The 144,179-nt window shown below is 36.8% G+C and overlaps 3 protein-coding genes across 3 annotated transcripts; all 3 read left to right on the top strand.

Moving 5' to 3' along the window:
- The first annotated feature begins 1,823 nt into the window (after positions 1-1,823).
- LOC127946344 (annexin A13) lies at positions 1,824-11,305 on the top strand. The gene is made up of 11 exons (XM_052542857.1): positions 1,824-1,966; positions 3,443-3,518; positions 3,676-3,770; positions 3,863-4,033; positions 4,142-4,175; positions 6,470-6,549; positions 6,809-6,877; positions 7,514-7,615; positions 9,121-9,196; positions 9,658-9,770; positions 10,080-11,305. Exons 1-11 carry the CDS (start codon positions 1,952-1,954, stop codon positions 10,197-10,199), a joined length of 951 nt encoding a protein of 316 aa, XP_052398817.1. The 5' UTR covers positions 1,824-1,951; the 3' UTR covers positions 10,200-11,305.
- Positions 11,306-89,458: 78,153 nt separating this feature from the next.
- LOC127946343 (myosin-IIIa-like) lies at positions 89,459-127,538 on the top strand. Its single transcript, XM_052542856.1, has 31 exons — positions 89,459-89,576; positions 90,569-90,714; positions 93,068-93,133; positions 93,327-93,482; positions 96,002-96,101; positions 96,974-97,090; positions 99,356-99,460; positions 99,625-99,708; positions 99,927-100,129; positions 100,780-100,878; positions 100,979-101,093; positions 103,344-103,470; positions 104,501-104,711; positions 104,949-105,096; positions 105,996-106,149; positions 106,699-106,787; positions 107,342-107,471; positions 108,643-108,728; positions 111,346-111,387; positions 114,613-114,684; positions 114,862-114,942; positions 115,036-115,241; positions 115,678-115,789; positions 115,883-116,045; positions 116,254-116,377; positions 117,086-118,142; positions 118,270-118,414; positions 120,427-120,518; positions 120,610-120,650; positions 125,429-125,596; positions 125,820-127,538. Exons 2-31 carry the CDS (start codon positions 90,689-90,691, stop codon positions 125,941-125,943), a joined length of 4,443 nt encoding a protein of 1,480 aa, XP_052398816.1. The 5' UTR covers positions 89,459-89,576; positions 90,569-90,688; the 3' UTR covers positions 125,944-127,538.
- Positions 127,539-128,443: 905 nt separating this feature from the next.
- LOC127945902 (glutamate decarboxylase 2-like) lies at positions 128,444-141,539 on the top strand. The gene is made up of 16 exons (XM_052542016.1): positions 128,444-129,107; positions 129,374-129,436; positions 129,740-129,883; positions 130,286-130,519; positions 131,317-131,407; positions 132,100-132,212; positions 132,596-132,711; positions 133,256-133,335; positions 133,439-133,493; positions 133,616-133,732; positions 135,041-135,105; positions 135,696-135,774; positions 137,269-137,418; positions 137,853-137,960; positions 139,373-139,462; positions 141,080-141,539. The coding sequence occupies exons 1-16, from the start codon at positions 129,035-129,037 to the stop codon at positions 141,251-141,253; spliced, it is 1,752 nt and encodes a 583-aa protein (XP_052397976.1). The 5' UTR covers positions 128,444-129,034; the 3' UTR covers positions 141,254-141,539.
- The last annotated feature ends 2,640 nt before the right edge of the window (positions 141,540-144,179 follow it).

Genomic DNA, 144,179 nt, shown 5'->3' with positions numbered 1-144,179 from the left:
ACTGAAGAACCCCCAGATGAGAATCTGTTAGGTTTTGTTACAGTCTACAGATTCATACACATTATTTATTGCTAAGTCCTGCTAAATGTATTTTTTTGTTGTTCTCATGTCAGATATGTATGTATGCATGTATGTATGTACCAGGAACACCTTAAAAAAAAACACAACAAATTTCATGTGTGTTTGCGCACACCTGGCGAATGAAGCTAATTCTGATTCTGATTTGTCTCTCCATCTCAACCAACCTGCCATGGAGCAGCCAGTCTCATGAGCTGTATGTTTGGTGGCACAAAGTGTAAAATCAAATGCTCTTCTAAACTCCCTGACTTCCTCATGAAGTCCTAGGCTGTGGACACTAAAGAGGGCCTGGAATGTGGGTCTGTGGCATGAACCTGGACCCAGGGCCCGCCTATTATATAGTAGGGACGTATGCATATTTTGAAAGCAGGTCGCTAATGGGATCTCAGAGGCTATAACATAAACCTTGTGGGGCGTTATGTATTTCATGAGTGATGATCAAGATAGGCACCTTATGGATGATGACGGTGACAAGAACATCAGGGCAGTATTACAGTGCCCTAATACCCCAAGTGAGCATGCCAAAGGCAACATTTGCAAATAATAACTCCCTAAAAATGTACGATTAAATGTATAGGAAGAAACCTTGGGAGGAACCAAAGCTCAACAGGGAAGACCCGTCCTCCTCTGGCTGGCACATATTGACCATACTGCCTTAATTTAGGGGCTGTCTAATCATATTGTACTGTAGAGAGTTGGGCATAATTGGATGCAAGGAGGGGCCTTGAGATGTCAGTAAGGAAAGGCTTGAACAGAGATTTCAGGGGGTGTTGGCCTTAACAGGTGTTCATGTATTTTATCATGATGGAATCTCTTACTATGCACCACAGACTGGATGTCTTGACATGCACACAAATACAATTGCACCAAATAAGTCAATTGTCCTAGGAGGCAACCTGAATGGTAACATTGGAAAGGCAAGGATATGCACAGTGCCATTGAGGTCACAGACTCAACATACAAAAGGACGGCAGATGCCATAGACCTAGTTGTGACTAATATGGTATGAAGTTCAAGAAAAGACCAACACACCATAAACAGACAATGGTTGTCAAAATTGACTTTGCTGACTCTATCCCCTTTAAACAGGTGTAGCTTAGCCATGTCTTGTCCGATTCTAACAAATCATACATCATTCTAAATGGATTATATTATTGGAGAATGTGAAGGTCCCTTTGTTTTTGTTTTTTGTTTTTTTTTTTAAATTGTGACTCATTGTGCTAGCACAGGTCACATAAATAAAATACATAAATTAAATAGCCTACACATGTAATTTTTCTGAACGTGTCTAATGTTAAAAGTCATCATAAGACTGAAATGTTGCTGACCAGATTCAGAGGCAAACACTTAAACTTGTATTGGAATATACTGTTTATTACTTATCCAGATGATGACTGTTCAGCAGGGGGCGCCCTTTCTCTTTGGAAAAGGAAGGTTATCTTTAGGTTCTCGTGTTTCTTATTGAGTTGTGATTTAAAAAACAAAACGAACAAACAAACAAACAAACAAAAAAGAACACGGATTTTGTAACTTAATGACTGTTGGGTTTTAGGTCTTGTGGTCGTGTGTTGCTGGAAGGGTTTTTTTTTTCAACTATTTTCTTACTGCTTGAAAAAGAAACACGTTAGGATTACAGAATTCATAATTATAATATATGCAAAAGTAATTTATTCTGTGTATACATATGATGAATAGGTTATTATAATAGTTTTAAAATGCAGACGCTGATTTCTCATGAGTGCGTCCATCCCGTTACCCTGCGTGCTGACGTCACTTTCAGACGCTCTTGCGCTTGTGCACTGCAGTTCAGACAGAGTTCGGACAGCGGCCAGATCTGATCTCATCTGATCATCAAATACCTCAAGCTCTCGCCATGGGAAACTGCCAAGTGAGTATTTCAGTTCATTCTTATTTATTTCCTTATGCACACCTTATACGTCAAGAGAGGTAGAGAGAGCTGAACGTCAACGTCCTGCGCATAGATTGTATGGTACACGTCGCATTATCGATCAATTCTTATTGGCTTAAAAAATAAAATAAAAAAGAATATAGAGAGAAAAAGAATAGAGACAGTTAGGATATCTCACTGGGCTGTTTCCCGCTGCCAGGATGCTTTTGGTAAACGCAGCCCTTGTATCGCGTGAACTCTGAACGAAATGCGTCTCTGTTTCTTTTCTGAGGTTTCCTTGGTTGCTTTTGTTGATAAATATGAAAAACATTTTATTGTTTGAACTTTTGGAATATGTTTTATAATTATTTCGATTATATATGAAACTGTAAAGGGAAGGAATGTATCAAATCCCGTTATTCTGAAATGATTCAGCGGAAGCGCTGTGGGAGGAGCTGACTGGACAAACTCAGTTTCATATTGGTCTGAGAAGGGGCCTCCATCTGGGATAAAGAGACTAAACACGACAGGCCACTTCCTCTCAACATTCCTTAGCTTTTGTTTATATGAGGGAGACTGTGGTACAATAATTCTCAGTTAAACAAAGTGTCATGCTTAGTAGATATCATAGTTTTTTTTTTTTTAGCTTTTTAAAAGTATTTATAAAGTATTATTATTATTTTATTATTATTTATGTTTGCATGTTGCATTTATTTATTTATCTATTTGATCTCTAGGTTGAAAGTTCTATCTTTAAAATATATAAGATGTGGAAGTATCTAGATTAAAATTATCTACTTATCTACCAATCAGTACATTTTAATAAACAGGATTTAAAATATTTCAACCAATTATATTTATATTTATGTATATATATATATATATATATATATATATATATATATATATATATATATATATATATATATATATATATATATATATGTATATATATGTATGTATGTATGTATGTATGTATGTATGCATATGTGTGTGTTTGTGTGTGTGTGTGTTATTTTTGATAGCTGCAACAATTGCTTCCCTGTTTTATTTTTCATTAATAATAAACTGTAACATTTGATTTATTTTTTCATGTTAAAATGTAGTTGTAACATGAAGACTTACATTAAGTTTGATATTTAATTTAATTCATTTCTGCATCTAGCAGACTCTAGTGACTTATAGTGCATTCAGGCTAACAGTTTTTTACCTAACATGTGTTCCCTGGGAATTGAACCCACAACCTTGCGCTGCTAACACACTGCTCTACCACTTGAGCTATAGGAACACTAAATGATGTGTTATATATCCTATATCTGGCACATATTGTCATATCAAGGTAAAAAAAATTCTCAAATGTTAAAGGCTGAAACATGAATTTATTGATCTGGGCATATATTACTTAATTACGGCATGTATTGTGAACAGGAGAAAACATGAACATTGGATATAATTCTCTTTCCTTTTATTTGACAGCCAACCGTTTTTCCTTATGAAGACTTTGATGTAGTTGCCGACATAAAGGCCATCCGCAAAGCCTGCAAAGGTTTAGGTGAGGTGCTTAAGTCAGTCTTTTTTAATTAGTATGTTTATCAAATGAATCCTGCATACAGCTACAGTTCTACATGCAGTTAGAGTTAGTTTGCTATATACTGGAAATATTTCATCATTAGAGGATAATTTTGTGGTCTTTCTATTAAATTTTCTAGGAACTGATGAGCAAGCCATCATAGACATCCTAGCCAATCGAAGTGCAGCTCAGCGACTGGAGATCAAACACGCATACTTTGAGAAATATGATGACGTGAGTACTCTGAAAACGTCATTCATTCTCATTATTTGGACACCTTTTAAGAATAAAGAGCATGCACTCAAAGCTTTTTGTTTTCTCGGAAGGAATTGGTGGAGGTTTTGAAGAGTGAGCTGTCTGGTAACTTTGAGAAGGCCATTATTGCCATGTTGGATCCTCCTCATGTGTTTGCTGTTAAAGAGCTTAGGAAGGCCATGAAGGGCGCTGGCACAGACGAAGATGTCCTGGTGGAGATTCTGTGCACTGCTACCAATGCTGTATGTTATTTTCTTTTGAATTGAATTGAAAGGATCTGCAAGTTCCCAAAGCTGGGACAAATGTTAGTCCATGGAATGAGTCATTTACTACTTCTTGTTTTTAAACAGGAAATTGCCACTTACAGAGAAACCTACACCCATGGTAAGAATGACTTAACCCATATACTTTGAACACCACCAAACTGAAAAAAATAAAAATAAATCAACACTCTGCATTTAGATTTTAAAATTCTGTTTACTATTGTCTTAAAAATGTAACACTGTAACACTTTACATTGATACTAATTACAATATAATGTATCATAATGTCATACAAAATCAACACTACTATGTAAAGATAACTATGCTATCTTTGTGTCTGGAGGTACATTCACCTTTAAGTTTCTGTTTAATGCAAATATACTTACTGGAGTTCTACACAATCTCAAATCCTCCCATTATAACAAGCAAAGTGTAGACTTGATATAAATAAGCTATTAGAAATTAGATTCAATTGATAATTGAACACAGTAAGTCATGATTCATTTTCTGGTTGCACTTTATTTTACAGTACGTGTACTTCCATGTACTTATAGTGTACTTACAGTGTATTTATCTAAGAAAGTTCTGGTAATACAAGGTAACTACATGGGGTAGGGTTAGGTTTAGGGGTAGGTTCAGGGTTAGTACCTAGTTATTACATAGTTATTTTAATTACTATAATAAGTACGTAGTATGTACATGAGGAACAGGACTGTAAAATAAAGTGCTACCCATTTTCTTTATATAATCCATTCTCAATTTGAAGAAAAGTTTATTTTGTCATGCTGCTAAGAGGACCTATGTCCACGTGTACTGCTGACTTTCAGTAAAATGCATGTAATCACTGGAATACGTTGGGTAAGTTGTTCTGTGAGTCACCTCCTGAAATTGCTATAATTAACAGTAATAACAGTGACAACGAACAAGACAAAACATCTGACAAGGCTATGTCAGAATAGATCTGTTCATCAAGTGCTATAGTTTAAGTGCAGCAGGAAAAAATTGCAAAAGAAAGCACTTTGTCAAGTGTTTTTTTTTTTTTTTTTTTTTTTTTTTTTTTTAAACAGTGTTTAAAAGTATTAGATTTTTATTTTAAAGATTAAAATATTTAGAGATATCCAATGCGTTATTTAATTATAATTAGCTTTAATAATTCACATATTTAAGTTGTTTTGTGTTTTCAAGTAGTTAACGAGCTTCTAGGCTGTCGGGGTCAGGGCTTTCTATTATTTCCTTCCTTCCTTCCTTCCTTCCTTCCTAAATGTTCTGAATGTTATGAGATTTTGTGACTTTTCCTACCCTTGCAAAGCTTCCTTATTTTTTCAGTACAATAAAATCACTTAAATCTGTTAAAATTTTACATTTGTAATGAATCCAAAAGCAAAACGTACTTGTCACCCCTGACGAGTTTGAGACAAGATCTCCGTAATCAATTAAGGTCATTTCTTTTTTTTCTTTTTTTCTTTTTTTTTTTCTTTTTTTAAATACTGTTATTGATCCTCTGAATGTAACTTAAGAGTTTACAATACTTTAGATTGATTATGGTTCATATAATTTGGTAAAGAGTCATAAGATATTATAATGGAATAAAAAATATTGTAGGCTCATCTGGGGACCAAAATATAGACACTTTTTTTCACATTTCTGAGTTTCTCAGAAGTGAAAATCGTCATAGTTGTGTAAATGTTTATAGTGGTGAAAGGAAACTAAAATACATATTTTTATGTTCTCATTGGCTCCAATAGAAAAAAAAAAATCACTATGGCATTTCTATGACTTTACAGCAGGCTTACAAAAGATTGATCGCATTGGTCAGAAAAAGAACAATGTCAAATTTGTTCAAAACTAGGGCTGCACGATATTGGGAAAAAAATATTTTATTTTATTTTTCTGCGATATATATTGCGATATGAAATCTAATCAATTTTTTTCTTACAAACAAAAATGGGATCAGCACACTTACATTCTCATTTTAAATGATTCAAACATCCACACCATCGTGTCAAGTGATTAATATGCATGAGGGAGAGAGAGCAAGACAGCGCTCCTGTTGTTTGAAGACGGTGAGAGTGCGGCCGGGGCTTGCTCGCTCGCTCTCGCGCTCTCTCCGCGAATCACATTTGTCAAGGGCCGGGGAGCAGCTGGCACGTACAGTTAATGAATAACAGAATCAACTACGACAGCCTACATCACACATCATGCGATGTGACTATCGTGGATTCGTACATCGCGATATCGATGCTTAAACGACACATCGTCCAGCCCTACGTGCAAGATCAGTACCTTAATGTTCAGTCACAATTACAGTTATGTGATCACAGTATGCTTTTCCTCAGTTTGAACAGTTTAGCTATTGTTTTATCAAATTCAGCAAAGTACTTTTAGTAAGCATCAGCTCTATGTTGTTGCCTACAGTGCATGAAAGGGATTTGGAGGCAGACATTGAAGGAGACACCAGTGGGGATGTTAGGAGACTACTTACATTGCTTCTTCAGGTAAAACATCTTCATTTTAAATAGGAATGGTTGCTTAGGTCTTACAAAATGACCCCTCTTCAGTCCTGAGCAGCGTAAAGCGCTCACTGTTGGTCTGTGTTTAGTACCCTTCCCTCTTCCTACTGTCCCTATATAGAGCACTGGATCTTGGCAGTGGGTCAGATCCTCTTTCATTGGATAAGTAAGCAGGATTCAATGACGAGACTCAGATTGGATTTCACTCTCTCGGTCAAAGACGTCAATACTTTCTCTCTTATAGGGTAACAGAGACGAGAGCTACGAGGTGGACGACGCACTGGCAGAGCAAGATGCCGTCTCACTGTTTGAAGTAAGGGGACATTCAACACAGTCACATTTTAATATTCATACATGTCGCTTGGTTTTAGGAGACGTCTGGAAACATGCATGTGGATAACATCTAAAATATGATTATTTTACACACATACACCTGTAGACACACATAGAGATTACATATCCTTGGAGATTCAAAGAATATTGAATGTTAAGGTGATTTTTTTTATGGATTTATTTTATGGTTCATAAGATTCTGGTAGGTAATTTTTGAAATGCTTTTGAAAGAAGTCTCATAAGCTAACCATTGTATTAGATAATATTTATTATCATTTATTATTAATACTTTAATAAGTTAATATTAACAACACATTTGCATGTCCACAGTTATTTGGTATCAGTTGGTCACATGACATTCGGGTAAACAAATAAATATAAAACAATTTGTAAGTGTTTAGTTTAATAGCAAAAGTTGTATTGATCATTAGCTTTTTTAACAGCTCACAATCCCCCTGCAGTTTCCTTGCGAACTCCAGTTTGCTAAAACCTGGTTTATCTAGACATTAAAATATGTGTGCTAGAATGTACAAATACCTGTATGAATGAGATCACCCTGTAGTCGCACATCCAGTTCCATTTCTGTTTATTAACAGATGTTTTAATTCTCTGTAAGGCTGGAGAGGGCTGCTTTGGCACAGATGAGTCAACTTTCAGCTTCATTCTGGCCACAAGGAACTACTTACAACTGCAGGCCACATTCAAAGCTTATGAAGCCGTGAGTTTGTTCTGTTCTTTGAGCTTAAAGGGATAGTTCACCCAAAAAAGAAAATTTTAAGTGTATCTGCTTACCCCCATGGCATCCAAGATGTAGGCGACTTTGTTTCTTCAGTAGAACACAAACTGAGATTTTTAACACAAACCGTTGCAGTCTATCAGTCTTATAATGTGGATTTGAATCATGGCTAAAACATACAATACAACTAAAAAACATACACAAACAAAAGAAAATTAAACCCTGCGGCTCGTGACGATACATTGATGTGTAAAGACACAAAACGATCGGTCTGTGCAAGAAACTGAACAGTATTTAGATAATTTTTTACCTCTGATTCACGCAATGTCCGAACTGATCAAATTTTCTTTTTTTGGATGAACTATCCCTTAGAGGTGGGAATCTTAAGGCACTTAACGATTCGATCCGATTCCGATTCTGGGAGGAACGATCCGATTCCCAAAACGATTCTTAATTAATTATCCTGCTGTGCAAAAAATACTCTAAACTTTTTATTTTAACCAAAATTGGAGTTACTATGCTTTTTGTATATAGTTAGAATATCTGTTTGACAGTATTGCCAAATTAAAATGATTATTAATATTTCTTTTTCAATACTTTTAATTTATTAACAAAGTTATTTTCAGGATTAACAAACTCTGAATGAATGGTAAGCCATACAAATGCAATGAACAATCATTAAGAATAAACAGTTATCAATTTGTATGACAGGGAAAATTAGGGATTCTAAGATGTGATCTTTACACTCACTGTAGAGTGCGGGGACAGCCGTCTCACTAAAATAACGACGTGAGGGCAAAGTGTATCGTGGCTCAAGTACCTGTAACATCGTGCGAAATCCTTGGTTTCCACAACTGAGTATGGGCGCAGATCTTTGGCAATAAAACCCGCCACTGATCGGGTAATTCGTTTCGCCTTTTCAGAATTCGGTGGAAACTTTGCTACTTGATCCAGGGTCCTTTGAATGTAACCGGGAGTGTTCGTGATTGGAAGAGTGGAAGTGGAACCGCGTAATATGTTTCTGCATGTTAGTCGTGTTGCCAAAATATTTGAATTCGGCGCTACAGACTTTGCACACAGTATGGCTTTTATCAACGACACCTTCGGTGTCTTCAGAAAATCCAAAATGTTGCCACACATCCGATTTTAAATGAGATGGTGCAAGTCGTAGTTTGTCCATTTTATCTTAAACGAAGCTAATTCACCAGCATATGAACGGTCGTCCATCACCGTCTTTTTTGTTTGGTCACTTGAGTCTTGACAGCGCTCGCATTTGAATTGAACACAGAATCGATTCTGAATTTTTGAGAATCGATTCTGGATCGTTAGATAACGAATCGCGATGCATCGATGCATCGAGCTTTTCTCCCACCACTACTATCCCTTTAAGGCAGTAAATTAGTACAATATTCACAATAAGTTGTGTTCATTTTCGTGTAACAGCTCTGGATTACTTTTATATTTTATTTCACCTTGTTCTCCCACAGCTTTCTGGAACAGAGATTTTAGATGCAATCGATAAGGAAACCTCTGGAACTCTGAAGGACTGCTACATTACTCTTGGTTTGTATTGAACATAGGCTTTGTCCAAAAAACAGCTATTTCTTTTACATATCCAACTGCATTTTGTATTATGGACAGCAAAGAAATTACACAAAATCTATTCTTTCGTCTTGTTTTGTATGTATGACTAGTTCAAACTCAGACAATCCAAGATGTAGTTGAGGTTTTTTTTTTTTTCTCACTTGAAACAGATATTGAGAAATTTAGCTTTACATCACTTGCTCACCAATAGATCCTCTGCAGTGAATGGCTCATTCTGATGGCACTCGTTTCATTCACAATCCATTGGTGAGCAGGTGATGTAATGCTACATTTATTTCATCTGTTGATGAAGAATCAAACTCATCTACATCTCGAATGGTAAAATACAACAATACTAGGGTTTCCAGTTTTGATTATTTATATTGCGTTCATTCAATTCTACAGTGCTAACTGATTCCCACTTCCCATCTAACCCATAGTGAGGTGTGCTAAGAACCCCCAGCTATACTTTGCCCGGAAGCTGAATGCTGCTATGAAAGGAGCCGGGACTGATGAAGACACTCTCATCCGCATCATCGTGTGTCGCTCAGAGGTATAATACCAGTTAATCTTATCAAATCATCTTTCACAAAATAATAATAATAAAAAAATCATACTGACCAAATACTTTTGAATGGTAGTGTACTTTTAGTTCAGTTGGAAATTAAAGGTTAAATGTATTGCATTGTGGGATATTACACATGATGCAAATGTATCAGTTCCTCCATATCATAGACATTGATATTTAACATTAAATATGGTGTATAGTGCATGATGAAGTATACTGTTCTGTTGTTACACATAGATTAGATTAGACCATCTTATACAAAAACCAGTAATGGACACTCTTCTGTTTGAATAGATTGATCTGGACACCATTAAAGACATGTACCTGGAGAAATATGACGTGTCTCTAAAAGATGCCATCAGATCGGAATGCAGCGGAGATTTCAAGCGCCTCCTGTTGGCCATCCTTCACTGAGAGAAAGAAAATCTAAGTGCTCATCATGGTTACAGAGGCTTTCACTATTGTCACAATCAATGCAAACTAACGTGACTTATTTTCTGTCCTATTGTCTACAAAGATGTTTTCATAAAACTAAGTTTAAAGTGGAAAATTAGTAACACAGTCTTCAAATACAATATGTTTAATATTAATGTTTTTTTTTTAAACTGTGAAATTATGTATTACATATAGGCCTATATTATGAAGATGTATAACAGCACTCAAAAATCTCATGAGCAGCTGTCCTCACAAACAGAAACATGTATTTGTGTCCAGTTTCTGTGACATTCCTTGTTCTCGAGGCAAACTTGGCCAGTTGAATTTGTTTAAGTGGAGTCTTGTGGTTTCCAGGATTACAAGATAACATTGGTGCATTATGATGATTAGAAGTTGAGAAGTTAGAACACAAATAATATAAAGCCAGCATTTTTATGTTCTGTCCAGTATCAGACGTGATACGCCGACAGTGTTTTGCCACACTAAAACCTCACATTGTTCCTGTTTCAAAATGGGCACGGCACTGTGAATTCTAAATATGTATGTTAATGACTTTGTGAAGCATGTCGAGAAATGCTAAAATTACAATGTGACATTTACGCTCTGCAAAACAATTGCTTATCTAAGAGACTTCCGCAGCCAGTTTGTTCACTTATGGTAAAATATCTGGATTATTGAAGCAAGTTTTTACTCACCCAATTTATATGTTGTTGTAACTAACATAAAAGTATATATATATATATATATATATATATATATATATATATATATATATATATATATATATATATATATACATTATTTACATAGAATATTTTAATATAACTTACAGTATATTTTAATATATCTTTAACACAAGAATCTCCCAACAATTATATTTTATCAGATTAATATGAAGAACGTTCCCACATTCTCTATACTGTGTAGGACAATGTGTCATTCAGTGTAAATGAATTGCAGGACACTGTTTAAATGAAGCATAGTTTGACATGAAATGGAATCTGAAGTAGTATGTTCTGTATTAACACAATTGTATTTCACTCTATGAAGTAATTAACTGAATAAACTAAAGCAGCTCAAAGTTACTGGATGACTAGCATTATTATTGTGCAATTTTCTCTTTATTCACATATTTATTGTTACTTTTCTATTTTGCTTTATTGCTACTTTTTGCTTGTGATTGCTTAATTCAATTGATCTGCTTTTAGTTATGTAAATTTTCTGTAGCTGGTTTCTCATTGTAAGTCAGCTATCAAATGTATAAATTTAATGATCAAAATGATTGTTTAAGATGAGCTTTTTGAAACGTTCTGTCAGAAGTCGTTTCGATTACATATATAAGAATGTTTTAAAATAACTAAAGACAAGCATTTAAATAAGGTAAAGGAATGCTATTTAAATTGAAACATTATCTCTTTAATAAAAATAAAAAAAAATGAGAGTTTGCGTTGTCTTGAAAACATGAGGTAGGTAAAAAAAGAAAAAATCTAAATATCATATTTTTTCAAATATATTACTGGACCAAATGGGGGAAGTCGTAGCCTAATGGTTAAAGATTTCCAATACCATGACTGAGGTGCCCTTGAGCAAGGCTTGAACCCCCAACTGCTCCAAGGGCACTGGAGCATAAATGAGATCCTGAGATCATCCATGTGTGCAGTTGCTTTCAACCAAGGGAGTGGGCTCTCTCATAATTCTGCCCCAAACACTGTCATAAATGAAGAATGGTATCAAAACGTACTGCAAGAGGGACTACTTCTAACGATCCATAAGCAATTTAGTGATAGTCTGTGGATTTTCCAGGATGATGGAGCTCTATGACACAAAGCCAGGCAGGAGAGTCTCATGAGCGGCGAAAGTTGGGTGAAACAGAAACCACAGCCTGAAGTCATCCAGGAAAATATTAACTCTGAGGCCACCACTGATGCTGAAAGGGACAACAGTCTGGAGAGTGCTGTCACGAAGTATGATATTTTTTTTCTTCTGAGAATCATAAGGATGGGGTGAGATCATTAGGATCATCCTATTTCAATGATTGGACATAGATTGAGGGAAATATTTATTTTTTTCTCAGCAGTCTTACCTTTGATGTAGGGTTTAACCAGCAGTGTTATGCTTCACAGCCTACTGGAGAGCAAACAGAAGAGGATTAAAGCTCTGCAGAGACAGGTGCAGGACCTACAGGAGAATCACAAGTTCCTCATCTCCGGGGCTCGCTTGGTTTCAGTGCCTGAAGGTGAAAAAAAAAAAAACGAACATATAGTTTAAAAACCTTAAACACCTTCCAATCTGTATTATATTGAATTTTAGAATTACCTTTTGTATATATCTTTTTTTTTATTATTATATTGTGTTAGCACAAAATGTTTTCACATTTCATGATATGCTGGTATTTTAAGTATTCAAAATGTTGATATAATGTTTTCATTATGAAAACAAAACCAGATCAAATTGCAGCGTTTGTAGAGTATTTTATTTAGGGTTTAATGTATAATCTTTACATTTAAGAGAAGTGTTGCCGAAGTGTAGTAAAAATAATGTTGTTTATTGAACCAAAATACAACCAGGCCGCAATATAATATCAATTTTATTTATGTTTGGAAAACTATGGTGCCCAGGAGGTGACTTGTTCCGTTAACTCATGGGAACGTGATATATCATGGCCATGAGATATTAATTTGTGGAAATGTCATATTATCTCGTGGGAATATGATTATGTCAAGGCCACAAAATGATTTTGTTGCGGTAATGACACCCTTATGTCTTATGTCGAGAGAACAAGATATTTTTCTCGTGACCATGAGTTTAATGCGTAAACAAATCTGCTTGACCATAGCAACCCTGGATTATCAGCGATGGATAAAACATTTTTATTAACATTAAACATTTAACTTAATATTTGTAATGTATTATTATTACATTAACTTATTAGAGCTATATTTTTATATGTATTTATATGCTTATTTCCCATTTCAATCGATCACTTTACCTACTTAACTTTTGTATAATTATGCTAGTATTTTCTAGCCTACCATATATTTTGGAAATAAATGCCTGATAATTATGCAAAAAAGTTTTTACTGTATGATTGTATGTCTGCCCATGTGTGATGATAAATGAGCATGTTGTGTTTTCATTTACAAATAAAACTATGTGAATGATAAATTCCTCAAAGAAACTATAGTATTTATAATTACAGTATATTTAATAGCTGAATTAAAATTAAATATATGTTAAATTTAAACTGCATTCCAGCAAAAATTCCAGTCAGCTTTGTAGGGATGAAAGAACCTGAGATACAGTTCTTTGATCTCCTGAGAAACAGACAATACAAACATACACAGGCACCTTCGAGACAACCCACAGAGTGGAGGTGCAGGAGACCTCCTTCCCTTCTGGCCATTTGTTTCACTTTAAATCCCTTCACCCATTTTCCTTCTACTCAGTCTGCTCAAAATGATTACATGATCAGTGCAATTGAACTAACACTCTAACTGTGTTCCACAGTTATTATCAATTGTTCATTAGACATAATTTGTTCATTAGACCGATTGCCTGAGGGAAGACACTGGTCCTGTGTCTGGTCGTTCTACTGCTCACTGCTCTGTAGCGTCGACCAGATGGCAACAGTTCAAAGAGGGAGTGTGCTGGATGTGAGGGGTCTGGAGTGATTTTGCCAGCCCTTTTGCTCACTCTGGATAAGTACACTTCTTGAATAGAAGCGAGGGTTGTACCGATTATTCGCTCATAATAATAAGACACAGGCAAACAACCAATTTACCTTTCAAACTAAATTTGAGGTCATATTAAAATGGAGTCAGATTAGATACTAAAATGGAGTCAGATTTGAGTTTAACCTAAAATGAATAACTCTACGTGCTAAAAGACCGAACACGCAGGAAACCTTCATCCAGCACCGGATACCTTCCTTGGGCCGAGTGCCTGGACCCTACAGCATAAGCAAAGCTTTATTGGCATGTCAAGCATTTAACAGTAGTCTAATATTTACAAAATATTCAGAACCTTAAGTAAAGTGATCAAAATGAAGGGAAAATACACACGAATATAAAAATATAACCAATAATAATAAAAATTATTGGAAAAAGACGATCAGTTAATGGACTTACGAGACTGTAGAATGGATGAAAATGTTTTCTTGTAGGCCTATTTTATATTATGTACTTTGTGTAACATTTATTCATGATAAACTTCATTTGAATGCTGACTATCGCACATAATACAGTCTGGTAGCAAAGCCCTATGGTTAATATAGTTTCTTAATTCAAAATAAAATATTAATGAATCCATCTCTGATAATCCCAGGTTGCTATGGTCATGCAGGTTTGTTTACGCATTAAACTCGTGGCCACGAGAAAAATGTTGTTCCCTCAACATAAGGCGGTGTGGCTATGACATAACATCATGATCCCATGAGTTAATATGGCATTCCCACAAATAAATATCTTGTGGCCACGACATATTATCACGTTCCCACAAGTTATGTCATGGCCACGAAGTGAACCGACCATGTTCCCTCCTTGGACCGTATAACACACCTAAACTATGCACACTTTATTAGCAGTGAGCATTGAATGCACTGACAAAAGACAAGGTTTATTGGTATATTGACAGTATATTGATTATGTTATAATGCATATTAGGTTTTCTAAAGTGAAGCTCTGCTAATATTGGGATCACTATTTTCAATTTATGTTTATGAATTATGTAATTTTGCAGTTTGTGTTCTAATTCCTGCTACACTGGTGCTTTGCTCATTTGCTCTTGTTTACTACTTTTCTCGGTTGCTGCAGTTAGCACATCAGAGTGGTCTGAGTCCAGGTCACGGAGGAGGCGGCGTAAGAGCTCATCCAGCTCATTTGTCAATGATGATAGCATTACTGATGAATCTTCATCTGAAGAGTCCAGCAGAATCAGAAAAAAAGAGATGCCACAAGAAGAAAACAAAGAGAGGTACACGATAAATAGCATTTTTACATCAACAGTTACATTGTTTTTTGTTCATAGTGCCTTGACTGTAGAAGAATGCTTGTAAAAAGTATACTTTAGCATACTTTTAAAAAGAATATTATTTAAAATCTAAATATCTAAATAAGTTTAATTTGACATCAGACTGACTTTGATTTCAATCTCTTCCCAACATGGTGTGTTCCCCGTTGTGAACAGGTTGTCAACCTTTATCAAGAAGAAGAGCATGAGTAGGACTTTCCCCCCAAGGGTGTCACTAAGGTTTACATGGCCTGGGAGAGTTTTCTGATGAACGAGCCTCCATATGCCCAGGAGGACAGTAGGCTTTACCGTAAAGGACCTCATTTGGGCCCTGCTTCTTATTGCCTAGGAGAGTGCTTCTGGTTGAACCTTCCCTGACAACATCCCCAACATGGCCCTCATGACTGTACTGCACCAGATTGCTAACAAATCTGTTCGGGCCTGATCGGGACACATGTCTGCCATGCCCAAGTTTAATTTGCTACAATTAAATATAGGATATGACAGAAATTAGTCAGCCAACTTTACATTTTAAGGCAAAAATACACTACTCAACTTTGAAAAACTGAACAGAATTTTAAAGGAACACTCCACCGTTTTTTGAAATAGGGCTTATTCACATTATTTCCTACATTTAGATAGGTGGGCAAATGCATTTTTGTGTCAGTGCATGCATTGTTTTAGTTTGACTGGGTCGGCGTTAGCTTAGCTTAGCACAATGAATGGAATCCTTTGTTGCCAGCTAGCATGGCCTGAGTAAAAGTGATCAAAAAAAAAAAAAAAAACCCACCTAATTACTTCTTGTGGCCTGCGTATTCACAACGAGTACAAATAGCGATCCAGATTAACACTAGGCGATTTCCTAGGCAGATATTGACTTGGGACTATATTATGGGGAAGCACAGAAGAAAGCACTGCTGCTTCGGCGCAGAGATATCACGCAACACATGAAAACATCAACTCTATGTGAATACAGGTATAATATGGGTCGATCTATACATGCGTCATGATTAAAATAATCACTTACTCTGTGGACAGCTGTCCATTTGGTCCATTCGGCGTGGGGCGTTTTTTCCAGTTCACTTTGTCACACCGGAAAAAAAAATCGAGTACTGCAGAATGGATCAGCACCGTGAAATCCTCTGTAGATGTGACACAACTTCGGGCACGCTCATCTTGATCTGACGTGTTGAGCCTGGTCATCAATGGCAAAAACATGTCCCACTCTCTACAGCACAGACACTCTATTTCCGTCGGCATAGATTGGCATATTCCCCCACATTCACACCACCAGTTCATGTTGGCTCTCATCCTCACGTCCTCAGGCTGTTGAGCGATCGCAACTAATACACGCGCATATAAATTTCACTCGCGGCTGGCTTGACGGTGTTTTTCTGAAGTGCGGCTGGCTTGACCGCAGTCTCCTACTGTCGTTCTATTTCCAAAGCACACAGCTCGTCTTCTGTAAACTCTGGTTCAAACAGGTATGGTTCTGGTTCTTGACTGTCTGAGAAGTCACCCTCTTCGTCTCTCTCAAAATCAGCCATGTTCATCGCCATTCGTGTACTGTAAGGAAAATAGCCAGGCAGCTACTATTCACGCCGGTATGTTGACGGAAGTCGTGGGATTTCATGTGTTGCGTGATATCTCTGCGCCGAAGTAGCAGTGCTTCGCCTAAGCAGCAGTGCTTCGCCTGTGCTTCCCCATAATATAGTCCCAAGCCAATATCTGCCTAGGAAATCGCCTAGTGTTAATCTGGATCGCTATTTGTACTCGTTGTGAATACGCAGTCCACAAGAAGTAATTAGGTGGGTTTTTTTATTTTTTGATCACTTTTACTCAGGCCATGCTAGCTGGCAACAAAGGATTCCATTCATTGTGCTAAGCTAAGCTAACGCCGACCCAGTCAAACTAAAACAATGCATGCACTGACACAAAAATGCATTTGCCCACCTATCTAAATGTAGGAAATAATGTGAATAAGCCCTATTTCAAAAAACGGTGGAGTGTTCCTTTAAGTGCTAGTCATCAGACACTTAGGCTTCATTTACAGCAGATTTTTTTGCTTACATCTGACACAGATCGGAATTGTTGCACATGTGTAAACACAAACCCACATGAGATCCGATTTTTTCACGTTTGAGCCACTTCCAAATATGGAATTTAAGCAGATACACATCCAATATGTTACATCCGACCTATGTCTAAACACATATATCCGCTTCTCTTCACAACTCCCAATGTGTGGGTGACGAGTTTTCTCATAAATATTTTTAATGGTGTTTCAATTGAGATGGAAACTTTTTATAGGTAAGAAATTGCACATTCAGGATCTGGTTTTCAACCCCTGCCCCGTGAATTTTGAAAATACAACAGCTCTCGCAATGCTTCAGAATTACTCGCTCCCTCACACGTGGGTGCATTCGTTCTTAATAATGGCCATTCTACATAAATTGTATAAATAAATTTAATAGCACAGTCATTTAAAACCCAAAGGTCTACCATGTGCATAATAAAGTTATCGCTTTTGGGTGGGAATTAATGTAAACACAGATATCGGATACCAGTCATGTCTCAAGTGGATGTAAACAGACAGGCCAAAAAATCTGATATTGACAACAGATTGGATTTGTGCATTAGGACATTACATACATAAAAATGTTAACCAAGCAGATTTGTGTTCACCTCATGTAAATAAGAGGTGGCATTAAGTTATTTCTGCTAATCTCCATATTTTTTAAGATATCCATCATTTTGAGAGGTAAAAGAACTCGCTTCTCCACTGTGTAAGAAATTACAGTCTGCCCTGACCCAGATTCCACTCTACAAAAGATCTTTGATCTTTGATGCTCTTTCCCCAAAATGGCTTAGGATAATTATTATAGCGAAAAAGAAAGAAGAAATTATGTTTCTGCCACATTTGGGATGATCCCATCCTGAGCAATTGGTGACTAATTGTAGAATGGGAATGGGTATGGGATATAAGAACTAGGGCTGCACAATTTTGATCAAAATCCAAATGGTCAATTATTCCCCTGAAATTGTAATTGTGATTTTTAATTACGATTATCACAATTTACATTGAATTATGTTTTGAATATCTTTATACAATTGTTTGAAGCAACTTCATGCAATAATTTTATATGAAATAAACAAGTTGAAAACACTTGAAAAAACTTGTATTGCTTTTCTATATGGAGTTAATTGGTTAACAGATGTTCAGCAGCAGGGGCACTCCCCAAACAATCACCTGACTTCTAAAAACCCTAGATGCCCTGATCAACCTGACCATCATCCCATTCCCTTGACCCCTTCATCCTCTTTCTACTCTTCCCCAACGCTCTGTTCAATTAAGAATTTCATAGCTTGTTTGTGGCATGGTCCTTGCTAGTGAAGTGATGTTTTATTAACAGATTTCAGGAGGAGCGCGCCCAGACAATTAAAACTGCCAATCCATCATCAGTAATTACATCGTCTATTCATTCATATTCTATCCATCACTCCTTCAAGGATGGGCCTCCGGTCATCAAGCCACAGCTGAAGGCTTTTGGCAATCATGGGCTACTAGTCTCTGACCCACTCTTTGATCCACCGAGTGTCAGCTCGCAACTCCATCTCGCTCGCCAGCCTCCATCTCCACAAGCCACCACCTCAGTGGGAGCACACCTCAGCTAGCGGCGCATAATTCAACAGCCCTTTTCTTACCCTACTCCCTACCCATGGCCTGCTGCCCCACCATCCAACTCCAGTGTGAGCATACCTCCACTAATGGTGCAGGCCCAGATGCTCGCCATTCCTTCCCTTTTCCCCCATTTTTCTTACACTATTGGAGCCACCCCAAACACAAACATGCCTCCGCTAAATGTGCAGGCCCTGACACCCACCTTTCCCCCCTTTCTTTCGCTCCCTGTGCTGTCCCAAGCACGAGCATGCCCCTGCTAATAACGCAGACCCTGACGTCTGCCATTCCCGAACTCCGATTATCATATAGAGGCTCTCATTTTTTATACATACCACAAATTATTTGCAGGTAATTGCACCATCCAAGTGGCCCAATGGAACCAATGTCCTTACAGGGGGGCTTTGGACTCCATTGCCCACTCCACCATTGCATACCCTTTCATCAACCCATCTACAACCCCCCCCACCCCACCCCAACCCCCCCTCCCCTCGAGCCATCTTAGCCCAAATCCACTTGGCTTCCTCCTAAATCCAGTTCTTCATCAGCTTCAATACCAGCAGATGCTTAAGGCAGTGCTGCTGATTCATGCATGTTTGCAATTTTTGCAGCCCACGTCCACTTGATATACCCAGTGCACATAAATGCTAAACATTTTTTATCAACTCACGTTAATGTTTATTGTTTGTATTCAGAATTGCTTCATTGACTTGACTCCGATTTCATGTGCTGCGTTTTGCCCGAAAGTACCCGGAACAACCAGGAACTATTTTAATGTACCCAGGAACTATTTTACCCCCACCCCTGTTGCTTTCTTTGTTTCCACAGCGCTTTAAAATACAGTGAAGATTATGCAAATAGTCTGGTGATGGAGGTCTGCACCTATTTCTCTATACAAAGTACACAAATTTTGGACTTGCATCCTCGGTAGTTCGAACTTTGCGCTTTTGACTCGGGAGTGTGATGTCCACAGCGACGCAAACCTGGTAATTATGCAAACAGCAGCGTACTTGATAACATCAAATGCAATTTTCCACACTGTATATTTAAAATAAAACAAAATAGGATATCAAATACCACTGCCTCCTTTCGTTTTCATTTAAAATAATAATAGCCGCAGAAATGTAGTTCAGGGAAATGTGTATATAAACAGCCATTTCAATGAAACAAAATATATCAATTGCCTCTTTTTATTTTAATTTTAACATATAGATAAATTGAATACAGACCAAAGATTACCTGTTAGATTTGCCCAAAACAAGTTATATTTTATGTTTAACCACTTAAGAGACAGCGGAGGCAGGGGCAAATGTCAGAAGTACTAGCCGTGTTGAGACTGCTCTAGGTGAATACATGATTACTTAGCCCCCGCTGATCGCGTGGAGCTGGCCATGTCGGAAATCGGCAAAACACATTTTTAAGTAGGCGCTGTGTCAAAACAAACCGTTTATTAGAGCAGTAGAAAACTTAGAGAACAAAGGCAGACTGCCGAGCACCGGCTTTTGAGGTTGAACGCAGCTGGCAGAACAGAAATGGTCCACAAAGGGGAGAACGAGTCCATGGCGGTGAGCAGGTTGCACAGATCCACACCAGCAAACTCAGCACTGCATATGGCAGGTAACCAGGCAAGCCCTGGAATCAAGAGGACTGGACAGAGAACAGGTAAGATGAGCACGGACTATACAGCACAAACAGGACTAAGACTTGAGACAGAAACTAGCAAAACGTATGATGGGCATAGCTTGGAATTAGACGCCAAGTGACACATTAGCGTATACAATAATCTGGCAGAAAGCAGAGGGAACGACAGATGGAAATAGCAGCGAGAATTAGAGTAGAGAAGGAACAGTGTAGATGATCAATGTGAGCACTGATTGCAATAGCGAACAGCTGAACTAAAGTGTCAGTAATGACAATGAGAGAGAGAGGAAGAGAGAACCTCAAACCCGACATATGACACGCTGTCTTTATAAATAAACCGCAGATTTGAGTTTTAAATAACTACATTCTCAACTGAAATACAGATGCAAACTTCATGATCGGCTCCTTTTCCATCCATCTCAATCCAACTCGTCATGTATTGATGCTTGTTCAGGACACATTTTCGTCACGTTTTGCACTCAAGGTACCCCTTTAGCGTCATTTTTCAAACCACAGGTTCCCTCCATTGTTTTTGTCGTTTGTCTTAACTTAATGATTTTCATGCATTTGTTTTAAATCTAAATAATTGTATATAAATTTATACTTTCATTGGAGCACGTAACCCCATCCCTACCCTAAACCTACCCACTTCTGAAAAATACAAAACATGTATCAGGATAAATAAAAGTATAGTCACATTTATTGCAAAAAAAAAAAAAAAAAAAAAAAAAACAACATAAACAAGCAGTATAAAAGCATTACAAACATTTCACAAGTTCACAGTTACATATAATTAGCTGAAGTATTATAATGCATACTTGGCGTGCTGTCCGGGGAAGGGGCTCCGAGCTCGGGAATGGCCCGAACCCAATTATGTAAAAGTGTAAAATGAACTCTAGTGGTGGAGGTGGGATGCTGGCAAACCGTCAATGGAGACAGATAAGCTAATTCAGCTGTATTTATACCCTAAGGTTGATTATCTCAAGTGGTTCCACCTGTGCTAATTAGGCTAAGTATCTGACGTGCTCCTCCCAAACCTTGTTATGAAACTACATGTTGTGTTGCATTCCAAATCTTCTGAAGCCTGAAGAAGTGAGTAAAACATAAGGTTTTAATCACTTAAAATGTTCCCGCTCATTTAAAGTCTCATTTAAAAATGAGATACCGTAGCATGACGCAATCGGTAGAGAGACACACTGGAGCCAATAGCATTTCACAACAGCATGACGCAATCGGTAGCGAAGCACACAAGAGGTGAAGGCTGACATAAGGCTTCGTCTGGTGGCATTTTTTTAATCTGCGCACAGAGATGGCACACAGGCAGAGATTCATAGCAGACTGAGACTGCAATTCCCCTCACAAATCAATCTTTTTGCCTCAAAAGACTTGGAATATTATTATTATTTTTTTATTATTTTTTTTTATAAATCATGATAGTAGTTGTATCTGCCTGTTATATGTTGTGTCTTATTGACAAATGGCAGGTTTAGGGGCAGGGGTTGGGTTACCTGCTCATAAATGTGTAAATAATACATATAATAAATACAACTCTTGTGTTTGTTTACATTGAAAAATCACACCGCAACATATATACAATAATGGCAATTTTATTGTCCAATATATAGTTTAATCATGCCTTTTCATCCAGATTTTTGGCCTTTATTATGCATCAGTTGGCATAATGAATGTTACTTTTCTGCCCGCCTTACTTTCAGCTGCAGAAGCAGTCTTATACATGTTTTAAAATAAGCAAAGCATCAGTAGAGGCCATTCCCATTCACCCACCCTAATGCCTTTGTTGATTTGGATCTCGGCTTGCGACCAATTCATCGTAACTGCAAAACACCTTCCTGGGTCCAAAAACCAAATAGCTGACTCTCTGTTTCTCTCGCTTTAACTTCCAGAAATTCAGGATCTTGGTACCAGAGGCGGATCCGCTCCCAATCTATTGAACTGATATTCCCATAAACCATCCACTGAGAACTCTCCCCAAATCTTCCCTGAACTCTATTCTATCTCCCCCAGTACCCTCCAATCTTACCTAACAGCATGGAAATGCTTTAAAGCATTTCACTCTGCTTACAACTTGCTGTTCCCCTACTTTTTCTTGCTCACCATCACCTTGTTCATCTCTCACCTCAACCTCAACAAAAACCTACAAATCCATTAAAATCTTATACGGCAACCCATAACCTTAAAAATATGAACTACATGCATTACCACCCTCTGCAGATGTTACCATTCCATTCACACCACCCTCACGCATTATGCTTCCACAAGTTCATCCTGGCTTTCTTCAGTTTTCTCAGATGCTCTAAGCTCACATCTACTGTAGCTTCAACTCAAACATCCACCTCACTATCTCCAATTTACTCAGTTTATTATATTTAAATGTTAACTCATCAAAGAATTAAGCTTCAAAAGCTTTTCTTTTTTTTTTTTTTTGATACATGGTATTAAAATGAAAAAAAAAAAGCTCTTAATGTAACGTAGAAAGAAAAAAATCTATACATCTTAAGCACACAGGATAATGTGCCCTTTTTTTATTCTGCCTTTCAACGATTACATAATTGTGGCATTTATAATTGTTAAATTCACAATAAGCAATTTGACTAATTGTGAAGCCTTACTGAGAACCATCTCAGACAATGGGGTGTCAGGACTTCATTAACATAAGCCCCTTTCACACTGCCATTCCGGCAAATACAGGGGTAAAGTGTTCCTGCAATTGGTCCCAGGTCGCTAGATTTTGCACTTTCACACTGCCAGTGATGACCCGGTATATGTACGTGCTTTCACACACAACCCTTGAAGATCCCGTAACGACACGTGACATCAGCGCGTGACGTGTAATGTACGAGTCGACAACGCTAGGCACGTTATACTTTAACTGAAGCAAGCAAATGATCTCGGCGTCAGCGCGGAAAGTGAGGAACTAACTGATCTCTGCTTCATTAAAGTTTGCACATGTGTTTTCGTCGCGAACGTTGATCTTCCTTCAAAACAGCCGGTAAAAGAGTCGCGCGATAATGTGCGTCATCACTTCGACACGGAATTAGATCTGGCTTTTGTTCACACAACGCTCGTCCCGGGTCGAACCCCCCAATGTTACTAGGTCCCCGACCCGGGTTCAATTCGGTAATCAATTCCGGGACGTGGTTGCTTTCACACAGAAGGCGACCCGGCAATGTTCTGGAAATATTGCGGGTCCGACGTGCAGTGTGAAAGGGGCTATACAGACCACAGCTGTTAAGACAGGAGCAACTGTATTTACATTAAGTGTAGTATGCTGTAATTGTGTAAAAGGTTTGAGCTTAGTATGTTCAGGGTTCATTCCGACTCCATTGAACCCAAGTTACTACAGTACATTTGTCACTGCAATGCTGCAAAAAAAAAAAAAAAAAAACATTTATCGAGACCTTCAACACCCAAGTAATTCTTTATTACAACTGTTAATAATTTGCCATCCAAAGGACCATGCACACTACTTCATAGGCAGTAGCGCCTGTTTCACTACATATACTCTGTCTGCAGTGCATATGCGGTGCATATTTCTTTCTGCACAAATGCGAACAGATTTGGCAGGAGGTTGAAATTCCATCCTTGGTGGCGGTATTGAGGCCCACAGACCACTTGGCAGATCTGTTTTTAACAGAGAACCACAAACACACTTGATTCTCAGAAGACACCACCCACATTATTATATTGATTGTTTCTGAACAGATCTGTTGAGGTCAAGTATGCCATCGAAAAACAAACAGTGCAGTCTTTGACCAAACCACCTCTGCAGTTTGGAATGCTGTTTTTGTCAAGGACAAAATGTCTCCCTGTCATTTCAGCCATTGTACTGGATATCACATGCCAGCTCTCCATCCTCTAAAACACTGCTCATGCTGTGTGTTTCTGCCACAAGGTCTGTGAGTGATGTCTTACAATAACCAACACACCATTCTAAGTGGGTCAGGGCAGGAAGTACATGCCAAAGGCCCACACATGCACCAATGGGAATACTGAACTATATCCTGGTCAGTTTTCCCTTCAAGCAAATCTGAAGGATGATACAGTGTCTGTTTGATTCGGGTCAGTGTATCACTGACACTTTCATTATGACAGAATTAAACTGTGGACAGCTATAGATGCTGATCTGTTTTCATTGCCTTAGCCATAGTAACCATTTTATTCAGTGGTTCATGTAGGATGTCTACAAACCGGAAGGTTGGTGGTTCGATCCCCGGCTCCACCTGACCAAGTGTTGAGGTGTCCTTGAGCAAGACACTTAACCCCAGCTGCTCCCGACGAGCTGGATGGCGTCTTGAATGGCAGACACCGCAGTCGGTGTCTGAATGAGTGTGTGAATGGGTGAATGTGAGGCAAAATTGTAAAGCGCTTTGGATGGCCATGTGGTCTGTTGAAAGTGCTATATAAATGCAATCCATTTACCATTTATTTGATGACTGATAATCAAACATTTGTAGAGTTAATTCTGTTTCAACCAATCTCAAGTTAAATGCATTTGCATACAGCAGTTTAAATGTGTGTGTATATAGTATAATACTATATCAGGATGAATATCATAAAACATGTCCAATGCATGCCAAAATTAAAGAAAAGTAAATACAGAAAGTGAAGCCTGTTTTGAATATGTATGTCTAAATACACTATTGTTCAGAAGTCTTATGCATACAAATGCTGCATTTATTTGATCAAAAATATGGTAAAATGGTAATATTATAGCTTAAAAATAACTGTTTTCTATTGAAGTTTATTTTAATATAGAATGTATTCCTGTGATGGAACAGCTGAATATGCAGGATCATTACTCCAGTCTTCAGTATCATATGATCCTTCAGAAATCATTCATGATATACTGATTTGCTGCACAAGAAACATTTCTGATTGCCAATCAATTTCTTTATCATCAATGTTCAACACAGTTGTGCTGCATGTATTTGTGATGTAAATGTCATTACACTCAGAGAATTGTCTGTCTGTCCGTCCCTCCATCCATCCATCCTACCATCCTTCCATCTGTCCATCCGTTCGTCCATCCCAATGTATTATGGCATCCAGAATAAAAGTTTGTGATTATATATTACACAGTACAACACAAACTCTTATTTTAAGTAATTAATTCATTTGACAGCCCTGCATTCACACAAAGATTTTAATTGTAATTTAAAGGAAAGTTATTATGAAATACTATATTGCATATGCAATGTATAATAAGTAATATACACTGATATTTTTTTTTTGCATAAACACTGTAAAGACTAAAAAGATACTCATCTAGACTTTAAAGAGAATTGAATTGTGTAAATGTGCTTAATTATTATACAAATAAAATGTAATACTGTAGTAAATCATAAAAAACGTATATATATATATATATATATATATATATATATATATATATATATATATATATATATAGTGAAATATGTCCTGTCCACTGATCTATATATATAACTATATTATAGATCAGTGGTCCTGGCTATTTTTCACAGGTTCCTTTACTATTCTCAGACACAAGGGGGCAGACATGCATTCTGCTGTAAACGTGAATTGTTAAATGTCTTTCTGGTTTATGCAGACATGAAAGATCATATGGTGTATTTTTGAAGGATATGAGTGGATTGGATGCATGTTGTTCTTGAACTAAAGACAAACAGTGAAAATATGTGGCTTTGTCGTGTCCTGTAATCATATAAAAAACATCCAGAAAATTCAGTGTTGATTTGTCTTCTCTGAACACAAAATGACATATATGGCTACATTGGAAAACAAATATTACGTTCACTCATTGCATCTAGCATAAACCAATAATAGAGCTCTACAATCCAGAGGTTTCAATACCTCGTGCATATTAAACAACTAAACATTACATATTAATTATATTTCACTACCAACTAAATTAAATTAGTGAACTGCACAATTTCTTTTCAATTTCAGATTTCTGGCTGTGTTGTTTTATTAACAAGTCTGCAGGTACTGAGATTGCTCACATGTTCTCCATCTGGTTGGCACTGATAAGAACTTCCAAAGGCCTTCTGGGTAATAGTCTTCCCCGATTTAAAAAGCTGGGATGTAATGTATTCTGGCTGAGATGGCCTTGCCGGCAGCCTGCATCTCCTGCCCTGCACAGTCAGCTGTGAAGCGTGCGGTTGTCAGAGACGAGCATCTCTCTGAGACTGATGATTCATGCTGCAGCCCCATTTCAGAGAGGAAAGAGACAAAATGGCTGCATTCAGGGACAGAGGGGGAGCCACAAATTGTCAGTGCAATTTGAAAATTGTGGCAGGCAGAGATTGAATGGAAAAATACCTTTTCACGCTCCTGTTTTTCCATGCATTAATATGCAATCTGCATTTGTATTTGTGGTGGATGCATCTTCTGGGTGGGGTAACCGTGTTTGCAGACTTCCCATCATGCTCAGAGGCTTGTGGGATATGTAATAAAGGCATAACCTCTATTTTATGGGTCATGAGCTACAGCTCCTTCACCCAGCTGGTTTCAAGCGCCATGACGAAAGAAAGAACAGATGTCAGCAAGGAACGATTATGTAGAGAGATTTCTACGTAGAGAGATTTGATCCCCCTCCCCACCCCTGCATCTAGTTTAGACACACCAGGAGATTTAGTTTATTTTTCTTGTTCTTTCCTTTCATTTTTTTTTTTTTTTTTACAACTTTTTCCTTTTGTAGTGTACATGTGACGCTATGTTAAAAAAATAAATAAATACAACTCCTGGTGTTTGCCCGTGTTGTGTTCTCTCTCTGAGGAGTTAATGAAAGGGAAAATTAGAAAAGAACTGGAATTATGCAAACTGCCGGTCATTATCAGCCAATCACAGCTGTCATATCAGCCAATACAGATAGATGGGGTGCAGAGTGGTAACCAATGGAAACACATTGGTTTGTGCTATTGTACTGGTGGTGCCTTAAAACACAATGCCTTGCATTGAGGAATGATGAGATTTCAGCGGGTCAGGGCAATGATTTGCTATTTAGGCGCTCCATGATCCTGTTAATGGTCTTCGGAAGGCATTACCCCACCCTTTGCGAGGAGAAGGGATAAGCAGATGCCACTTTCTTTATTTTCTCTCTCTGTTTGACCCTTTCGATAAGCCTGATTTATGATGCTGCGATTGGCTCACTGTTCAGCCACAAACATTTTGCTTTAGTAAGCGTTTTGGTTTTTAGAGAATGTGTGAGTGTTTGCTCTGTGAACCTGAAAAGAAAACTTCCATATTATATTTTCTGGAGAAGGATGTTGCCGTGTGGTTGCTAGGTGAGAAAAGAGCCCATGCATTATCAAGTCTCCATGATATGTTAGCTACTAGAATTGGTTCAGGTCCCCCTTCTTTAGTTTCGTCCTGTTTTTCCTTTTCTTTTTGATTAGTTTGATTATCCACCAGGAGAAAGGGGTCCAGAATCGTAGAGGGCCATTCACAGAACATGCATTTGCATAAAAAATAAATAAATAAAAAACTAGTCATAAGCAGTGGAATGTGAAAAAAAATTGAAAAACATGACAGATTGTCATGTGCAATGCAACAAAAGACAAAAAAAACAAACAAAAAAAAAAAACATGATGATCAAAGACATCCTTTTAGCTTGTTAAGAAAGAAAAATAATGGAAAATAGTTGTGCAATCTAAAAATGCATTATTTGCATTATAATAAATTATGTGAAGTATTGTTCATGCCTGTACCTAAAATGGTGTAGGTCGAGTTATGCCCTGAATTTTTTAGCAAGTGCTACTGATTTTTACATTTAAGTCTGTTAACTTTTTGCTTTTCATTTAAAAATAGCTCTATAGCTGTACTAATAAATTAGTTTCTAGCATGGATATTATTCCTATCTGTTTCCGTGGTGTATTCCATTGATTGTGTCAAATGCAATTACCTCATGATGGAGTATGTAGGAGGATTTAGTAAAATGTTAACATGAATCTGACTGACTGGCAGTTGGTCATGCTCAGGCGAGGAGACGCAGACAGCTCAGAGACTCATCAGACTGGGACGAGAGCTAGATGAGACGGCTGGAAAATCCTCCCTCAGGCCTGGGGATGTGTGAATCAACCAGCCGCTCGACCCCCACACATTCATAATGTTTTGTTATGATTTAGGTAAAAGGCCCAGCAAAATAAGACACCCCAATAAAGGCATTTTGATTGGATATCATTTGAATCATTCCTAATTAATGGTGTTTGCACAGACAAGCATCATTGTCCTTTTGCTCATAGTTAGACATAGTTAGATGGTTATTTAGCTTACTAACCTAGAGTATTGAACCTTGGTGTGTATCTTTTCCTGTAATGTTGGAGTTACAGACATGTTCTGAATTGAGGAGGCAAATTCCTAATATATATATATATATATATATATATATATATATATATATATATATATATATATATATATATATATATATATATTAATTAGGAATATATATATATAATTAATTTTCCATTAACACTTATGCACATTACTTGGACTATCAAAAAAAAAAAAAAAAAAAATCTATTTAATATGTTTGCAATGTATTCTATTTGTTTTATTTATTAAGGGCAAGTACTGTATGAATTTCGTTATGTTAGTGTATTTTTTCTTTTTTCTTTTTTTTTTTTTTTTTGCATTTAAAATTTATTCCAAAGTAATAACTCAAGGCAGCAAAAATTTAAACCATATATTTTATTTGTGAACTTATGTTCACAAAAAAAAAAAAAAAAAAAAAAAACACACCACGTCTCCAGGATATGGCAGCAGCAACAATATTACAGTGAGAATAAAATGTACGTCTTCAGACTCCCGCTGTAACTTTACCTCCTCTATCAATAAGTTAAATTAAAATAAAAAATTAAAATAAATAATAAAAAAATAAAATATTACATTTATATAATAAAAAGGGTATACCTGAAAGACAATTACACATTTAACTGTTTGGTTACCAACATTCTGCAAAATATCTTCTTTTGTGTTCAATAGAAGAAAGAATCTCATAAGTTTTCAACTTGAAGATTGACTTGAACTTTCCCTTATGTAAGCAGTTTTAGTATAAGTAGCCCACAAGGAGTACTGCAGTGAAGGTACACAAAGTTTTATAAATTGACATTAAACATATTTGCATACTATACTTTGTGATGTAAATATGTAAAATATAACATATTTTATGAATAGGGACATATTGATTAGGTCAAATGGATTAACCCTGGCAAAAGTCCTTGATATTCATGAAATTAATGATATTCTTTTAAAAATATATGATTATTGGAAAGACTTTACGGTAAGGATACACAAATTACCATGAATTAAAGCATAAAGTAATGTGTGAATTATGCATTACTTCATGCATTAATATCTCATGAATTATCAGGAACTAACATGAGCTCATAATAATCTTTCATCCATGACTTCATGGATGAACAACACCTTAATTGAGACATTAATTAAGGTGAGTACATAATCGTGATTTATGATTTATTACACATGATCATGATGTCCTTAAATATTATATACGGTATCAAGTATGTTCATTTCTTCTTCATATTAGGTAAATAGATAACATTGGCCAATCACAGCACATATCACATGAATACTGTTAACATCCAAATACAGTAGCCATCAACAAATCATTCACTTTCCGTGACTTCATCATGTTCGTGGCCCCTCTAAAGTAGTGACTTGGTCCTTTGTAATACTGATAAACAGTGTGTTATTAATGATGGCATAACTGTGAAATGACATGAATATGAACATGTACTGTGGACACAAAGGGACTTTGACAAAATGTTCTGCTTTATTCTTAAACAGTATAACCCAGTTAAATCAATAGCAATGCCTGGGAAGAGCTGAGAAGGAATTCAGTATATATACCACAAGCTTTAACCCTTTAGAACCTAAAGCTAAAATAGTCAGTTTTTAAAATAGACTTTTTTTTTTTTTTTTTTTTTTGGAATATAAAATTATAACACAATGTATTATCTTCAAGTGCAGGGTGTCATTTTTCTCAGGAAATTATGAGCTCATGTTAGTTCCTGATAATTCATGAGATATTAATGCATGAAGTAATGCATAATTAACACATTAATTTATGCATTCAATCTTGGTAATTTTGTTTATTTACTTATTATTGAACATGCGTTATTTTCATTCTTAGAAGTATGTTAGTTAAATGAAAATAAATGAATAAAAATCAATAGAACGAAGAAAATATTACATCTACAGTATATAATTAAAAGGTATGTACACCTGAAAGAAAATTAAGCATTTTTTTTAGGCCCATAGTATTCAATGGCTGACTGTAGTAGGTGATTTCATTTTACATAATAACGTAAATGTAAATCATTACTTCAGCATTATAATGGAATCCTAAGCTACTAGTCATAAAATGAATTAAGGTCCTTTACCAATTAGAATGCATGCAAACTGAAAAAGGGGCCTCAATATGTTGCCCCTTACGAGACATAATGTCATAAAAGGGAGAAAACAATAATCTACATCAATTAATCCCATGTGTTATCTCTTTATCTTTCCATTCATCCTTTTGTGTGACTGACTGAAGTTAGTAAATGTCACAGTGTGTGGTCTGTGTATCCCTGGGTGTCCACTAGAGGTCTCACTTCCCCATATCGTCACCCCACTTCAGGAACTGTTTATACACTAGCCTGTATCTGGACTAGTCACTGTTTATTGCACACAGCTGTTCCCACTCACATGGTTCACAGCTGTCTATATATACCCGGTTTGTTTCATTGTTATGGAGTCCTTGTCTTATGTCTCCCTGTATTCTGTGTTTCCTTGCCGTTGTACATGTTTCTTGTTTTTTGGACTGCTTACCTGGATTTCGACCTTTGCTTGACTGGATTATTGATTTTGGATACCCTAATAAAAACTGCATTTGGATTTACCTGTTTGTGTGCGTTCCGTGACAGAAGGACTCCATCATGCCTAGATCCAGCAGTGTGGGATTTCTAATCCATTCCCCAGCCACCATGGAAGAGCGGAGAGGAAGACTCCAAAATTTTACCTTCGTCAAAGGGGGAGTGAGGTGTTTTGGACCATGGCAGTTAGGCTGGTGTATAACGAGGAGACATTGAAGGACTTGTTTATCAACTGCCTTGATAAACCTTTGCCTCAATGGGAGCTGAAGGGGCTTGAAATCCTGGACTTTTGGGGTTTCACCAGATACTTACACCATCAAAGTCAATGGGATACTCCAGCCACACCCGTCTCTCCAGACACGATGGCCGACTCCACGCCTGTGTCTCCAGACAAGATGGCCGCCAGCCCAGCGCCCCTGCACTCGGCTATGGTGGTCCTCCGCTCCGCGCTGGTGGACTTCTGTCCCGTCTGCTCAGCTGTGGTGGTGCTCTGCTCCAAACTGGTGGGCTTCAGTCCCATCTGCTCGGCTGTGGTGGGCTCCAGTTCCGCCTGCGCCGCCACCGTGTGCTCCAGTTCCACCTGTTCAACCCTGGATTCCTGCTCTGTCGGCACTGCCCTGGCCCCCTGAACTTTTTGATCCGCCCTGGCCCCCTGAACTTGTGTGGTTTCCGTGACAGTAAACTGCTGCTGTCACTTGAAAACTCGAAATCTCAACCCTGCATGGCATAAGCAGAAACAGAAAAGAAACAGTAGCAGTAGTAAGGGTTAAGTTATGTTTTAGGTGGGATATTATGAAAGCAAAAGGCAGAAAACGAGACCAATAACCTTGATTTATTAACCTGTTAACCCAGTATACCCCATTTCCCCATGACATGTACTTACAAGTTATTTGCCCACCACAACTATAGTTGCCGCTTGGATATTTGACTGAGTATACAAAAAACTATAGATCTCCTGGAAGATTTGATTTGTTTAGATGATTGTAGAGACCTTCATGATTATGTACTGTAGATATATGTATATATACAGTTAATGAAGAGTGTTTCTAGATCTGAACAGCACATTTTCTTTAACACTGTTACATCTGTACTCCACCTTTCATTGATGTAAAAGCATGTACCGCCGCCGCAAGATTTCCCCATTGATTCTGCGTCCTGGTCCGCTCTGAACAGCTGAAAGTCCAGCAGATGGAGTGCACTTTCTGGAATGGCATCACTAAGCCAAGTTTCTGTGAAACACAGCAGCAGAGTATGAGCAATCCTTATTAGTCCGGGATAGCAGGAGGAGTTCATCTGTTTTGTTGGGTAGCGAATATTTGCCAGATGGATGCTAGGCTATGGCATTCGAAATTTGCGTTTTCTGAGTTTCCCCAGTGCCCCCGCTCTCTTTCCCCGTCGTCGCATCCTGAAGCGCGTGATCAACGCAGCTGCTCTGCTGACGAAAATGTCCAGCAAAACATCAGAACAGTCGAAAACCAGTAGGGAGGTTTGTGGTGACGAAAGTCCAGTAATTCGTCCCTTGTGAAACTGATTGCAGGAATATAACTGAAGACAGGACAAACAAACAAAAACCACTGCAGTGCACGTCACAGAGGCAGCCATCCTGCATCGGCACCAGCGAACTCTTGATGATTTTATTAATGTAAATTGTATGGAAGATTTGGCATTTATAGACTGTATGTCCTTAATTTATTTTACTTTTGATTGAGTTAAATAATGTCTCACATTGATGGGAATATGCACTTAAATAATATGCAGATGATGTTAATCATAGTAAAACTAGGCCTATAGTAAACTCCTTATATGGTGATTTCGGGGAGGAGACGGGGTGGAAATGCATGTTCACACAATCTTTCTCTGGCTAGTATTTATAAAAGGATTTTTGCAAAGGTTCTGGTATACAAATGGTATTATAAATCTAAAAACTTTAGTGTGTATGCAGAATCTAGCTTTCGTGCGTACTTACACTTTTAGGATGAATTCTACTTAAAGTGTTATACAGGTGCTTTTCAGTAAATTAAAATGTTATGGAAAAGTTAATTTAGTTCAGTAATTCAACTCAGTTTGTGAAATCTATATATTAAATTCAATGTAAACAGACTGAAGTACTTTAAGTCTTTGGTTCTTTTAATTGTGATGATTTTAGCTCTCATTTAACAAAACACAACAATTCAACAATTGTCTCAACAAATTAGATTATTTTGACATGCCAATAAGCAAATCAACTCAAAATGGTCAAAATGGTCTCTCAGTTTGGTTCATTAAGCTACACAATTATAGGGAGTACTGCTGATCTGACAGTTGTCCAGAAGACATTCATTGACACCCTTCCCAAGGAGGGTAGGCCACAAACTTTCATTGCCAGAGAAGCTGGCTGTTCACAGAGTGCTCTATCCAAGCATGTTAACAGAAAGTTGAGTGGAAGGAAAAAGTGTGGAAGAAAAAGATGATCAAAATCGATTCAAGAATTTGAGTGAACTTCAGAAGGAATGGACATAGGCTGGGGTCAAGACATCAAGAGCCACCACACACAGATGTGTCAAGGAATTTGGCTATGGTTGTCATATTCCTCTTGTTAAGCCACTCATGAGGAGTCTTACCTGGGCTGAAGAGGAGAAGAACTGGACTGTTGCCCGGTGGTCCAAAGTCCTCTTTTCAGATTAGAGCAACTATTGTATTTCTTTTTGAAACCAAGGTCCTAGAGTCTAGAGGAGGGGTGGAGAAACTCATAGCCCAAGTTGCTTGAAGTCCAGTGTTAAGTTTCCAAAGTCTGCAATGTTTTCGGCTGCAATGTCATCTGCTGGTGTTGGTCCATTGTGTTTTTTTTTTTTTGAAAACCAAAGTCACTGCATCTGTGTACCAATACATTTTGGGGGACTTCATGCTTCCTTCTGCTGAACAGCTTTTTAAAGATGCTGATTTTATTTTCCAGCAGGATTTTGCACCTGCCCACACAGCCAAAAGCACCAACAGTTGGTTAAATGACCATGGTGTTGGTGTGCTTGACTGGCCAGCAAACTCACCAGACCTGAACCCCATAGATAATCTAGATTTTATGAGGAAAATGAGAAACAAGAGACCAAAAACTGCAGATGAGCTGAAGGCCACTGTCAGTTGTATTGTATTATTGAAAAAAAATAATTGATGTTTGGATAAAGAATTATTTGAATGTGAGCTTAAGGTCAACTGTAAAGCCCCTTTCACACTGCACGTCGGACCCGCAATATTACCATAACATTGCCTGGTCGCCTTCTGTGTGAAAGCAACCACGTCCCGGAATTGATTACCGAATTGAACCCGGGTCGGGGACCTAGTAACATTGCGGTAATCGATCCGGAACGAGCGCTGTGTGAACAAAAGCCAGATCTAATTCCGTATCGAAGTGATGACGCGCATTATCGCGCGACTCTTTTACCGGCTGTTTTGAAGGAAGATCAACGTTCGCGACGAAAACATATGTGCAAACTGTAATGAAGCAGAGATCAGTTAGTTCCTCACTTTCCGCGCTGACGCCGAGATCGTTTGTACATTACACGTCACGCACTGATGTCACGTGTCGTTACGGGATCTTCAAGGGTTGTGTGCGAAAGCACGCACATATACCGGGTCATCACTGGCAGTGTGAAAGTGCCAAATCTAGCGACCAGGGAACAATTACAGGAACACTTTACCCCTGTATTTGGCGGAATGGCAGTGTGAAAGGGGCTTAAGAAATCTGTAAAAGCAGACAAAATTATATTAGTACGAGAAGTCATTTCACTGGAAGACGTATTTAGATGAAAAATGATTAGGTTTTAATATTTTAAAAATATAAACTATTTAAACATGCATGGATGAATCATTCACAATAATATCAATAACAAATAGATAGGGTGATGATTTTCTATTTTATGCAAATTTACGTCCCAAAAGGGTCAGCTGAGCCAGGCATGTTTGTAAAGTACTGGGACCAGTGCAGTAAGAAAGCAGGTGCAGGTTAGATTGGTGGTGTGGAGTTCACAAGGGGTCATGGCCTGGGGGAAGAAGCTCTTCCTGAGCCTACTAGTGCCTGATCCTGTAATGCCTGCTGGATGGAAGGAGGGTAAAAAGTCCATGGTTAGGGTGAGAGGCATCCTTGATGATGTTCCTTGCCCTGTCCAGGCAGCACTTGTGATAAATGTTCTTAATGGTATTAACTGGGTGCTGGTGATCCGTTGAGCAGTTTTCACTACCCGCTGGAGTGCTTTGTGGTCAGATGCGGAGCAATTGCTGTATTATATGGAGATGCAGTTTGTGAGTATGGTCTCAATGGTACAGCAGTAGAATTCCACAAGGATCCTGGGACTCAGGTGAACTTTCTTAAGGCTCCATAAGAAGTAAAGGCCCTGCTTTTTTGCCAAGGGACTTGAAACTCGAAACATGCTCCACTACAGCTCCATTGATGTAGATGGGGGTGTGTGCATGACTCCTATTCCGCCTTAAGTCCACAATGATCTCTTCTGTTTTCTGGATGTTTAGTTCCAGATTGTTGGTGGCACACCACACAGCCTGTAGGTGGTGCTGCACCTCATCCCTGTAGGCTGACTCATCATCATCATCATCATCTTTGATCAGACCTAGAGTCAGATGTAGTCTGTAATGAAGGTTTCCTTATGCACATATTAGAAGAATTCACACCAGTACTCTAATAAGAAGCAGTTATGCCTGCTTTTAATTATGAAACATTTTCAAAATTATATTTTATTAGTGAGAAAATGCTATCATCTAAGAGAAAGTAAAGAGACAGAAAACTGAAAGTAATGTGATATGATGGTAGAGGTCGGATTTAGCTACTTGTGTGAATAAGGATGTTGTAAAGCAGTACATCTGCTATCTCCAGCAGCAGCTGGAGGGAGTCATGCTCCAGTAGCCCCTCACAATGGTGAGCAGATTTAGCAGCACTTTAGCAGGAACACATTCTGCTCATGTCCCCCTGCACGACAATGGCCTCATCATTGGCTGCATCAGTCAATTGACGCGTGCCTGCAACCCTCAGAGCCCATCAAACCTGCCAAGAGAATCTATAGCTTTTCAAAAATCTTTTTCAGACATGCTGTCTCTTTCTTTGTTATAGGAGTAATAATTTATCTGAAACATTTTAGAATTTAGAAATTTTAATTGATTTTCAGGTGGATGATTTCTGTTTATGAACTGCATGGTAAATGAAAGTTCATCACTTGATTGGCATGTAATGAGTTCCATGAAATGAATGCATCAACTTAATGTCTCACTGTATTGGTTACTATTGGCTAAGTGCACAAGATGGGGTCAGTGAGTTTCGGCGCCGTGAGTGTGGACATGCTTACTTTCGGTCTTTACGACGTTTGCATTTACTGTAAGGGGAAAGTTTCATATGAAACTTGGCTAGATAGATATAATTAATGTTTTCAAATTAAATAGTGGGTAGTGGTATATATATCAAAGACAAGATAAAACAACCTCCTTACATTATTGCGTATCTCTGTGTGGAAATTAATCAAGATACAACGCAGAGAGATTTCTTCATTATGGACTCGTGTGTGTGTTGTGTGTACAATTTAAATATAATTTAACTATGGCAGGTTTGCATTTATTAAAAGATTCATCTGTTTTGTGAAAATGCGTCTGTTATATAAATCATTATCTGTCTGGTGTCTATAAGCAGAAAATTGTTTGCATTAATTAAAATGAATAAATTACGCATAAGTATTGCGTAGTGTTTTTATCTCAAAATATGTTTGATGCAAAGATAACTGTGTATGCATGTAAAATAGGCTTAAAATACGTTTCGAAAATGTTGATGGAAAAAAATATTTATGTGCAGAATTGAAAATGTCTCACTAGGCAAATGCATTTCGCAAAAAAAAAAAAAAAAAAAAAAAAAATCAATGTAATACAAAACATTTTGGAAAAAGAATTAAGCCATACATTGACATAAAAGTAAGGGGAAAAGACATTGTTTAGCTATGCGTGGACACCACGGGCCTCATTCATGAAAAACGATCCTTCGGAAAGTGGTTCTGACCTAAATTTTTGGATTCATGAAAATGTTCTTATTTTGAAAGCGTTAGTTGGTATGACAGAAATAACACCTGCTTCCTACCTTATGTAAATGGTGCATAAAACATTCAAACATTCTGTATTATTTTAGACAAACTGAAACTTTTTATGCACTGTGTATTATAATGACATTTAACAAGATCATTTGCCCTGTTATTTTATTTTTTTAACTTTGGGTAAAACGCAAAGCTTGTCACTATCCCTTTTTACACATCCATTCAATCACAGTGGTGGATGGGCGGAACAAAAACTACATTGACCAAACATCATACTTGTACAACACAACAATGGAGTAATACCCGTTTGTGAATACATAAGATCCCTAAAGTTTCAAAGACTTGAGTCTCAAACCTAAGAGTTAAAGAGTATTCTTTGTAAAAGTTAAGACTCGTCCACGCCCTCCTAAAACACCTCATTTATACACACCCCCACAAGTCTACGTCACAATATGGGAAGATTTGCATAATGCCGCCCATATGTTGACGCAAAGAAAGAAGGCTTACTTTATTGTTTCCGCCACCACAGCCACCATGTTTTGAAGACGCTTATGTGTTACGTTTTGAAAGCGAAACTACTTAGTTTGGCCTTCGAAAAAAAGAGGACACAACTAAAAAATCAGTGGTTAAGTTGTAGTTGCAACACTGAACCAGATCAGTTCAACCCAAATATTCAGATGTGTTCAACGCATTTTATGGAGGACTGTTTCCTGATTTGCCGGCTGTTCTGACTCTCAGCCTTTAAATATGTTTTCATATTTAAAGAATTTTTCACCGATGAATCAAACGTGAGTTTCGAGCAGTGTAGACTAGGCTTGTTGTTTGTCATTTCTCTGATCATAAATGTAGGCATGGTTTTATGTTTACGTGGCGCGATGCAATGCAAAAAGACAGTATAAGTCATTATAAATAATTATGTCCCCACTGGATGCTACTAATGCATCGTTTGTAATGGTGTTTATTGGTTTTGTAAAAATTGACGCGTTTCAGAAAGTTTTGTTTTTTTAACCTTAAACTGCATAAACACATTTCATTACACCCAAATAATGTTTTTTTTTTTTTTTTTTTAAATCATATGATGCTTTTAATATTGCTTGTTACTGCATTTTTATATTCAGTAATATTCTTCAAAATAAGATACAGTAGGCTATATCGTAATGTTACGGCCGTGAATATTCCAAATCATAGCAAACAACGCATCTCTCCAGAAAAATGCAGTGCCCCCAAAGCTGGTCGTTTTCAGAAGAACACCAGTCAGTTGACTAAAAATGCTCTAGTGGACACACCTTAATTCATTCATATAGCCTATTAGTATCTTATGCATTTGAGCAATATAACTTCCCAGACCTGAAAATTTAGTTCACAGGATTCCACACCATTACTATATAACACAATTAGCATAGCTGTAATTCATAAGCAGGGAATTTGGTAATTGTGAATGAGTGTGCATGTGCGCCCTATTTATGAATGACCAGTGGTGTATAAAGTACCTGAAAGTCATAATCAAGTAAAAGTACAGATATCTTACCAGACAATGACTTTGGTAGAAGTTGAAGTCACTGTTTAGAATATTACTAAAGTAGATTAAATATCAAATGCTTTAAGACTTTTACTCAAGTACAAAAAGTATTTTTAAAACTTAAATGTACTACTTTGAGTAGCAAGATTGTGTTAACTCTTTCTTCCATTTTGTATGTTTGGGTAAGAATATGAAGCACTTCTTCTGGTACTTAGGAATTGCATTCCAACATTAAAAAAAAAGAAAAAAAAAAAGAAAAAAACTTTCTGCAATCTACATGTATTTACACAATTTATGTATCGCAGAGGGGACACTGATGCATTTAAATGGCAGATACAGATGTATAAATAGGGCTCATGTTTTGTTTTTAACATAAAATGCTGAGTACTGATATTTGAAATAACTGAAAACATGAAAAAATATGATGATTCAACCAATTCAGAAATAAAGCATTTGACTGTTAAAGAGTGAATCACTGAATCAATTATTCAACTGATTCATTCAAAAAGCTGATTCATTCAATAAATGAACATTGTCCATTGCTCAGAGACACAAAATATTGCTGTGATCTGTTTTGAACTATTTATGTTAGCAAAATTGAGCAAAACCAAGCAATATTATGTCTAAAATGTATGTCATTTATTGCTTTACTGAACTTGTAAAGTTCATGCATCTGCAGAAAAACTATAATCATTTTGTGATATAGATTAAGTTAACTAGTCCAACATGAAATTGTATAGCCAAATATAAAGAGCATACGATAGCATTTTTGCCGTCTACAATTTAGAATGCATGGAATTTTAAGTTTTAATAGTCTAACAAATCAATGTACGTGCACAATCAGATTATTTGTATAATGTACAGATACTTGTATAATGTCAGATTGCACATCATTAAAACAACACTTACCATTATTATCGCAGACAATGCTGTATATCACACACCCCAGACTCGACTTGAGTGGGAAATGAAATAATCTGCGGTTGTGCGCGTTACGCACTTGTTTGCACATGAACAAAGGTGTTTTTTTAGGAGTCTGACTTGCAAACACCAGACCACTGATTTGGCAAACCTACTTTTCTAAAGTCTGTGTTCTTCTGACTATTTTGTAGTAAGTAAAGAATATACTTGGGGGAAATGTATCAGAGTAAAAGTATACATTTTAATTAGGAAATGTAGTGGAGTAAAAGTAAAAGTTGGCCGAAATATAAAAACTCAAGTAAAGTACAGATACTCCCAATTAGAGTTTTTGGGAAGGTGATTTTTACATGTAAAAACCTATATCATCTTAAATGAGTCTTCTCAGTATCGAGTTTCAGAAGAGATCTCAACAGACTGTGTTCAGATTTGGCAAGATAAGTATGCAATCATTGTCAGAGATCTCAATGCATTCAATTCATTTTAAATCTCTAACCTCTTACTGTATGTCAAGAATGGTTTCATTTGTGGCTGGGTTTATTTTTTCTTGTCAGGAATTTTAGGAGAAACATCATGGAATGAATTTGAAGCTTAAATGAAACATAAATATAAATAGACTCCAAGATATGTATCTCATGCTATTAAATATCGTTTTAGCAATGTGTCATAATGCATGTTTATTTCCCATTTCAGATTTGTCGTTCCTTGTATCCTAATGTGTAAACTCCTTATACATTCTCACCAATCTGACATTCTATGATGGAGCTGTTCTGAATGACCATTATTATGATGATTATTTGGTCTTCAATCTAGTGTGTGGGCTGATGCTTTCACCCACCGAAGCCACTTCGCTTTGGATGAGATAATTGTTTTAAAAGCAGCTTCACATATCCAAATCACAAAAACAGTGCAGAACTGTTCAATCACGTCTGGAGACAGCTGCATTCACCTCTGGTAAGACCAAACTCTGTTTCCACCATAACTCCACTATATTTGATATCTTTCCAAGAATCCATCAAGTCTCAAACATAGTTCATTCAGTGTTCATATACTGCAAAACATTCATCTTTATTTCCACTGTTGGTATTAATATATTTTTATAGCTGATATACATACGTTGACGTTGGTATATGCTGGCTAATAGAATGGAAAAAGTTGTTTAATTAATTGACCATTGTCTTAGATGTTTCTGCTAATATTTATCTGAAGTGTAAGTTTAAATTGTTTAGAGGTATAAAATGAACAGAGCACAGATTTTTGAGGACAAACATCTTTTATGAAATTTCTCTAATCTGTGGTTTTTAAATTGTATAGCTGCAAAATATTTGTATTCTATTAACTATTTAAAATGTATGTTCTCCAAAGAAATATATAGACACTGCTGACTTTGGCATTTTGGCATATTTGAACACACTCTGAGACATTGTGTGCATTGCCCGCTGCTCTTGTAAATTTGTTTTTATCTGATCTCACAACCTTGATAGCTTAATTATTGGACTTGGAAATGATTGAAAAGTTTGAAATATATAAGAGGGATGAAATACTATATATATATATATATATATATATATATATATATTTCTTTCTTTTTTTTTTTTTTTTTGGGTGAAATACATGAAGCCACACTCTGATACAGCTGTACTCACAGCAATAAGCAATTAAAGTAATCATGCTACAGTAAATGTGTATTGGATGCACTGTTCCTCATGCATTTATGCCATTTTATATACTGAATTACGTCATTCCTGAACATGCATTATAAAAAAATATGTCTCAGTCAGAATTGCTCCTCTCAAAAGACAATTAGTTATTTAGTGCATAACTCAAATGCTTGTGTAGAACTGCTTTTCTAAAGTAAAGACAAATTATTAGATTGCTAAGGCTTGCTATTACTATTTATATTTGGTATTATTTTCACAGTTAAGTAAATTCATTAAAGAAAAAAAGAGTATTTTACTGTTTAGAAAACCACTAAATAGTCAAATCTAGACTTGATGAGTAAATTAACCCTGGTTGGCCCATCAGTGTTGATGAATTTGACATGCTTGTCACCCTCAGGCAAAGCCATTTGAATCGGCACCTGTCTCACAACAGCCTAGACTCAAGTGTGTATGGCAACAACCACAATGCCTGTGTAAATACACTGAACCTCCAGCTGTGATGTTGTGATTGTGGAAAGAAGTGAAGAAGAAAAATGTAGATGAATATGAAGAAACAGCTGTTTGTCTTCTGTTGTTGAATCTAATTGTCTACGCAAACGATGCATGACTATTATTTTTTACTAAATAATTTAAATAATATTTTAAAATGACGACCAAATCACATGATGAAATCGCTAATACAATACTAATTAATGTTGTGTTGCTTACTATTAACAAGCAGCATTATTATTTAAAATGAACCCCATGTAAAATGCTTCCTTTATTTCAATCTAATTGAAATAAATAGGTAAAGCTATGATGATGAGGATTTGGCTCACATTTAACAAAAACCCACCAATTCACTATTTCAACAAATTAGAATATGGTGACATGCCAATAAGCTTATCAACTCAAAACACCTGCAAAGGCTTCCTGAGCCTTCTCTCAGTCTCTCAGTTTGGTTCACTAGGCTACACAATCATGGGGAAGACTGCTGATCTGACAGTTGTCCAGAAGACAATCATTGACACCCTTCACAAGGAGCCACAAACATTCATTGCCAAAGAAGCTGGCTGTTCACAGAGTGCTTTATCCAAGCATGTTAACAGAAAGTTGAGTGGAAGGAAAAAGTGTGGAAAAAAAAAAGATGCTCAACCAACTGATAGAACTGCAGCCTTATGAGGATTGTCAAGTGAAATTGATTCAAGAATTTGAGTGAACTTCACAAGGAATGGATTGATGCTGGAGTCAAGGTATCAAGAGCCACCACACATATATGTGTCAAGGAATTTGGATACAGTTGTGGTATACCAATTGTTAAGCCACTGCTGAGGCGTCTTACTTAAGCTAAGGAGTAGAAGAACTGGACTGTTGCCCAGTGGTCCAAAGTCCTCGTTTCAAATGAAAACAAGTTTTGTATTTCATTTGGAAACCAAGGTAATAGAATCTGGAGGAAGGGTGGAGAAGCTCATAGCTTATCGTGTCTTCCTCAATTAACAAGGAATAATGAACTCTGACCACTTAAATTAAAACAAAGAACTTGTTTACTGTAGTTTCAGACAGTTTTACAGGGAATGAATTCACTTTAGCAGCATACACATACTAAGTTAACTTCTTAGGGAGCTCTCAATCTGAATAGCATTATGGGCAATGATTTCTTAAAGGGCATTAGCTCAATTAATTACCATATACTGTAAGTGATTAATTTTCTTATTGTTGAACAATGAATTAAACATTGTACTAAGAATTTATGACTCTCATTAATCTCATTTATGTTACAACACCCCACACCCCTCACAGTTCCTGTGGATGTGTGAACAGCACAGTATCTAACTTTGCCATTTCTGCCAACAAGGTCACCTGTTTTCAGCACAGTGGGTTTTTTTGTGCTGCAAGAATGTGTAAATTTAAAGTCTAGCAGATAGTCTTTCCTCCAACAATTACACATATTGGTCTTTTTTTTGTATCTCCACCTCCTTGTTATCTATCCTTACTCACAGTGGTGTGATCATTGTCTGCAGGGAATGATTTTGGTGGCAGTGAAGTTAGTCGTTCACCGACTAGAAAGTGAGCAGGTGTCAGTGGTTGTGGCTCGTCAGCTTCATTGTGGACAAAGGTAATGGGTCTGGAATTCAGTGTGGCTCCTACTTCTTAATTGTACAAAAGTGTCTCTTAGACCAGAATGCATGGTAACTTCATGGTTGTACTGGACCAGCAGCTCATAATATCTGCATTTGCTAGGTAGAATCCATGGGTATTTTTCTCTGTAACTGAAATCCGACTGTTGCAATCTGCTTCCAACACAGAGCAATTCATCAGCGTCAAGGAAAGTTTCAAGTCTCTGATTTTGGAATCTGAATTTAGGGTTTTTCCAGCTTTCAGCAAACTTATCTCATGACTAATACTGCAAACTTGTGTCACTTTGTTCCAGTACTACCCATCCTCAAACGTTTCTTCAGCAGTCAACTTATCTCTTCTCCTTGAGTTTGAACTTGCATTGTGCACAAACCTCTTAATCCTAGCAGTGACCCGCAATACCTTCTTCAGTTTGCTGTACTTCTGTAAGTCTAGCACAGGTTCTGTTTCACTTTGGTCACTGCTGCTGCTGAGTTGCACACTGATCTGCTGAACTTGTTTTAGCTCATTAGTCACATCTTCGACACTCTGATCTTCATCACTTTCCTCAGACAGATTTGGGGTAATCAGAAATGGGGGTCCTTTGCACCACAGTCCGCTTTCCTTCAGATTAGCTAAAGTCTGACCTCTGGTAGGGAGATCTGCTGGATTGGCCTTGCGTTTGCAGTGAGACCACATTGCCGGGTTGGTTAAAGACGGTATTTCAGGTACTCTGTTCGACACAAACTGTTTCCATCTGTAAGCTGGACTGCGAATCCACTGTAGTACGATTATTTAATCTGTCCAAAGGTGAACCTGTTGTAGCTTCATACTCAGAGGCTTTAGCAAGTTGTTTCCTAGTCTTGCTCCAAACACTGCTCCCATCAACTCAAGACGTGACAGGGACATCTTTTTCAGCAGGGCTACCCTGGACTTCGAAGCAATGAGGCATGTTATCTTTGTTCCATCATCCGCCTCTCGCAACAAGTATGCAACTGTACTATAAGCTTTCTCACTTGCGTCACAGAACACGTGGAGTTGTTGTGCATCGTGCTTGTGCTCAGATTTTATTCCATACCAAAGGGCAATGACTATGTGGTGGATCTGTGGAAGTTCTGAACACCAGCTTTGCTATTCTTGTACAAGATCTGTAGGCAGCTCCTCATCCCAGCCAAGGCCTCGTATCCACATCTCTTGAAAAAGGCATTTCACCCACACAGTGAAAGGAGTTAGAAAGACTTTTGGGTCGAATATACGAGCAGAGAGCTTTAGAATGCTTCTTTTGGTGTTCTCTCTTTTTGCTACAGCGTCCAGCAATGAAGTCAGTTCAAAGACAAAATCATCCTTTTCAGTCCTCCACACCAAGCCTAGCACCTTCAGAACAGCTTCTGGTGTCTCTGTCTCCAGTGCAAGTTTATTCATCATCATTTTCAATTTCTCCTTCAAATTTGGATAGTTTGTTGTCCATTTGCAACGGTCCATGCCAGCTGTGGACATAATCTGTTTGGCATTAGCAGTTATGGAGAAAGCATTCTCTACATCACTTTCACTTGAGATAGTCATTGACATAAAGTGATTCCTTTATTATCTTTACTACCTCAGGAAGTTGGGCTTCATATTTCTTCAAATGTTTTCTCACTGTAGCTGCGAGGAGAAATGGGTTGGGTGATACTCCAAACACCACCCTCATCATACGTAGCATACAAGCTTCTCACCTTTGACTTCATGAGGCAGTGCAGTGAGCCAGAGAAATGGCACAGCATCTCTGTCCTTCTCAGCAAGAGAAATCTGCAAGAAAGCCTTTTTGATATATGCTGTAAATGCAATCACATTCAGCCTGAACTTGATTAATATACTGAGCAGATATGGATTCGGGTTAGGACCAGTAAGCAGCAGAGGTGGGACAAAGTCATTGTTATGCAAGTCACAAGAGTCTCGAGTCCCGAGTCGAGTCAAAGATGAGGCAAGTCCCGAGTCGAGTTAAAAGTCAAAGCCAACTAGTCTCAAGTCGATTCCAAAGTCCTACCATTTTAGTTTCGAGTCGTTTCAAGTCCTCTTACCACAGAAATAAAATGTATACAAATCGTGTATGTCTGTAAGATTTGTATTCATTTAAACATCTTTTTATACAATGACATTAATCAAATACAGTAAAAAACTGAAAACTTAAATTTTCACAAAAAAATGCTTGTATTTCAACAGCATATTGCACTAGAACAATGGCCTGTTTTTGTCTCAAGTGTTGGAGAGACTGAGATATATATTTGTGTTTATCCGTCTAGCAGCAAGGTAGAAATGGTACTTTAAAACGGACGTTGACATGATGTTAGCGAGGTTTTCCATCTGAGTGTGCTACACTCATGTACCTAAAAAAATCCCTTTTTTGTTAGCATGAACCAGCAAGGGAGACGTGTGTTTACTGTCTCGTTGATACAGTATGGTACATCCGATACGGTGCTTAGCATTCGTTCAAGACTTACCTTTCTTTGTGCAACTTCAGGTGTTGAACAAAGTTGGACGTTGTGGCAGCTCCGTCTGTAATCTTCGACCCGCATGTTTTGCAAATTGCAACTCGTTTTTAAACTACCTCGTAATTTTTATAGCGAAACTATCTTTGGTATTGAGAACTAGAACTCCAAGACACTCGAATTGTATAGTGAAAAGTTAAAAAGCCTTTATTGCATCACTGGCTTTAAACTTTAAAATTATTTTGGTGAGAGGTACATGTTGCGGCTATATGCCTTCATCAGTGTCAGTATTCCATCCTATAACATCTTTAATATATAAGATTAATATTAACTGATTGAAGAATAAAAACACTATAAGTATTTTAGAAAATGTGGTATTTATTTGAACTCAATAGATTGCAGCCTGCCACATGATAGAAATAAAAACATATAAAAAATAAATATTGAAAATAAAATTTAAGTACAAAATTAAGACAAACAAATTTAAGCTTGGTTAAAAAGAAACAAAGGGAAACCTGGCCATTAGTGCAAATCTCTGTAACTGTATATTAGGCCTAAAGTTACCGCACAATAAACAGAACACTATCCAACTCTTATGGTGCGTTCACACCAGACGCAAATAGAGCGTACGGCGTGAGTGATTTTAATGTTAAGTCAATGCAAAGACGCGAATAGACAACCTCAAAAAATCTGATATTTGAGTTTAACTATACATTCTCGCATGAAATACTTTTAAAACTACATTTCACGACACAATAACAGTAATATTTAGAAAATTGTCTGAATAAAAATGGTGGTTGAAAATGCTGCGTGAACTCAACTGGCAGAAGCCCCCATGACGCGAATTCGCGTCTGTTGTGAAGTTAATTTCACGTGCGAATAAAGTCTTTTTTCCTGGGCATACTGTGAATGTTACAGAAACATTCTCGCCTTTAATTTCCGATACTTCCAGTGCGAGAACGCGATTATCGCTGTCTTGTGTTTAGTGGTTGTCAGAGCGTGCAGTGAGACAGCGTGAGCATGGCACCGCCCACCCAGCCAATCATCATTGTGGTCTCTGCATGCATACAGATGGTGCACATTTTATTCACAGATGCAGATACACTGAGAGCGGCACGGTCGTGTGAACATTTTTCCACTTAAGTAGCAAGTCTTCTCGAGTCAAAAGGCTCAAGTCCAAGTGAAGTCACGAGTCATTGATGTTAAGTCCAAGTCGAGTTGCAAGTCTTTGTACATTTTGTCGAGTCGAGTCTGAAGACATCAAATTCATGACTCGAGTCTGACTCGAGTCCAAGTCACATGACTCGAGTCCACACCTCTGGTAAGCAGACAGTCATTAAGTGATGGAATGTCTGTGTCATGTGATGAGGCATCAAACACTACTTTGAGTTTTGTTGTTACCTTGTCTTCGCAGAGAACAGCACGATGAGGCATATAGTATTTCACAGTGGTCAGAGATGACTCCTCCTCCACCGCATCTTCGACAATGCCCTGCTCAAGGTAATCATTCACAACTTAATTACATCGGTGACACAGCACTACATCTGATTTCCACTTTATCTTAAGGCCTTTGAATCTTTGCTTACTATTCTGTAGTTATCTGGAAGTTCTGGCTTGTCCCGTCGCCACGGCAGTTAAACTTTATATCTTCCATCTCTGTACGGAGTTGTTTTTTCAAACTTGTGAAGAGCCTGCTCTTCCTCAGGACTGTTTGTCTGCTTTATGGTGATACCGAGAGACTCTATTTCCCAGAAGGCTTTCAGACGCTCTGAAACCATTGTGTCTTCAGTAACTTGTACTTTCATGCAGGCTGCGTCAGCAACACTGGGCATTTTGACTGGGCCTTGCACTGACCATCCAAAGATGCTCTCAATGGCTACAAGTGCATCTGTAATTCTTTCTACTTGGCCTGACACTATACGCCAGTAGTAATCGGCACCAATCAGCATCGACAACTCTGTATCATAAGTGCCGTCGTCTGTATAATCTGCTAACTGCAAGCCTTTTCGTTGCAGCTCTGCTTGGATGTGCTCACCTGAGATCTTCATCACAGCAGTGCACACTTGGGGTGTCTCAAGTGCATCTATTTCAATTTTCTGCCCCTTCTTCCAGATGTTCTGCAGAGTTAATTTGACTGTGTAGTGCTTTGCTCTAACTGGTGCTATAGAGCCAACAGTATGAAGAGTGACTGTTTCTTGCTTGATCACAGGTAACTTTAAAGCTGTTTTTTACTGATAAATCTTCTCTGACTGCCTCCATCCAGTAAGTAGTGAATGCTTCTACATCCAGCAGGTCCCCCTGCACACGCTCTTACAGTCTGCAGCAGTACAGTATAGAATGGCTGTATCTTTACTGAATGGGAAGCAAAGGAAGAAACTTCATTGTCCTTGTTATCATCAGTGTCAGAAGTACGGGTCTCTCTTTTTTCACATACAGCACTGTGGTGTCAGCTTCCACATACATTACATCACCTTTTAGTCTTACAGAATCTTGCGATGTGCTTTGGCCCAAGACATTTGAAGCATCTTCCCATCTTCATCAGTTTGTCCTTTCACGCAGCAGTATCAGTTTTGGGACACAGTTACGTTTGGGTGCTGCACTATCAGAGAAAAGGCAGTTCTGTATTCTTTGACTGGTGGTTTGCAGTACTGCATCTGATGGCATGTTGTGTTTTCTGTGCTTCATTTCAAATGATGTGCCTTGTCTTTTAACTGGTTTCTGGTAACTTTGACTGTCTCTGAAATTACTTGGCTGAATCAGCTGCATGGTTCTTTCTCTGCTCAGAATCTCTTTTTTTGCAGGAATTACATAACTTCTGAGACCTTCCATTCATCGCTGGTTCCTCTCTGTTGACTGTACTGGAGAGTAATGTCATCTGGAATCATCTGTAGCAGAACAGGGCACAACAAGCTGCCACATGAATTTCATTCATTCATCATAAAGTTGTCTCAGAGCAGTGACTTGTATATTAAGTTGCTTAAAGTCCAGTGTTACATTTCCACAGTCTGTGATGATTTGAGGTGCGAAATCATCTGCTTGTGTTGGTCCTTTGTGATTTTTTGGAAACCAAAGTCACTACACCCGTTTACCAATACATTTTGGAGCACTTCATGCTTCCTTCTGCTGACCAGCTTTTTGTACATGCTGATTTCATTTTCCAGCAGGATTTGGCACCTGCCCACACTGCCAAAAGCCCCAAAAGTTGGTTAAATGGCCATGGTGTTGTTGTGCTTGACTGGCCAGGAAACTCACCAGACCTGAACCCATAGGTAATCTATGGCAGGGTTATTCAAATTTTGCCATGGTGGGCATCACAATGAACACAATGAAACGAACCAAAAACTTAAACTACTTCAGTCTGTGTGCATTGAATTTATTTCATACACAAGTTTCATAATTTGTGTTGAATTACTGAAATAAATGAACTTATTTAAAAAAAATTCTAATTCATTGAGAAGCACTTGTATATGTACAATATTAAATAAATAATATAATACATAATAATTTCAATGGATAGTTTAATTAAAGATTCATATCTTCACATCTTCATAACTTGCATTGATAGGTTCTTGTTGATAATTTCACACATGATTTTAGTTACAGAAGGCAAATGATCACCAGTAGATTAATATCATTGACAGATTGCATGCTGGGCTGGATGAATGCAGGCTGGTTGATATTTAGTATTCAGGCACTACCTTTGCTTTTATTGTCTCACTAACAACAGTCGGTCACAGCCAATCATTTCATTAAGTAGCTCATTAATGGGCCAGCTCATGAAACTAAATGCCGTTTTTTCCGCCCTTTTCAAGGTCTCAATCATTATTATTTGTAGTATCACTAAGATAAGTGTCACTACTACTATTGCATAAAATAAGTATTATTGATTGGATCAAAACCCTAACCCCAAGTATTAAACTGCCATATAAACTAGAAGATCACAAGAGTAGTCTAAATTCAGAGTGTACTGGATTTGGTGTAGGAAAAAAATAATGTTCTAAATCTATTCATGCGTGTGGCATTTGTGCATTGGGGACATATTACATCCACCATGTTGACATCACAGTTCCCTGCCATTGTCATTCCCTCCTGTGGCCTTGTAGAAAAACAGTCAAGTGTCCAGCAGATGTACATTTCATAATGTTTCTACTGAATAAATACTGTGCATTTGGACGCACTATTTAGCATACTGCTTTTGTACCACCCTTGTTATTTTATTTATTTATTTATTTTTGAGTACGTAGCAATGACTTGGCGCATAATGCCCTAGCAACCATAACTTATATCACCCGAACAACTACATAGCTACACACTAAAAAGCATTCAAAACACTTTAGCAACTTTAGTTACACAATGGCAACCACCAGTAAAAGTTTCTGCAAAATGACTAAATGCAAAGTGTTTATTTTTATTTTTATTTTTTTTATTTTTTTTTGTGCTGGCTAGTGCATTTCAAATTTTCTACAGATATTTTTTTTTGCAGGTTGGCGAGTCAATTCAATTAAATTAAATGTAAGTTTATTTGTATAGCACTTTTCATGATGCAAAAGAGAATCGTAGAGACTGTACTTCTCTGCTTTGATTAAGAGCCCAGAACAGGTAATGTGTCTGTCGGGCTTATTGTCTGAAATGGGGAAAGGCCTTTGTAGAGAGATTCAGTCCAAGTAGGTCGTGGGCCCAATGCCCACACCAATCATTTGGTCATTACGGCCACTGCTGTGTTTCCGCCTGTGGGTTGAACTGCACCATTTGTAACCCAACAGAGCAGGAAATTGGGTGCTTTAGCTGTGGTAACTCAAGTCTGGAAGATCCAGTTGAGGGAGCACTAATTAAGAAAGCTGATCAAATTGGACCCCTTTGGAAATTCACTTCAATTCAATTCAAGTTTATTTGTATAGCGCTTTTTACAATACAAATTGTTACAAAGCAACTTTACAGAAAATTATGTTTCTTAAATATTTAGTAGTAGCTTATGGTGGTGACTGTCAGTTTGTGCACGTTTGACAGGGTTTTTAGAAAAAATTAATACAAGACTTAGTCAGCCAGACGATGAACATTATTAATATTATTAATTAATAATTATTATATGATGCAGTCACACTTGTAGCAATATTTGTTAGTTCTGTTTGTTGATTCAGGGTTAGCATCATCTGAGGTCCTCTGAGGGGTCAGCATCATCTCTTCTCAGGTGTTCTGGATCCCGACTGGAGCTTGTGTAAATCCTAGTTACAAAACATAGAAACAAAAAAGAGACATCATTAGCATAGCTGCTGATCCAACAAATTAAAATTTGTTCAACCTGAACTAATGAATAAAAATGCACATTTGATCAGATGCAACTACACTCACAATTTAAGAGATACATTATTCGAATGCTTGGTGAAAGAGATGCATTTTTAATCTCGATTTAAACAGAGAGAGTGTGTCTGAACCCCGAACATTATCAGGAAGGCTATTCCAGAGTTTGGGACCCAAATGTGAAAAAGCTCTACTTCCTTTAGTGGACTTTTCTATCCTAGGAACTACCAAAAGTCCAGCGTTTTGTGACCTTAGGGAGCGTGATGGATTGTAACGTGGTAGAAGGCTAGTTAGGTACGTAGGAGCTAAACCATTTAGGGCCTTATAGGTAAGTGATGATAATTTGTAACTGATACGGAACTTAATAGGTAGCCAGTGCAGAGACTGTAAAATTGGGGTAATATGATTATATTTTCTTGACCTCGTAAGGACTCTAGCTGCTGCATTTTGGACTACCTGTAGCTTGTTTATTGACGAAGCAGGAAAACCACCTAGAAGTGCGTTACAATAGTACAGTCTAGAGGTCATGAATGCATGAACTAGCTTTTCTGCATCAGAAACAGATAACATGTTTCGTAGCTTGGCAAAGTTTCTAAGATGTAAGAATGCAGTTTTTGTAACATGGGAAATATGATTTTCAAAAGACAAATTGCTGTCTAATATAACACCCAGATTTCTGACTGTAGAGGAAGTAACCGTACATACGTCTAGTTGCAGATTGTAATCTACAAGATTCTGTGTAGTGTTTTTTGGTCCAATAATTAATATCTCTGTCTTATCCGAATTTAATTGGAGAAAATGATTTGTCATCCAATTCTTTAAATTTTTAACACACTCTGTTAGCTTAGATAATTGAGAAGTTTCATCTGGTCTCGTTTACATATATAGCTGAGTATCATCAGCATAACAGTGGAAGCTAATTCCGTATTTTCTAATAATATTACGAAGGGGCAACATGTATATTGAAAATAGAAGGGGACCTAGGACGGATCCTTGTGGCACTCCATATTTAACTGATGATAAATGAGATGACACCCCATTTAAGTAAACAAAATGGTAGCGATCGTACAGGTAGGATCTAAACCATCTTAGAGCCTGCCCTTGAATACCTGTATGGTTTTGTAATCTATCTATGAGTATGTCATGATCTATGGTGTCGAACGCAGCACTAAGATAAAGTAAGACTAGAAATGAGATGCAGCCTTGATCTGATGCAAGGAGCAGGTCATTTGTAATTTTAACAAGTGCAGTTATAAAAATAAAAAAAATAAAGGCCATCAGAGGCCAGAGAGACCTGAAGTCGGGGTGGGGAGGTGTGATGCATGACGAGGGGCCTCCTCTTGGGCAGAGACATGAATGACTTGATACAGAGTTATTGATTGCCTCTGTTCCTCCCATCAGCTCTGTGATTGATAGTCATCTTCCTAGAAGTTGAAACATCAGTGCTGGCTAGTCATATGAGAGAAAGTGCTAAAGAGAGAGAGAAGATAGGAAAGGAAAGCGACAGAGAGGATAGAAAGTGATGATGAAGGCGCACAGGAAGAGGCAGCGGCATCTTCTGACAGAGTGTTACTGGTGTGCACACAGCAAGTGAGCAGCATAGCATCTGCCGTCTCCTCTGGTTTGAAAAGTGAACCTTGGGCAAGGGAGGGATCTACTGAACACCACAGGGGTTTCATAACAAACCAGAGAAACAGAGAAGTGGCCATGAATATTTCAGCTTTCTGCAGCTCTTCAGGTACAGTATAACACTCTATCTCTGCAGGCCACACAGATAAAAAGTCACAAATAGGATGGACAGCAGCCCCTGTTGGTGAGTGTTGTTACCAATGAAGGGTGAAAGTCTGCTGAAACTGATTGACAAAGAAAAAAATATGCTTGTCTATGCTGGCCAATAATTGGATTTTATGCAGTGTGAATGCAGTCTATATGAATAGACTGTGATTACTGAATATGTGGCGCATCTGTATGATTACCATCTATTAGGAAGGCAATCAGCATGTGATTACCGACTGTTTGAGTGTCTAACAGTGTAAATGCTGTATGTCTAGCGATCTCAGGATGTACTGTAATTGGCACAGGCCCATAGTTAATTTTTCTTATTTATTTATTATTATTACTCAGATTATTATTTTTGTATTTTTCTAGTGGTCAGATAATCACTTATACGATTCTGTCTATTGTCTATTGATTTAAAATTGACAAACTATGCAGTGGTATGTTTAAGGACTAAACTAGTTTTCATTGGTAGATATTTACATGGGGGTGGGGGACTAGACATAGTCTCAGAAAAATGGTTGCAGGAATCTCATTTTATCCATTTATCTTCTTCAGATTTGAAATAGAAACTCATGAGACATGTGACTTTCAACCCATTAATTTCTGGATTGTTCCAGGAAATTTAACTGGAGTTTGCATGTATTCCTTGTTTTGGACTAGGTGATCTGGTTTCCTCTATAATCCAAAAACATGCAGTACATGTATACAGTATGTATGTGTGTGTAAGCCATGTGATGGGCTGGCCATTCATCCTTCCAGAGTGTTTTCCTGCTTTTAGACCGAGACACTGGAACAAGCTTCTTCATCCCTACAATCCCACATAAGACAAATAGTAATTTTTTTTTTTTTTATTAAAAAAAAAAAAAAATGTTTGCCCAAAATGTTCTATGAAATGATACAAATAAATACAGCAACTAACTATATATCTAGTTACCATACTGTTACTGAAATAGCCCTGTCTGCTAGGTAATGGTGTTGTCATTGCCAGAAGCAGAGACACTAGATGTCTCTCTAAGACAGATAAGTCGCATTAAATCATCAGCAGTGTAGGCTTAGATGTAGTAGCAATCACAGAACCATCTGCTGCACTGTTAGTCATTGTGTTTTGAGTCAGAACAGAACAATAGTGTAAACCTCAAAGAAACCAAGCCTGTCCGTCCTTACCCTGCTCTTACCTAGTGCCTGCACTCTAGATAGAAAAACTGTTATATAGCTTGGTGTCATGCCCCATCACAGCTATTACAGTATAGGTGTCCAAGCTGTTGCCTGTTTTAATCTGTCATCTGCAAGTGATTTTGCATGCCTTCGTCCATAGGTCACCTCAGCCTAACAGCAACACTGAGGTGACATTAAAGCAAGAGTCAGAAGCCTAGCATGTTGGGATATTGTACAATATTGTGTTACTTTTTGTTGATGAATAATACATAATACAGAGAGATAACCTAACTGTAGGCAGTAACTAGCACAGTCTCTTGCCTCTGTGATGGGAGACTATGACTGATTGATACCTAAGCATGTAGAAGCAGCGGCGAACTGTAAGTTGAAGTTTGTTTATTTGCATGGTGTGGGCTTTTACCTTTTGTTTGAACGTTTGCATCTTAAAGCAGATGTTTCTAGGTTGTTGTAGTATTATAGACACTGCTGTATTAGTTAAACATGTTGTAATTCTTTGCATATAAAGAAAAACATGGTTTTAACTTTTTTACAAAAGGCAGGCATTCCTCAAGCATCTGTGGAATTGGCTTTATTGCATTTGAGTTGTATTAGTTATGTTAAATGCATTTCTTTTGAATGCCTTAGATTAACTTAGTAAGGGCAGGGATAGATAACCAAATTTGACTGATTTGCTTACCTTCAAGGTGTGGGGTTGGCTGTAATTCAGTGCTTTGAATGTGTGCGTGCATGTGCCTTTGTGTAAGACATGTCTTAGCCACAATGAGACTTTATAAGGATGTGGCTATAATTTGCATGTAAAGTTTCAGGTAAACATCAGTTCATGAATCAGCAATTTTATTTGATTTAACCTTGTTATTTTTGTTGTTGTTGTTGTTGTTGTTGTTTTTATTTGGCAGTAGCATGGTTAATGATCCTAATATAATAATAATAATAATAATAATAATAATAATAATAATAATAATAATAATAATAATAATAATAACATGTTAAATATATTATATTTGGAGTAACATGAAAAACTACCAAAATGTTTTGTGTCATGTGCTATTGTCGACTTTTAATATGCATATTCATAAATGAATGGTTGGATTTTCTATTTGAATTTATCTTGATATTTATTTTTTGGCTTAAGAATAATTTGTTGTCGCTGTCTTAAAATGAGTCTTTCAACTTATTTTCCTCTGCATGCTTTGCCCTGCAAAGGTTAAACTGAAACTTCAATCCACTCACAGCCTCGTAAATTAGCTCAGGTCTCCTTTCTTCCCCTGGCAGACCTGTCTCCTGTTTCCTTACTCTCCTCAAGTTGCTTCAACTTTTGTTCTTTAAAAAGGTGAAATAAGGCGACTTAACATAGTGCAAAATGTATTATCTTGAAATGTTTCAGAGTGCTGAGCACTTTCATAACATTGCTCTCTGGATGCAGAGCAGGCAAAGATGACATCTGTGCAAAACAGGTATGCATTGTATTCATATTTGTTGAAGGCAATGACTGAAAAGTAGTTTGACCAATAGTGTTAATGGACCGATGAATTGTAAAATGCAAGAAGGTGGGATCTACTAAGAATGGTCAAAGCAATGCAAATATGCTTACATATAATGAATGAGGACTTAGTGAGAGAACTTCAAATTGTATAAACAAAGACACAATCTGGACATTTTGGGCAGTTTGGAAATCTCGGCCAGGAAATGTCTGGGGAAAAAAGGACATATGGTCAACCGATGGAATTTTGCTACGTAATGTTAAATGGATACTCAACCCTAAAATTAAAATTTTGTGAGTAAAATCACTTACCCCCATGTTGTTCCAAACCCTTAAACGCTTTGTTCATCTTCAGAACACAATTTAAGATATTTTGGATGACAATCGGGAGTCTTGTGACTGTCCCATAGACTGCTAAGTAAGTTACACTGTCAAGATCCAGAAAGACATCGTCAGAATAGTCCATCTGCCATCAGTGGTTCAACCAAGTTATGTAGCGACGAGAATACTTGTTGTACGCGAATAAAACAAAACTAACTTTATTCAAAAATTTGTCTACTCTGTGTATCTCCGCTTCACCCCTTCACGTATAAAAAGTATTCTTGTCGCTTCTAACGTTACGGTTGAAACACTGATAGCAAATGGACTATTCTGACGAAGTCTTTCTTACTTTTCTGGACCTTGACTGTGTAATTTACTTGGCAGTTAATGGGATAGTCACAAGCCTCCCGGTTTTCATGCAAAATATCTTAAATTGTGTTTCAAAGACGAACTAAGCTTTAGAACGACAGGGCAGCTAAATGATTAATGACAATATTTTTATTTTGGGGTGGAACTATCCTTATGTGCCAGCATAGTTTAATCAAATAATGTACAAATTAATGCATATAAGCATAAACTTTCAAATTGTACTTTTTGAGTTACAATAGTTTTGCAATTGGGAAGTACCCTTAATAGTACCATAAGAGGTTATACTTGTATACCTTAAGGTTACCTATTAATTCTCTAGTATTAATATGTTAATAGCATTAATTTATAATTCTTGGCCTAGTTCTTTACACATATCAATTTATTTATCTATTTATTATTATTATTATTATTTATTTATTTTTTGGAAAATAGTAAGTATTGCTTGCGAATGCAAACTTTATGCCAAAATGTTAAGGTGGTCTGGGTGGTTGCTAGGTGGTTACTTTCCAGCTCAAATTAAAAGTGTCCATTATCATTAATGCCTCAAACCTGTATGAGCAGTAACAGTGATGCTTGCTTGGCAAGGCCCACTTAAAAATGCATACACTAATGCATCTCATAACCTCTAAGTACCTTAGGTAGGGAAGGTCATCTTACACACTCACACCCAATGTCTTGTAATTTGTGAGTGATGAGGTGGGCTAGTCTTATCTTTCAGTTTCTCCTGTGTCTCTGTGTCATGGAGTTTTGTAACATATAGAATCTCAATTCATTATTGAACATCTGTGGCAGATCCTTGGGGCACTTTACATTGAGCTGTACTTGTCCTCAGTTACATGCTGTGTGGCCTCGCTGTTTAGAAGGCTAATGACTTGGCATAAGTAATGATGATAATGTCCTATCATGCTTAAATTAGATTTTATAACAGAACTTGAGCAGGTTTCTACCAGAAAGCAGGTAGGCCAACATGCTCGTTTGGATTGTATATCCTGAAAGATAGTAACTTAACTACCACTTTCTGGAAATGGGTACAAAAATGTGGCTTGAAAGTAAAGGTGGAGTTGCGTTCTTTTTACAACAAAGGGTGAAAGGAACCAATGCCAGGAGAAAAATGTTGCAGGGGCAGAAAACAGGATTGCAGATTTAGATCTTAACACAATAACTTATGTTTGAGCTAGACAAATTCAGCCAGAAAAACAATTTGTCTTAAAATTTTGAAAATGGAATGAGACTATTTACTTGTCCTTCCACCACATATAAAATGAATCAAAGAATGCTCCAAATGCTGTTACTTCATTTGCATTTCAAGTTTAAGAAATCTTCCAAAATAAAAAATATCTTGCAATAAAAAAGTAATAGGACACCAATTTCTACCATATTCATAGAAAAGATGTCAATTTCAATAAAACGCATTGATTTTTAAAAATACTAGAAGACAGCGTGAAAGAACGTTATCTTGTGTAAAACCCCAAACAAAGGATAAAGATTCTTCCTAAGCTACTCTGTCTAGTTACTTTATTTGGGTTAGAGAGGTAGTTCCCCTGGCATAGTATTCTTAGTTGTTCTTACTAGCTTGGCGCCTGAATCAATGAGAATCTAAATGAGGAAAGGCTCATGGCGTAGTCGACTAATTCCTCTTAATCCCAACATATCTTCTGCTGCTTAACATTGTTGCTGGTGCAAGGCATGGCTCGCTGAGATTAGCTTTAGCTGTGGTTAACTCCTTCACAAGTGTTCACACACCACGTCTGCTTCCGCAGGGTCAATATGGACTTAATCAACAAAATGTTCATCGACCATTTTAGAAAGGAATGTAAGTGACATGTTGAATTTTGCAATTTCTATCTTGAAAGTGGGTTTAATTGCAATTAGAGTAGAGAAAGAGCTGGTTGAACTTCTACCCAGTAGGGTTTACAAGTGGTGAGTCCGGTTGAGAGACAGTATAATAAGATCAGTGATTACTAAAAGTAGTTACATAATTTCAAGTTTGATTAAATAATGTTTGGGATTAATGTGATTTTCATGTTACTTTTAAATATTGGTGTTTATGACTGATTTTGCTGGCATGAATTTGGCTACGAGTTGGGTTGGGCTGAAATAATGTCATTATTTAAAAGAAAAAAAAAATTATTAGAGCACAATATTCAAATAATGTTTCTACATTTCTTTTCCACACAATTCTGTAAAGTAATATAGTTTATTTTTCTAACAGTAGGTTGTAATATTTAATGTGCAAGGGAATGGGAGGGATGAGGAGATTTCACAGAACAAGAGTCTTTAAAGCCACATTTCCAACACTGGAACTTATCCCAGGAACTAGGGACTTTGGGCTGGTACTCGGTGTGTTTTCACCGCAGGAACCAGGATCTAAATAAAGTTCCGGGTAAAATATTGCCCCTCAGAAAGTCCCTACTTGCGAGATAGTACTTTTTCAAAGGTCTGGAACTTTCGGGGGCCGGACTTGACCGTTAAACATGCTGATTAGTTGAGTTCATGCAGAATTGTGATTTCAACTACCTTATATTAGGATAATTTTACTAATATTACGGTTTATTGTGTCATGAAATGCAGTTTTAAAACTATTTCAGGCGAGAATGTAGTTAAAACTCAAAAATGTGGTTTATTTATAAAGACAGTGTCTATTTAAAAATCTGTTTTGGCTATTTTGGAGACGACCAGCTCCACGCGATCAGTGGGAGCATAGTGCTCATGTTTACCGATGAGAGCAGTCTCACCTCAGCTAGCCCTTCTGACATTTGCTGTTGGCTCTGATGTCTCTTTAGTGGTTGAAGTATGAAGTACATTTCTGCGGCTATTATTCTGTTTAAAACGAAAGGAGGCATTGATATTTGATATCCTATTCATCTTATTTTAAATATACAGTAAGGACAATAGCAGTAGCCAAGACGAGCTGACTTATGTTATCAAGCACGTTGCTGTTTGCAGAATTACCGGATTTGCATCATCCCGTCTGCGGGAGATCACACTCCCAAGTCGAACTCGCAAAGTCCGAACTACTGAGGATGCAAGTCCGAAATTTGCATACTTTGTATTGAGAAACGCGCTCAGATCTACATAACCAGACTATTTGCCTAATCTTCATGGTACTTTAGGCCGCAGTTGAAATGCAGAAAGCAACAGGTCTGGGGCGGCAGGGTACATTTGATCTGGGTCATTTCAGTGGAAACGCAGCATAATAATCCAACTGGGAGCACACGGAAGACATTTAACAAGCATTCCCGACGAAGAACTAAGGAACAGACAGGAACTTTTAAACACAGGTGCACTGAATGACTAATTAACTAAACGAGGACAAGAACATGACCAAATAAGGAAACAAAGGAACAGAAACAGGGGCAAAACATAACAAAACAGGTCCATGATTCTGACACAGAGTGGTTCACACTGTAGAGAGAACAAAAACAAGGTCATAAAAGTAGTTTGAATCAGGGTCTTCGTTACTCACTCACATTCAAGAAGCCTGCCCGCATTCTCCATCACAACAAAATGAGACTCTAATTTACATTTACATTTCAATTTATTCATTTGCCTGCTTTTATCTAAAGCCACTTACAATTGAGGAATAAAACAAGCAATGTATCATAAGATGGCAATAAACATGAGAAATGTCTGTTATAGGTTTCAGTCACTGCTCAAAATAGTAAAAAGCTAAGACAGGAGAAAAATAAGGGAGCATAGAATGCATAGATGTATTATTATTAGTAGTAGTAGTAGGAGGAGGAGTAGGAGGAGGAGTAGTAGTAGTAGTAGTAGTAGTATTGAAGGCAGTTAGATGTTTATGGAAGAGACAAATTTTGAGTTGTTTCTTGAAGATTGTGAGGGATTTGGCTGTCCGGATGGAGTTAGGCAGGTCATTCCACCAACAGGGTGTGGTGTAAGAAAATGTTCTTAAGGGTGATTTTGTGGTTCCATGTGTGATGTGACCACTAGCCACCACTCATTTACTGACTGTAGGCTTGTGGAGGGGGGTGCATAGGAGAGAGCGGAGGTAGGAGTGTGCAGAACCTGTTGCAGTTCTGTAAGCAAACAGCAATGTCTTGAACTTGATGCAAGCCACGACTGGTGGCCAGTCAGGCAGTCTGAGATCAGAGCAGGTACCGTTGAATCATCAGGTTGAAATCATAGAGCGTATCATCTTATAAGACACTTAACCCACAGGGGGCAAGAGCTTTGTGGGAAATATTTAAATGAAAGGAAGGGATGCAACATTGACAACAATCCTCTTATTTACTTCAGTTTTATCTTTGAAAGTCAACTAGGGCTGTCAAAATTAACACATTAATAATGCTTTGGTGCAAATTAATTTGAACAGCACTAATTTTATAAATGCACAATTAATGCAGCGCACATTTTCGCACAACAGTGGAGATGCTGACAGATTTTTCAGACCCCTTTAGCAACCCTTTTTTTTTAAAGCACCTATCGACCAATCTTTAGGGTGTCCCCAAGCCTTATTTAGTTTCCTGCACAAGGGCAAGGTCTCTCTTTCCCGCTGCGCACACATCTCTCTTTCTCTCTGAATCTGCTCTGTTCTGCGAGCGACTGAGGGGAGATACACTTTCAATTAAAACATATATTATGTTGTTTTTCTAATTTTGCATGCAAGTATAGGCAAAATCTCAGCACAGCTTTTGTCTTTATCTTATGTGTAGCCTATTTGATTTTTGCATGGCTCTATTATGAATCAGGATTTTTGTGCAGATTATCATCTTGGAAGGGAGACCTGGTTATGTAATCTTAATGGGCAGCGTTTCAGTCATTATTTTATATTCACTCGTTTGTCTGACAACAGAAACATTAAATATATATCAATGAAAACAGTTTTATTGAGAATTTAGCTGCATCAAAATTATATGTATGTGAGCACAATCCTGCAACTGAAAGATTCCTAGCTGTGTCCCAATTCAGAGGCTGTATCTTTGTGTCCTTCATAGCCCAAGAAACGCTACAAAACACCTGCTTGGAAGATCCAAGTGATTCTGAAGACCAAAAATAGCTGGAAGGTAGCCCTCCAGGAGCAGAACTGGATACCACTTTGGCAAAACATTTGCATTGAACAATGGACCTCCAAGTCACATTAAGAGACCAGAATTACATAAAAACTTGAAGATTAATTATTTAAAGATTAATTATAAGATATAAATTACTTTTATTTAGGATAGTGAGCAACCACCTAGCAAAACCCCAGAAAACATCAGCCTCTCAAAAGCAATGTTCTGGCAACCATCAGAATATTGTGCTTTGCACAGACAAGCACCATTCAAGCTTTATTCAGAACTTTTGAAATTCTACTACTGTGTTTCTTTTAAGAAGTATGTTTCTGTCAAAAAGTTTTTGCATTGAAATGTAATGTTTTCTTTCACTAAGTCATAGATACTGCTATTTGATGAGCAGTCTGCACATAATGTTGTCTTTGAAGGAACAGAACTTTTCACCCTTTGGCTAATTGGTTCACTGGATCCTCAGACCATTGATCATATATTTGTGCTTTTCTCAGCCATTGTTTTCTGAAGAGGGATTCATAAATTCTGATATGAAAAACCTGGAGATGTAAATTGAACCTAAACATTTTAGTTCAAAGATTTCCATCCCCAGTGACAGGCAAAAGGCTGCAGCTTTTGCAAAAATTCTGAGGGATATGCTTTGTCAGACATGATAAAGGGTGATCTTGTCAAGTAGGACATTTTACTAATGTATATGTGGATTTTGTTAATCCTGGAGCAACATTGCCATCATGCAACAGTAGTCCTAACTGTGCCAAGTCTAATTTTAAAACCCATTTATACATATTAGTGTGCATTTTCATGAGGTTCTTTTACTCATCACATGGTTGTTAAAGTGTTATCTCTTGTGTGCAGGTATCACAAGTGAATAAAAAACAACTTCCAAGTTAACCATAATAAGGCAAATGTAAGAAAGAGCAAGCAATCATCTATAACTCAAGACGCAATAAATGTGCTCTTTTTCTTCAGGAGATCACTCGAGAAGATGTTTCCTCACTCAGGGAAATCCATCGTCTTTGACAGCTTTCCAGATCCATCTGACACCTGGGAGATCATTGAGACTATTGGTAAAGGGACTTATGGGAAAGTTTATAAAGTGCTTAACAGGGTCAATGGCAGCAAAGCCGCTGTAAAAATACTGGATCCAATCCATGTGAGTAAAACCATACTAGATCTTTTGTGTGACATATGTTTTTAGGTCACAAAGACAGACAACATGCACAACTCTCAAAATGTGCACATCTATGAGTCCTGTTTCGAGTTTTTTTCAGAACTGAGGTTAAGGGCAGAGTCATGGTAGGCCCTTCAGGTGCAGTCATTTCACATTTGTGTGCATATGTATGTATTTGCACATATATGTGTAACTGTGAGAGTGTTTATGCCTTAAGAGAGGCCTTGCAGGCAATTACTGAACACTGAGAACAACTACTTGGCACTACCATATTAAAAACATCTACATATATATCCTGCAGATAATGTCAAAAGGCTCTATGTGCCTCTCTTTCTCATCATTTCTCCAGCCACACACTCTTTCTTTTAGTGATGGGGCAAATAAAAGCAGCCCTAACAGCACATACCCAGACTAATCATGAAGAGATGGCTTTTCAGAAAATGTGCAATTTGTGTTCATTTACTTCACCAGAGACTCTCCAGGTCACCCTTTCAAGGTCCAGAAAGGAGGCTTGGAAATATTTCAATGGCCTTTGGCTGCCAGTATATTTCAATTACTCATCTAGATTGAATAAATCTAGGCTTAATTTAATAGACTGCAGCTGTTATGGTCATTGTACCGAAGACATTTACAAATATTTATTTTCACTGCTTTCCAAGCACAGGAAATGCAGTAATCATGTTTAGTAATAGAAATATGGAGCACTTTTGAAGCCAAAAGGCATCACATAAAAGACCTGTGCACCGTATCCATTAATATTCTACACTCCTAGGTTCTAGTAGTATTCTAGGGCTTTATTAATGCTGACATTTCATGGCCTTTCTGGTTTTGCTAAGTTCAATAGAGAAAATGACTTCCAAAATGAGAATGGAAGTTTGAACCATTGCCTGTGTTTTTCTTTTAGGACATTGATGAGGAAATTGAAGCGGAATATAACATCCTGAAAGCTCTCTCAGACCATCCCAATGTTGTCAAGTTCTTTGGAATGTTCTACAAAAAGGATGTCAAGATTGGAGACCAGCTATGGCTAGTGCTAGAGGTGAAGTTCTGTTCCATGTCATGCACATTTATTTAACCTTGTTGTACAGTATATCACATACTTGTTAAATTGGGCTAGTGACATTATCGGCAAAACACTTTTAAATGCCATAATCAATCACAGTTATTATTTTCGCACATGCATATGTTGTGTTTGTAAATAAGTACAAGTAAAATAAATAAAATAAAAAGTGAAGTAAATGCTATTTCATCAAATTATGGATTTATTGCTTCCGTCACAGTCTGGGCTGATGGGTATGTATAAAAGGTTATTAGTTTCACCACCTGAGTGTTTTATAGGAGCACATTTAAATTTGTTAGATACAGACAGAACATTTCTCAAGCTGTGAAATGTCAGGGTGAATCTCTCTTTTAAAATCACATAAGTCCTACAGTAAGCACTGTGACCTTTGTGTGGTTTGACTGCTTGAGAACAGATAACTAAAGTGTGCGTTGTGGAAATGGGATAAGATGAGTGTTATATAAGAGATTTTATTTCAGCAGTAGGTCTGGACAGAGTTTTTGTGGAAAGATAGGTATGGGGTTGGGGGGTAAAGGGGTGAATACTAATGTGGATTGGCTGTGTCCTTCTAAGATGAGCAAGTTCAAATACCAATTCTGTATTGAAACACAGAGCTTTAGCAGGAAATAGATGGTCTGCCTCTGTAATGAGTTCTGACAGTGAAGTCGCTCACTTTTCACATAAACTGTAACTATGTATTGATGGATAATCCCCAGTAGTTATGTCTTTCCGCAGGAATTATCCAGCAAAGAATGTGTTCAGACAAGCCCATAGAGGCTTTTGCGCAGCTGAATCGGACCTTGGATTGTGTTTAGTATATTAGACCTGTTTGAAGAGATTAAGTCATGTTTACCTGGTGTGAAACTTTGCCTTGGTGTCAAGATGTAGGGTTTGAGGTGGGTTATTTAACATGTCCCATTTTGTCATGTAACCTTATCTCAGAAGACCATGACTTTCTGAGTCAGTCTTTGTGAATTGTTTATTAATTGATTGATTGATTGGTTGGTTGGTTGATTGGTTGATTTGTTGATTAAAGGTAGAGGTTGTAGGAGCTGCCACTAGAGGGCACTACCAAAACAATAACAATCGCGTGGTTTGATGACGCTAAGAAGGAGCGTGGAATGATGGGATTTGTTGTCTTCTACCCAACTGCTGACGGCCATCAATCAGACGGAAAGATAAATCATGGATTTAACGCAAGTTCAACGATTTCCGCGAGTAGATTACATACAAAGTCAATGCACAGACGCGGTCAGACTATGGATCAGACGCGTCCTAGCGCAAGTCTAGAGACGCAATGCCCCGCGTTTGGCGTATAAGCCCCATAATACTGATCTTGTTGATCGTTATAATAGCATACATTTTCTGTAAAGATACAAATCAAAACAACTCACCTGTCGAGTAAAACATAGGCGAGATCGGCATCTCTTTCTAGTTGAAGTTTGATGCAAAAATACTTCCGCATTTGTCCACGACACTGTTGTCATGTGGTTTCTATGTCAGCAAAGGCTGTAACAAAGGGTAACTAACTTCATTGACAGGCGACTGCACTGGCCCGTGTCACTGTTTAAAATTTGAATTTTCTCACGATTTAGTTGAAAACATTAGAGATATTGTTAGTAATCAGGTGGACAAAATATATAACACTAGCCTAGTGGTTTTTGGATATTTTATTGCAACTATCTTACAAATTATACCTTTATTCAATTCAATTCAATTCAAGTTTATTTGTATAGCGCTTTTTACAAAATAAATCGTTACAAAGCAACTTTACAGAAAATTATGTTTCTACAGTATTTAGTAGTAGCTAGTAGTTTGTGCACATTTGACAGGATTTTAGAAAAAATAATAATAATAATACAAGACGTAGTCAGCTAGACGATGAACTATCAATATTATTAAGTTATTATATGATTCAGTCACACATTTAGCAATAATTGTTAGTTCTGTTTGTTGATTCAAGGTTAGCATCATCTGGGGTCCTCTGAGGGTCAGCATCATCTCTTCTCAGGTGTTCTGGATCCAGACTGGAGCTTGTTTAAATCCTAGTTACCACGGGATGTAAATCCCGTGGCGAAACATAGAAACAAAATACAGACATCATTAGCATAGCTGCTGATCCAACAAAGTAAAATTAGTTTAACCCAAGCTAATGAATAAAAATGCAACTTTGAACAGATGCAACTACACTCACAATTAAAAAGAAACATTATTCGAATGCTTGGCGAAAGAGATGTGTTTTTAATCTAGATTTAAACAGAGAGAGTGTGTCTGAACCCCAAACATTATCAGGAAGGCTATTCCAGAGTTTGGGAGCCAAATGTGAGAAAGCTCTACCTCCTTTAGTGGACTTTGCTATCCTAGGAACGACCAAAAGTCCAGCGTTTTGTGACCTTAGGGTGCGTGATGGGTTGTAGCGTGGTAGAAGGCTAGTTAGGTACGCTGGAGCTAAACCATTTAGGGCCTTATAGGTAAGTAATGATAATTTGTAACTGATACGGAACTTAATAGGTAGCCAGTGCAGAGACTGTAAAATTGGGGTAATATGATCATATTTTCTTGACCTCATAAGGACTCTAGCTGCTGCATTTTGGACGACCTGTAGCTTGTTTATTGAAGAAGCAGGACAACCACCTAGAAGTGCATTACAATAGTCCAGTCTAGAGGTCATGAATGCATGAACTAGCTTTTCTGCATCAGAAACAGATAACATGTTTCGTAGCTTGGCAATGTTTCTAAGATGGAAGAATGCAGTTTTTGTAACATTGGAAATATGATTTTCAAAAGATTGTTTGATAGATTGATTTGATTAATTCATTAATTTAAAACATGCATTTATGCATTGAAAGGTGATGTCACCTTTTATGCATAAATGCATGTTTTAATTTATTAATTAATTAAAACGTGAATTCTGGAATTAAAATAAAATAAATATAATAAACTTGTTATTATTTCAAATAATTTTAGCATTTGAAAAATGTATATTTGTTTAACACACTTAAAATATATATATATGGACCCGTGGAGCAATTTAGGATTCCTAAGAATGAAATGGATAATTTTCAAAAGGCAGTACAGCAGACTAATTGGATAGATATATTTACTGGGATTAACATAGAAGAAGTTAGCAAAATGTTTTCTACCAAGCTACAAAACCTAGTTAAGGAGTTTACTAGAGAGGTAAAAGGAAAGAAAAAAGCACTCCCCTGGCTCAATACTGAAATATTTAATTTGATGAAAGAAAGAGACTCCGCTTTAAAAAGATCATTAAAAACAAAATTAAATAGTGATAGGTATAGGTTCACTTCATTACGCAATCAAGTGATTAAAGTTATAAGAAAGGCTAAAGCCAATTTTTTTATGACAATTATTAATGAGGGAAAAGGTAACACAAAACTGATCTGGGAACAGATTAAGAATGTGATGGGAATTAGCCATAAGATTAGAAACCAGTTAGAATTGAACCTGAATGGTAAACTAATTCAAGACCCAGCTCAAATAGCTGTAGCTTTTAATGAATATTTTATTAATTCTGTGAATGAAATCGCACAGAATTTTTCCCCAATAACTGGAAATGTTGTCACAATAGATGAAAGCATGCCTTCTTTTAGTATTCAACCTATCTGTGAAGTAAAAACTCAGGCAATTATTAATTCTCTTAAAATCTCATCAACAAAAGATATTTATGGAATGGACTCGAAAATGCTTAAATGCCTGAAAGAACATCTATCTTATCCTATCACACAAATTTTTAATCAGTCAGTACTAGAGGGGATATTTCCAACCACCTGGAAGACTGCAATTGTAACTCCCATATTTAAGTCAAATGACCCACGGAACATATCTAACTACCGCCCAATTAGTATTCTTCCAGTAGTCTCTAAGGTTGCTGAAAAATGTGTGTCAGAACAGCTTGTCTCTTTTCTTAATAATAGTCCCTTCACACTTCATCCGATGCAGTTTGGCTTCCGGGCCCATCACTCCGCAGAAACGGCTAACTGTTACTTTTTAGAGACTGTTAGAGAAATGGTGGACAAGGGAGGTGTTGTTGGCGCTGTGTTTTTAGACCTCCGTAAAGCATTTGACACAGTCAACCATCAGGTCCTTATTGCCAAACTCTCTACTTTTAATTTTTCCCCCTCTGCAATTAAATGGTTTGAGTCATATTTAACTGGTAGAACTCAATTTGTTTCTGTGAACACCCATCGTTCACTAGCTTTTAATTTATGCACAGGGGTGCCACAAGGATCAATACTTGGCCCGCTTTTGTTTAGTCTATATATTAATGATTTGCCATCAGTTTGCCCTGACATCAATACAATAATGTACGCGGATGATACTGTAATTTATGTGCATGCCAAGACAAAAAATCTGGCTGCCACAAAATTGACCAAAGCCATGGACCAGATCACCAATTGGCTAAATCGCTCATGTCTTCAATTAAATGTAGATAAAACTGTGGGAATGTTTTTTACAAAAAGACAATGTAATAGTGTGTCAATCATATCAATTTCGGGTCAAAACATTACTATTGTGCCACAATTTAAATATCTGGGCGTTATTATTGATTCTAATCTCTCTTTTAAAACACATATTAAGAAAGTCTGCAATAGGGTCAAGTTTAGTTTAGCTAATTTTAGATATATTAGAAGTGCCCTTACTTTTAATGCTGCTAAATTATTTATGGATGCAATGATTATGTCACATCTAACATATTGTCTGACAAGCTGGGGACAAACTAACAGCTCATCACTTAAGCCACTAGCAACTATTTATAAAAAAACTCTTAAAATCTTGGACCAGAAGCCTAACAGTTTACACCATTGTATAATCCTTAAAAACTATAAACTGCTGAGCTGGGAAAATGTAATCAAATACAAAAATATTTGTCTGGTTCACAAAATTTTACATAATACCGCTCCGCCTCCTTTCAATTCATTCATAATCCAACGTAATAACAGCAGTCATAATATCAGAAGCACCACACGTGGCGACCTAGTAATCCCACTAAGAAAAAGTGCATTTGGTCAATTATCATTTTCTTTTACTGCAATACATAACTGGAACTCATTGCCCATTACAATTAAAAACATACATATGTATTCGACTTTTACTGCACACCTTAAAAATTGGCCAACCGACAATTACACCTGCACACATTAATATGCTAGATGTGATGTGCGCACTAGATGTGACATGATCATGCTTCTGCCACTTGATCTCTGCTGACTGTCTCAATGCTATGTCTTATATGTGCTTCAATGTGGCCTTTGCATGATTATCTTTGGTGTCAATTTTCTCTAGTTTATTGCTTGACCTGCTTTTATGTCTTTGTAATTTGTGCCTGCTTGTCTGTTTCAATTTTGTACCACCTTGTTTGTTTGTCTAAGCTCTTGCTTAAGCCTTGTATTAATTGCAATGTATTTATTGATGTATGCCAATTAATAACTGGCTGGGGACTACAGCTGGAAATTAGCCGTAGAGGCTAAAGCTGCTCTTTTGATTAAAAGAGGTTGTCCACATTACTATAAACCAATAAAGTAAAGTAAAGTAATATATATATATATATATATATATATATATATATATATATATATATATATATATATATATATACTATAAAAGGTTACGTCTCAGAGAATTGCTCTAGAATTATTTGTGTACAAATATCACTTGGTTTGAGAATTCATCCAATCAATCACATCTCCAGCCAGATTTGATATAAAGCGATACCATTTAGAGTGCCTTGTTCAAATACTGTCTGGATTCACTGGAGACGCCCAGCCCATAAAGAAAATAAATAATTAAATAATTTGCTTATAAAGATTTCTGCATATAAGGGGTGTGCGATGCAAAGACATATAGCTCATTTAGGTTCCCTAGAGTGCTCAACACCACCACCAAAACCCAATAGGTGTGTTCGACTTGAGGCAGCACTGTGCAGACTGATCGGCGTATGACATCATAGTATCGTGAGAGCTGTTCTAGAGCATGTTTGACCGCACACTCTTCAATCACTTTCGCTTGTATTTTGACGTCATACACTGATCGGCCTGCTTCAAGTTAGTCTCAACCTCAGACGTCACACCAACGGACTGTTGGATAAATATCTGATACATATGGGACACAAAAGTGGAAACACTTGAGGAGTGTTGAAGTCATCATAGGACTGGTTGAATTCTACAGGATTTCCACGCCTCGAAATTTGACGATGAATGAAACAAACTGTGATTGGTTGTTTGATGTCAATAAAATGGCCAATGAAAGCTGCCATGAATTCCAGACCTTCAGTCTGTAGGTCTGGCTATGCAAGACTAGCTTCAAGTCAAAGACACAACAGCTTTGTCACCTTATGACAATAGATTTAGACTTCAAATTAGGTAGTCTCTCATCGAAGACAGTAGCACACTGGGATAGGATGGAAAATGCCATTCATTTTGTTAGCACTTATAAATGCTGCTGCCTTTCAACTGCAATCACCAATAAAACGTTTTTCCATATTTTTAATTTATGTATATTTTATATGTATATATTATATATCATAAATATATAATTATCGCAAATGTTTTTGAAATATTGTGATATAATTTTGAGGCCATATTGCCCACCCCTACTGCATATTTCAACTGAATTTGAAACCTCTTTTTGATTAACATGTAAAAGTATAGCACGTTTCTCTCACCCCTGTGAAGAAACCACATTGTTGTTGTTGTTGTTGTTTTTAGTTACCACAGTTACCACACATTACAAAAGCTGTTTTCTTCCTTTGCAAAGCTTTAGGCAAGTTTCTTAGGCTGCAGGAGAAGGAATTTTATATATTTTTACTTGTTTGTGTTTCCCTAAAAACCTTTGCATTTCTGTATGCAAACTCCTTCATGCAAAATCCGCTGTCAGCAATCCAAATATGTAAGTTAATCCTCTGGCTGGAATCTCAGCTGAGCACTGAAGCTGTCAGCAGCAAGTTAGCAACCAAGGAGATGAGGGAACGCAGGGGGGTAAATTGCCATGGTTACACTCATCCCCTCAGAACTGTGATTTTCTGTATTTTAGTAGAATCCGAGAAGAAGGTTCCTTCACACTGAGTGACCCCTGATTACAGAGAGGACTCGCACAAATTGCATCCTCCACTTGCTGGCTGCTCATCAGGCCTGGTGCTTGTTTTGCTTCTCTTTTGTGTTGTGCGTTCTAATTGTGGATATAAAGGGAACCACTTTCATCTGTACTCACTCTGTTCCTCATCATATAAGTTATATTAAAACTTCAAAGATATCAGAAATGGTCTATATTCAGTTTTGTTCAAGTTGACTCATAGGCTTCAGTTGGTGGTTAATGGCTAATAGGACTGACAACAGCGGTTCATTGCTGAGGTTTCAAATGAAACATAATGACTCTGTGCCACTGTTATTCATACAGTTCATTCAGAATGCCTGGCTTTTTGCAGATACTGTATGTAGTTTTTAAAAGCCTGCTTGTGGATTTATTAACTGGATTCTGGAAATGTCTGGAGTAAGCAAGATATTTGACAGCAAAATCTTTTGACAGCAAAGACTTTTTCATTGTTATGAGAGAGAGAGAGAGAGAGAGAGAGAGAGAGAGAGAGAAAGAGAGAGAGAGAAACTATTTTATGTAAAAAAAATGCTTTTTTGACGGCTTTGCCATCAAAAGAACAAGTTGCATTAATATATATATATATATATAATTATTTTTCTTTTTATTATTGCAGAAAACAATTATTTTAAATTGTAATTATATTTCACAATTTAATATATTTTTCCTGTATTTTTTAATAAAATAAACAGTTTTGCTGAACATGAGTGTTATTTTTATTTTTTTATCAATTTTTTTAACCCACTTTTACATGTTTTTAAACCTGATTTTATGAATTTGTGAAGTCAAAATAGCTTATTTTGCATCCCATTTTCATAAAGTATTTTTTTATGTCACAGGCACAATGCATCTCAGTGATGCTTGTCAGAACAGCGTGTCTATGTAGCGAATTAGCTCAAATGGGAAATATGAATAATCAATCATAACTAGTTATGTGTAATTATAAATATTTAGATCTGCTGTAAATATTTAGTTGACCTCTCAGTATCAACTGTCTGTCAATTCTTAGAACGTTAATTTGCTGGTTAAGGAAAATAACTTTCTCACAGTACAATACTACTCAGAGCATGTAGCTAAAATCTGCATGATTAGGGACTACCTAAACACTTAGTCTAACATACACACACATACACACGCATACAGTACGCAAAAAGTGTTAAAGCTTAAGCAGTGAAGAGAAGAGAAATAAAACACATTAAGCTGTCATACAATTTGATATTCAGCAGATCTACAGCCTGAAGGAAACATCAGTTCCTTAGTTCAAACACCTTTGTAAATGGTGCATATGATACTTAATGTATCAATTCATAAGACTTAAGTTTGATATTTGCACGCTTGTTTGAAAAAGAGTCCTGATGCACTTTGGGGCTCTAGTTGGTCTCTGCTGAAGTGAGTTGGTGAGACCAGTTTGAATCAGAGGACATTGATGAATGGAAAATTAAGTCTGAGGTACTTAACACAAGCTTAAGGTACATGTACCTACATGTCTCAAGTGGTTATATCTAGGGGGAGATATAATTAGGATGGGCTGTATAGTACAAGTGTATATTTGTCTGTTTCAAAGTGAATTTAGAGTGAAAAGGAGGTCTTTGGTTAGATGAGGGGATGTTAGATATTATTTGTTAAATATAACAAATAGTTGTGTGTCTGATTGGTCCAAATGCTAGATCTATTAGTATGCCTCATCAAGACACACTCACATTCATACACTTCCTATACTCCCCAGTGCTAAGGTGTTGTGAGTAGTTGCCAGTGTATTGTCATGCTGTGTGTTTTTTTTTTTTTTTTTTTTGCTTAAAATTACTTTGATGTTCTAGTCCCTATTATTAATATGGCTGGGGTACCTCCAATATATTTAATAAAGTACTTAACATAAAGAAGAATAATTATCTGAAGTTCAATCATCATTGACCCTTGGAACAACTCCAATGTGGTTACTATAGGTCAGTTTTATTGCAACACATTGTTTCAAACTGTTTTTGCCAATGTAATATATGTAATTATGTTCAACCTAACACATTGTGGTTAAAGCAACAGATCAAATGGCACATTGCCCTGCTGTTTATATGGTCAAAGTGGTGGCTGTGTTTTTTTTTTTTTTTTTTTTTTTTGGCCTTGTTTCCTGTATTGAATGGCGGGTTCTTTGGCACACCCTTTGAAACAAAGCCCTTTTCAAACCATGTCTGATGTGTCTAGCTTGTGCCCATCATTAATTTACAATGAGGTTTAAAATGCCATTGTTTGTCAGAGCTTTTTCATTAAACGTTGAGGGAAAGCGGACACCTAGCTCATTATTTGACTGTAATGATAAGGTTTCTCGAACAAAAGAGGTGTTTTTCTATGAAGGTGTGAGGGCCACACAGAGAGAGCTTAAAGAAAGCTAGTGATTTGATTGTCTGCTGCACTTAAACATTCAGCTCAAATTAAATATTCAAAGTCAAAAGGTCCAGTTATATTACTCCAAAGCCCCTTTCACACTGCCATTCCGGCAAATACACGGGTCGCTAGATTTTGCACTTTCACACTGCCAGTGATTACCCGGGATATGTGCGTGCTTTCACACACAACCTGTAAAGATCCCGTAACGACATTACATTACAGTTTGCACATATTTTTTTGTCGCAAACGTTGATCTTCCTTCAAAACAGCCGGTAAAAGAGTCGCGTGATAACGTGCGTCATCGCAACGCGCGTTAGATCTGGCTTTTGTTAACACAGCGCCCAGCAATGTTACTAGGTCCCCGACCCGGGTTCAATGCCGGAATCAATCCCGGGACATGGTTGCTTTCACACAGAAGGCGACCTGGCAATGTTCCGGCAATATGCCGGGTCGGACGTGCAGAGTGAAAGGGGCTCAAAATAACTAGGAGGACTTAAGGGGATATTGTTATTGAGTCTTCTCATCGGTATATAAGGAATTATGTTGATGAAACATCAGTTGATGACATTAATAACGTCCTTTGCTTTATAGTACTATTTGAAGTTGTAATGGCAACTGAAAGTAACACTGACACTTTGTCCATGTTTAATATTGTAAAGCGATTTGCTTTAAATTAGTCTATTGTATAAAGTGCTATAAAATTAAATGTGAATTGACATGACTGCCGAATTGCTGTGATCAGATGCTTTCTTAACTGCTGTTTCCTCACCACTGTCATTTTGTGTGTGCATTTATCTCTTCACAACCTTTTCTCTTCTTTTTTCATGCAGCTACTGATTCTCTCATTGCCTCCTTTGGTAAAGCACAAAAAAAGTGTGTCCCATTGATTAAATTTTACTCTCTTATTTATTTATTGTATTTTATTCTGTTAGAGAAAAATGTTTATGAGTACAGTCTTTCTATGAATGGCAACATTCAGATAACTATGGTGACCCAACAGTGCACAACACAACAAAATCTCCACAGCACAATGGAAACAAGCCGCTATTAGCACAACACAACGGTAACTTTTCATATCCTTGGCTGCATTAAAGCTAAGGACTTTATACCAGAGGTAATGAAATACAGTTTTTTGACATTTTTCCGTGGTACCTTTTTTTTGTTTTGTTTGTTTTTTTTTTGTTTTTTTTGCTTAACCACCAAGTAATTTATATAGCTATGCAAAATTGTCATTTTACATTACACTTAATGTAAATAGACACTCCATTATAGAAATGGCACAGAGAAATTGGCTGATATATAATGTATCGCCCCATAGAAACTTCAAGGGTTCATGGAAATATATTGGATATAAAAATTTGGATTACTATCCCACCATAGATACCTCTTCACAGAGACTTACTTAATATGTAAAACTATTTAGATTAGCACCAAAATGAACTGAACTTTTTCTTATAAACAATTGTCTTCGATTTGTAGCATATTTTATTTCATGAAATAGTCAAATCAAGTCAACTTTATTTATATAGTGCTTTAAACAAAAAAACAAAAAAAGAGTTTTTCAAATCTACTAAAAAACATTAATTAGGAAAACAGTGTGGCAATAATGCAAAATGGCAGTTAAAGGCAGTTCATCATTGAATTCAGTGATGTCATCATTCAGCTCAGTTTAGTTTAAATAGTATCTGTGCAATCATTTCAATCAAGTCAACAATATCGCTGTAAATTAAGTGTCCCCAACTAAGCAAGCCAGAGGCGACAGAGACAAGGAACCAAAACTCCATTGGTGACAGAATGGAGAAAAACCTTGGGAGAAACCAGGCTTAGTCTGGGGGCAAGTTCTCCTCTGGCCAGATGAAACCAGCAGTTCAATTCCAGGCTGCAGCAAAGTCAGATTGTGCAGAAGAATTCTCTGTTTCCTGTGGTCTTGTCCCGGTGGTCATCTGAGACAAGGTCTTTACATGGAATCTATATCTTGGGCACATCTAGTTGTCCTGGTCTCCGCTGTCTTTCAGGGCTGTAGAGGTCCTTTCTAGGTGCTGATCCACCATCTGGGCTGGTCTAATGAGACCAAAAAATGTATTTAACAGATTTGGATATTAGAAATGTATTAGTGTGTTATGTGAAAGCTAGGTTAAAGACATAGGTCTTTAATTGAGATTTAAACTGCATGAGTGTGTCTGCCTCCCGAACAATGTTAGGTAGGTTATTCCAGAGTTTAGGCGCTAAATAAGAAAATGATCTGCCGCCCTCAGTTGATTTTGATATTCTAGTTATTATCATATTGCCAGAGTTTTGAGAATGCAGCAGAAATGGAGACCTATAATGTAACAAGAGCTTGTTCAAATACTGAGGTGCTAAACTATTCAGGGCTTTAAAAGTAATAAACAAGATTTTAAAATCTATACGATGTTAGAGCCAGTGCAGTGTTGACGGAACGTTCATACTTCCTGGTTCTAGTAAGAACTCTAACTGCTGCATTTTGGACTAGCAGGAGTTTGTTTATTAAACGTGCAGAACAACCATAAAAAAAAAAAAAAAAAAAAAAAGTAATCTAACCTTGAGGTCATAAACTCAAAACATTACCATTTCTGCATTTGACATTGAGAGCATACTGTAGGTCATAATTTAGATATATTTTTGAGATTAAAAAATGCAGTTTTACAAATGTTAGAAATGTGGCTTTCTAAGGAAAGATTGCTATCAAATAGCACACCTAGGTTCCCAACTAAAAATGAAGAATTGACAGAGCAGCCATCAAGTCTTAAACAGCATTCTAGGTTATTACATGCATAGTTTTATGGTCCTATGATTAACACCTCTGTTTTTTTTTTTCAGAATTTAGCAGTAAGAAAGTACTCGTCATCCAGTTTTTTATACATCGACTATGCATTCCGTTAGTTTTTCAAATATGTATGTTTCGCCGGGCAGCGAAGAAATATAGAGCTGAGTGTCATCAGCATAACAGTGAAAGTTAACACTGTGTTTCCTGATGATATCTCCCAAGGGTAACATGTAAAGCGTGAAAAGTAATGACCCTAGTACTGAGCCTTGAGGTACTCCATACTGCACTTGTGATCAATGTGATACCTCTTCATTCACTGCTACGAATTGATGTTGGTCATATAAGTACGATTTAAACCATGCTAATGCACTTCCATTAATGCCGACAAAGTTTTCTACTCTATGCAAAATAATTTTGTGGTCAATAATGTCGAATGCAGTGCTAAAATCCAGCAGCAATAATAAAGAGATACAACCATGATCAGATGATAAGAGCAGGTAATTTGTAACTCTAAGGAGAGCAGTCTCAGTACTATGATACGGTCTAAATCCTGACTGGAAATTCTCACAGATACTATTTTTCTCTAAGAAGGAGTATAATTGTGAGGATACTACCTTTTCTAGTATGTTGGACAGAAAAGGGAGATTCAAGATTGGTCTCTAATTGACTAGTTCTTTGGGATCAAGGTGTTTTTTTTTTCTGTTTTTTTTTTTTTTTTATGTGAGGCTTAGTAACAGCCAGTTTGAAGGTTTTGGGGATACATCCTAATGACAATGAGGAATTAATATTAGTCAGAAGAGATATGTGTTGTTGATTTAGATGATTTAACAAGTTTATACAATCCTTCCTCTCCTATAGTAGAGAATGAGTGGAACTGTTCCGGGGATCTATAGTGCACTGTCTGATGCGATACTGTAACTGACGGCTGCATGGGTACAATTTTATCTCTAAAGCCCCTTCCACACTGCGATTCCGGCAAATACACGGGTAAAGTGTTCCGGCAATTGTTCCCGGGTCGCTAGATTTTGCACTTTCACACTGCCAGTGATTCCCCGGGATATGTGCGTGCTTTCACACCATAGATGTATAAAGTACTAGAGACCCATACTTGAGTAAAAGTACAAGTGCTCTATCAAAAAAGTGACTTGAGTAGAAGTTGAAGTGCTCTTTAAGCACCACACTTAAGTAGAAGTACTAAAGTATTCAACATTTTTTGTACTTAAGTATTGCAAGTAGTCTATTTAAAAATTTACTACTCAAGTACTGAAAGTAAAAGTAGAAGTATTGTGTTATGTAGCTATTAAAGAAAGTAGTCAAAAGTTTGAACATATTGTTTTTACTATTTCAAATGATTAACCTAAAGGACAATCACAATTCCTTTGACTGTAACTTCTTGTAAACAAAAACACGGTTACTAGGGTTAGTTAGCCCAATTTGCAAAATGATGTCATTAATAACTTACCCTCATGTTGTTTAAAACCCGTAAGACATCAGAGGGTCATTTAGAATTTTTTGAAGCATCGAAAATACATTTTGGTCCAAAAATAGCAAAAACTACGACTTTATTCAGCATTGTCTTCTCTTCCGTATCTGTTGTAAGACAGTTAAAAACAAAGCAGTTTGTGATATCTGGTTCGCGAACGAATCATTCGATGTAACCGGATCTTTTTGAAACAGTCCACCAAATCGAATTGAATCGTTTTAAACAGTTTGCGTCTCCAATACGCATTAATCCACAGATGAATTAAGCTGTTAACTTGTTTAATGTGTCTGACACTTCCTCTGAGTTAAAACAAACCAATATCCCGGAGTAATTCATTGACTCAAACAGTACACTGACTGAACTACTGTGAAGAGAGAACTGAAGATGAACACCGAGCCGAGCCAGATAATGACTCGTTCACGAGTCAAGAACCGTTTCTGTCAGACGCGTCTGATTCGTGAACTGACGAGCTGATGATACTGCGCATGTGTGATTTAGCGTGAAGCAAACCGACACACAGAGCGTCTGAACCGAACTGATTCTTTTGGTGATTGATTCTGAACTGATTCTGTGTTAATGTTATGAGCCCATGTGCAATCAACGCCAATGACGCCATTGCATCGAGCGCAAAAGAATCGGTGAACTGTTTTCTTCAACTGGTTTATTGAATCGAACTGTCAGAAAGAACTAACGTTACTGGTCATCCGAGAACCGATGCAACCGGTTCTTGACTCGTGAACGAGTCATTATCTGGCTCGGCTCTGTGTTCATTTCTCTCTTCACAGCAGTTCAGTCAGCACGCACAGTCTTCTTAATCGCTTGTTTCGCTCAATGATGTGCCAGCTTCATCAAATCTGCCATCTACAGTTCTGGCAGTGGTTTGTAATGGAATGATTCGTAACATTATTATAATTGTAACGAGTAACGATGCAGCACATAAAAAAAATATCAGAGTAAAAGTATTAAACTCAGCGAAAATATGTACCGAAGTAAAAGTGGAAGTAGGAGAAAAAAATAATACTCCAGTAAAGTACAGATACCGCCTTTTAGTACTTAAGTACAGTAGTGAAGTAGCCGGTAAAAGTTTTGCGCTATAAACGTACGTCATCACTACGGCATGGCATTAGATCTGGCTTTTGTTCACACAGCGCTCGTCCCGGGATTGAACCCGGCAATGTTACTAGGTCCCCAACCCAGGTGCAATGCCGGAATCAATCCCGGGACGTGGTTGCTTTTACCCAGGCAATTTGCCGGCTCCGATGTGCAGTGTGAAAGGGGCTTAATAGTATCGATCTTAGAAGTAAAGTAGTTCATAAAGTCATTACTGCTGTGATGTTGGGAAATGTCAACACTTGTTGATGGCTTATTTTTCGTTAATTTAGCCACTGTATTGAATAAATACCTGGGGTTATGTTTGTTTTCCTTAATCCTTAATCTTCCTTGTAAAGGAGCAACTGTATTTAAAATGCTAGAAAAGAAAGAGTCCATAGTTTCTGTTAAATCATCAATTTGTTCTGAGGTTTTAGATATGCTAAGGAATTTTAGGATACATCAGGAAGATTACTTAAAAAACAGTCTTTTTGTGGAAGAAGTAATGGTTCTACCATACTTGTTACAAGAAGTAGAAGTTAAAGTTTAAGCTATATGAAGTTTGTACAAAACTAAATTATGATCTGATATATCATCGCTTGGCTGCATAATTTCAACACAATCGACATCCATTCCATGTGACAGTATTACATCTAGTATAGACCTGAACCTGGTCATTAAAGGGATAGTTCACCCAAAATTTTATGTTTATCTGCTTACCCCCAGGGCATTCAAGATGTAGGTGACATTGTTTCTTCAGTAGAACATAAAATAAGATTTTTAACTCAAGCCATTGCAGGTTGTCAGCCATGCAACGGAAGTGAATGGGAATCATGGCTTTGTAGAGTAAAAAAAAAACATACAGAAACAAAACCGAATTAAACTCTGTGGCTCATGACGATACATTGATGTATAAAGACATGAAATGATCAGTCTGTGCAAGAAACTGTATAGTGTTTGTATAGTTTTTTTGCTGATGTTGTTTTTTTTTTTTTTACTCTGATTTGCCCTGATTTCCAAACTGTATATTTGTTTGTGTTTTACTAAAACAAAGTCACCTAGATCTTGGATGCCCTCGGGTAAGAGGATAAACATCAAATTGTCATTTTTGGGGGAACTATCCCTTTAATGTTGCAGTCCTGAAGGAAGTGTTTAATAAAAAAAATTCAAGTTACTCTGTTAGATAAATGTCTCACTCTCTCTCTCTGTCTGTGTCAGGGTGAAATTTAATGATGGCAGGTGATCTCTGGCTGATGTGGCCATGACATAATGATGTCAGCTTTGCTTTTTAGTCTTCATGACACTCTGAAGAACTGTACAGTTTAACAGTAAAGTTTAACAGTAGGAAATGAGATTCAGAATAATTTTGAATGGTTTATGTCTGTGATTTCAGTGCTGGCATTATTATTATTATTATTTTATTTTTTTCTCTAACTGTGAATATTTTGAATGACTGTGTTATACAGGTGCTTCTCAATAAATTAGAGTAAATCAACTCAAATTGTGAAACTCATGTATTAAATAAATTCATTGTGATGATTTGGCTCACATTTAACAAAAAACCCACCAATTCACTATCTAAACAAATTAGAACATAAAAAAATGTCTGTTCATTTTCTTAAATGCCTCAATGGCATGGAGGTGATCAGTTTGTGGCATTGCTGAGGTGGTATGGAAGCCCAGGTTTCTTTGACAGTGGCCTTTAGCTCCTCTGCATTGTTTGGTCTCTTGTTTCTCATCTTCCTCTTGACAATAACCCATAGATTCTTTATGGGATTCTGGTCTGGTGAGTTTGCTGGCGAGTCGAGCACACCAACACCAAGATCATTTAACCAACTTTTGGTGCATTTTGCAGTTTGAGCAGGTGCCAAATCCTGCTGGAAAATGAAATCAGCATCTTCATAAAGCTGTTCAGCTGAAGAAATCATGAAGTGCTCCAAGATTTCTTGGTAAACGGGTGCAGTGAATTTGGTTTCCAAAAAACACAATGGACCAACACCAGCAGGTGACATTGCACCCCAAATCATCACAGACTGTAGAAACTTAACATTAGACTTCAAGCAACTTGGGCTATGTGCTTCTCCACCCTTCCTCCAGACTCTAGAACATTTGTTTCCAAATGAAATACAAATTTTGCTATCATCTGAAAAAATGACTTTGGACCAATGGCAACAGTAAATTTTTTTCTTCTCCTTAGCCCAGGTAAGATGCCTTTAACATTGTCTGTGGTACAGGAGTGGCTTAACAAGATGAATACGACAACCGTAGCCAAGTTCCTTGACACATCTGTGTGTGGTGGCCCTTGATGCCTTGACTTCAGTCTCAGACTTGTGAAGTTCTGTACAATTCTTGAATCCAGTGTGCTTGACAATCCTCATAAAGCTGCGGTTTTCTCGGTTGGTTTAGCATCTTTTTCTTCCACACTTTTTTCCCTCCACTCAACTTTCTGTTAACATGCTTGGATACAGCACTCTGTGAACAGCCAGCTTATTGGAAATTATTTTTTGTGACTTACACTCGTTGTGAAGTGTGTCAATGATTGTCAGAGACCATTTGGAAGGCTCAGGAAACCTGTGCAGGTGTTTTGAGTTGATTAGCTGACTGGCATGTAATCATATTCTAATTTGTTGAGATCTTTAATTGGTGGGTTTTTGTTAAATGTGAGCAAAAATCATCACAATTAAAAGAACCAAATTCTTAGACTACTTCAGTCTGTGTGCATTTAATTTATTTAATAAATGAGTTTCACAATTTGAGTTGAATTATTAAAATAAATTAACTTTTCCTCGACATTCTAATTGAGAACCATTTGTTTCTGTGATACAATGGGAATCTGTTTTTTTTTTTTTTTTTTTTTTTTTTTGTCTGATAAAAGCAGTACAAATAAGACCAGGATCGCACTAACACTCTTAAAAATAAATGTTTTTATTTATGTCTTTAGCATTTATTGGACTTTTTATAGCATTAAAGGTTCTCTGCAATTGAAAAAAAAATATATATATTAAATCATACTTCATCAGTAACTCAAATTAAGAACATGTATGCTGCCACCTCTGTGCTTGACTCTGAAGCATTTACTGTAGCTATAAATGAAATTGGCATCTCCCTGAAGTTAACTCAATTAACTTAGGTAAACCGTATTGAAACAGGAAGGTGGGCTACAATGCCACTTTGGCACAGTAGCAATGAGATCTCGAAATGGGCTTCAGAGCTGTGGGAATATTACATTTCATACCAATCAACATACTTTTTTGTTTAAGTGTCCACATCTCACCTTTCTTATTTAACCCAATGATAAATGACCCTTTCAGCCCACCACTTACCAAACTTGGATGTCCAGAACAAATTAAATTGAATGTTTCGTTGCCCTTTTTGAGAGGTTTTATAAAAGAGAGAGAGAGAGAGAGAGAGAAGTCCGGAGTCTTTTTTTAAATTAGTAATATGGGGTCATTCACACAGACCATATTTTGTGTTCCAACATACTGCTTTTCTATTGTTTTTCTATGTAAATATGCACTAGACGGAGGTTTGAACATTGCGCTTCTGTCTTGCATCTTCTTGCACTTGATTATTACCAGCATTCTAAAAACATGGTGCTCAAGTTGATTTTTAAAAAGCACATCACTAGACCTGTTTCTTTCTATTTCTATTTCACTTTCTTGCACTTTGTGTTTTAGAACACCAAAAATTTAAGTAAAGTACAAAGTAATACTACATTTTGAGATGTAAATCCACACAGGTTTGTGCTACGGACATAAATGATACCTCAAACTGGCTCAGAGTGCTTTTGCAAAAATTTTATCGAATACAGTTTTCCCCTGACAGATAATGTAAATCGTAAAATGAATATCATATATATCATATTTGAATCCCACCTATGAAGAATGCATAACACCCTGGCAATCACATAACAATGTGCTAAAACAACTCAAAACACCATAGCAGATCCTTGCCCACAATTCTGTTTGGTGTTACTCTGACACAGAAATGACCAGCTTCAGCTTTACATATTTGCAGTTCTGCAGATGTTTGAGCTTTATGCATAATCAGAAAAATCAAGTCTATCCACCAACCCACCCATCCAAACCCCTTGGGATGAGTCTTGGAAATAGAAGTAAATGTTTTTGAAAATGTAAATGACCTCTCAGGACATAAAGTGATGTGAGTCATTGATGTTCCCTTTGAAGTGTTCAGTATTCTGCTGAGAGGATGGATCAAGCAGATTGTTTTCAAAGGATTTGTAATTGGTTGCATTAGTAAATTTTTTTTTTTTTCTTACAATTTCAAGGTGCACATCAATGCCTCTTTCAAAATAGGGAATAGATTTTGGGATATTGTGAATAGGAGACTTAAATGGCTCTAAATAAAGGGGTATTGTTGTTGCCTTGGCGACAAGCTAGACAATTTAATGTCATTTTAAGGGGGCTTGCTTTAGGAAAAAATCTCTCTACATTACAAACAGCTGCAACCTTTGTAAACTCCGCTCTGCATATTTCAGAACTTCCATGAGGAACCCATTACTTGACCTGCTTGCTCTCTTGATGAAAGGGGAAAATGTAGTGTAGTGTGTTGAATTTGTCATGAAAAATCAGAAATGTGAGGCATTTTAAAAGCAAGTGCTCTGTAGAGTGTTTCACCTTTAAGGATTGATTGATTGATTGCGCCTTTTGGTTGCATAACTGTATTTTTTGTGTATGTCTGTTTTCCTTTCTCTTTCTGTCTTTTTTGTCCCTCCCTCCTTCCATAGAAATAGGTTTGTTTGTTTATTAAAAAAAAAAAAAAAAAAATATATATATATATATATATATATATATATATATATATATATATATATATATATATATATATATATATATATATATATATATATATATATTACCATATAACGGGTTGCACTCTACATGTTTGCATAAATATTTCTCGATCCTCTATATTTTGAAATGTATACACAAGTGTATAGTTTTAGTGAGCCTGAGTCAGTAGCATGTGCTCTTGTCTCCGAAGGGTCTCCAGCATTTACACATCAATAAGACCATCCATCGAGACATCAAGGGCAACAACATCCTGCTCACCACAGAAGGAGGAATCAAGATGGTTGACTTTGGTGAGGAAGTTGTTCTTTTATTGGGAAGGGACTGCTGGCTGTGAAAGAGAAAGCCTGAATGATTGATTGTGTGTGCTTGTGTGTGAGTGAGAGCCCGGATAGCTTGAAAACTTTATTTATTTTTCACGGGTCAAAGCCATTACATGCAGCATTTCAGTGCTAATTGAATAGCACTTATTTCTTCTCATCAAGAGCAGTCAATTTACATGTATAGTGATGATGATGATGGATAATTATCATGCTAGAATTAAAGCTCCTGTCTGTCCTCATGTCATTGGGACAGAGGATATTGTCTGCTTTCATTACTAATGATTTGCTTCTAGCTTTTCTTAACTCAATGAAGCTCTCTCAAATGCGTGTGTTAAAACAGAGCTGCATGATGAGATGCAGTCATACAGCATTAAAAGATTCAAGTTCGCCTTCATGATTCTGCTTCCTTTTTTACTAATTTATTTTTATTTATTTTTTATTTCTCTTTGGAGTTTTTTGAGTATTACAAGCTCTTGGTGCATAAAGAAGATTTGTAAAGTTGCAAAGACTAAAGTCTTAAATCCACAGAGATATTCTTTATTAAGTTAAGACTCTGCCATGCCCTCCTAAAACAGCTCATTCAAACTTGATTCTAGGCATTACATTTCCTACGAGTGCTTGCGGTGTACTGCCAATCACAATGCACTGGGTCAGCTGGCCAATCAGAGCAGACTGTAGTTGTCGGAAGGAGGGACTTTGTAGAAAATGACTTGTTTGAGAGAGGCATAGAGCCAAAAATGTGAACTTAAAAAGCTTAAACAAAAATGTGAAATATTTGCACACTACATGAAAATAAGCTAAAGCTGAAATACTAAAATTATGAATAATAATAATAATAATAATAATAATAATAATAATAATAATAATAATAATAATAATAATAGTAATAATAATAGTAATAATAATAATGAACTCAAAATAAAAATAAAATATTTTTGAAAGAACTAAAAACTAAAATATAAATATAAAGTTATACTAAAATGATACCAAAATAACCCTGATGTTTATCTTATATTTTACAGTGGCTTTCAGTGTAGTCTGAAGTTATTACCCATTTTATTTATATATATATATATATATATATATATATATATATATATATATATATATATATATATATATATATATATATATATATATATATATGTGTATGTATGTAGTGTTACATTACATTATGGCTGCACTTGCACCAGATTCAGTCAATAAATCAATCAATCAATCAATCAATCTATCTATCTATCTATCTATCTATCTATCTATCTATCTATCTATCTATCTATCTATCTATCTATCTATCTAGTTTTCTCAATATCTCAGTGTATTTGTGTACAGTGTATGTGTAGACTTTGCAAATATACTATTCACAATATAGCACTGCCTCTCATTATTTATTACTTAATGAATTTGTCCTCATCTGTGAAAAAAAAATCAGTTAAACTGTCCTTTTTTCAAAAACGACACTGGTTCGAAATAAAGCCATCTCTTGATTACCAAGCATAAATATAACAATGAAACAGACCATTCCTGAATGCCTCTTTTCATTACTCATGAAAAAAAAAAAAAAATCCCTTTTCATTGAGGCAGTAAGTGCAGCATTTTTAAGAGCCTCTTCCAGAACAACGTACGAGAGCTTATAAACCTTTAGAAAGCCAGAAAATGCTTTTCCTGAGAATAAACAGACAATCAAATGCTTCTGTGATGTGGTACAGACTAATGTTTGCTATGATCCACGTGTTCCCTTCATCCCCTTCACTATTAGTTTCCCAGCCTAAAATCCACTCTAAATGTAATCTCTTTTTAGGTAATTCTCTATTCTCTAATTTAGCTCCTGAGAGGCAATAGTTACACCTCAATGCCTCCAAAGACCCCCTCATAGGGGTATTAGCCCCAGAGCAGGGGCACATAAAGGCCATAATTACTCAACTGCATCCAAGGGAGATAACGGGACCTCCTCCTCTTTTTAGGGAGGTGTAGGGGGATGGGCAAATATAGAGAGAGAGGAGTTGGAGTAAGCTCTGTGGAGAGAGAAAGAGAGAGAAAACGAGAGAAGAGAGAGCGTGACAGAGTGATGACTCATGCCAGAAACTCAAAACTGCTATAGCAAAATTACTGTCAGCAGAAAGAGCTTGTAAAGGACATTGACTTGAGCTCCTCAGTGACATCACAGAAATGTGACCAATAGGACTTCATCAGCTTATATTCAGTGTGTACAGAGCATCATTATGGCCTGATCAAGACAAGTCACCTTTATTTGTATAGCCCTTTGTCACTGTGCAGCTTTACTTTAAATACACATTTGTAATGATATAGTTATATATATTATGTTGCAATGTATGCAAAATTGCTTAATTCTAATATCAGACACACTACAGTTAAAAATTACAGTCATGTTCTTCTGTGTAGTTTGGTATGGTAGTCAACACATCGAAATGAGTGCACTTTGAAAATAAATTAATGAAACTGATATAAAATGTACTGTATGTAATGTAAAAGTTTTAGATTGATGTTAAAGTGTACTCAAATGTGTTAAGAGAATAATAAAGAGATTTATATATAGCTATGACTGGTCCCACTTTATATTAGGTGGCCTTAACTACTATGTACTTACATAAAAAAATAAGTACAATGTACTTACTGTGTTCATATTGTATTGTAAAACACTTTTGCTGCTATTGAGGTGGGATAGGGGTAAGGTCAGGGAGAGGGTTGGAGGTATGGGTTTAAGGTTTAAGGAGGTATAAGTTTAAGGGTGGGTTAAGGTGTAAAGTATGGGTCAACAGTGTAATTATAAATGTAATTACAGAAATTAAATAAAGATGTAATTACATGTAGGTTTTTTTCAAATATAAGTACAATGTAAAAGCATGTATGTACACGATAAGTACATTGTAATAAATTATTAATTAAAATGTAAGTACATAGTAGTTAAGGCCACTTAATATAAAGTGGGTCCCTATGACTATATTCACAACACAGCAAATCATCGATTATAATATATAAATATTGGCAAGAAAATGCTAGTGAGTGATTTAAAAAAAAACTAAAACCACTGTTGTTTTTTTCCGTGTGTGCTATTGAAACAGTGTGTGTGTGTTTACAGATTTCCCCATTTTGTTTCCATTGGAAAGGGCCTCAGTGCAACTCAGATTTCCGAAACTGAAGCAGCAACAGAACAAAGTGTGAAGTACATCCTAGTGAACTGGGAAATTATGGAAGAAAAATAAGTAGGACAAGGGACAATTTATCGATTGTTGATTGGATGGAGGCAGATCTGATATGAGCTTGCAGTCAACTATAAAAAAGGGGCAGGGTTTAAGTGGAGGATACGATATAAATGAAAAAGGAAATATATTGGACACAATGGAGTATGTTTTACAAGAAAATACTATTTCAGTCGTTCTACCTCATTTTCACATTCAATGTTGATAGTCGCTGTTCCTTTGTAATTATTGGTTCAATTTACTAGCGATTTCTGAGTGAAAAATAAGTCAAAGTAAATCCTTCATGATTTACTTATTCATTTATTTATTCATCTGAACTAAATTTTCCAGCTTGGAAAACAATATTGACCAATACGCATTCAGGATCACAACTATCCATTTTATAATTGACTGTTTAATCTGTATAACCTTAAATGTAAAAAAAATATATATTTATTTATTTAATTTGAGAAGTTATTGATTGATGCCAACAAAGCAGGGACTTAATTCTTTTATATTCTCTGTCTGCATCAAACCACACAAATCTAACTTGAACATTGCTCTTTTTTTTTACCTTCAACCTATTTTTTCCGAAAAGAGTGCATATGTTGAGTGCCTGGCCGGAGACATGCTGGGGGCGATATCTGTCTACCACTGTCAGGAATGGAGCCACGGTGGGCGGGTGGCTGTCGGACCACGGCTGTATGCAAAAGTTCCTTGTGCCCACGTCTCAGAGCGCTCAGAGTCACGCTGGGCTGATGCGTTATCTGTGTGAAAGGACCCACGCTATGCTGAGCAGATAAAACCCCCACACTGACTCATCTGAGGGGGAAAAAAATCTGCATTATTAGACAAAAAGAGCGAGAAGAAAGGCAGAACTTGAGGAGGGCACTTTAGTGGCTTTGTCATGAATATTCTAATTGGCAGTGTTATCTCTGATGATTAAAAATGGCCCCGGGGTCCTGTGCAGATCTAATGTAGCAGAAAGGGAACAGCCACAGGAGACTGTGTAGTGCTCTCTCTCTCTCTCTCTCTCTCTCTCTCTCTCTCTCTCTCTCTCTCTCTCTCTCTCTCTCGCTCTCTCGCTCTCTCTCTCTTTCTCTTATTCTCTGTTCTGTTGTCCATTTACAGTCCAGAGCATATGTGAATCCATGTTTCTGTATTTGTCTCTGGCGTAGTGGGGATTAAATGTGTTTGTGAGTCTTGTGAGGGCAACAAATTATTTTTGATACTGCCAAGAATGGGTTGTTTGCTTGGGATTCAAAATATAATCCATTCAGAAATTGAAAGAAGATTACTTTGAAAACATACCAAATATGAATCATGTGTTCACAGTAAAATTCAGCTCTAATCTAAACATTTCAGATTCTTTGTGATTTACAGGTTTTAATTAAATTTAAATTTTTTGAAATCCAATTTTCTAATAATCTTGTTCCCAGGACAGATATTTACATATTGACGTATGGGCTTGGAACACGTAACACTATACTTTGAACACACACCCAGAGTAGTGGTCAGCCATTTTTGCTGCGGTGCCCAGGGAGATGGGGCTTTGGTGTCTTACTCAAGGGTCTCACCTTAATCTTGGGTTTTGATGGTGGAAGAGAGCGCTATACATTCACTTCCCCCATCTACAATTCCTGCTGTTACTGAGACCCGAACCATTGATTTTGGGGTTACAACTAACCATTAGGCCACGACTGCCCCTAAATTCAATATGCAAACAGATATAAAAAGAGACCAATCAGATGTCGGTGAGATTTATTTTAAAGTAAGCACATAAGAGCCTTACAAAATTCTGTCTTCTTTCAAAACTCTTCCTTTACGATCCATTATGTCTTTTGAAACCCTTTTGACTTATAGCATAATGTCCGTTCTGCTCTTACAGTGATAGGGAATGGTGACCACAGCTCTCGAAAAAGATTTTGAAGTCAAGTTTTTAGGTAAATAATGACTTCAGTCTCCGAAGGCTTAAGTGTCAGTGCTGGGTTGCTATGATCCCTGCATCCAAGATAACACATTATTCTTTCTTTGTGACCTTGTTTGATCTCTATTCAAATTGTGTTTACATTGCCTCTCAGCTAAACGCCAAAACAGACAAACCAAAGACATTCCTTAGTTCCATAAGTCATCCACTGAATCTGTACATAAAGTAGTGTTTCTTCCTCTCACCAGGGGTATCAGCCCAGCTTACAAACACCCGGCTAAGGAGGAACACTTCAGTCGGAACACCATTCTGGATGGCACCTGAGGTAGGAATGTCGGCAAATAGTTTGCAAAGTATCGAGGTGACTTTGTAAGTGCAAATGTTTTTCTTTACTTCGTTTTTCCATACTATTTCCATATGAGATAGGGGATGAGGACTACAGCTCTGAAGTTGTTTTGAGAGTCAACATTTTCATATGACTCAAGGGTAGAGGCTTACGTGCCTCAATTGTCCCAGGTGTCAATACAATCAAAACACAGAGATTTACTATTAGTGCACATTTAGACTTCTAAACATCTGCGGTGAACCTTCTGGTTTCATTTCTGGACTAATTGGATGAAATACTAAAGACACTGGACAGTATAAGTTTCTGGGGTAAGATCACCTGTATTCAATTTCGTGTTTTTCTATCTGCATAAGGTTTACTGTACAATAATATAGGAATAAGTTAGTTTTTTCTCACATTTCTTGCTTTTTTGCTTTATATTTTTATATTTATCTCGTCCCTGATTAGTCTCTCTCTCGTAAAATATAAAATCAACATGCTTTTAGTGTGTGCAGTATTCTTATTTATTTTCTGTATTATTAAACTATTTCTATTCTGCACTATAAGGTCCTAGTTTCAGTTGCTTGCGTAGTACAACATACTGAATGTGCAATACATAATCTAAAATAAATGGTGGAAGAACAATTTATTTCATAGAATGACTTTACCAGTGTAGAATCATTTTGAATTCAATTTAATAAAATCATTTTTCTATCATTCTAATTCCAATTAATTATTCCAACTGTAGCCATTATTCCAACTGTAGCCATCTCTTAAATTCTGAATTTTATCCAGCACTGCACATTTGAAAACTGGCTTTTATTGACATTTTCTATCCCCAGTTTTAAATTTAATTTGAACATTTAATTTGTGTGACTTCTGTGGTAGCTAGTTAGATTTAAGATGGAAATGTATTTTAATATACATATTACACACAAAAAAATTGAATTCACTGTGCTCAACCAATGCTTAGAGTCAATAGATCCTTGTAATTACACCAAATGGGAAAAAAAAGGATCCACACTCACTTGAAAACGTAATGTTTTATTGTATTTTTTATTACACATGAAGAACAAATTGATCATCAGGATCATAAATATACATATTAAATAATAATAATAATAATAATAATAATAGAAATATGCTCTTCACCTTTAGGTGGAAGTCATTTTTTTAAAAGTGTATTTATTGTCAGATTGTGACCAATACATAAGACGATAAAATATGTGTTATTTCTGTGCTCTGGTGACAGTGTTCAGCAGTCAGTGTCCGTTATAAACATTTGCAGTTCAGTAATGACTGTGTTTGTGTCTTTGACCAGGTCATAGCCTGTGAGCAGCAGCTCGACTCCACCTATGACGAGCGCTGTGACGTGTGGTCTCTTGGTATCACAGCCATAGAGCTGGGTGATGGAGACCCGCCCTTGGCTGACCTTCATCCAATGAGAGCTCTCTTCAAAATTCCAAGGTGACCCGCCTTCATGTTTGCATGTTTGACTCTTGTTGTACACAAACGCTGATTTGCGTGTCTACTGTACACGATATTCAAATGATATTCAAAAAGACATCATGGGTCAGGTTTGTTTCGGTATATGGAATAGTTTGTGATTTTAGCATGCAGATGGATGGCACTGTTGCTTATTTGGGCCTTGGAGCTCAGAAGCCAGGCTGGTTTCAGTCAGATATTTTTTGTAGGGTTAAAGCAGCTTTAAACTGTCATTTGTTTTTTTGTTTTGTTTTGTATATTGACACAATATAAAGTACTTGCTCTGTCTCTTCAGTTGATTTTGGTTCCGTTGTTGTCCTTCTTGTGGTCTGTTGCTGTACAAGCAGGATGTGGAGTTTGGTAGCTGTGGAATTTGTCCCGGCCCTGCCAGAAGCGTCAAATGTGTTGCTACTGTAGATCAGAAGATACACTGGTACCCACCCATCCCCACCCCCACTGGCGCCCCCTTAAAAATACTAAGTGCCTGATGCCCCTGATTGGATGGCTGACTAAAAAGCGATAATGATGAGTACTGTGTTTAACCAAAGTTGGACATTCTTCAGCGCCTCAACGAACTTTTGCTATTTCAAAAACATGGCGCTCCCACTGAAAACAACTTAAAAAATATAAATATTTATATAAAGAAATAATAATACACTAACATCTCTGAAACTATTGGCAGATGTTATGATAGACAACATTTTAGCGATTGGGTTTTCATTCAGAAGGCGGGGCTTCCTGTGATTTAGTTTGTTTGTTGTATGGCTATTTATTCTTCTTCTTCTTCTTCTTCTTATTATTATTATTATTATTATTATTATTATTATTATTGCAAAATCTGGCAGAATTTTGAATTTCTAAATCTAGAATTTCTAAATCTAGAATTTTTTTATTTTTTATTTTTTTTTTATTACTCTCATGTTTCAGGATGACATTAGCCAGTTTTGAACTTGCAGTGCTTATGTTGAATGATTCTGTCTTGGGTAGAATCAGAGGAGATCTGGTATGACTTTGGTGCTGTAGGTTTTGAGAGCTGGTACATGCCCAGTGAACGGCAGTAGGCCAGTGGCACATGCTGATGGGATATTAAGTGTTACATTTGTGTGACCTAGATTAGGCCAGACAAAGCCTCGAGCCCTGGGCCCAAAATATCTGTTTTCAATCCCCCTCCTACCAACAGACAGGAATACACAGATTTAGCCTACGGACAGGAGAAAAATTAACCAGAAATAAACACATCCCATGATAGAGCTGATACACAACCTGAATATGCCTGTTGTTGTTGTCTCGTGGGTTTTGAATGCTGTGCTCTTAACATTGTGCTTTAAAATGCAGAAGGCTTGTTGTTTTCATCTGTAATGTTTTATTTTTGCTGCTGCATTTCAGATAAGGATGCACTTTAATAGTCTAAGTGTTTCTCCAGCCTCTTCCATGTAAGCGTCTAACATCCACTGTTTGTGTGGGGTGCAGCGCGTGATAAGCAGAGATGTATGCCCCCCATTAGGGTAATTAATCACTGTCAGAGGCACAGAGTGCCCATGACGTGCTAGCCATTGGGCTGGAGTACACCTCCAGAACCCTATTCTCCCTCTGCTAAAAGCCCCCTTCACCAGGACACCAAATGATGGCTAATTAGCTCTATTGTTCCACAGCAGGGAACGCTTGTCAGGTCCTCTGTGGCACCATTAAGTGTCTATCTACTTACTTATCTATATGTACAGGGAAAAGCTTTCTGGCAGCCTTCATAGACAAAGCTTTTTCACATCAGCACACACTTACTTAAAAAAAAAAAAAAAAAAAAAAAAGACATCAAATATAATAAAACAACAAATAAAATAAAAAACACGGACACCACAGAAAAATGGCAGTATTTTTACCTCACTGATTATATATATTTATATATATATATATATATATATATATATATATATATATATATATATATATATATATATATATAATTTATTTATTTATTTATTTTTAAGGAGACAAACCATTAAATAGTAGTATTAGCAGTAGTAGTAGTCTGCAGTTTTTATTACATTACATTACACCTCATATGTGACAACTTGCCATGGTCTCTTTTATACGTAGCACATGCAGGTATTCATTTTTTTTTTTTAAGTATACTTAATATTGTCTGTACTTATAAGGACAATTGAAATGGTTCATCAATTCACCTAACAGACAATTTTAGGCAGTATTCTAAAAATCTTGTCAAGTGAGAAGTGTCTTTTCGCTTTAAAGTTAATGGGATCAATTTGATGTGAACTGTTGTCTCCTCATTTCTTTCACACACTTATCTTTGTCTATCTATTTGTTGTTCTCTGAACAGAAATCCTCCACCTACCCTACACCAACCAGAGCTCTGGTCAAACGATTTTAATGATTTTATATGCAAGTAAGTAACACAGGTTAAATTTATTTGGATTTACATGTACAGCAGTGGCAAATCCAAAGTTTCTCTTTTCAACGCTGATTTTGTGAGATAATTACTTAACTTTCTCATAATGCCTCATCATACTCCTCCTACTGTTTGACCAGTACAATGTTTGTAACTGAAATCTCCCATTTTTTGACTGTGTCCCCTTCAGGTGTCTGATAAAGGATTTTGAGCTCAGGCCCAATGTGTTTGACCTTCTTCAGCATGTCTTCATCAAACAGATTGTGGGCCGAGAGAAGACGCTGCAGAAGCAGCTGATGGAGCTAATCGACCTCAACCAACAAATGGGCATTATTGAGAAAACCAGGTAGTTAGACAAAAAAATAGCTCTAGTGCTTTCTGAGAGTCATACAATGTGTTTAAAATGCCAAAAGTTTTAATAAAAATTTTCACAAATAAGAATGAGATGAAGCCTCGAGCCATGTGACCTAGAACAAGTATCATTCTACATTTTGTGCAATTAAGTGCACTTAATTGTATTAAAGTGTTGTAAAAGTATACTACTCAAAACGTGAGGTATATTAATGAAATGACTAATTTAGTGTTCCTCCAAATTTTTTTTTTTTCTTTTTTTTTTTTTTTTTTGACTGTCTATAGTCGATCTGCTAATATCAATCCTGTGTACTCGCTGAGCGCGCTCTTCGACCTATGATTACAAGACACACCCCTTACTGCTGACTGGCAGAAAGTGCATTTTGGGACTTAAATGTCAAATGAAAAGTTATCCTTTAAAATTCATTTGAACTTTCATTTGAAATAAGTACACTTATCGAACATTCTAAAGCACATGTGATGTGCTTGATTATCATTTTAACTGTAGTGCAAGCAATACTACATTTAAAGATAATGTATTTTAATTGTAATAAATCACAACTTCATAATAATGTGTAAATAAATATTTTTTTAATACATGACATACACGTTTTATTAGAAATTAATTTACAGTATTTTATGGCTGTCAGTGCATTCAGCAGTATATTTTAAGTACAATAGAAGTAATTATGAAATCACATGCAAAGATTACAGTACTTACCTGTATGGTATGTCCTACTTAAAGGGATAGTTCACCCAAAAATGAAATTTTGATGTTTATCTGCTTACCCCCAGGGCATCCAAGGTGACTTTGTTCCTTCAGTAGAACACAAACAATTATGTTTAACTCAAACGCTTGCAGTCTGTCAGTAATGAAAGTGAATGGGAATCACGGCTTTGAGAGTCAACAAAACATACACAAATAAAACCAAATTAGACCCTGCTGCTCGTGATGCTGCTACATTGATGTGTTAAGACAGGAAACGATCGGTCTGTGCAAGAAACAAAGTCGTATTCATACTGTTCATACATAGCGTGTTCGCGTCTCTTTCTTCAGTCAGCATGTGGATCGTCTTCTTCTTCTTCTTCTTGCTTTATGGCAGATCAAAGACTTATAAGTGCATTATCGCCACCTATCTCTCAAATGGACCATTGACACTATCTACAATCTCAATTAGAAGTGTCAGTAGTCCATTTGAGAAATGAAGGATATCTGCTGACTGCAGTACTAGCCATTATAGCTGTACCAGAGACACCTCACAACAACCACTGCTATGCCTCTAAGATATTAACATCATTTTTATTATTTAAGCCATCTTGGAATAACTGAAAGAAGAGACAGTGATGCCAGGTATGATATATTTATGGTCAGTCACATGGGTTAGATCGAGTGGATGTACTTCCTGTGGATGTAGCAGTAGCAGCTTCCTGTCTCTGAACATTATGTTGTGGCAACTTCCCTTGCAACTTTCCCAAAAGCTTTATTGTGTACCCATTGGTGTGTTCTTGTGTTTCGCAAAATGTCTTGTGAAGCAGCTAGTTAATGTACAATACCAGTATCACTGAGAACATTTCCTTGTATCTTGTGCTTTTCTTGGCTCTGTAATTTGCGATCTTAAGAGTGCTTAGGATGTAGGGTTTATTCAGGAGTTGCTCTTTCAAATGTGTAATTACATGGTTTGGACCAATGCTGGGCTTTCTTATTTTACCTAACATTTGTTCAATAACATCACAACCATAAGCTCTGTTCATGTTTGCAGTCAACTGTCTACATACATTGGTAGCTTCCTTTTAATACAGCATGTGTTAATCACAAGAGGCATGTGAGGGCTTTCCATTAGCATGTTGCTAAGCTAACAACATTCATATTTAGTATGAAAGGTCTTAGCAAGCATAAAAATGCATAACACAGATACTGAGTAAATTAGTTAATCTAGGTTATTCATGGGTAAAACTAGTTTGAACTATTTTTAATAATACTTTTTAGTATTTAAAAATGTTGGTTGGTCTGCATTTCTTTGTCAGTCATATTTGAGAAGTCTCTTACTAAATATTATTATGAAGTAAAATAAAATAAAAAAAATTATATTTGAATGTATTTTACAATGTTACTTATTCCTCAGATGGTAATTGTGTATTTTCAGCGACCACAACTCTGGTCATCATTAAAACAGTTGTGCTACTTAATATTTTAATGGAAACTGTGATAGAAACATTTAATTTTATTTATTAATCTATTTTTATTTTTAATTCTTTTTTTCTTTTTTTTTGAATAACGTAAAAGTCTTTGCTGTCATTTTTATTTTTTATAACATTTTGTATTTTAATGCAAAAGTATTCATTTATTTTGGGGAATTAAAAAGGGCTTTTTGAATTGTGCAATAACTAACTATTGATTTTTATTTCATCATTTCCTTTAATGTCTTTATCAAAAGATTCAACAAGGTAATTTGTAATTTCTGTAATTTTAACTTTCAGGGTTGCTTTTCAAAATAATGTAATCTTGTGTTGCAGGCATGAGCGTATCCACACCAAAAAAGGCAGCCACATGAAGTCTCAAAGTCAAACTTGTGATGACGTGGAGGATCTGGCAACCCTAGAGGTTCTAGATGAAGTAAGAATGTATACAGACCCCACAAGAGAAAGGCCACAGTGAACACACACACACACACACACACACACACAATGGTTTTAAACATCACAGACTCAGGAAAGTCTTCAGGAAATTGTCCATCCTTCCCGTTCATTCCAGCTGGGATTTAATAATTATTATGTTTTTGTTGTACTAACATTTTCCAGTAGCATTTTCAAAGAGACTGTCAAATGAATATAACTCATCCAACCAGTCTCATATTTTAACTGTCAACTGATTAAATAGAAAGATTAGAGAAAAATAAAAGAGTTTGTATAGAAACACATTAAAGGTGATTTATCAATGAGGAGGGCTCTCACTGACACTAGATATATTTTTTCATCAATTATGGTAGCAGTGCTGACAGAAAGGACTTGTATTATGCCTGTGTCCTTGGACTGATATTACCAGAAGGAGACCTGTGATGTGTGTAACTGTCTTGCATGGCCATATTAGCCACATATGGCAGCAAAATGTACATAGTGTGCAATAAGGGTGGTGTTGGCGCAGTGGATAAGACACATGCCATTGGCCTGAGAGACTTTGGTTCGAATCCACTGTGAGACACCAATGTGTCCCTGAGTAAGACACTTAACCCCAAGTTGCTCCAGAGGCGTGTGACCTCTGACATATATAGCAATTGTTATTCGCTTTGGATAAAAGCGTCAGCTAAATGAATAAATGTAAATAATTACAATGTAAAGATCCATGAATGCAGTAGCCTAGATAATGAATCATCTCACCGTGTCTAGGTTTGGTCATGCATTCAATCTGAGACTTTTGCATGGTATTAGATGGCTATGTTGTTGTGTTGTGTGATGGCCACCTGTGATGTTTAATTGTCTCTCTGTTAGAACACAATCACCGAACAGTTACAAAGACGTTATGCAAAGGAGCAGATCTACACCTACGTTGGAGACATCCTCATAGCAGTTAATCCATTCCAGAAAACGGAACTGTACACGCCGGAGGTGTGTGTGTGTGTGACAAAATTACTTACAACCATTTATGATACCCTATTAACACTTTCATGTAATTTCTATTGAAAACTGAATGTTTTGTATTTAAATATATTTGTAATTACACAATTGCAATGATGCAATTTCAATTTTGTACATTTAAAATATATCAATGTTAAATGTAATATCCAAATAACACATTACAGTTAAAATTATAATCACGTACTTAACATGTGCTTTAGTACATTTGTCAGCACATCAAAACAAGAGTACTTATTTAAAGCACAGCAAAAGATTCGTATAACGTGATTTAAAAAGTACTTAAAAGAAAAATGACAAAGTCCACTTTTAAAAGTGTACTTAAATGTGTTAAGAAACATTTACTTAAGTGACCTTTTATTTAATATCATATTATTTGAAAATAATGTTTTTCCAAACATGTTATTCTTTAAAAATGTAAGTGCATTACAAGTGTGTGTTCAATACAATTAAGCACACTTCTTTTTCACAAGGGTTTCCCAGCTTATTTTATTTATTAGTGGTGTTTGCTTTTTGATTTCAAAGCAGGCAGGCTTATGATTGTAACCTTGCAGAAGAGCAAAAATAAACTGGCATAAACTTGAATTAATGTCCATTACAAACGCAATGACAAACACTCGGAACACTCACCATGATTTTGCAAAATAAGACATGTTCCTGAATCAACATCTTCTGATGGTCCTTGATCAAAATTATTGTCCAAAAATATAGACTTAACCCAATCCCTAAATCTAACCCTACCCATAATTTTTCCTAAAATCAGTGGGAATTGATAGCTGATAGGGCTGTGCAAAAAATCGAATGCGATTTTCATGCACATCTCATCAGTAAAGACGCTCCTGTGATTAGAAGTATATCTCCACCACGTGCGTTCAGATCAGGGTTGCCAGGTTTTCACAACAAATCCTGCCCAGTTGCTTCTCAAAACTAGTCCAAAACTAGTCCAATCACGCTTCCAGAAGGTTCCCCGATAAAAAATTGCTTCCCGGGGTTAAAATATATGTTTTTTTTTTTTTTAGCAGGGTTGCCTTGGTAAAATTCACATTTAGGGGCTAAATATCACGTTATTGGTATTGGGGTCGCTTTGACCCGCGGACATGAAAATCAACCACAGACTTGGCAACACCTGTTGGCATTTACTACACCGAGCCGTAATTCACTGACAATCTACACAAAATCGATGTTAAAATAGCAGGCGATTCTTTGTCGATTTTGAAACAATTTTGTGTTAGTTGTCGGTAGACTACGTCTCTGTGAAGTAACTGCCGCTCCACCTGAACCTGAAGTCTGCAATTGTTTTTCATGTCTGCGTTTAGAAGCAACCCCAATACCAATAACGTGATATTTAGCCCCTAAAATGTGAATTTTACCAGGGCAACCCTTCCAAAAAAATTATATTTTAACCCCGGGAAGCAATTTTTATCTGGGAACCTTCCGTAAACGCGATTGGGCTAGTTTTGGACAAGTTTTAAGAAGCAACTGGGCAGGATTTGTTGTGAAAACCTGGCAACCCTGATCTGAACGCACGTGGTGGAGATATACTTCTAATCACAGGAGCGTCTTTACTGATGAGATGTGCATGAAAATCGCATTCGATTTTTTGCACAGCCCTAATAGCTGAGTAACAAGGGCGTAGAAGCACCTAACCCTGATTGTTAGCCTAAAACAGATATTTCCTGAAAAGTTATATCTCAATTCTGATTGGTTGATTGAATTGTTGTTCCAGGATCAATAAGGATGTTGATCCAAGAACATGTTGTACTTGGTGAAATCACGCTCACAATGCCCTGGCAACCTCGTTGAACACCCTAGCTATTGCTTAGCATAACCCCAGCAACCATTCAGAACATCTTCGCAACATCAATATGAAGGAGCTATCAACTATTTCAAACATCTAAGCAGCCATATAGCAATGCTAGATGCACCCAGAATTCCCAAGCAACCACATGGGAACATGCTAAAACACCTTAGAAACTGCTTAGCAAAGTGCCAAAAACCACTCAGATCACCCCAGCAACCGCACTGTAGTACACTAGTTGGGAGAACTATCCCTTTAAGAAACTGCATACAAATGCAATTTATGACATCCTAGAAACCACATAGGAATTCCCTGTTAACCACCTACTCTAGGATCATAGGGATTGCGTGTTTTGTATGGACAAGCACCACTTTTGTTTCATAAAATGGAAATGATGAATGATGAATTAGTCAAACACAGTACTCTTGTCTCTCTGACAGCATTCTAAGATTTACGTTGAAGCCAAAAGAACATCCAACCCTCCTCATATATATGCAGTTGCAGACATTGCATATCAGTCCATGGTCTCCTATAATACTGATCAGGTAGAGTATGTTCCTCTATGAACTTCTGAACTGTATACTGGAAAAGTGCTAAACTGCAACTGTTCCTTTAAAGAGATATTTCTACCGTATACTAAAGTGTTACTTTTTTTCTAATGTCTGAGTATATCAATCATGTTCTGAACTGCGTTTGTTTCTGTGAGCAGTGTATTGTCATCAGTGGAGAGAGTGGTGCTGGGAAAACAGAAAGCGCCCACCTATTAGTCCAACAGCTGACCGTCCTCGGAAAGGTTTGGAGGCAGCTTTATGTTCTCAATCTTACGTTAAGATATGTTTTTGTCATATCACCCTAATGCTTTATTCTTCTCACATAATACAATAATTTCTACTGAAATCAGTATTTGCGATGCCTACTGTTGATTGGGGGGGGGGGATAAGAGTGTGTTCGATCACTTTTGTTTAGCAATAATGGCTAAATGACCAGTTCTCGCGCTCTCTCTCTCTTCAGGCAAACAATCAGACCCTCCAAGAGAAGATTTTGCTGGTCAACAGTCTGGTGGAGGCCTTTGGAAATGCCTGTACTGTGATCAATGATAACTCCAGTCGCTTTGGGAAGTATCTGGAGATGAAGTTCACATGTGGAGGCACAGTTGTGGGAGCTCAGATCTCTGAATACCTCCTGGAGAAATCCCGGGTCATACACCGGGCCGTGTAAGAGACCATCTCTCTACATATGGCATTGACCATGAAGCTGCAGCTAAATCCAGCATGATTACTGAATTGAACATCAAATGATTAGGAGTGACTGAAATGACCAAACACATTTTTATGTTTGATAGTTATCCTGTTTTATCAATTAGCCCAGTAGGGTACAAATCATTTGCTGAAAAAAAAAAACAATAGATCAAGCGTAATGGAAAAGAAACATTGCGAAAAATTGTACAATTGTTATCATTTTCAGAAATTGCAAATCGATGTCAAAATTATCTATAAATAAATGGCAGATTACGCATTGTAGTAAAAATTAGATGCTGTAAAAAAGATTGAAGCAGTTTTTTTGGCAAATCATACTGAAATAATGTGTTTTACTTATAACTTTATATATATATATATATATATATATATATATATATATATATATATATATATATATATATATATATATATATATATATATATTTTCTTTTTTTTTATTTTTATTTTTTTTTACAGTGCTAGTTTTATGGCAAATTGTATTGTTGTATAGAATTATAATCTTTTCTTTTCATTGTGTTTACTTGGCATTATTTTTCACCAGCACTTTTTCTCAATTGCTTGGATACCAAAATCCCTTTTATAACAAACATCTTTCTTTTTTTCAGAGGGGAACGTAATTTCCACATCTTCTATTACATCTATGCCGGTCTGGCAGAGAGGAAGAAACTTGGCCACTATAAGCTGTCAGACAGCAAAACACCAAAGTAAGTTCTTGAGCTCCTGATAACAGCCTGCTGTTTTTATCTGGATCCACATCTGACGGGCTTATTTCTATTTCGTACTCTTTGATTTTCTCACTTCCAGGTATCTCCACAATGAGAATGTTAAATTAGTGCCTGACATTGTGGGCAATGCCTTCTATAAGGAGCAGTTTGAGACAGTGGAGCAGTGCTTCAAAGTCATTGGCTTCACACTAGAGGTACACAAAACATCACAATAGTTCTTACAATCATTAAAATATATTTTTCATATGCAAATAACTTTTACTTTGTACTCACTTCAAAGTAGAATTACCTTTTTAATAATTAGTGACATTTAGTATGTTACTTTAATTTGACATAATTCGAGTTTTTTAATTGGAGATTGGTCATAGACTGTCATTATACTAAAATGCAAATGTTGTTTCTTTTGGATAAGGGGCTAAAATGCCTTTTGATTTCTATATAATTAAGTGCACTAGACAAGAAGCCTGCTGTGGTGCAGTGACCGTGAGAATAGCCTGCCTGTGCATTCAGGTCCAGTGCTCTGAATGCTGCTGATGGCCTGTGTGAAGGGTGGTGTAGAAGCTGTGAACCAGTGCTCTAATGCCATCAGTCTTTACAATTAGCATCAGGCGAATCAATGATGCTTGTTAGAATACATTACCAGTGCCCATTTTGTCTGGATGGCCGCATCAAAGCTTATCAGTAAAATAATATATTAGATATACCTAGATTCTGAGCGCAACGTCTGGTTCTGGAAGTAACTTAATTAATTGTCTTTATAAGGCAAGGCAAGGCAAGTTAATTTATATAGCATATTTCGTACACAATGGTAATTCAAAGTGCTTTACATAAAAGAAAGTAAAATAATCATGAAGAAAAATAATAACAAAAATAAAACAAACAATTTTAAAACTTTTAAAATGATTAAAACATTTAAAAACAGTTAGAAAATGATTTTACATAAAAAAAAATAAAACAGTGAAAATATAGTGCAATCAGTTCGGACATTGCACAGTGCTCATTCAATAAAAGCACAGCTAAAAAGATGTTTTAGAGATCTTATAGAGAAAGTGATGTTTAACCCTTTAGTGTAGATGCACCATGAATAATGTGTTTAAGTTAAAAACATAATCTGTAGAAGCTACAAATAAGAAATTAAGTTTAACAGTCAGTTTTTTGTGAAGAACAGCACAGTCCATAATTTTGGCGAGAGATCAACCAATCTGAGAAGTTGCTGTTGCCATGAAAACATAATTCACTGCAAAAGCACAGCCGTAATTGTCCACTTCCATACATTTTCAAATGTGTAAATATATATATATATATATATATATATATATATATATATATCTGCAGTGAATGGGTTCTGTCAGAATGAGAGTACAAACAGCTGCTAAAAACATCACAATAATCCACAAGTAATCCACACAACTCCAATTCCATCAATTAATATCTTGTAAGGTGAAAAGATGTGTGTTTCTACAAAACAAATACATCATTAAGGCAAAACAAGAGTCCATAATTCATAATACGGCTTTCTCCTTCGCAAAGAGTCGATCCTATTGTCCTCTCACATCAAAATATGCCAACATATTTGTTTATATCTGTTATCTGTTTCATATCTGTTTCAACTTAGGTTTTGGACTGTTTTCACCTGTGTGTAAATAGTGCTTCATCTGTGTCAAACTCTCTATTGATTCAGACAGCTTTTTCACTGAAGAAAGCTAAATAACGGATAGAAGGCTTGTATTTTAGCCAGAAGCTTGTGGATTATTGTGATGCTTTATCAGCTGTTTACACTCATTCTGACGGCACCCATTCACTACAGAGGATATTTGGGTGAGCAAGTGATGGAATGCTACATTTCTCCAAATCTGTTCCAATGAAGAAACAAACTCATCTATATCTTGAATGGCCAAGTTTTTAGCAAATTTTCATCTTTCAATCTTACAAAAGCCTGTACTTGCCGACTATATAAAATTAATGTGAGTAAACTTTCATCACTATTTTTATGTTACATTTAAAACTATATTCTTTTCCTCATAAATATTGCTTGATGAATGCTAAGATGTACTGAGAAACCACTCAAGAAGTGGTCACTCATTGTTCTGAATTATACCACTAAACTACCACCAGGCCAACATCTAAATCTTTTTAGAGAACTTACTCATGTCAGTTTAGTTTCCGATTTCTCGAGGGAGACAGGACTAATGTGAGTGACATGACTTTGACATTATGGAACACTTTACTCTTTAGGGAATTAACAGATGTGGCAGTGTGTCACTAGATATGAACCGCTTTGCTACATTTGCAGAAATATGAAGGGGGGATGCTTAAACATAGATGTTATTAGATGTGATGTAATAAATCATTCTATTTATGCCTGGAATCTCTTCTGTGGGTTGTTCATTTGAATGCATTTTTTTATCCATTGATATGACATTTTTATGTCATAAATTCATTAGGAGCTTGGAAGCGTTTACAGTACCTTAGCCGGGATCCTAAATGCAGGTGATGTTGAGTTCACATCAGTGGCTTCAGAACATCAGACGGACAAAAGCAATATTTCCAACATGGCAGTACTAGAGAGTGGTAAGTATTTTATACTGTTTATGTTTTCGAGGCTGACATTTCAATCTTTTTGATCTGAGCCTGAGCACAGTTATATAATCAGTCATGAGTGTTGTGTTTATGTTGATTCTTTTTACACTGTTAGCATGGTACTGTTTGATTTTAAATAGTATGCCTTTTTAGGGTTTTAGTGCATATTAAATTATACTGTGATGATTTCATAAAGTGTCTTGGCTAATATAGCTCACTGTTTGTTGGGGAGCGGAGGTTGCAATACTTTCACCAAAGACATTTCTGTTGCAGGAAATAAAATAAAAATATATTGTGCGGCAGGAGATTTTAAATGTACTAATGACATGCACAATTACTGATAAGTGCACATATGAAAATTGGTATGCAGCCCCAGGCATGTGCTATATAGAATTCTGATGAAAGATTTTTGTGTCCCAAATTTAGTGCTGTTGTAGTGAACTAAATGTATATATATATAAAAAATAATAATAATTGAAGTAAAATAAAATATAAATATAAACCTAAAACCAAAACTTGGCAGCTTAATAAAATAAATACAGAAAGTTGAAGATGAAGAATGAAAATGACTAAAACCAAAACTGTAATAAAAATACATTAAAACTATATAGAAATATTATAAAATAAAAAATATGACAAAAACATAACAAAGTTGCTAAAAATTTTACTAAAACTAAAACTAGAAATATAAAAATAAAAGCTAATTCATGTTAGTAAATAAATACTATGGTAACACAATAAGTCCCCATTGCATTAATTAACTATGGGCAATGCATTTGTTACAGTATATATTAATCATTGTCAATGTTAGTTTATAGTGAACTTTTGTTCGTTGTATACAATTTTGCTGCAGTTTCACGAAATGGTAGCAAAACTGGTGTTCTCACTTGTTACATGTACTAAAAGTGTACTTTTTAAATGAGCAGTGCAGCACATACTGTATGTATTCAGTAGAAGTGGCATGCATTCCTGTATACCTAAAGAAGCACATTGTTAAGTTTCTATGTGTTTGTATGTTCAGCTGCATCGCTGCTGTGTATCCGTGCCGATGAGCTCCAGGAAGCGCTGACTTCTCACTGTGTGGTCACACGGGGCGAAACCATCGTCAGGTCAAACACAGTGGAGAAGGCCATTGAGGTTCGGGACGCCATGGGCAAAGCCCTCTACGGACGCCTGTTCAGCTGGATCGTCAACCGCATCAACTCTCTCCTGAAACTAGATAGCCTGTCAGGGTAAGAGAGAAGAGAGTCTTCTCAAACTGTGTTTAGATTTGACAATATTTCAAAGTCTCAATGTGAACATTATGCATCAAATTATTTCAAGACCACCATCCAAGAGAGATAAAACTTTAGAACATATCCTAATTGACCAGAAACTAGAAGGAAATAGTTCCATCCAGTGTATTAATGTATGAAAAACAAAACCCAAAAATTTTTAAATCTTAATTTTATACTTGAATTTCTCTCCAGGGAGGAAGACAAAGGTCTGAACATTGGTATTCTGGACATCTTTGGCTTTGAAAACTTTAAGAGGAACTCTTTTGAGCAGCTGTGCATCAACATCGCCAATGAGCAGATCCAGTTCTACTTCAACCAGCACATCTTCGCCTGGGAACAGGTACATCATGACTCTGATAAAGTCATTGTATCTAATCTGCAATGGTTTGGGAGCTGTTCTATGCCTTTTGGGAGCATTTTTATTTTTCTTCCTCAGCACAACCTTATTTCCATCTTAATGGTGGTAACACTTCATAATTTATTGTATTACAGTGTTGTCAAAAATGGTTTTGAATATGCAGTTTTCATTTTATGCAGACAAGCATGGCAATTCCCCAGACTGATGAGGCTAAATGTAGCCTTGAGGGGGAAAGTGATTTGGTGCCTCTAAACGTTTGTGACAAACCCACATTAGTGTCTTCATAAATCATCTGAAACAAGGGTTACGTCAGTTTGCTGTGCAGTTCCTAGGGTGTTCTATGAGGGTGCAAGGGCATTGCTATGTGGCTGCTAGGCATTGATATAATAATTTTACTAATAATTAAAGTATAGTGCTTTGCAATGGTAATCACCACTCACACTTTGTGTACATAAATGTTTATCCAGTTATTATTATTATTATTATTATTATTATTATTATTATTATTAATAATAATAATTTAATTAAGTAATTTATTTATTTATTTTAATTTTTTTCTAAGTGATGATTCTCATAAATTCCCAAAGAGACTTTGCTTCTCCTAAACCTGCCTAAATCTATTATTCTGTCTGATTCTCTGGTCCCACCTAGCCTCCCTTTCCCATTTCCTCTCCAAGCTCCTTTAAGAGACTTTATTTTTATTTGGATCTTGTGAATTTCTTCATTCTCCTCAGACCTCCGCCACTTCTGTTTATTCTTATTCTTTAAAAAAATAAAAATAAAAAAGTAAGCCCAAACTTGAATGGTAGTGTATAAATCATTCAGAGATTTGATCCCAATAACCTCATGAAAGTTCATCAAATCATTTGGTTTCTCTGCAGGATGAGTATCTGAACGAAGATGTGGACGCTCGAGTGATTGAATATGAAGACAACCGGCCGCTGCTGGACCTCTTCCTCCAGAAGCCCATGGGCATGTTAGCACTACTGGATGAGGAGAGTCGCTTCCCTCAGGCTACTGACCAGACCCTCGTCGGCAAGTTCCTCTCAACATCTGACCTTCTTCCTGAAACATCATAGAGCTTTTAGCTTCAGTATTGTTCACCTGACCCGGGATACTTACGCTGTCTCTCACAATAATGCACACAGACGTACACTCAGACCCACAAGAACAAGGGGGAAGCTATCATCAAACATTTACTGGCATTCTAAGTTTTCATCTGCTTTCTCCAGAGGATGCTCTCAATTAAGTCTTCCGGCTGACAGCTGAATAATTCAACATGCCAAGACTAGACACCTAGCTGTTTTTCCATGACTTAGCCTTATTGCTTTATACTGAACGAAATGGGTGGATGAATTAATTCAGGTGTATCTCATGTTACCAAGAAAGGCTAAATTCATTAATAAGGGTTGGGTCAGTAAATTAACAAATTTATGAACAAATGAGCAAATGAATGAATGAACTGACGTAAATGATGAATGATTAAATGTAAAAACTAAGTAAAATGAGCAGATTAATTATTGGAATAATGAACTTCAATGAAATTCATTGCAATTAACAATCAGTTGTCTTTTGTTCAATCAGAGAAATTTGAGGACAACTTAAAATCCAAAAACTTCTGGAGACCAAAGAGGGTTGATCTTGGCTTTGGAATACATCACTACGCAGGCAAGGTAGAAATATTTTTTTCAATATTTATTAATGCATCAAACGCATTACAAAAACAAAGATATGAAAGAGAATTAAAGGAATTGTTTACCCAAAAAAAGGATTTTTCTGACATCATTCACACAAATAAAGGACCCAAACAGAGTTTTCACAGCAATGCCATTAAACAACAATTTTGGGTCCCCCAAAGAACATTCTATTGAACAGTTCTCACAAGAATGATTTTATTATTATTATTTTTATTAGTGTGAAGAAAATGTTTAATAATTTGAAGAACGTTTTTCCACTATAAAGAACTTTTTTTTTCTGCCATGGAAAGGTTCTGTGAATGTTTACTGTATGATTTTCTTCTTTCTTCTCAGATGTTAGTAACCAAACAGTTTTTTTGTTCATTGTATAGAAAAAGAAACATGTTTCTTAAAATATCCATTCTTTTATGTAAGTGGATTGAATGATGATATAATTTTTATTTTTGGTTGAACTAAACCTTTAAGTCAAGTTCATCTGTAAGGATAATAGCCTATTGAATGTAAATGAGTCTTGTTTCTCATGTGGTTAGGTGATCTATAATGCCAGTGGTTTTCTGGCTAAGAACAGAGATGCTCTGCCCGCTGATATTGTTCTCTTGTTGAGGTCTTCAGAGAATGAACTGGTCCGTAAACTGGTTACTCACCCACTCACCAAAACAGGTTTGCTTTTTACTCTGTACAAATATTTATGTTGCTAAGGAATTTAAAAATCCACGCCATTTATCCAGACACGCACTTATAAAGCTTTAGGCGTGTATATCTCATTAGCCCTCTCTTTATCAGTCCGAATTTCTTAACGGTGACCTCTAACAATGGGTCAGTCAACCCAATCATTGTGTAATTACCCCAATCAATTACTCATTTTTGTCCAAACCTTTTGAAGAACATTTTGTTGCTTTGAGTACATCCACCAGTTACTTTTCATTGGCAAAGCAAGAAACTAACTGAAGCCTGAAACACATGACCCCTAGATTAGGATAGGCAATACATCCATGAATATTTATTTGAAAAAATAAATCCACAATGTTGATAAAACAAACAAATAAAAACAAACAAAATTACAAATTGTACATTTCTGCTTTTAAACCCACTAGTCAGCATGCGCCATAGACTATCATTACAAACACAAACATTCATCCTTTAGACTAAGGGGCAGGTGACGAAGGTTCCTAACAGTATGACACATATGCTGTTGATAGATCTTAAGTTGTATTTAAACCTAAATATTCTTCTAGCTGGTGCTCCTCTACGTGACCCACTAGTGAAAGCAATATTACTGTTGTCTGACTAAGCATAAATTTCATGAGCAGCCAAATGATCAGTAAAGTCACATTCTATTCGATTAGACTGCATTATATCCCATACCTCAATCTCACAGAATGGAAATGACCTTCCTGTCTTAAATGTTAAAAATGAATTTTTATTTATTTGTCAGAGCAAATGTATGTAGCACTCTCTCTAGAAAAGAAAACGTGCTCACTCCCATGTGATCTGATGTGATGAATGTAGGTCGTCTGACTGACACAGTCCATTATGTCAAGTGAGATTCACTGGGAATTGTTTCCAGGAAGTCTGCTGGGATTTCAAACCTAGGCTTCATTTGTTAGTCTTTTGTTATCTACTTGACCATTGTGAAGCTTATTTATCTGTCAGCACTGACCTCTAAATAAATGTTTAAATTCTCAGTGCCCTTGAAATGGTTAACCTTGCAATAAATGGTAGATTATATTTGAAGAACATCTAAACTAATGAAGTATCAAAAACAGATTTCTAATGTGTGTGGTTATCGCATTGAGAGCAGAAATTTCCCCTGATCTCTCTCTTTGTGCAGGTAACCTGGCTCACACTAAGGGCAAGGCTGCTAGCTCTGCTCGTATGTCCACACAACAATCACAGCCCACCATTAACTTTGCCAAGGTATGTTGTTTTGCCCACTTCTCCTCTCTGTACTACAGAGCTCCTAAGGGTGACATGGTGATAAAAAATGAGAGAAGAACATATTTCAATGTTTTTGCATTTGCTTGTAAAACTTTTGTCTTTGTTCACAAACCATTGCATTCTCCTGATAAACGTCATATGGAAATACTATGAGGTGTAAGGAAAAATGAAATAAAAATTCACAATATTCAGTTTTGTGAGTGAATGCAAAGTTCCTCAGGCAATGCAATTATTTTGCAAGAGAACGCACGCGACATCTATCTGGTAAACCAATAGTTTTGCAAGAAAATGTAAATGTTTTATGAGTAAATGTAAAGTTTTTCAGGGAAATGCAACAGTTGCAATGCAATGCAGTCTCAGCACTATGATATGGTTTAAAACCTGACTGGAAATCCTCAAAGATACCATTTTTGGGGGTATCTGAACATAGTTGTAAGGATAATGCCTTTTCTAGTATCTTTGACAGAAAAGGGATTTTTCAGATCTGTCTGTTACAACTAATTGTCTAGGATCGAGTTATGTTTTTATAATGAGAGACCTTAATAGAAGCCAGTTTTAAGGTTTCGGGGGCATATCCCAATGGCAGTGACAAATGAATAATTCAGAAGAGGGTCTATGATTTCTGGAAGCAACTCTTTTAGCAGCTTAAATGGTATTGGGTCTACAGTAAAATAGATGCTGTCGGTTAGAAGATTTAACAACTTTATACATTCTTCCTCTTCTATAGCAGAGAATTAGTGGAATTCTTCCTAATATGACCTATATTATTGTGCATATAGTTGATACTTCATCTGATGCGATAGCTGCAAAGTTATATTTTTATCTCTAATAGTATAGATCTTGGAAGTAAAGTTCAAAAAAGTAATTACTGCTGTGCTGCTGATGCTTTATATTTCCTTAAGTTAGCATCTGTACTGAATACCGGGGGTTATATTTGTTTTCTGCTAAAAGAGACGAAAAGTAAGCAGATCTAGCATGAGGAAGTACTTTCCTTCCATGCAATACAATATACCTTTTTTCCAGCTGCCCTCCATTTTCCAGACTGCTCTCTTTAGGTAATGAGTGTGCTTGTTATACCATGATGTCAGAATGTTTACCTTATTCTTCTTTTTGTCATAAAAGCATTTTTTTTTCGAGGAACAGATACAGTGTATTTAGTATGATATCTAGGTGAAGGAGTCTCTGAGCATTAACTGTGTCTTCTGTGACATGAGGCAGTTAGCAGACGGTCGGCTTAGCCAGTCTGTCTGCTTTCTGGCCTTGAGCCCAGCTAGTCAAGTACCAACTCTAAGACTATGTGCCATATTTCTAGAAAGAAAAGTGTAATTGCCCCTGTAAGGATTAAGACCATTTCTTTTCAACATGTCAAGTGTGCCTCCCAAATTTTTACCAATTGTCAATGAAACCTATGCTATTCTGCAGACACCACTTATACTTCCATACATAGCAGTGTTTGCATGTTACCACGGTAAACAAGAATGCTTGCAATACCTATACGACAACTGCCTAGAGATCCTATGGGCACAGCGCAATGCACTCTCATTGAGGAAAGTTCACGTGCCGGGCAGACTGAACCATGGAGTGGACCTGCTTTCCTTGGACAATGAGGCTCCAGGAGAATGGAGACTACATCCCCAAGTGGTTCAAACTATTTGGTCTGCCTTTAGGCAGGCAGAGGTAGACCTATTTGCATCAGAAGACAACTTTCACTGCCCAACATATTTCTTGAGGGAGTCGAATGCTCTGACCCACGAATGGTTCAACTCTTACTTGTATGCCTTCCTTTCGATTGCTCCCTCGGGTAATCAGACAGGTCAGGGAAGTCAGGGGCTCGGCCCTCCTGGTGGCCACACTCTGGAGGAATTAGACGTGCTTCCCCGAGATGATCCAGATACTATTGGCAGCCTTCACATTTGCCCCCTTAATAGGAGTCTTTACAGCTTGCATTGAGGGTAACTAAACCCATTCTGGAGGCTAGAGTCCCATCTACAAGATGCCTCTATGCCCTTAAATTGTCAGTCTTTTCTGACTGGTGTGTGTCACATCATGACCCATCCCCTTCCACTAGGGTAATGGCCTCCTCCTGGGCTTGATCCAGCAGAGTTTCTACTAGTGATATTTGTGTGGCTGCCAGCTAGTCTTCACTGTCTACCTTTAGAGAATGCAAATGTCTTGGAGCAAACAATTTCTCAGGGAAACACAATACTTTGACAAGAGAATGCAATGCATTGAAATACAGTTTTTCCTCCCAACTCTTTTTGTTTTCATCACCATGTCCTCTTAGCGACTATGAATTTTTCTGTTAATGTTACTTTACATTTAAGACTTCCAAATGTAAATTACTTCTGTTATGATTGGCTTACCTCACTGTATATAAAATGAGCAACAAGAAGTTGCTGAAGTTGCTTGGTGTTGATGTATAAATGTACGCATTCTTAAGTTAATGATTTTTTTCTTTGATAGGTGTGTCAGTAGTTTCACTTTTTTGAATGAACTAATTTTCTTTCCACCTCTGTTTTATCTCTCCATCTCTCCACACTCCATACCCCTCAATGACTTATCCATTCCTCCTTCCTATAATGTCTTCTGTCTAAAGTTGGAAGGTCTTATGTTGTTCAGTACTGTATCATTCAGTGAGGTAATGATCCTGTAGTATTTGTATTGTACATTAGAGATGTGCACATAGAGCAGGGATAGGCAACTCCGGTCCTGGAGGGCCACTATCCTGCAGAGTTTAGCTTCAGCCCTCATAAAAACTCACCTGCATGTATCTGTCTAGTAATCCCGAAAACACTGATTGCCTTGTTCAGGTGTGTTTAATTAGGGTTGGAGCCAAACTCTGCAGGATAGTGGCCCTCCAGGACCGGAGGTGTCTATCCCTGACATAGAGTATAGGCAGCTTTTGCAAGTCAACACTGTGCTCACATTTTAAGTGTTTGTTTGTCTATATGTGGGTCTTTCTTAGAAAAAGGTGTTTATTTTTTTATTTATTTTTTGTGAAAAAGTTACCTCTGAACTTTCAAGAAAAAAAAATACCTCAAGCCCAAAGTATAAGGACCAGACTACTTAGATTTTGGCTGATCAACATTGGCGGATCTATACTTTCGATATTCATATTGGTAGTCTACATTTTCCCCTCTCCAAATATTACATTATTTATCCCAATATGGTCAAAAATGTCAGCTATGGTTGCCAGAAATTCATGGGAAATAATGTGGTTACTATGTTTCTTATAGGATGGCATATATGTACCTATATATAATACAAGTTTTAAACATACAGTATTGTTCAAAATAATAGCAGTACAATGTGACTAACCAGAATAATCAAGGTTTTTAATATATTTTTTATTGCTACGTGGCAAACAAGTTACCAGTAGGTTCAGTAGATTCTCAGAAAACAAACAAGACCCAGCATTCATGATATGCACGCTCTTAAGGCTGTGCAATTGGGCAATTAGTTGAAAGGGGTGTGTTCAAAAAAATAGCAGTGTCTACCTTTGACTGTACAAACTCAAATCTATTTTGTACAAACATTTTTTTTTCTGGGATTTAGCAATCCTGTGAATCACTAAACTAATATTTAGTTGTATGACCACAGTTTTTTAAAACTGCTTGACATCTGTGTGGCATGGAGTCAACCAACTTGTGGCACCTCTCAGCTGTTATTCCACTTCATGATTCTTTAACAACATTCCACAATTAATTCACATTTCTTGGTTTTGCTTCAGAAACAGCATTTTTGAGATCACCCCACAAGTTCTCAATTGGATTAAGGTCTGGAGATTGGGCTGGCCACTCCATAACATTAATTTTGTTGGTTTGGAACCAAGACTTTGCCCGTTTACTAGTGTGTTTTGGGTCATTGTCTTGTTGAAACAACCATTTCAAGGGCATGTCCTCTTCAGCATAGGGCAACATGACCTCTTCAAGTATTTTAACATATGCAAACTGATCCATGATCCCTGGTATGCGATAAATAGGCCCAACACCATAGTAGGAGAAACATGCCCATATCATGATGCTTGCACCTCCATGCTTCACTGTCTTCACTGTGTACTGTGGCTTGAATTCAGAGTTTGGGGGTCGTCTCACAAACTGCCTGTGGCCCTTGGACCCAAAAAGAGCAATTTTACTCTCATCAGTCCACAAAATGTTCCTCCATTTCTCTTTAGGCCAGTTGATGTGTTCTTTGGCAAATTGTAACCTCTTCTGCACATGCCTTTTTTTTAACAGAGGGACTTTGCGGGGGATTCTTGAAAATAGATTAGCTTCACACAGACGTCTTCTAACTGTCACAGTACTTACAGGTAACTCCAGACTGTCTTTGATCATCCTGGAGGTGATCATTGGCTGAGCCTTTGCCATTCTGGTTATTCTTCTATCCATTTTGATGGTTGTCTTCCGTTTTCTTCCACGTCTCTCTGGTTTTGCTCTCCATTTTAAGGCATTGGAGATCATTTTAGCTGAACAGCCTATCATTTTTTGCACCTCTTTATAGGTTTTCCCCTCTCTAATCAACTTTTTAATCAAAGTACGCTGTTCTTCTGAACAATGTCTTGAACGACCCATTTTCCTCAGCTTTCAAATGCATGTTCAACAAGTGTTGGCTTCATCCTTAAATAGGGGCCACCTGATTCACACCTGTTTCTTCACAAAATTGATGACCTCAGTGATTGAATGCCACACTGCTATTTTTTTGAACACACCCCTTTCAACTAATTCAACTAATTGCCCAATTGCACAGCCTTAAGAGCGTGCATATCATGAATGCTGGGTCTCATTTGTTTTCTGAGAATCTACTGAACCTACTGGTAACTTGTTTGCCACGTAGCAATAAAAAAAATATACGAAAAACCTTGATTATTCTGGTTAGTCACATTGTACTGCTATTATTTTGAACAATACTGTATATTGTGATCTAATATAGGGATATAATGTTAATTATTTCACTATATTATAAGTGATATAATGTTAATATACTAATCTACCTAACTATCAAACTATCCAACAATTCGACTATTCTGCTTTCTATCTTCAAATGTACTGATAAAAAAGTGGTAACATGCTAAAGACTTATTTCATGAAAATCAGACAATTATCAAGTAAAATTTTGTTTAGTTCAGTCAGTTAGATCTATTAAATAATGCAACTAAGGTTTGTTAATTGCATCAGTAATCATGGACAGACACGCTTGGCACCATTTCCTGAAAATGACCCATGTCTGTGAGAATAAAAGACCAGATCTTCTCATGTGACCCTACCAGATGTCTAATGGCTAATTAATGTGTAGACTGATTGATTTACAGCTTGATTAGTTAATATAGTACATGTTAGAATTGTGTGTCCCTGTTTTTTTTTTTGTGTAGTTAGTTTATTATCCTTATTATGGAATTATTAAGGGAACACATACGCGACTTAAAGCTCACATTCAGTTTGCACTCCGAAATGAATGGGTTTTTTCAACATATTAAAAATACGTCTTTGATGAAGACCTGCATACATTACTTTTTTTTTTTTTGCATATCTAAGCATACTGTCTTTAGAACATTTAACATGAAATATTCCATCCATTTTGGCCCACATAAAACAAAAGCACCTGTGTCAGTGTTGGATTCTGCTTTGTGTTCAATGTTGAAACACCTTGATAATATAACCTGGTCAAATATTCATAACTTTTAAAGAAGGATTTTGGCCCCATTATTGACTGGCAAAAGTTCCACATAAATAAATGCTTTTTTAGATTGCTTTGCTAATGAATCCTGCAGTTAATTGTATCTATATTATTCCTTTACAAATTAAAAATAAATAGTATTAATCAAATCTTACTGTCTTATCACAATCTGTATGTATTTCTTTTTCAGTCTTCCTCCCGGAAATTAACTCCCACCAATGACAAAACAATGCTTCCCTTGCCAGTTGACACTGTACAAATGGTGATTGTGTGTTTACCCTGACCTTTGGCTCTGCCGTAAAACTTTTCACCAAGAAGCAACATGCATGGATTTATTATAACAGACAATTTTATGTTTATAAAAAATACCCCAATATCCCTCCTGTAAATTTTCATGGCTACAAGTTTTCAGCATGCTGAATATTTTGTGTTTGCAAAGGCGGAGAGCACGGGAGACACCATACATCACCCCAGAGAGACCACCAACATGAAGACTCAGACTGTAGCCTCTTACTTCAGAGTAAGTCTTTTGAAGACCTAATAATGAAAAGAACGAATAAAAACCATCACATTTGTGTTCACAGTCTTGCTTTTTTTTAACTATACTTTGCAGTATTCTCTAATGGATCTGTTATCAAAGATGGTGGCGGGCCAGCCTCACTTTGTACGTTGCATAAAACCCAACAATGATCGTCAAGCCCACAAGTTCGACAGGGAGAAGGTTTTGATTCAACTACGCTACACTGGTATTCTAGAGACGGCTAAGATACGCAGACAGGGCTACTCTCATCGCATTCTCTTCGATAACTTCATTGAGAGGTTGAACAGATACTACGTATTACTATAAATCCATGTGCATGAACCTTTTCCACCTAAATGGTTTCTATGTTAGTGCTGGAGCCAATACTCTACCAAGGGCCCTGTTTCATAACTGGCCTGTTTTTTCAAATGATTTGAGAAATGAACAATGATGTTATTTGTCTACATAACCCCACCTACAAACAAAGCCATCATGGAACCCATTATACCTAATCATGATCTTTGGTCTTAGTTTTGAAAACTTATTTTAACATCCAATGTAACAGCCATCAAAAACTGGCAAAAACCACGTTTGTCTGTGGAAATGCATAGAATGGACCACCACTTCAGATACCAGCACTAGCACATTGCTGGTGGAAAAGATTGCCTCCTTACTCTATAATTTCTCAGTTGTTATGTTCAGTGTTGCCTTTTACTAACCATTGGTCTATTTCAGGTACTCGATATTAGCATTTAGAGCCAATGAGGAGCCACCAATGAATCCAGAGACATGTGTTGCTATTTTGGAGAAGGTCAAACTAGAGAACTGGGTTCTGGGCAAAACAAAGGTTTGTGAATGAAAGGTGTTAATGTTCAGCTGTTAATGTTCAGCTGCTGTTGTTGTTTAGCAAACTTCATAAGTCTGATGGTTATGTGTCCAGGTCTTTCTTAAGTACTATCATGCAGAGCAACTGAATCTGATGGTGAGACAGACCACAGACCGGATTGTTCTAGTCCAAGCACATGTACGAGGCTGGCTGGCGTTCAGACGATACCGTTTGATGCTTGAAAAGAGAAAACAAAGTGCTGTGCTTTTGCAGTCAGGTAAGCTCATGTTGTTGACTAGATGTTAAAAAGCTGGATACTCTGCTTAACCAGCTCTAAAATCTTCTGATAAGCAAAGCAAATTTAGAAGCTGTTATCACACAATTACAAGCAAGTAAGATAAAAAAAAATTACAAGTATTAAGGACACTGGAATAAGTGAGTTTTGAAGGCAAAGACTTATACTAAATCATGATCTCTTCATACAGTGTGCAGAGGATATCTAGCAAGGCAGAAATACAAGGAATTACAAGAGGAGAAGAACAAAGCTGCTGCAAAAATCCAGGCCCATTACAGAGGACACAAAGAGAGGAAAAGCTTCAAGAGGAAAAAGTAAGCCCGGTTCTTCTTCTAGATGAATATATACTCTTACTTGGATTTTATTTCTAAGCTAATCTACATCATTTTCAATCAAAGGTCCGTCAGTTAAATTATCTCTTATCAAGCTTTGTCCAACTGATTCCTTCTTCCAAGTGTTGTCTTCATTTTATCTAACAAAATTCTGACCATAACATTAATACTGAAGTCCTGCGAGGCAATTTTACCAAATTTGCAAGATAGTGTCACTTGCAACAGCTATTCCAACTTGTGTTGGTATGAAAAGGGAGAAGGTGTGAAGTGATACAAGAGGCAACAGGACACTGGTATATTGACATGAACAACTTTGAAGGATCATGAAGGTCATTGGTTTAAGTCCTGGTTTAGTTAGTGTAGCTTTCACTTTCTGCCCTGCATCCTAAGAATGCTCTGGTTTCCCTGAGAATACATGCAATATGTTCGGGATAGGTGAATTGGTGACACTAATTTGTCCATAGATGTGAAGGTCTATCTGTCTGCTTGTAGTGGACTAGCCTCCCATCCATGGTGTTTCCCTGGGATGGGCTCTAGCATCTCAGCAACTCTTTATTTGACAAGTGGTTTGGAAGATGGATGAATATACTGGAATCTTAGACTGCTTAATGCTGCAAATGACCGTTCAGAGCAAGGTAGAATCAAGAATTCAATAGCGCTATGGTTGTATAAACTGATTATTTTACACAGGGAAGCCATGCAGAAGGAAAAAGCTGAGAAGACCGAAGAAGTGGAGGAGGCCCCATCAGAAGCAGATGGTCCAGTTTCCGAGGAACCTCCACGGGAAGGAGATGAGGCAGTAACGGATGATGCTGATGAAAAGGCCGCTGTGGTACTCCAGAGCAACTACCGAGGTTACAGAGAAAGGAAGAAATACAAGGAGCATCAGGAACGGAATAAGACCTTGACCGGGGATGAGCTGGCCATTTCTTCATCTACCCATGAAGAAGTCACTTCGGGAGAAGATTTGGATTCTATTCAAGAGGTAATACAGGAGAATATGGAGAAGGAAGGGAGGGAGGCTGAGGAGGAGGCTGCAAGTGGAGAAGATGAAAACAATGAACAAGAAGCCAAGGCAGCCACTGTTATCCAGAGCAACTTCAGAGGTCATAAAGAACGTAAAAGACTCCAAGAGGAGGGGAAGATGCCAGTTAGAGGGAAGAAGGAGACAGAGAGCCCTCCAGTTGATGAGGAGTTTCCTATTCCAGATCCACCACCCCCAGAAGAACTGCTGGAATTCACTGAGGACATGGAACAGGAAGATGAGACTCCAGCTCAGCCACCAGGAGAAGATGAAGAAGCCAAAGCCGCTGTGGTTCTTCAGAGCAACTTCCGTGGCCACAAAGAGCGTAAAAGACTCCAAGAGGAAGGCAAAATCCCCAAGAAAAAGACAAATGTAGAAATGGCTGACCCAGACACTTCAGAACTAGACATTTCTCTTGAAGAACTTCCACCACCTCCATTAGAATTTGAGCAAGACCAAGAGCTAGATTTCAGTCGGACTGAACAAGAAATGGCACTAGAGGTGGAGGAGCAGGTGAATGACGAAGTTCTGGACATCACAGATGTTCAGCTGGAACGAAGGAGGGTAGAAGAAGAGGAGAACACTCAGGCAGAGGACAGCCAATATGATGAGGAGCAGGCAGCCATTAAAATCCAGAGCAATTTTAGAGGTTACAAAGACAGAAAGAACCTGAAAGCTACATCACATAAACAGGATGAGGAAGCTGAGTCACTCTTCAAACAGGTTATTTAACAGGTTTTGTTGTGTGTGTGTTTATGTAGGTTTATCCACAAATTACAAATCTGTCATCATTTAATCAACTGGATTAAATTTTATATTCAGTTGATGAGATTCTTTGTAACTTGCTCAGGTAACCAGTGCCTCTGAAGATTACTTATCACTGCAGAAGAAGTTAAATGAAATCATCCTTGCCCATCAGCTCAACCCCAGTGAAAATGGAATGTTTGTGAAAGGAAAACCTATGAATGGCTACATGGGCTGTTACCAGCCACCAGGTAAATGTCCTTCATGAATTATTTCCATTCATATCTGAAATTTCCTTTTCTCCGACAGTGACTGATCTTAATGTAAATTGGGCTAAACAAGATGTGTCATCATAGAATTTCCCCCATCTGAGCAAATCTATATTTCTTATAATCTTTGGGGTGATATTTTTTGCAGATTCGATTATTCCTGATCTGCACCTTGTGTCTAAATGAAACCAGATTATTCTGTCAGAAGTGATTATGGATTCAGGGTTGACAGAAATGACCTACTGAGCTGTTTTCTTCTGTCAAATAGTCTTAATCTCATCTGTGAAAGCTGAACTTCTACAAAAATATTGCTAAAGGGATTATATTTGCTTCGTAAATACTATGGCCATCTGTCACATGTTTATTAATGATTTATTGTCATTGTAAAATGTATTTGGAAGCTCCACAGTCATAATAAATAAAGTTTTTCTGTGTGGAAACAATTATTATTGTTTCCACATAGAAGTGGCCTTTGAATTTCACTCACATTTCCATGTACATGAAAGGTCTTTAAATGCTAATCACATTGCATGCAAAAGTGCCCCAGCAATTACAGAAAGCATTAATATAAGAGCTGCAAATTGGCTTTATACCTCTGAGCAATCAAGAATTGCTGATGACCTTTCAAAGGACACTTTCAATAAATATAACACACTCTCCAGCCGTACGCACTGGTCCTGGTGGACATTGATTAATTTTCTTTACACTGGAACTTTCTACATGATAAACAGTGCTTGAGTTAGAAGATATTATTCAAATAAACCAAAGGTCATTTGTGTACCTTTTGGTGTTGATCACTAAGAAAAAACATATTTTATGAGGAAGTATTCTGTAACAAAGGCATTCCAGTGTAACATTCTTTTTTTTTTTGAGCGTTTATACTTTTTTGAGGTTGCACTTAAAAAAAAATGAAAATAACCCTAACCCTAACCCTAACCCTAAGAAAATACTGGTAACTTAAGATAACTTAAGGTTAAGGTTAGTTTTAGTGTTAGATTCAGGGTTAGTTCCTACTTAATATTACCCAGTTATTGTAATTACTATAATAAGTACGTGCACGTGACCCAGGATTAAAATGGTGCTCTTTGTTGCTGTTTTTCGTGCCACATTTAAATATATTTCTGCCTAAATTTTATGTATTTTAAGGATTCGCTTATCCATATTTTAACCTCATCAAAAAAGTAATTTGATTTAATGCATTCTGAAAATATTATTTATGAATTATGATTTAATTCAAATCAAATAGATGCAAAGGGTTAATAAAACAACATACATTTTACCACATATGACTGAAAAATATGCATCTCATCAAGTTTATTAGTTTGTTTATTTTAAAACTGTAATCCATATGGATGGAAATTTTATATGCAACTACATACAACTTAAATTCTTTTTTTTTTTTTTTTTTTTTTGAGTGGATGGTGGACAAAGGAAGAGGAATGAGATAAATTATAAATGTATTTCCTATGCAGTTCAAGTGAGGCCCACATTGAGCATTTCAATTCAGGAATGTATGAGGTTCAGTGTTGGGGAGGTTAGGATTATTCCATGGACCCGGAACTCAATTTTTACTGAGGGGATTTGCTGTTTTGGGGGCCCAGAAACCATAGTGGCGCCCCTGCTAGGGTTAAGAACTTCATTCTCATTCTTACGTTTTCATGTCTCTGTCAGTATAGGAACACGCTTTGACTAGTAGGGCATTTCTGATTGATTGTTTGTGGATAATTACAAATAGCAAGGCCCAAGGGTTAAACCATGCCATATGGTTTGTTTGATAAAAGCAAAGGGGTCAAAGGTCAATTGTATGTTGTGTGCTGATCCTATTCTTCAATGGGGCTCCCCACCAGGAATCTATTTTTTATATTCTCTTTGCATAAGAACAATCCTGAACGGGTTTAAAAGTATTGGATTCAAGGTCAAATATCACAATGCAGCATTTATGTGTTGATTGGATTTTCCTGTTGTTTTTCACATTTTATTTTTCCGATCCACAGCCGACACAATGCAGTCACGAACATCTCGCCGCACACAACAACCAAAGACCCTGAACACACCAGAGGACTCCACATACTACACACTCATTCATGTGAGTCAGCAACACACAATGACACTCACTTTATCTAAGGATTATCTGGGCTTCAGCTTTAATGATCTTTCTAATGCCGGGTCTTTTCCAGAGGTCTGTCCAGGACAATAAAAGGAGGTCAAGAAAACAAAGGTAAATCAATTAGCAAAAATGTTATACTTTACAACAATGTGCCCTCTCTCGTAGCAGCTTTGCAGACAGAATGACAAAAACTGTTTGGAATGGACTGCTAGTGTCCCACATACTGCATATGACACACTGGCATTTGAAAACAGTATGTGGTTTGCGATGAAATCTTACTCTATTTATTAGACAGGTTTTTGTTGTCTCAAAAATATAATTGTTCAAACTTACATTTGAATTTTCATATGCTTGCTAAGGCTGCATTCCAAAATATTATTAAAACTTAAAATAACTGTTTTCTATTGTAATATATTTAAAAAAGTAATGTATTCTTTTGATGGCAAAGTTTAATTTTCATCATTATTAATCCAGTCTTCAGTGTCACATGATTATTTTAATATACTCAAGAAACATTTTTTATAGTAACAGTTGTTCAGCTTTATATATATATATATATATATATATATATATATATATATATATATATATATATATATATATATATATATATATATATATATATATATATATATACTTATTTAGCAAGGTGTAAACTGACAAGTGTAAACTGTTTAATCATACACAGATCTTATCAAACTATGTATAGTGCGAAAATCGATTATATGTTGTGCACAAAGTAGAAATGTAACATGTCTTCATTGCGTATGAACATACTTGCACAATATTAAAACTTAAGAAATAATGCAGGTGTTATTATAGAATGCTTTTCCTAATTTAAATTTAATTTAATTTAATTTACATTTATGCATTTAACAGATGCTTTTATTCAAAGCAACTTACAGTGCATTCAGGCAAAAATATTTTACCTAACATGTGTTCCCTGGGAATCAAACCCACAGCCTTGTGATTGCTAACACAATGCACTTTAAATAGCATCTGTGCAGTGATTTGCAATCAAGTCAACAATATCGCTGTAAAAGAAGTGACCCCAACTAAGCAAGCCAGAGGCAACTGCGTCAAGGAATCGAAACTCCATTGGTGATAGAATGGGAAAAAAAAACCTTGGGAGAAACCAGGCTCAGTCGGGGGGCCAGTTCTCCTCTGACCAGACGAAACCAGCAGTTCAATTCCAGGCTGCAGCAAAGTCAGATTGTGCAGAAGAATCATCTGTTTCCTGTGGTCTTGTCCCGGTGGCCGTCTTAGACAAGGTCTTTATAGGGGATCTGTATTTGGGTTTCTAAGGGCTGTTCCACCATCTGGTCTGGATATGTACTGGATCCGGGTGACTGCAGTGCAGTGTTAATTTTGACACGAAATTTTAATTTAGTTTTAGTCTTAGTCTTTTGACTATAATTCTTTTTAGTTTTAGTCAAGTTTTAGTCATCTGATTTGTTTTAATTTTAGTCTTATTTTAGTCGACTAAAATTGCTTGGTATTTTAGTCGACTAAAATTGCTTGGTATTTTAGTCGACTAAAATAAGACAAAAATCAATAACAGATTTACTAGACAATTTTTTACAGCTGGTATAGGAAACAAACTTAACCAAAATATATAAAACACAAATTCAACTTTATTTCAACACAACTGTGTCTTTATTTTGATTCAAAAGCTTTTATGCAGCAACAAACACTGTCATGATAATGTAAACAATAACTAGCTGCCAATTGACCATCAAAAAAAGAAAAATAACGTTAGGTCCAGGACCTTAAAGCTTACAGCTGAGCTGAACAATAAGTGCATACATTTAAAGTAAATATTTAATAAGTTGGGTGGATAAAAAAAGTAACAAGATTTTATAAGGTATTCATTTGTCTAGCAATATTGTATGTTTTAAATACTACAATATTGCTAGATTTGTATGTATAATGATAGGATGTGAACATTCATGTTTCACATGACTAATATAGAAATATTTGTGATATTGTCAACAAGTAGAACATTATAAAATATACTAAACATTAGTATTAATCAAATGTATTTATCATGATATTACGTATTAGTATTGTGCTCGCATCTAATTTGAAGAAGGGACTATTTTACAGTAATTTTCAGTTCGTAATATTTAATGCTACAACATCTACTCACTGCAGTCTTCCAATTTTGCTTAGCTCAATAAACAAAAGAACATCGTTGTGAAATTACATTTGAGAAAATGTCCGGGTGGCTCGTCTGTAAATGTCTTTTCAAATTGGTTGTGTTCTTGCCACGAATGAGCGCTCTGCGTGCTTTACACTTTGTTTTGTTTTGTTCGTCGTCAAACGTGAAGTGAGCTGTGGACATTTTGTCGCTCTTTTAGACAGTAGGGACTTTAAGCAACAGCTGCGAATGGAACGGCTACAGCGACCGGAAGTTTGCCGTCACACCGCTGTAGCCAAGAACGTAAAAGTCACTAAGCAACGGTAAAACAGAACAGCGCAACGCAGCATTAATTCATTTATTGAGATCCAAAAAAATATATAATTTAAAAAAGCAAGAGAAGGATTGCTTTTGGCGTTTAATGACAATCTTTTGTCAGAAGAGGAGTTTTTAATATTGTATTATGTAAATAAGTCTAAAAACATAACATTTATTTACCTAACCTCTCACGTTGTAGCGACTCCGGCAAATCAGCTGTTCTCCCGTAGTAGACCGTTAAATTAGAACATCACAAAGTAGCAGTTAAATTCGCGCAGGCGCAATACAACGCCAGAATGGCGTTGCCGTTCCACCAGAGGCTGTTGCTTAAAGTCCCTATCACCTCTTCGAATGCCGACTTCCCGGGAGCTCATAAAAACTGAAAACCTTCGCTTCACGTCTCAATAAGTCAGGCTCTGATTGGTTCTCTTCTCTCATGCAGTCTGTTCCGTTTTGCCGGTTCTTTTGCTCATTCCTCGCATCTCTCCCGTCTGCTGATTTGATTTTCGTCACAGTCTATTTTCGTCTCGTCCTTTATTCGTTGACGATAATGTCAATCAATTTAGTCATAGTTTTAGTCTCCATCAGTGCCTTCTATTTTAGTTTTCGTTTCGTTTTCGTCGGCAAAAATATATTCGTGACGAAAATAATGACGAAAATATTTAGTCAACGAAATTAACACTGCTGCAGTGACCCTTTGATCTGGATACGTACTGGATCTGGTGGATATGGTGACCTCGGAACAAGAGAGAAACAGACTAATATTAGCGTAGATGCCATTCTTCTAATGATGTAGCAAGTACATCAGGTGTTGTGGGAAGTGTTCCCGGTTCTGGTTTACCTAATTAATGCAGCCTAAAAATACTTTAACAGATCTAACACACATATGAATATTTTTTTTTTTATAAGTGTTGTCTCCAGTCCAGCTTTTAATAGGTTCATATCTTAATTGCTGTTAAAATACACTTTGGAATCTAGTCTGTATAACTCATGCATAATGTAGTTATATTTGTCTTATGTCATATGTAACGTAGGTAAAGCAAGTATTTTTGCATAAAATCAATAAAAATGTAAATATAGAAAACCATATTAATTGTGTTGATGCTAATAATTTGCATTTTTTTTACTAGTTTTTGAAGCATTTGACTGTCAGTTAGCGGGACATATCCACAGTGTCACAGAATGCGTGAAATATTGTGTGTGTGAACATGAATCTGAACCTCCATGAGTGCCGCTAACAGGAGATTTGACAGACCAGCTGAGTGACAGCAGCTCTGACAGACAGATAGAAGAGACACGCATCATTAAGGTCCAGCAGTAGTGGTGCAAGTCAGAGATGAGCAGCAGCTTACATCATTTCAGTATTCATGAAATACACTTTCATGATGTAAATTCTTCTAGTCTTGATGTGAATGATAGATCAGAACATGTATATATTTTTTTTTTTTTTATCACCGAATATCCTGTTTCCCCTGTAAATACTATATGCCAAATGATGCTTGACAATTTCATGTTGAGTTTAAGAGTGGGATGGTCAGTTGCACAGACAAATCTCTAGTGCTGTCTGATAGCTGATGTTCTGTCTGAGAGAAATAGAGGAAGAGATTGGCTGCAGAAAGAGAGAAAGCAGAGAAAGATGGGCTACCAATAAGGTATCCTGGGAGAAAAAAAAGGGGCAAGCTGAGCACATGTTAATGAAGGTGTACTGCAGTACAAATGTGCCGAACTAGAGAGATAGAGCAAACAGATGTAGCGAAACACTGTTTTCCCAGGACTGTGAATTTGCCACTTGAAGGAATCTCCTTAGAACAATGCCCAAGTCACATTTTACCTCAAAATCTAAATAAAGTAAAGATAAATTGTATTCTGCCCGGAGAAAATAAGGATTGTTTCATTTTGGCATTAATAAAATTTATTTATTTATTTATTTATTTATTTATTTATTTATTTATTTATTTATGTATTTGTCACTGTTTGTTTGGAAGTGCATCACTAGACCAGTGGGGCTGACTGATATAATTGCATCAGCGTTCTGGCTGGCAGGCCCTAGGCTCTTATCTTCACTGGTTTCATAGATGGCTGTTATCATTACAAAATGTTTCTGATAAGCCCTGAGACAGTGAGTAAAGTCCACTGAAAGAACATTTCCATTTGAGTCCATCACTGCCGAAATGCCAGTGATGAATCAGAGCCCGTCTGAAGGCCATCTCTTACATACTGCAGAACAGCCATGAAATACAGTCAATACGGCATAATGGCCACGCTTTAATACCTGCTATGAGCAAATAGGTTTTATTTATGTTCAATAGCAGTAAACTTTGGCAAGGTAAAAGGAGAGAGAGAGTGTGTGTGTGTGTGTGTGTGTGTGTGTGTGTGGTTCCTCACAAGAAGCTTAAAGTTATAAAATCATCTTTTTCTCTTTACCCACCAGCCCCAAGAGGCTGGACAATGATGACCAGTACTACCAGGGCTTGTCCAGCACTAAGTCCACAAGCCTGCCCAGTGACAGACGGCGCTTGAGCAAACGCAGATCCTCTTCCGAGAGACCACTGTCTGATGTCCCTAAATCTGATCTCCCTAAGGACCCGACGGAGAAGAGGTGAAAAAAGCATTACACATTTGCATCATTCTGTGAGTTTAACAAATAGCATCTTCAAACCGTTGACCTCAGTGCAGTACACAATAGAGTAGACATGATAAATGTGTTTGAGCAGAAGATACAGATATCAAAATGTAAAAACCTCCGCGCTTTCTTTCCCTTTCTCACTTGTGTCTTTATTTCCTTGTAAAGTCATGCTTTATCTGCCCTTTTCTGTCCACAGGCACTCGTTCTCTAGAATGCCCTCTACAGAGAGTCAAAGTGAGGACAACCCTTATGACTACAGAAAGATACTGAGGAAAACCTCCCAGAGACGAAGGCTTATAACACAGCCTGTCAGTGACTGAGGAGGTCAGCGAAAAACTTTTTCCTTAAAGGACGGGTTCACCCAAAAACTGCATTTCCTGGCATCATTTTCTCGCCATTAGAGCCTGTCCTCCAACAAAAAACGACCATATAGGTAGTTTGTGCAAGCATCTTATTATGACCTATATTAACGTTTTAAAGTTAAGAAGCCTCTAGTGGTCGTAAAAATAATAACAGTATCGCATTGCGTCGAAATGACGTATAATGTCATTACCAATCAAAACGCACGTTTATTTAAATGCAATGCGTGGACTTTTTACACCACAGTAATATGTACATATTTTACTAGGTGGCTTATTCGTTCGAATGACCACACCTAACCTAACCCCACCCCTAAACCTAACCCTCACAGAAATCATGCTAAATTATGATTTATTGAGCATATACATTTTACGTGCACGTCCATTCTCTGGGTTTGAACCCATGTTAGCATGATTAAATATCGAGGTATAACGCAATGATCTACCAATTGGCCTACATGAAACGCAAATCAGAGTGCACATAAAAGAGTACAAAACATTAATATGAAAATGACCTTTTGCCGATAGGAGCCCAATTGTAGTATACGCTCTGATGGGTCGTATTTCAGGGATTTTGACAAATGATCTATACGAGCGTATTGGTTGGAGGACAGGTTGGATAATCCTAGGCTCTCAATCTTCAAAAAGAGCACAAAGTAATATTTGATTCCTCAAAGAATTGTTCGTTTGAGTCAGATCTGAATCAGTTGAGAAGATTGTTCACAAATCGGACTGATCTGGTTCAACTCTGTGATCCGGTACAGCTCACTGGAGGGATGTCCTGTTCCTTTAAGTTATACATCATGTTTTCAGTCCATTTTGGTTTGGTTTCCCAAAGAATCTCAGCACTATTTCAGAAAGCGCTGTCTTTAGTTTATATAGTTACATAAATAACGGATGGAGCTGAAGAGCTGATGGTGACAGGACTTGTGTGCTGCCCTTGCTTGATTTTTAACTCTGGTTTAGCAGTTGATGTTTTCTGGATGTTGATGCATTCTGTGCGAGTCTTTCTGAAGATTTGTCTTCAAAGATATGCCAGTTAGGTTATATTGGAATTAATGTCTGTTCAGGATTCTTTAGTGAGTCAGACTCGCTGCATAATTTCTGCATAAACAATAACAGATGCATCATAATATTTTCTTGTATCTGCACTTGTATCTGCACATCTAAATTGTATCTTAATATATACTTTTTATTTAATATGTATATGTATGGATGTGTATTCCTGAAATGTCACATATGTAAATATGTTTTTCTAAATATTTAATTATGTAATTAGTATAATTAAATGATAAAATTATTAAATTGTACATAATGATGATGTTAAACCCAGTTCAGATTAAAGTTACATTAAAATGTGATTATTAGTAGACCAGTTTCATTTTCTTAAGCCCTTCTCAGCTCATTCCATTTATGTGCCCTTTTTGATGTAAAATACATTATGATATTAAAATGTTCAGGTTTAGGTAACAATGAATGAAATGAAAATATGGTTTCGGGATGTAGATTGTTATATTAAAAGCAGCTTCCTAACATAAATTCTGAATTTAATTTTATGACTGGTCGACTGAATCAATTTATGTTTGTGTCTATTTTAGTGTGATGCTGATTTTATAGACTAGAGTGTCTATTGATTGCCATTGAGCAACGCATTTTATTTTATTTTTTCGATGCAACTTTCTTGACCTGCTCTTCATGATTTGTCTCGTTTGCTCCACACCAATATAACATAAGTGGGAAAAAAAAACTATTATTTTCTATTTTTAATATTATTACCTGTTATTTTCTACATCCTATAATATAATTTCAGACAGGACCACTTTGGCAAGTTACTTGAGTTTATTAAAAACAATTTATCTTTGGCGGTATGGTTCCTTATGGGGGTTCTTGCTCCCAAATTAATTGAACATATAAGAGCTTAAACATTAACCCCCTGGAGCCATCAGCTTGAAAATACATAACAATGAACAATGACACTTAATAAATGTCTTTAAAAGCAAATATTGGTAATCGTGTAGATGTGGCAGTGGGACGTGTATCCTGTAGCCTGGCTATGAGGATGAGTGTCTCTCAGCAGTGAGGTCCATGCAACCCGCACTTTTATTAATTTATTAATGCTTTATTTAGGGTTTTATTTTATTATATGCAAACGAAATAGATGATTTGAAACATCGCCACACACAATTGAAAATGGTATTGAGAGTAAATACATTCACGGTATTTATTAATCATAGGTTTTCCGGTTCAGGTCTGAAAATGGATTTCCAGTTTCCTTTTTAATTATAAATGGTTTGATTATAAAAATAAAAAAAAAAAACGGTCATGGCATGTGGATCGCAGATCTGAATGTCATGGTCCATTGAGCAGCCCGGCTGCTCATCCTGCTTCTGATGAAGTCTGGCTGGAGTAAAAAAAAAAACTGTTGTGCTTTCAGCACAGATGCGGGTGGTGCGCCAGGAGAGGCATAGACTAGTGTGTGTGGTCACGATTTACTACGCAAAATATTTCGTCATGACCTAAATCGCCTCGGAATTTCACTGGTGACGTGAAGCGGATTATCTTTATGCCACAAGAAGCTTGTAATACCACTAAAGTTGCAAGTTTGCATGTTGGAGAGCACGCGCAAGGTTTTGCAAGAAGTGTTTTGTGTACCTTCAACTTGCATTTGCACCTGAGGTATGTGAAAGAGAATGAGAACAATTGGATGCCTGTATCTCCATCAGTGCAAGCGTTTCTCAAGCGTCCAGTGACGGACTCTGGCTGCTCAAAATCACTGCGCACGGCACACCACCTGAATAAAGAGGCTCTGTTTCGGCTGTTTTCCGTCTGAGGGATTTGGATATCTTTTAAGAGCTACTTTGCAATTAAAGCACATTATTTGACGCATTTGGACAGGTGTGAGTGTAAATACATCGCGCACGCAACTGGATTTCCGGCGCGTTGGGCAGGATTCAGCACCACGGCTGCGGACAGCTCCCGTTCCCCCGTGACACACGTCTGGATGGCTGCTGCCCGGGTTTCTCTGTCGCTGCTCTGATCCACTCTGTTCGCGATGGCATCTCACGGGTTTTGGTTTATGGGTGCTGAAAACGCGTCTGGAAACGGCAGTCAAAGCCCGAACACTCGTAAGTGACATGACGTTCAAAAAGAAGCTTGAAAATGTGCAGCATGATTGTGTTTCATGTATTAGTGGCTGTGAGACAAAGAAATGCGACATTGTTTTGTCAATGTTAATTTAAAACCTTGAAATGTCAGCTTTGCCGTATGATAATGAACAACAGAATTTAGCTTGGTATTTTAAGGCCAGTACCACGCCATTGAATACTGGTGTTCTTAATGGAAGTTTTACGAGGGATATGGTGTTCAAATCACACGCGCTTGATCGTTTCAGCCAGAGCATGGTGTCAGGCGGCGGCCCAGAAATTCTCCGGAGGCATCGGCTCCAAATTATGTGGTAGGTTTATTTTTAACGTGGTCCAAATGTAAAATATGTATTTGTATCTTACCTACTTTCCCAAAAGGTGATATGGTTGTAAACAGCCCGAGATTGGAACATTTCATGTTTTCATGGTTCTAAAGTGAACATTTAAAGCTTTTTTTTTTCATATTTGTTATTTATTTCTTTATTTAAAAATCTAGACTCTGAAAGGCCCGAAACAAATTAGGTGCAGTTAAAAAAAGAGAGAGAGAAAGAAAGAAAGAAAAGAAAAAAAAGTGTGACTTTTTTTAATTAATAGAGTAATCGTCTCTTCTGTAGCTCTGTTAAATGTCGGGGAGGCTGAAAAAACAGCTCAGGCTCCAGTTAAACCAGAGGATGGGTCAACACCCGAGAGCTGCGGCTGTAATAAACCCTGTTACTGCTCCAAAGACACCGTGTGTTTCTCTGATCTCTATTCAACAGGTAAACTATATCACGTCGCTATCACAACTGAAAAACGGGCCAAATTTTGGTTTCATGGTTGGTTATATTGGTTATGTTTTTCCACTTATTTATTATTGTATTTCTAGTTATTTTTGTTTTGTAGTATGTGAGACTTTATTATTCGTTTAAAAGCATTGTAATATATAAGCCAACATTTTCACATATTTATTGATTGTGCACGTCGTCTTTATACTGATATTTTTTTTTTTTTTTTTTTATAGACCCTGCCTGTGCATTGTAGTGGATAACATTGTTATAATGTAAAAATGTAAACTAACGATGCATTTCGGAAATGTTGTCCCTGGTTTCTTTTTCAATGTTAAATGAAGCTGTTTTACACTTGATTCAGTTATTCTAATACAACTGCGTTGTTGTTTACAGATCTTTTACCTGCACTGAATGGGGACGCGAAGACTATGAATTTCCTGCAGGAGGTTGTGGATATAATGCTGGCTTATATAGCGGAATCTTTTGACAGGTCAACGAAAGTGATCGATTTTCACTATCCAAACGAATTGCTCCAAAGGAATAATTGGGAGCTTTCGGACGATCCCGAGACTCTAGATGAGATTCTGATCAGCTGTCGAGCCACGCTAAAATACGCAATAAAAACTGGTAAACAATGTCATCTGTGATTTGTAAGCAATATACACCGTAAAAAGTGGCATCCTGCGAATGTTACCTTAAAATAGTTATTTATATTGTATCAAACCTGTAAAATGCGTTGTGCTGGTACAAATCAATGTATTTATGTTATTTCAGAGATGTTAAGCTATATTTTTAACTGAAATTCAAACCAATTAATACAGATGTTACCATATCCCCCCAGCGTACAATAGTTTTAATACTAGGATATATGTTATTGTGTATTGCATTATTCATCTTCATTACATATCTTTAGGTATAAGCAAACATAAATTACATAAATTCTGCTTCTCTATTGTCTCGCAAAATATATAGGCTATTTGTATATATATATATATATATATATATATATATATATATATATATATATATATATATATATATATATATATATATATATATATATATATATATATATATGTCTGTGCCTGAAGGCGAAACGAATCAGACCAGAACATGACGTGATATTAAATGTATGCGTCTAGGGACGAGTTTATTTGTCTCTGATGGCATTATGACTGGGGGGCATTATTTTGAAAAGTCTTTTTGGGAATAACTATGAATGATCAGAAAGACTGATTGATTTCCTTGCTGTCTGCGCCGGTCAGAAATCCATTTGAGCTCCTTCTGAAGTGGTTCACATCAAGCCACAAGTGACTATTAATAGTGAGCCATAAATAGATTATAGATTGCATGAATGCATGAATATTCTTCTATGTAAAATGTATTAATTTTACATTTTTTCACTATGTTATCTATACCTTCAGCACACCCCAGATATTTCAATCAGCTCTCCACTGGGTTGGACATGGTTGGGTTGGCTGCAGATTGGCTAACCTCCACTGCCAACACCAATATGTGAGTGTGTGTCTCCATCCATTAAAATACAAAGAGCAATATTTTTACATATTTATTGATTGTGCACGTCGTCTGTATACTGAATTTTTTTTTTTTTTTTAAATAGACCCTGCCTGTGCATTGTAGTGGATAAAATTTCCATTCGCATTATTTTGGCTAATGAATTAAGACCAGCAAATATAAACTCCACTTTTGTCATATTGTGCCATTCACAGAAAGAAAATGAGATTAGATTTAATCTAAGGAATTAAATGTTAGGTTTAGCGGATGCTTAAAAAAAATGTGATAACATTGTAATAACAATGTAACAGCTTTTGTGGGGGTTTGATTCAGCTTTGTTAAATTGGTAATATTAAAAATCAAATGTTATATACAGTATATAATTTTATGGGAGGAAAAGTATCTATCTATCTGTCTATCTGTCTATCTATCTATCTATCTATCTATCTATCTATCTATCTATCTATCTATCTATCTATATATTTTTTTTTCTTTTTTTTTTTAATTCACTTCAGAAATAGTTAAATTTCCACCATTGTTTTAAGCTGACAGTGACACCCTGCTGTATAACCTGCAGACTGTTGCAGAATCCCCTAATACATCAGAGGCAAAACAGGTTGTTGTGATGTTTGCTCATCCTGACATTTTTTTCTGGCTTGTGTAACTGGGTCACGTGATCTCTGTGCAAAAAGGTTTACCTATGAGGTGGCTCCAGTCTTTGTGCTGCTGGAATACGTCACGCTGAAGAAGATGAGGGAGATCATTGGCTGGCAGGATGGACGCGGTGATGGAATATTCTCCCCGGGTAAGCAGCTGTCAATCTGTGTGACCTGCCTTAATATGCGCTCTGTGAGTGCAAGCACAGGAATTGACTAAAGGTGTGAAGTTATTAGAAGAAAATGTCTCCATTAATCTTTGATGATCTTAAAAAAAAAAGAAAGGCAATATCAATTATTTGTGTTTTTGGGTTGTAAAATTATTATTCAACAGTGAATATGATTCCAGCCACACCAGTAAAAAAAATAAATAAAATAAAAAATAATATATATATATATATATATATATATATATATATATATATATATAGTGTGGGCAGTTACACCAGAGTAAATCAGGGCCTGAGTAAAAACTGACTGAGGTCAAGCTTTATCTGTGATGGAATGAGAAGTTTACTTTATTGTCCTCTAGGTGGCGCCATTTCCAACATGTATGCCATGCTGCTGGCTCGCTATAAAATGTTCCCTGAGGTCAAGGATAAAGGAATGTCATCCGTACCAAGACTGGTGGCCTTCACATCTGAACATGTATGTCCGTCTTATTTTTTTTTTTAATCATTTTATACTAGTATATATATTTTTTCTTTAAAGACAGCAAAATTGCATGGGATGTCATTTGCCCATTATACTGTGTGTGTGTGTGTGTGTGTGTGTGTGTGTGTGTGTGTGTGCGCTCTTGTTTTTGTGACATATCAGGACACAATTCTGTATAATGACATGGGTATGACACAGGTATTACAAGAAGAGGGTGACTTCTGAGGACATAACCCATGTCCCCATTTTTCAAAACGCTTATAAATCATACAGAATTATTATTATTATTATTTTTTTTTTTTTTGAGAAAGTAAAAACGTGAGGGTTTCCTGTGAGGGTTAGGGTTAGGGTTGGTGAAGGGCGATAGAATATACAGTTTGTACAGTATAAAAACCATTACGCCTATGGGATGTCCCCACTTTTCACAAAAACAAACGTGTGTGTGTGTATGTGTGTGTGAGTGTATATATATATATCGTGACAGAGATTTATGTCTATGTGCAGTTTAGTGCATTGATGATTGAATTATGCCTTTCAGAGCCATTTCTCAATCAAGAAAGGAGCAGCCGCACTTGGAATTGGTACAGAAAGTGTCATCTGTATTAAAGCTGATGAAAGGTTAATCTGAATTACCACTACTTGATGCACAATTGAGAAATGCAAGTCTTAACATCATAATCGCTAAACCATATGACTTCTTTACTTCTCTCATTTCTTCTAGGGGTAAAATGATTCCTTCCGATCTTGAGAGGAGAGTTATTGAAGCCAAGCAGAAGGTAATTTAAATGAGAGTGTCTCCATGACCCCCTCATGTGTCTCTTTTGGGTCAGTTTAAATAATCTTCGTGGTCCTTTGGCAAAATGGACCCTTGAATAATGCACTGATTTCTTTCTCACAGGGATTCGTGCCGTTCTTTGTCAGCGCCACAGCTGGCACCACTGTTTATGGTGCCTTTGATCCCCTGATTGCTATAGCGGACATCTGTAAGAAGCATGATATCTGGATGCACGTGGATGTGAGTAGATCTGCTTCCCTGAATTTGCATGAACTTCCTGAATTCTTCACCTGTGAAATACAGACAGTGGACAGGGATCCAAGAGTGATCTCAGTTTTGGCACAGCCTAATTATTGTTCTATTGGGACAGAACTGAGGACCTTCTCAACTGTACTCCATTAGAGCTCTTAAAGGGGTTCTATTATGCCCTTTTACAAAGTCTTGATTTGGTTTTTGGTACTAGAATAGGTTTTCACTATTGAACCTTTGCAAACATGAATTTAACATGACATTTCACAGTTTTTTTAAAGAGTATATGGACTCCAGACCTCTTATCCCTTTTTGTGTATTCCATTAGCAGGAATTATTTAAATTAGTAACATTACGACTTCACAAGAACACACTGTAGTCCGAGAAAGCCATTTGTTTTAATTCTTGAAAAGTGTTTTCTGTTAAAGAAAATATCTTCTTTTAGAATGGACTTTGAAAAAGTAAATTGAATCCTAAAAATCAGCTTGAACATCTTAAAAACTCGAGTTTCCTAACAACCAATCTGAACAGCATATAAGCTGTATAGATATGTCCTAGTAACATACCCAGAACACCTCAGTTAGCAAGGAAACACTTTGCAATGCCCTCCCACCACCCAGAATTTTTGGTTGCAGCATATTTTGCACAAAAATAATGAAAGGTGGCATGGCAGGTGAATTTAGCAAGCATGTATTAAATGGCCTCCTTTAGATGGGTAGCATCATCTAACTATTTCCTATTAGAGGAATTACATTCAATTAGTCTGTGTGAGTCTGTACATGTGTGTATTCATTCTAATGGGGCTGACAAGATTAATAGCGTTATCCTATTCCTCATTATTATTCATTCTCTGGTGATGCTGTCACCTCTGGCATATTATGGCGGCATGTTGAAGCTCAAACACATGCATTGCTTTTGACTCCACTCAGCATCATTAATCTGACCTAAAGGCTGCAGCTCTACAGTCTCAAATGGGCTGAGAATATAATGTACAAACACACACACACACACACACACACACACACACACACACACACACACACACACACACACACACACACACACATATATATATATATATATATATATATATATATATATATATATAGCTGAATGTACTGAAAACGAATGTACAGTAATATCTACTTTTGGAAATATAATAAAGATCAGTATTATACTTTGGGTCAGACCTCATATATCTGTATATAGTATCTCAAGATTAAACCTTTTTAACCATGAGAAATACCTACATGTTTCTGTTTAATAAAAAAATTGAACAATGTCTCTGTGTTTATACAGGGAGCATGGGGCGGAAGTTTGCTAATGTCCCGGAAACATCGGTGGAAGCTGAATGGAGTCGAGAGGTCAGTACATTCTGCAGTTTATATGGATTAAATAAATGTCTTGCTCAGTCATGAAACACTATCCATGCACTGATTGGTTCTCTCTGGACTGTTGCAGCAGCCTATCATCTGCACTTCTTCATCTACATAACTCTTCAGTATTCTTATTTAACTAGCCATACACGGTCTCTAGGAATCCTCCTTTTTAGCCCTCCTCCTCCCCAGCACCACCTGTCTAGAGCTGCTATGTTTTTTTGTTTTTGTTTTTTTACTTTAAAGTTTGCCGCAAAATAATTCCTGATATCTTTATGTCTAAGCAGGTTCAACAGAGCAAGCATTTGTACTTGCTCAGCAATGTAGCATATCTAGTCAGTCAAGACCAAACACACCTCAATTCTTATCAATAAATGCTTGTGAAATGTATGTATTCATGGCTGAAATATTAGTCCACCAGTGGGTTTCTTTTGACTTGTTTCACTGCACAGCACAGTGTCTCAGGGAGAGATCTTAGCTGAATCAAAATAAGTGATTATATAGCTATTCATTTATTTCAAGGACAATGTCTTGGTATTTTAATTATTTCCTGTCTAAACCGAACCTGACAATTTTAGGGCTAATTCTATGACCTGGAACCCTCATAAAATGATGGCTGTACCCTTGCAGTGCTCAGCTCTACTGGTTCGAGAGGAGGTGAGAATTTATGCTTTCTTCATCAAAACCAAAACATATTAACAAATCAGGGCCCGGTTCCCCAATAACGCTCACTCTTAGCGCGCTAAGAAGACCTCAAAAGATATATCTTACCAAAGTTGTTTATGTTCCTAAGTGTGTCCCCCAAAGTGTCCCTTAGGAAGCTTCCTAACATGCTGCCTCTTACGTCCGACATTACAAGAGCGCTGTCCAAAGTGAAGGTGCTGAGTTAGTTGGCATCGATTGCTCAGTGATCGATTTTCCACTTCACGCGAAGGTGCAATACAGCGTTAAAAAAGACAACACGTTCTATGCAAATGAAACATTCCTCAAATTATTACAGTAACATTTATTTTAACATAGTTTAAATTATCAGTAGAATATAGACTATAAATTAAATTATCAAATGGTCAGTAATATGTTCACACGATATGTTGTGACGGTTAGACTAACCGGGTATCCCTTGCTAATCATCCACCCTCCTTGTCCCGTTGTGCCACTTGTACCGCATCTTGACATGGGTTTAACGACTTCTAAAAATTATGTAATACACTTTTATATTAATGGTAAGGTACTTTACAATCAGAACTGATTGGCAAGCAGCTGCAGTTACTTCTATTTAATGCGGTATTGATTGCCATTGGTTAATGTTTTCAATAAAAAGCAACCTATCTACAATGAACAGAGAGAGAGAGTTAGATACAGAATATGGTGGGGAAGCAACATAAAAAAGGGCTCCAAGCTTCTCGTCAGAGGAACTTGAAGTTTTGCTGGACCTTGCCACCAGGTCGGTGATCACTCCCCCATGGCCGCGTATCCCTTTCGCGATATGTACGCCTGATCAATCACTGATGGATTGGCGATAGGGATGAGAGTGTGTGCCATCACCAGGATGTAATCCCCGGCATGGCTATATATATTTTTTTTTAATATAGCCACGTCAGGCAAAATGTCAAAAGGGCTTAAGTTTTGCAGAATAAAAAAATTGACATGGACTAAATGGCTCCGCATCCGGCTCCGTCTTTGATTCAATACAAGGACACGTTGGAACTGGACACCACCATGCTTACCCAATTATAGATCTTAGCCATTTAGAGCCAATTTGAATTTTAATTATCAAAAGTGATTGCCAATTCGCTTCAATTACATTACGAAAAAGTCTAGGCTAATTACCACCATATTAGTTCTGATACCACATAAAGTCAACTTCATAAATAGGCCTGTATCCATTGCGAACATAATTTATTATGAGTCTTAAAATGTCCATAACATAATATCATTGTTGAACCACAATATTGTCAACATACCATAGTTTGACACGTACTGCGCTGCGCTGATTTCTAAACACTGAACAAGTGACATCTGCCAGCAAATGCTGCTGGGGGACTTAAAGTCACTTTCCTAAACAACCTTTTTAATGACTTTTAAATGACTAAGGTTAAGCCATTTCATTTTTTTTTTAATTTTCATACCTTTTCATGTTATGTGTTCCAGGGTCTGATGCAGGGCTGCAATCAGATGCAGGCCTGTTATCTGTTCCAGCAGGACAAGCACTATGATCTGTCCTACGACACAGGGGACAAGGCCCTACAGTGCGGCCGCCATGTGGACATCTTCAAACTATGGCTAATGTGGAGAGCTAAGGTATTGTAGAGATTCATGTTTTGTGTTTTACAGCTACAAAATATAACATGGGCAAGTTATTAATAATTATTATAAAGTTTCTAGTAGTATTCAGAGTTAGCAATTTTAATTTTGTGTAATATGATATTGTGCTGCTGTATTAAGCAGTATGCTAATATGAATATTATTTTTATTATTGCTGCTTCAGCATGTGCACTGTGCACAGGAATAAAATAACCAAGATAACTGGATGTCATTTCCCGAATTAAAGTAGTAAACCAATATCCTATCCTCATAAAAAGTGAACATTTACTATCAGCACATTTACTGGGCTGCTAGCCTGCCTTAAACAACTGCTATAAGGCATTTGGGACAGAAGTTCATCCTTATTGTTTGATTGCTATTGAGGTTTATTGTGTTATCAGAATGGTCATCCTTTTTCTCCTCTTCTGAAGGGCACTATTGGTTTTGAGGCTCAGATTGACAAATGTCTGGAGCTTTCAGAGTATCTCTACAACAAGATCAAGGACAGGGAAGGATACGAGATGGTGTTTGATGGAAAAGTAAGTCTTATTAGATATATTTAATTCTTTTGGCATTGTGCTGCATCTTGTCATCAGTACTTTTTATGTGGTAGAGACTGAGAGATTAGAAAGTAAAGGAAATTTGGTGAATATTTAAAGAAGTAAACAGGCCTTTTCTGCTGTTGTTTAGTTTGAGCGAACAGAAGGGCACATAAAGAGGGCACATAAATGTACCTAGTGTTATAGTCTGTGCATTGAGTACCCTCAGCATATTACCCACAATAATGCCAATAATGATGTCACAATATAGCCATAATAATGGACAGACCGAAATTCGGACATTTTCTGTTTTGTTTTGTTTTTAACAGTGAGGTACTGCGATATTATCACAATATAATATAACTCACCCCTATATGGCATATATTAAAGTGGGCTCTTGATTAAATATGCTGCAATGTTGATTAGACTTCATGCTGATGGTCAAAAGTGAATGGGTTGAACTAAAAATGAAAATCAAACAATAAATCAATCAAATCTTCCCCAAAACTGTGTAGTGTATGTGTTCTGGAATTATTATATAATTTTTCTTTTTTTTAATACGTAAAATGGAATGTGGTTTATTTCAGAATTATTTAAATGTATTCGGAATGTTAAAAAGCTATTCAAATTAAAGCAGTTCATTTCATCAATTCCATTTATTCATAAATTATTATATTAAACAAAGATCCCCACTGATTTTAAATGCAGGTCCTGTATTTCTAATAATTTTGTCAAATGCGGAACTGATTGTGTGCACTAATTCATCTATCATGAGATGTTTCACCCTTAAAATGACTGAGCAGTCGTTCGGGACTCATTTCAATGTAAATTGTGCCTGGTATAACAAAATGATTTGGCTGGAGGCTCCTCGCTGAAGTCAGGGCAGTGCAGGGCGAGGAGGGTTGCAGTGTTGCAGTATGATCGAATGGCATTTAACAAAACAGTTCAGCTTTCAATTTCATGTTTAGCAAGCTCTTTTTGGTTTCAGCAAGCTGAGGTATGGCTCAATCTGTGTTTTGTCTCCGCGTCCCACCATCTGAATTGCAAATGAGTCCTTTTCACTGGTGCATAGAGGCATTCTTCTCTACTGTGGCCCCTGGAGCCTCACAATGAGGATGAGGGCCTCTAATGGACTGTAGTGTCTGTCTATGAGCTACCTGCTCAACCGCTAAACGTCCTCACAGCAAAGCCTTTTGATTGAACAGATTACATGGCTGCTTCCAAACTGATGGCAACAAAATTCCCATTATGGCCCCAGACAGGCTGAAATCACATATTCTGTCACGGATCTTTAATGGACTCCCCAGAGTGCTCTATTTATGCAAGCGTGTGTTGTATGTGAAATCGAGTGATAGGTGTGTGTATTGTGTGAATGTAAGCTGATGCTATCTGGTGTTCTCATGTCCTTGCAGCCTCAGCATACCAATGTGTGTTTCTGGTACCTTCCACCGGGCGTACGCTACCTGGAGGACAAAGTGGAGAAAATGAAGCGTCTGCACAAGGTGAGAAAAATTGGATTCGATCAGTTGATGCGAACTGAGCTTTGACATTTCAGAGGATCGCATATTGCGTTTGCAGCAGGGGTACAATGAAAGAGTAACAAAAGAAAATAAACTTGAAATATTATACATTTCTAAAGAAACTCTAAATAGGTACATAAGTGTGCTGTGATACAAGTGTTACATTTATCCATTTTATTCTTCTATTATATGTGTTGATTTTGTTTAGGCCAGATTAGTGTCCGTTATGATAAAAACGTGTTAAATGCACACTTGTAGTGTGCTTGTTAATTTAAATGTTCATTCAAAGTAAATTTTTAATAATTATGTTTTAATCATCTTTTTGAAGATTAATGGACAAAGTTTTATAAGAAAATGTCAAATCATTCTTTCTACTTTAAAATTTTACACGAATCAATTGTTCTTACTTTGTAATTATTTGTATAATTTACATTATTTGAAATGTAGTTTCACTGAGAGAAATCAGTTTCAAAGTAAATCATATATATATATATATATATATATATATGTGTGTGTGTGTGTGTGTGTGTGTGTGTGTGTGTGTGTGTGCATCTCAATAAATTAGACTGTCGTCGAAAAGTTTATTTCAGTAATTCAACTCAACTTGTGTATTAAATAAATTCAATGCACACAGACTGGAGTAGTTTAAGTCTTTGGTTCTATCAATTTTGAACCAGAAAAAAAAAAAAAAAAACTAAGGTGACATCCCTGCAGTGATGTCATTGGAGGGGGAGGGGCTGCTCATCAGGTGTCCTTTTATTGGCTGGCTGCTCTTCAGTCACTCCCATGCCAATAAAGCTCTAATCAGCTATTAGGCTGAACAGATGGTGTTCATGCTAGTAATTCAAAGAGGGTCTCTATCAAACCCTGCCCACAAACCCCTCCTCATCTACCTGACACTAGAATGCTTATGCTTTGACTTTTACCTGAAACTGGTTTCTGGAAACTCTTGAGTATCATGATAGTCACATAATTGAGTGAATTTATGTTGTAGGAACGCTATTTATTTATTTAAAGACATATAAGTAAAGACACTGGACAGGTTCCAGTATATCATGGCTTGTTTCATAGAGATGGAAACGATTATAAGTGCTGCTGTTGATAATAGCTGGGCGCCTGCAAAGGTTTTATGAGGAGGTGAGTGTAATTATGTGGCGATGAGCAGTTGTGTGTTTATTCAGATTACAGTCCCACATACTGTACAAAGCTACTGATCTAATCAAGCTTGTTCTGCTCAAGCTAAGTCAAGGACAGAACACCAGGAAGTATGCTTATAAGGAAGCACTGGAGGAATATATTACTGGTTGAAATTCTGATTAGGCTTTAATCTAAAGGACTAAAGTGCTGCAATGAATTTTTAAAATATTAAACTCTTATATTAATATAACTTTTAAAATATTTAATTAAAATATTTCACAATAAAAAAAAAATGATCATGCTTATGTTGTTCCAAACTTGATTCTCTTTCTTTTTTGTAACCCAAGATAAGATATTTTCAAAAATGTATGTTTGTTATTTTGTCTATACAATGAAAGCAAAACACATTCTGGTGTTGTTTTGAGACCCTTTTGACTATCATTATATCATTTTCTCTTACAGGTTGCCCCTGTAATTAAAGCCAGAATGATGGAGTATGGAACGACCATGGTGAGCTATCAGCCGCAGGGAGACAAGGTCAACTTCTTTCGTATGGTCATCTCCAACCCAGCTGCTACCTTTGCAGACATTGACTTCCTCCTTGAAGAGATTGAGCGACTGGGACAGGACCTTTAAAAACGTTACATGCCAAAACTTCTTATTCTTGTGTCCTTGGATGGAACGGATATTTGTTGTGAATGTAACGGTAAAACTTTGATTCCTCATTTCCAAAGTCATATAAAGGTAGTATGATATGAAAAAAAATAATAATTTAAAAAAGACAATTTGAAAATATCTAGACTTTAATATTGTAGCATTGTTGTGAGCTTCATGCTCAAAAGCCCTGTAAAAGTGTTAACGTCTGCTTTTACTGTCTATCTTAGCGATTTTTGACATGACTTTGTTTGTTTTTTGTTTTTTTTATTTTTTTTATGGAGAATATAAGGAGTTATTTGCTTCTATTCAGTGCAGGATTTACGTTTCTATTTGGACCGTTATTTAAAGTGCCAGATTACAGACTATATTAGTAGAGACAAAACCACTTAATCAGACCTAAAGCTTTTGCATTCACAGGGATACAGAACCATAGGATGAGTTTGTAAAACAGTTTTGACCCGCTGTATTGAGTGTGGACATGAAGTTTGTAGTTGGAACTAATTAACATTATGTGCAACAACAAGCACAAATATAATGGTGCACTTTAAAATGATATTAACAGGAGGCTGCCAGCATTTATAATGTAATATATTATATGCTACTCTAGTTCTAAAATTTGACAACATTTTAATTATAATAATAAATACAAACAAAATTAAATGAAAAATAATCTTAGGATAAAATGAAAATGTTCTTGGCTAATCCTGTTCGCAGAATAAAAAGCTCTGTAAAAAGGGAAATTTCCTTCCCTCTAATAATGTGCAATATTCTTTATTTCTTTACTGGGAACTTAATATTTGGAAAAGTGCAATCGAGCAATTGAATGGCAGTTGATTTTGGAAACTTTTGGTAGATGTTCCCATTTAAGCAAGAAAAATAAAAATAAATATTCCTCCTTTCAACAATGTCCCCTGCAAACAAACAATAGCACTTACATATATGTATTATATTACCTACTGTATTTGTATGACAAATGTACCCTATATAGGCTTTGTAGTAAAACATTTATTACATAATAGCAATATATTTCTTAATTTACTGACCCATTCGTGTAAAAGTATAGATATTTCAGGGTATTAAAGAGCTAGATTTAATGTTATATATAGATTCCAAAAAGAAGAAAACATAAGCATAATTAGGGTTCTGCCCTATGATAGTATGTAAATAGTCTTTTTAGATGTTCTTGACCAAGTACATGTCTATGTGAATACATAACTGTATTGTAAATAAGGCAGAGTCTATTTGTGTGGTAAATAATATTATTTTCTCTATTCAACAAATATTTAATTTTAAATGGTAGATACATTTTGCTTGTGCGTGCGTGTGTCAGATTGTGTTGAATGTGATGACTTACAGTATTGTTCAAAATAATAGCAGTACAATGTGACTAACCAGAATAATCAAGGTTTTTCGTATATTTTTTTATTGCTACGTGGCAAACAAGTTACCAGTAGGTTCAGTAGATTCTCAGAAAACAAATGAGACCCAGCATTCATGATATGCACGCTCTTAAGGCTGTGCAATTGGGCAATTAGTTGAATTAGTTGAAAGGGGTGTGTTCAAAAAAATAGCAGTGTGGCATTCAATCACTGAGGTCATCAATTTTGTGAAGAAACAGGTGTGAATCAGGTGGCCCCTATTTAAGGATGAAGCCAACACTTGTTGAACATGCATTTGAAAGCTGAGGAAAATGGGTCGTTCAAGACATTGTTCAGAAGAACAGCGTACTTTGATTAAAAAGTTGATTAGAGAGGGGAAAACCTATAAAGAGGTGCAAAAAATGATAGGCTGTTCAGCTAAAATGATCTCCAATGCCTTAAAATGGAGAGCAAAACCAGAGAGACGTGGAAGAAAACGGAAGACAACCATCAAAATGGATAGAAGAATAACCAGAATGGCAAAGGCTCAGCCAATGATCACCTCCAGGATGATCAAAGACAGTCTGGAGTTACCTGTAAGTACTGTGACAGTTAGAAGACGTCTGTGTGAAGCTAATCTATTTTCAAGAATCCCCCGCAAAGTCCCTCTGTTAAAAAAAAGGCATGTGCAGAAGAGGTTACAATTTGCCAAAGAACACATCAACTGGCCTAAAGAGAAATGGAGGAACATTTTGTGGACTGATGAGAGTAAAATTGTTCTTTTTGGGTCCAAGGGCCACAGGCAGTTTCTGAGACGACCCCCAAACTCTGAATTCAAGCCACAGTACACAGTGAAGACAGTGAAGCATGGAGGTGCAAGCATCATGATATGGGCATGTTTCTCCTACTATGGTGTTGGGCCTATTTATCGCATACCAGGGATCATGGATCAGTTTGCATATGTTAAAATACTTGAAGAGGTCATGTTGCCCTATGCTGAAGAGGACATGCCCTTGAAATGGTTGTTTCAACAGGACAATGACCCAAAACACACTAGTAAACGGGCAAAGTCTTGGTTCCAAACCAACAAAATTAATGTTATGGAGTGGCCAGCCCAATCTCCAGACCTTAATCCAATTGAGAACTTGTGGGGTGATATCAAAAATGCTGTTTCTGAAGCAAAACCAAGAAATGTGAATGAATTGTGGAATGTTGTTAAAGAATCATGGAGTGGAATAACAGCTGAGAGATGCCACAAGTTGGTTGACTCCATGCCACCCAGATGTCAAGCAGTTTTAAAAAACTGTGGTCATACAACTAAATATTAGTTTAGTGATTCACAGGACTGCTAAATCCCAGAAAAAAATGTTTGTACAAAATAGTTTTGAGTTTGTACAGTCAAAGGTAGACACTGCTATTTTTTTGAACACACCCCTTTCAACTAATTGCCCAATTGCACAGCCTTAAGAGCGTGCATATCATGAATGCTGGGTCTTGTTTGTTTTCTGACAATCTACTGAACCTACTGGTAACTTGTTTGCCACGTA

The sequence above is a fragment of the Carassius gibelio genome, chromosome A24 (genome assembly GCF_023724105.1).
Source record: "Carassius gibelio isolate Cgi1373 ecotype wild population from Czech Republic chromosome A24, carGib1.2-hapl.c, whole genome shotgun sequence".
Lineage (NCBI taxonomy): Eukaryota > Metazoa > Chordata > Actinopteri > Cypriniformes > Cyprinidae > Carassius > Carassius gibelio.
Note: the sequence above shows the minus strand (reverse complement) of the source record. Positions and strands in the feature narration are given on the sequence as shown.

What these genes read in the sequence shown, in the direction of transcription:
- LOC127946344 (XM_052542857.1), top strand. An exon ending in TACTTACATTGCTTCTTCAG is followed by an intron (nt 6,550 to 6,808) that starts GTAAAACATCTT and finishes TCTCTCTTATAG; the next exon opens with GGTAACAGAGACGAGAGCTA. An exon ending in ATGCCGTCTCACTGTTTGAA is followed by an intron (nt 6,878 to 7,513) that starts GTAAGGGGACAT and finishes ATTCTCTGTAAG; the next exon opens with GCTGGAGAGGGCTGCTTTGG.
- LOC127946343 (XM_052542856.1), top strand. Translation starts at nt 90,689, where the DNA reads ATGAGAGCTCTCTTCAAAATTCCAAG. An exon ending in CGGGTCATACACCGGGCCGT is followed by an intron (nt 100,130 to 100,779) that starts GTAAGAGACCAT and finishes TCTTTTTTTCAG; the next exon opens with AGGGGAACGTAATTTCCACA. An exon ending in AGGAGGTCAAGAAAACAAAG is followed by an intron (nt 120,651 to 125,428) that starts GTAAATCAATTA and finishes TTTACCCACCAG; the next exon opens with CCCCAAGAGGCTGGACAATG.
- LOC127945902 (XM_052542016.1), top strand. Translation starts at nt 129,035, where the DNA reads ATGGCATCTCACGGGTTTTGGTTTATGGGTGCTGAAAACGCGTCTGGA. An exon ending in TTATTGAAGCCAAGCAGAAG is followed by an intron (nt 133,494 to 133,615) that starts GTAATTTAAATG and finishes TCTTTCTCACAG; the next exon opens with GGATTCGTGCCGTTCTTTGT. An exon ending in CTCTACTGGTTCGAGAGGAG is followed by an intron (nt 135,775 to 137,268) that starts GTGAGAATTTAT and finishes TATGTGTTCCAG; the next exon opens with GGTCTGATGCAGGGCTGCAA.